This window comes from Gymnodraco acuticeps, unplaced genomic scaffold (genome assembly GCF_902827175.1).
Source record: "Gymnodraco acuticeps unplaced genomic scaffold, fGymAcu1.1, whole genome shotgun sequence".
In the NCBI taxonomy this organism is placed as follows: domain Eukaryota; kingdom Metazoa; phylum Chordata; class Actinopteri; order Perciformes; family Bathydraconidae; genus Gymnodraco; species Gymnodraco acuticeps.
The window spans coordinates 41,141-177,986 of record NW_022991571.1 but is presented as its reverse complement, the minus strand read 5'-3'; the positions used below and the strand labels follow the sequence as shown (position 1 = coordinate 177,986).

Below are 136,846 nucleotides of genomic sequence, written 5' to 3'. Positions count from 1 at the left end.
AAGAGAAGAATCATTCAACAATACAATACTTGGGAGACAGGGTGTGAACTCCAATAATCTCAGATACAATGTCAATAACTTGTTTCCAGAACGTTCTTACTGCAGTACATTCATAAACCATGTGTACGTATGTGCCGATGGTCTGTCGGTTACAGAGACGGCATACGGGGCTTGGAATCGTCCCTTAATTGACAGCGTGTTCTGGTTGACAGGTGATATCTGTGTCTCGTTTTATACTGTATCAATTGGTGATTGTGGTTACGCGATGTTAAGGAGATATTATTCCATATTCTCTTCCAATCAATAGTCTGCGTATAATTCTTTAGATCTGCGTTCCATACCGCAGAGATACATCTTGATGACGTATCAATAGTTTTCTCAAAAAGGCAGCACAACTAACTCAAACTACTAATGGTGTCGGTCGGTTCAAAGACACTTTAAAATGCAAGCGAGAGCAAATCATAGTCACATATTTTGGTCATGTAACGTTTTAAGGATGCTTTGTGGAGTTGTCCCTTTCCTATAGTCTGTTCATTAAGTTTCTGTGCAAGTAAATGGTCTGCAAAGGCTCAAATCTGAGTTTCTTTTTTAAACTGCAGTATGTGTATAGGCTACTGACTGAATAGGCTCATTAGATTACTTTTTAAAAGGGTAATTAGTAGAATGATATTTTGATAGTAACCCTCCCAACCCCCTGCCGCCTGTTATGTGAAGGATATGATAATGAAGTCCACCTGTTCTGCAGCAACAAGTGACACATGGACCTCATCACAGACACTCAGAGCGTCTCACACTCACACCCTCCGCTGCTACGAGGAGTAAACAAACACTTCTCTCCTCTTAGCTCTGCAAGGCCTGATGGGAATGTTCAAATGATGAGTCCCAAAGCTCTCCGCACAGTTGTCATTCTTCCCGCCCTGAGCAGCGGTCCTGAAATATCCGTGATAACTTCATTGGTGATTAGAGACAGTCTGGCGATGTGTTTCTGTGCCTTTTGGAATAACATTCTCTGCATGCCTTCCTCAAACACTAATGATGCGTGATGCCAGCCCCGATGACATTGGTTTTTTTATCTGAAAAGGCAATAGGAACCGAAAATCGACTTGGACACAGATGAGTGAGAAGTGGAGTAGACTGCTTTGATGTTGCAGCGAGGTCATGTTCAAAGGGAAATATCAAATAGGTGTGTGTGGGGGGGGGGGGGGGGGGGGGGAAATGAGGCTGTGTTTATGTGAGAGAGGTCGTGCACTGATGCTTGATAGTGTGTGTGTGTGTGTGTGCGTGTGTGTGTGCCTGATAATTAGGCTTATCCAAAGCTTATCTTTAAACTCCATGCTTGCTGACGACATCCCGTCTTTTATTCACCAGCTGAGATTTTAACGAATTTGCAAATCAATCCAAAGATCTGGGTCACTGAGGTCGGCCTAGACACACACACACACACACACACACACACACACACACACACACACACACACACACACACACACACACACACACACACACACACACACACACACACCAACATAATTGTGCATCTGCAGTGTTCATTGTTATCATTTTGAAGGACGGAGCATTTGATCTGATGAGATTAATCCCGCTCTTACATCTTCATGGTAAATCAGGCTACAGACAACTAGCTTAGCTTAGCATCAAGACAACTGTAAACGTCTAACTTGGCAGCACCTTGTGATTGGTCGACCGCTTACAGATGTCCCGCCCCTTATCCTATCAAGTACAATGTGTTGGAGCGCTAGCCAATAGGAGTGCAAGTGTTCCCTTGTGATGTCACTTAGTTTCAGAAGTAAACTAAGGAAGTCCAATGGAGTAAAGGAAGTACCCCAAAAAGCATAAAACAATCTTTTTAAATAAGATTTTGAAGAAAGAGCTTCATTTTAAGTATTTTTAGAATGATGTATTTAACTCGAGTATAACATTTTCTCACACTACTGGTTCCTAAAACTATTTGGAAACTCATTTTGTAACGGCAGCAGAAGGAGTTATGAAAACAAAGTAGGTGTTTAAAAAGTGCCGTCTGGAGGAAATAACTTCTCAGCACTTTTCTGGATGTGCGCTCTCCTCCCACAGCCCCCTCGCTGCGACCGCACCCAATCAGTGGTGACCCTTAAACACCCACTGGTATCCAATCACTAAACCTCCCGTTTATCACATTGACAGCAGCGGCTTGTGGTTATTGACTGGGAGTGGATTCCTGTTCCCATCCACAAGTTCACTCACTTATCAAATTAGATAAAGTGAAAATGTCTGGAACGTTAAATGAGCGGTGGCTTGTTTTTCACTCTGACTTCACATAGGGAGGACTTTATCAGATACATACGCTACTGGGAAAATATATGTTGGGATAATTCTCTACGTTATCCTTGTGTGTGTGCAGGAAACATAACATATTACTGGATGGTAAAATAACATTACAACACACACACACAACAGGATGCTAGCATTAAAGTGTTCATTACAGCCGGTAAAGATGGAGCTAATTGCTTTATATACTGCTGCTAGATACAGTATATTCCATCCATCTTCTCCCGCTTATCCGTGGTCGGGTCGCGGGGGTAGCAGTTCCAGCAGAGAGCCCCAAACTTTCTTTTCCCTGGCGACATCAACAATTCATGTCAATGTGTATTTATTAGTTGATATATATAATGTATTAGTTTATAATCTGAATCTGTAAAAGCTGTCGGTTAACCGTAGTGGAGTTGAAGTATAAAATACCATGAAATGAGTACTATATTTGAGCAAATGTACTTTGATCAAAACGTTGATATTTGATGATAAGAGAGAAAAATGAGTGGCAAAACAAGCGCGACCTACAGTATTTGCTTCATCAGCAAAACTTCTTATAAAAAACGCTATCAGCAACATGTGGAAATGAGGAAATGAATACAGGCTTTGCTGCTGTGTGTTGTACTTTTTTTTTTTTGGCCTCCTTCCTGTGCATTTTCAGGTCATTACTGTGTGTGTGTGTGTGTGTGTGTGTGTGTGTGTGTGTGTGTGTGTGTGTGTGTGTGTGTGTGTGTGTGTGTGTGTGTGTGTGTGTGTGTGTGTGTGTGTGTGTGTGTGTGTGTGTGTGTGTGTGTGTGTGTGTGTGTGTGTGTGTGTGTGTGTGTGTGTGTGTGTGTGTGTGTGTGTGTGTGTGTGGTGTGTGTGTGTGTGTGTGTGTGTGTGTGTGTGTGTGTGTGTGTGTGTGTGTGTGTGTGTGTGTGTGTGTGTGTTCCTTTGATCCAAACTGTAATCTGAAGACAAAGGAGTTTTTAATTAAGGGCCTTTTCTATTATGTTGTAATTCCAGTCGTTCTCTGCAGGTCAACCTTCATTTGAAGAATGAATGAGGCGCTTAGATTCTTTTCTTTTAGCAGAATAGACCCATTTTTTTTTAATTGTTTAGATTCTGTTTACTTCCCCTGCTGGTAGCTTAGCATACCTTTCACTGTATCAGAGCTGTCACAGCAGCTGTGGCAGAGGAGGTGATATTTAACAATCAGATCTGATGTGTTATGCTGTGATGATGCAGACTTGGCTGTCAGGAGCTCTGCAGAGGCCAGCAGTTGTGTAAGAGATTTAATGGCCGAGCCGGCGGTCTAAAGAGGGGGCAGCAATCAAAAGAACTTTTGGCAAGGTCAGCAAGACCTTTTACTCTCTGCTTATCTCCGTCAATGGCTCTGTTAAAGAACACATAGGTGCCGCTAAGCTCCAGAGACATGCTGAGTGGGTTTGTGTGCTTTTTGTTATGTTGTGTTTGGAGTCATAGTGCTACGCTGGCACACAACGTTCTAAAACAGCCAAAATAAGCCGATAAAATGTTAAAACCTTCCAACAACAGTGACAGCTGGACAACTTCATAGAGTGGTGCAGAAATGAGTCCTTAAACCCAGAAATAACGTTTGTGCTCTTTTTTCCACGTTTTTGACATGTTTTTGGTGAGAAGCCTGATTTAAGGTCTTCTGAACCGTAAGAGATTTTCACGTTTTGTTCTACGACTAAATACTTTAAAAACGGCGGTTGTTTACAAGTGTCTAAATGAGACGACTAAACGTCATCACGCCCAACATTAGCCGCCTTTAGCTTAGCAGTGGTGACGTGAAGTCATGTGACCGTGCTGTAGTTCCTTTATAGCCCAACATTAGCCTCCTTTAGCTTAGCGGTGGTGACGTGAAGTCATGTCACCGTGCTGTAGTTCCTTTATAGCCCAACATTAGCCACCTTTAGCTTAGCGGTGGTGACGTGAAGTCATGTCACCGTGCTGTAGTTCCTTTATTGCCCAACATTAGCCGCCTTTAGCTTAGCGGTGGTGAAGTGAAGTCATGTGACCGTGCTGTAGTTCCTTTATAGCCCAACATTAGCCGCCTTTAGCTTAGCAGTGGTGACGTGAAGTCATGTGACCGTGCTGTAGTTCCTTTATAGCCCAACATTAGCCGCCTTTAGCTTAGCGGTGGTGACGTGAAGTCATGTGACCGTGCTGTAGTTCCTTTATAGCCCAACATTAGCCTCCTTTAGCTTAGCAGTGGTGACGTGAAGTCATGTCACCGTGCTGTAGTTCCTTTATAGCCCAACATTAGCCACCTTTAGCTTAGCGGTGGTGACGTGAAGTCATGTCACCGTGCTGTAGTTCCTTTACAGCCCAACATTAGCCTCCTTTAGCTTAGCGGTGGTGACGTGAAGTCATGTGACCGTGCTGTAGTTCCTTTATAGCCCAACATTAGCCGCCTTTAGCTTAGCGGTGGTGAAGTGAAGTCATGTGACCGTGCTGTAGTTCCTTTATAGCCCAACATTAGCCGCCTTTAGCTTAGCGGTGGTGACGTGAAGTCATGTGACCGTGCTGTAGTTCCTTTATAGCCCAACATTAGCCACCTTTAGCTTAGCGGTGGTGACGTGAAGTCATGTGACCGTGCTGTAGTTCCTTTATAGCCCAACATTAGCCTCCTTTAGCTTAGCGGTGGTGATGTGAAGTCATGTGACCGTGCTGTAGTTCCTTTATAGCCCAACATTAGCCTCCTTTAGCTTAGCGGTGGTGATGTGAAGTCATGTGACCGTGCTGTAGTTCCTTTATAGCCCAACATTAGCCTCCTTTAGCTTAGCGGTGGTGACGTGAAGTCATGTGACCGTGCTGTAGTTCCTTTATAGCCCAACATTAGCCACCTTTAGCTTAGCGGTGGTGACGTGAAGTCATGTGACCGTGCTGTAGTTCCTTTATAGCCCAACATTAGCCTCCTTTAGCTTAGCGGTGGTGATGTGAAGTCATGTGACCGTGCTGTAGTTCCTTTATAGCCCAACATTAGCCTCCTTTAGCTTAGCGGTGGTGATGTGAAGTCATGTGACCGTGCTGTAGTTCCTTTATAGCCCAACATTAGCCTCCTTTAGCTTAGCGGTGGTGATGTGAAGTCATGTGACCGTGCTATAGTTCCTTTATAGCAACTTTGCAGGGCTTTATAATATTTTTCACATAAATGAAAGGTTTGTCAGCTGTCCTCTGTTTCAACCGTCACGTCTAACCATAGTATAACTTGTAAACTTAATGACAGACAGCTGCATGCGTCTACCTATCAGCATCATGCATGCATCTGCAGTTTTTTTTAACACTAACTCTGTGGCCTTTGGGTGTTTGAAGCTCTGTTGTTTGGGTTCAAGCCCCAGCATGTTCAGATGAAAGAGGAGCCATCGGTGTGTGTTTGATGCCTGCTGCGTCTGTGATAGAAACAGCTTTTTAGTCATCGTGTGACCTGAGTATCTCCAGCTGTACGATTTAGACCACCATGGGATGTATACTCAGCATTTATTAATTCTCACCTCAAGACGTAGCCAAGCTGTGTGCACTACTCATAGTTTCTTATGCTGTCTGTGCTAACCTTCATCAATGCAATCCAGTCTCTGGGTCTCGCTGTTTATTTTACCATTTGCTGAGAGTCCCCTTAGAAGTCCTACCTTTACATCAAATACTCTATGAAGGTGGCTCTGAACTTTACCTGGAAGACCTGAAAGGATTATGTGGCAAAGGAAGACCTGACCTTGATACAGCTTCAAAGTCAGAGAATAAATATGACCAGAAAGAGAAGCTGACCTGCAGTGACCCTTATGATGGAAAAGTTGTTGATTTAACTAAAAGTCCAACGTTTGTTCGTCTTCCTATTAAAGTTAATTTTAAAAAGACATATTCTGCTGATGTCCAGGTTAATCTTATGTAGTGTCTCTACTTTAAAGAGTCCTCTCCTGCTGATGTTCAGATGTATATCAGTATGTAGTGTCTCTACTTTAAAGAGTCCTCTCCTGCTGATGTTCAGGTGTATATCAGTATGTAGTGTCTCTACTTTAAAGAGTCCTCTCCTGCTGATGTTCAGGTGTATATCAGTATGCAGTGTCTCTACTTTAAAGAGTCCTCTCCTGCTGATGTTCAGGTGTATATCAGTATGTAGTGTCTCTACTTTAAAGAGTCCTCTCCTGCTGATGTTCAGGTGTATATCAGTATGTAGTGTCTCTACTTTAAAGAGTCCTCTCCTGCTGATGTTCAGGTGTATATCAGTATGTAGTGTCTCTACTTTAAAGAGTCCTCTCCTGCTGATGTTCAGGTGTATATCAGTATGTAGTGTCTCTACTTTAAAGAGTCCTCTCCTGCTGATGTTCAGATGTATATCAGTATGCAGTGTCTCTACTTTAAAGAGTCCTCTCCTGCTGATGTTCAGGTGTATATCAGTATGTAGTGTCTCTACTTTAAAGAGTCCTCTCCTGCTGATGTTCAGGTGTATATCAGTATGTAGTGTCTCTACTTTAAAGAGTCCTCTCCTGCTGATGTTCAGGTGTATATCAGTATGTAGTGTCTCTACTTTAAAGAGTCCTCTCCTGCTGATGTTCAGGTGTATATCAGTATGTAGTGTCTCTACTTTAAAGAGTCCTCTCCTGCTGATGTTCAGGTGTATATCAGTATGTAGTGTCTCTACTTTAAAGAGTCCTCTCCTGCTGATGTTCAGGTGTATATCAGTATGTAGTGTCTCTACTTTAAAGAGTCCTCTCCTGCTGATGTTCAGGTGTATATCAGTATGTAGTGTCTCTACTTTAAAGAGTCCTCTCCTGCTGATGTTCAGGTGTATATCAGTATGTAGTGTCTCTACTTTAAAGAGTCCTCTCCTGCTGATGTTCAGGTGTATATCAGTATGTAGTGTCTCTACTTTAAAGAGTCCTCTCCTGCTGATGTTCAGGTGTATATCAGTATGTAGTGTCTCTACTTTAAAGAGTCCTCTCCTGCTGATGTTCAGGTGTATATCAGTATGTAGTGTCTCTACTTTAAAGAGTCCTCTCCTGCTGATGTTCAGGTGTATATCAGTATGTAGTGTCTCTACTTTAAAGAGTCCTCTCCTGCTGATGTTCAGGTGTATATCAGTATGTAGTGTCTCTACTTTAAAGAGTCCTCTCCTGCTGATGTTCAGGTGTATATCAGTATGTAGTGTCTCTACTTTAAAGAGTCCTCTCCTGCTGATGTTCAGGTGTATATCAGTATGTAGTGTCTCTACTTTAAAGAGTCCTCTCCTGCTGATGTTCAGGTGTATATCAGTATGTAGTGTCTCTACTTTAAAGAGTCCTCTCCTGCTGATGTTCAGGTGTATATCAGTATGTAGTGTCTCTACTTTAAAGAGTCCTCTCCTGCTGATGTTCAGGTGTATATCAGTATGTAGTGTCTCTACTTTAAAGAGTCCTCTCCTGCTGATGTTCAGGTGTATATCAGTATGTAGTGTCTCTACATGTCTCCATGCTTTAATGTTCAAAAAGCTCTTTATTGTTCTCATACTGCCTGTGTTGCAGCACCTCTTTTCACCCTCTGTCTGCAACCAGAGCCCAGTCTGCTCTGATTGGTTAGCTAATAGAGCTGTAGAGATCCCACTATGAACCAAAGGAGTCAAAGGAGGGATTTTAGCCTTTGCAGACCATTTACATGCACACAAACCTATATAGCACACTACAGGAGGGTGGAAACTGCACAAAGCATAATAGGGCCTCTTTAAAGCGTTTTACATTAAAGCAAGGAATGAATAAACAGACCAATCAGACTCCTGCTTCTAACTTTACATAGGTTTTGATGTGTCTCACAGCTGCTAGATATCACCCTCTCCTCTGAGCCTCTTCAGCCAATCGCTGAGGTGCGGAGAACTTAGCTCAAACTTTCCATTGACCTCCGTGACCTTCAAGTCCCCCAAAACCTGAGTCACCGGAGCTTCAGAACTTGACCCTGGATGGGAGCTTTAATATCCCGGGGATTGTGGGTGCTCCTGACTGATAGAGGGTTTTTTGGGGGGGTGGGGGTTGGTCTTTGAAGTTTTGTGTGCTTCTTAATGAGGATCAGACTCCAGGGTTTTTGGCCAAAGCCCTCCCCCCTCTCTCAGAGGTTGAAGGACTACTTTTAAGAGGAGGACTTTTTCTCTTCTATACATTCCTCTCCCCCAGGCGCCTCATCTTCCTCCATTTCTTTAATCAGCACCCAGAGCGTCTCTTCACTTCATCAAGTACTCAGATCTGGTGCTTGAGTAAAAGTAGAAGTACTCAGATCTTGTACTTGAGTAAAAGTAGAAGTACTCAGATATTGTACTTGAGTAAAAGTAGAAGTACTCAGATCTTGTACTTGAGTAAAAGTAGAAGTACTCAGATATTGTACTTGAGTAAAAGTAGAAGTACTCAGATCTTGTACTTGAGTAAAAGTAGAAGTACTCAGATCTTGTAGCAAAAGTAGAAGTACTCAGATCTTGTACTTGAGTAAAAGTAGAAGTACTCAGATCTTGTAGCAAAAGTAGAAGTACTCAGATCTTGTACTTGAGTAAAAGTAGAAGTACTCAGTTATTGTACTTGAGTAAAAGTAGAAGTACTCAGATCTGTTACTTGAGTAAAAGTAGAAGTACTCAGATCTTGTACTTGAGTAAAAGTAGAAGTACTCAGATCTTGTACTTGAGTAAAAGTAGAAGTACTCAGATCTTGTACTTGAGTAAAAGTCGAAGTACTCAGATCTTGTACTTGAGTAAAAGTAGAAGTACTCAGATGTTGTTCTTGAGTAAAAGTAGAAGTACTCAGATCTTGTAGCAAAAGTAGAAGTACTCAGATCTTGTACTTGAGTAAAAGTAGAAGTACTCAGATCTTGTAGCAAAAGTACTCAGTTATTGTACTTGAATAAAAGTAGAAGTACTCAGATCTGTTACTTGAGTAAAAGTAGAAGTACTCAGATCTTGTACTTGAGTAAAAGTAGAAGTACTCAGATCTTGTAGCAAAAGTAGAAGTACTCAGATCTTGTACTTGAGTAAAAGTAGAAGTACTCAGATCTTGTTCTTGAGTAAAAGTAGAAGTACTCAGATCTTGTAGCAAAAGTAGAAGTACTCAGATCTTGTACTTGAGTAAAAGTAGAAGTACTCAGTTATTTCACTTGAATAAAAGTAGAAGTACTCAGATCTGTTACTTGAGTAAAAGTAGAAGTACTCAGATCTTGTACTTGAGTAAAAGTAGAAGTACTCAGATCTTGTACTTGAGTAAAAGTAGAAGTACTCAGGTCTTGTACTTGAGTAAAAGTAGAAGTACTCAGGTCTTGTACTTGAGTAAAAGTAGAAGTACTCAGGTCTTGTACTTGAGTAAAAGTAGAAGTACTCAGATCTTGTTCTTGAGTAAAAGTAGAAGTACTCAGATGTTGTACTTGAGTAAAAGTAGAAGTACCAGAGTGTAGGAATACTCTGTTACAGTAAAAGTCCTGTATTCAAAATGTTCCTCAAGTGAAAGTAGAAAAGTATTCTCATCTAAATATAGTGAAAGTAGCGACAGTAAAAGTAGTCGTTGTGCAGATTGGTCCATTTCAGAATAATATATATGATGTGTTTTATAATGATTGATCATGAAAGTGTTCTCAAAGCTGGTGAAGGTGCAGCTAGTTTGAATGGCTTTGTATACTGCAGGGTAGCTGGTGGATTTACTCCAGGTGGAACTAAAGTCTGATTCAACACTTGATTACATTGTTTATTATTCTTCAAAATAACTAAAGGTATTACATAGATGTAGTGGAGTAAAAGTAAACGATGTACCTCTGAACTGTGGTGGTGAGTTACTTTACGCCACTGCAGTTCATTAAGGCCTTGAGATGAATCGGGCGCTCTGAAGTGTCTCCATGGGGAAGCAGGAGATGTGTTTGAGAGCGCGACAGGAAGCAAACCAAATAGTCCTGCTCAGTCTTGTCTGGAAACAAACACTGAAACATGTGTATACAAACCTGGGACAGGGCATGGGGTCAGGGCAGATGTCAGATAGAGGGAGGGCCAGACAAGCCCCTGACCTGAGTTTTGAGATTGAAAGCCAATCAAAAACATGTGTGCCAGCGCCCCTTGTTCCTGCTGAAAAGACACATTTAACTCCAGGAAACTTCAGGCTGTGCTGAAAACAATCGCCAACAGCTGTTTTATTACAATTTCGCCTCACGTGAGAGCTGAGGAACTGCACTGTTAATTCATATTATTGCCATAAAGGAAAGCTATAAATGCCGGTGCTCATTATTCCTGCGGGTGCATTCTGGCCGTAGCATAATGAAGAGAAGTGGAGCTTGAGAATATGTGTTTTTTGTCCCGAGGCCAGACTCATAAAGCAAGGCGCCATACTTTGTAGAGCCGTTACTCCACCCTTGTCCGTCATTCATTTCTAAAAGATGACATATTCTGTTCATTTTCAGGCTCATATCAGTATGTAGTGTCTCTACTTTAAAGAGTCCTCTCCTGCTGATGTTCAGGTGTATATCAGTATGTAGTGTCTCTACTTTAAAGAGTCCTCTCCTGCTGATGTTCAGGTGTATATCAGTATGTAGTGTCTCTACTTTAAAGAGTCCTCTCCTGCTGATGTTCAGGTGTATATCAGTATGTAGTGTCTCTACTTTAAAGAGTCCTCTCCTGCTGATGTTCAGGTGTATATCAGTATGTAGTGTCTCTACTTTAAAGAGTCCTCTCCTGCTGATGTTCAGGTGTATATCAGTATGTAGTGTCTCTACTTTAAAGAGTCCTCTCCTGCTGATGTTCAGGTGTATATCAGTATGTAGTGTCTCTACTTTAAAGAGTCCTCTCCTGCTGATGTTCAGGTGTATATCAGTATGTAGCGTCTCTACTTTAAAGAGTCCTCTCCTGCTGATGTTCAGGTGTATATCAGTATGTAGTGTCTCTACTTTAAAGAGTCCTCTCCTGCTGATGTTCAGGTGTATATCAGTATGTAGTGTCTCTACTTTAAAGAGTCCTCTCCTGCTGATGTTCAGGTGTATATCAGTATGTAGTGTCTCTACTTTAAAGAGTCCTCTCCTGCTGATGTTCAGGTGTATATCAGTATGTAGTGTCTCTACTTTAAAGAGTCCTCTCCTGCTGATGTTCAGGTGTATATTAGTATGTAGTGTCTCTACTTTAAAGAGTCCTCTCCTGCTGATGTTCAGGTGTATATCAGTATGTAGTGTCTCTACTTTAAAGAGTCCTCTCCTGCTGATGTTCAGGTGTATATCAGTATGTAGTGTCTCTACTTTAAAGAGTCCTCTCCTGCTGATGTTCAGGTGTATATCAGTATGTAGTGCCTCTACTTTAAAGAGTCCTCTCCTGCTGATGTTCAGGTGTATATCAGTATGTAGTGTCTCTACTTTAAAGAGTCCTCTCCTGCTGATGTTCAGGTGTATATCAGTATGTAGTGTCTCTACTTTAAAGAGTCCTCTCCTGCTGATGTTCAGGTGTATATCAGTATGTAGTGTCTCTACTTTAAAGAGTCCTCTCCTGCTGATGTTCAGGTGTATATCAGTATGTAGTGTCTCTACTTTGCTGCAGCACCTCTTTTCACCCTCTGTCTGAAACCAGAGCTGCTCTGATTGGTTATCTAATGTGTTAAATAGTGATGTCACCATGAGCCAAAGGAGGTATGTTAGCCTTTGCAGACCATTTAGATGCCTATATAGCACACCACAGGAAAGGGGAAAGCTCTCTTAATCTCTCCCTCTGTGTCAAAATATTGTACATCTGATTTTATTTTTGAGTTATTCCAAGCTGCATGCTCAGTACCCTCATGCGGCCTTCCTGTGTCTCCATCACTGTGTGTCCGTCAGATGCTTATCAGTGTGTGTTCAGCACATCTCCCGCTGCTGACTGTGTGTGTTTGTGCGTCTGCTTCCATTGATGTGAACATTCGGAGGACTTCCTGTGGCGCGGTGACATGGATGCTGATGTCTGCTGTCACTGCAATTCACTTGTAGCTTGATGCTCATTCTCTGCAGAGACTTTAGAAACTGCACACAGAGCATGCTTATCTCATCCAGAGGGTTGTATTGTTCTTGTTTCCTACTGGTTTGAAGAGCTCAGTTGGGATGTCTCTTATCAGGGATGTAGGAATATTTGAATGAAATTCTGATGACAGTTTCAATGCAAAGTTTATCTCTAATGTTTGCACATTAAGTCACGAGTATGAGACGTTATAGAGACATATGTCAGATGTATAAAGCTCTCTCAGGGACTGGAAGACATCCTAACCAACAATGTGTATCATATGTTTAAAGAAAAAGGACGATCAAGATTATATAAAGTTATCTTTTAGGGTTAGGGCCTAAACCACATATACATAAGGCGCTTTCACACCAAGTACGTTGCCGTACTTAGTTCATGAGAAGAACTCTTTAGTTCTCATGAACTAAGTACCGATCGCGTTCACACCGGAAGTCCCTGAGGGAGGATTACGCAAATGGAGCCGCTGACGTCACTTCTTCTTCTTCTGCTTTGGGTTTACTGGTAGGCCGCAAACAACTTCACGGCGTATACTGCCACCCGGAGTCCCCGGCCGGAAGTCCCCGGAGTTGGGGAAGGCTTCAGTAGAAGCTGCTGGAAGTCCCAGCAGCTTCTACTGAAGCCTTCCGAGTAAATCGCCAGAATGCCGACACCTCCTCATCTCCACCACTCCCATGTTTTCTTTTGTGTTGCCATAAGTTAGTCCCTCTCTGTTTGGCTAATGCTAATAATGCTAATGCGAGGGAAAAAAAATGGGGCGTGGTTTGCAAACCACCCAGCCAATCAGACATAGGAACCTTTTTCTCCCACGAAAGTCCCTGCTCTCTAGCAGGGGGTAAAAAGGGGGTAAAAAAGGTTCTCATGAACTCATTTGAGTTCCGGCTCTTTTTGGTGTGAACGCGACATTTCGGAACTAAAGTGGGAAAAAGTACTGCGGTGTGAACGCGCCTAATGATATCTGTAAAATGCGTTTGGTTAGTGTTTTGGGTCTGCTATTAACACAAACAGACCTTTTTAGTTACTGAATACTCCGACTTCATGAAATAAAACTTCTTCCAGGGTGAAGATTTTCTAACTTACTTTCCGGTGATCTTTTCATGTTTCCAAACATTTTCAAACTCCCCATCTTCCGCCCACTGGAGCTCACGGCACTGTCACTTGCTTTAAACTCAACCCCACAAACGCTCTCATGACATGGAGTGAGGAAAAGCATTCAAACTTTTAAATGTCATCTCCCACCAAAGCCTCCTGCAGGAGAGATGCTCAGCGAGGAATGAAAATGTTCCACATTAATGAAGATGTGTCTCTGCCTGGCTGGATGATAATTATCTCGCCTGTGCATGCATAGGTTATAAAGACGTAGAGATTAAAGTGAGTTTTGAAGTTGATTTATGGTTTTGATGCACGGAAAACATTGGAAAGGAGGGCATGATTTCAGTAAACCTATATAAGGTTTAACTTCATTTACACATCACATATTTCTGCTTCTGCAAAATCCTCGCCAGCGCCACACGGCTCATCTCCATCTGTTTTAAAACATATGATATAATTGCAATGTGTGATGCATTTGTGATGTTGCAGTGGGATGATATTCCATGGGAACGATGATCAGTGTCATTTGAGAGCTGTCAGCTTGATTTAGAGACTCGAACCTTTTAAAGTCGACTTTCTTGGCAGGCTTTGATACGCACAGACACGCAGATACAGACGCAGGCACACAGATTATTCACAATCCCCCCGAGAGCGCTTAGACAAATGGCATTTTCACATGTTAAAGGTCAGAAATGAGCATAAATGTGGGCGCTGAACAGCTGCTGTAAAATGGAGTCATCAGTGTGATATATGACTTACTTCAGGTTGATAAAACTGCCAGATTAACTGCTGAGGAATTCATGCTTGACTACATTAATGTTCAGAAAATCACCCCTATTCTCATTTACTGTTGAAAAATCCCATGTTTTTTTGCACTTTCTTTCACATCTTAACCTCAGATTGCAAAGATATTTCCTCACATTATATACTAGGGAGAAGAACATGAACAGCTTGCATGAATTAAACGCATTTATTACACATTTGGAACTATATTTACAGTATTTCTAGCGTTAATATTATCCATTCGTGTTTCTTTTAAAGTTGCATCCATTGGCTCACATTACAGGCTCATTTTTTAACATAAGACCTCTCCCAAATGTCAGATTAACAAGCATCTAGCCTTGCACTCTGCACAGGGACAAGGGTAATGTTATTAGGTTCATGCATGATGTATATTTTGACATTTAGTTGGGTTTTTTAAGTAGCAAAGAGCAGAAGGAACGCAGAGTCGCAGCTCCTCCAGCAGAGAGAATCGTCCATAATGTATGAGTCACTAAAAGGCTCCTTTAGCTCCTCAATCTGTTTACACGCTGCCGACGACAAGAAGCAACAGGTCCTTATGGTGTGTGTGTTCGCAGGAGTGTGTGGGGCCAAGTTTAGCTCTGCTGAGGATGAGCAGGTGGGAGATCTGATTTAAAGAACATTACGCATTCACAGTAGAGACATTAAATACTAATATGAACCTGAAAATGAGCAGAATATGGCCCCTTTAATACATTGCAAGTGTGTATTGCATAACAGTTTGGACACTACACAGCTTTGCTCTGTGTGTGTTTGTGTGGGAAAATACTTATGCACATGTTATTGTTGTAAGCGTCATAATTACACAGATGTATCCCAGAAAATTGCATCTCTGTAACTACTCCTCCACTACGCCGTTCTTTCGTATTAACTCCTCTCCCTCCTTTCTTGGTGTGTGTCTGCAGCCAGGCATCGACCTGAAGATCAATAAGCCATACAGAGGTGTGTGTGTGTGTGTGTGTGTGTGTGTGTGTGTGTGTGTGTGTGTGTGTGTGTGTGTGTGTGTGTGTGTGTGTGTGTGTGTGTGTGTGTGTGTGTGTGTGTGTGTGTGTGTGTGTGTGTGTGTGTGTGTGTGTGTGTGTGTGTGTGTGTGTGTGTGTGTGTGTGTGTGTGTGTGTGTGTGTGTGTGTGTGTGTGTGTGTGTGTGTGTGTGTGTGTGTGTGTGTGTGTGTGTGTGTGTGTGTGTGTGTGTGTGTGTGTGTGTGTGTGTGTGTGTGTGTGTGTGTGTGTGTGTGTGTTAGCAGTACTATACTTGTGGGGACCTAAATCTGTTTACACAGTCACGTGTGGGGACTCGCCTCCCTTATGGAGACACAATGGAGGTCCCCATGAGGGGAATCATTCATTTTAGGGTGAAGACTTGGTTAGGGTTAGGCATGTGATGGTTAAGGTTGGGATAAGTCTCCAGGAAATGCATGTAAGTCAATGTAATGTCCCCTGAAGTGGTGTGTGGGGGTGTGCGTGTGTGTGTGGGTGGTCACTCGCCTCCCTTATGGGGACAAAATGGAGGTCTTGGAAGAATCATACATTTTAGGGTTAGGGTTAGGCATGTGTTGGTTATGGTTAAGGTTAGGATAAGTCTCCAGGAAATGCATGTAAGTCAATGTAATGTCCCCTGAAGTGTGTGTGTGTGTGTGTGTGTGTGGTGTGTGTGTGTGTGTGTGTGTGTGTGTGTGTGTGTGTGTGTGTGTGGTGTGTGTGTGTGTGTGGTGTGTGTGTGTGTGTGGTGTGTGTGTGTGTGTGTGTGTGTGTGTGTGTGTGTGTGTGTGTGTGTGTGTGTGTGTGTGTGTGTGTGTGTGTGTGTGTGTGTGTGTGTGTGGTGTGTGTGTGTGTGTGTGTGTGTGTGTGTGTGTGTGTGTGTGTGTGTGTGTGTGTGGTGTGTGTGTGTGTGTGTGTGTGTGTGTGTGTGTGTGTGTGTGTGTGTGTGTGTTAAGGCCACAGGGGGGCCCCAGAGACAGGGTCTAAGGAGGAGAGAGTCACGATGACACTGGCGTCAAGAGACGGCTGCAAGCCATTTTAGTTTGTTTCTGTGGAACATCTGAAGTAAACATTATTAGTTTCAGCATCTGTGAAGGTAATCCTCTGCTTGCTACGAAGAGTTTTTACTTATTTCTGAGGGAGCTCACCAAAAGGAAATGACATGACATTTTCCCCTATTTCACCGTACCATATACAGATAGATTACTCTCGAGGTCACTGGTTTCTTTTTCCTATTCAATCAACTTGCAGACACATTTACTGAAGATAGGTAATCTATCATAATCCACTTTTGTGGCTTCGAGCGCAGTTTTACAATCTTTTAATATACTATAGTTATGATATATATGATTCTGAAATAGACCATATTGCATAATTAGTAGTTTATTTATTAAGTGATTTATTACGTGATCAAATGTTTTTTTCATTTTAATATAAAAAATAATTGTGATTATTATTTTACATTATTTTGTAATATTATTCATTTTATTTTGATTATTATAATTGTTTACTATTTATTTTGTTGTTCTTTAGGTATTTAAATAACATAAGTGATTCAATTTATTATTATTTATTTGTATTGATTTATTGCTACTTTAAGTATATATTGATGCTGATACTTTTGTACTTTTACTTGAGTACAATTTTAAATGCAGGAACTTCACTTATTTCTAACTATGTTAGCGCTGCTGCTTTCACTTCAATTAGAGAGTACTTCTTCCGTCTCTAGTCCACAGTGCTGCAGACTCACCTCCATCCATGTTGTTTCTTTAAGATACAGTTGAAGATAATGTCACAGACAGCTCTTCTCCAGCCCCTCCACCACGATCAGTGCCACACTAACTGAGACTTAATTCAGCAGATAATGTGACGTGTTGGGTGGCGTTCCCCAGGGAGCGTTAGGAGGACTAATTGGTTCCAACTGTCAGCGAGCCTCAACGTCTTTTACGCTGCCTTTAAATCACTTTCCTTCACTCGGGAATGAAGAACAGCCTCAGCAGAGAGGAAGGGGATTCCTTTTGGGTTTTTAGAAACACTATTGGTTTCAGATTGAGATTCAGGAGTATCTGAAATACCAGAAAGTCTCTTAATAATAATAATAAATGATATTTATATAGCACCTTTCAAGGGACCCAAGGTCGCTGTACATGGTGGACAAACAAAACAAACAGACAATCAACGGGCAAACAAAAAATAAAGACCAAGAAAGGGCTCGGGCCCGAAGGCCGGGGTGAACAGGTGTGTTTTTAATGATGGTTTGAAGATTTCCAGGGAGGCAGCATTACGGATCTCGGCAGGAAGTGCATTCCAGAGAGTGGGGGCCGCAACACTGAACGCCCGGTCACAAACCGTTCGGAGGCGAGAGCGGGGGATGGAGAGCAGGCCCGTGTCTGAGGACCGCAGACTCCGAGAAGGGGTGTAGGGATGGAGGAGGTCCGATAAGTACTGGGGGGCGAGGGTACGGAGGGACTTGTACGTGAGGAGGAGTGTTTTGTACTGAATCTGGGACTTGACCGGCAGTCAGTGAAGGTGGATGAGGGTGGGGGTGATGAGTACTCTTAAGCAAATGTGTATTTCGGTGGTTGGTGTAAAATTGTGGAATTCTCAACAGAAGGATCTAAAGAATTGTATTTGTATTTTTCAGTTAAAGAAATTGTATAAATGAAGAAAGATGGGACTATATGAAGCAGAATGTGAATAAGTCTATGCTCTGGTAGATAAATGCTCTGGTCCCTCATTGCTAAATATGTTTGATGCCTTTGATGTGATGTCTGCTCCTTTTCGCTCAATGGTGTTTGTAGAGACATGTTTTGTTGGCAATTATTGTACATTTGGTTATGTGTACCATGAGCGGGACAAATAAAAATGAAATGAAATGAAAGGGTCGGGGTGATTTGATGCCATGGCTTGGTGCGGGTGAGAAGCCTGCGGCAGAGTTCTGGACGTTAAGGTATTGATTGACGTTAAGGTATAAAGCACCCAGATATTGTTCTAAACTGTATTAAAGTAAACAGGTATTATCTTGAACTGTATTGAAGTGAACATGTATTATTTGGGACTGTTTAAAGTAATCCTATATATCTAAACCTTCTTACTTACACTCCATGACCCAGAGACCCTGACACACACACATACACCTCCTGTCTCCATGCAGCACACACACATAAACTCCTTAACCCAGATATCAGCAACACACACACATATGCCTCTGCTTATCAGCATGCACACACACACACATACACTTTCCCTCACTAACACACACACATGTTCTTTTTTCAAGGTTCCTCTGAGAATAATCCCAAGCACAAATATATCTGTGTACAATGTTTGATTGTTTTAAAAGAATAATTTGGGTGAAGCCTTCCCTGGGAAATTAAAGGAGTTGGGTCCGGTGGAAGATAAGAAGTGGCTCTCCACCTCAAAATATATCCATATATACTGTTGTGTAGTCATGCAAAAGGCCCCCTGTTTCTGACTGGCTGGTCCCGATACCTGCATCGCACAGCAGTAGAACTGGGAGTCCGGAGTACTCTGTAAACTTGTATTGGTGTTTTTTACCATTAAAATCAGATTATTGTTATAACTTTTATGCCGGTGTGTTGAACTCCCTCTTTTATCAATCTGACCAGGCTCATCTAACGGACGGCGCGGAGCACAGGTGGGCTTTGAGCCACCACTATTGTGTCTGCTCCTACAGGTATTGATTGACGTTAAGGTATTGATTGTTTGCTATAGGGTTTAAATGGCAGCTAAAAACTCACCTCCACTGGCTTTTACTAGTTGAGCATAACATTTTGATATTTGGATGTGTTTTTATATGTCTCTTGTTATTGTGCTTTTTATTATTTACTCCTACTGTGTTATTCTATATTGTATTTATCCCCTGTACAGCGCTTTGGTCAACTGAGGTCGTTTTAAATGTGCTATATAAATAAATAAAGATAGATTGATAGGGTGCGATATTCTTCTTCTGAGTAACATTTGATTTCTACTGCAGCTTGAAGGCCACGTTCACCTCTAGGTGTGAGAAAGGAACATCTATTGTAGTTGAGATATTATAATATAAGGATCTCAGGAATGAGTTTTTTGCACATTGTTGGCACCCCACCTTGCTGCTGCGCTGAATCCTTTAGTTTCCACATTTCTGAAGAGTGCATGTTATTCAGCGTCTGATATTGAGTGGATGTTACAGTCAATGACTCATGATATGGGAGGGAGGGAGATGGAATGTCGGGAAAGAAACAACCAAAACCCCCGAGGGCTAGGAAAACAAACTCAACCTTAATCCTCTGCAGAGGTACACAGCTCACCCATCCCCCAGAAAGCTTCCTAAATCCCCCACCTTCGAATCCATAGATGTGGACGTACACACATCCTTTACTCAAGTAGAAGTACTCCTGTTTGAAAATACTCTGGTAAAAGTAGAAGTACTGACTAAACTTCTTTACTCAAGTAAAAGAGGCTTTGAAATGTACTTCAGTAAAAAGTACCCATAACTAGCAGCTGCTTTAAAGAGTACCTGACCTCCCTTTATATTAATAGAACAATAATGTCATTGTTAGCTAATGAATGTTTCCATGCTGAACAACGGCAACATGACAACGTTTCCATTGGTCCCTCTTCTTTAGAGAAGACCAGGAAATGATGGATACACGGATCGTGTTCAAATCAATAGGCACGCAATGACTCTAAAGAATAACGATCACGCACCAAACACACATTCAGACTAAAGGAACCAGCTGTTTGGAAAATGAGAGAAGTAGAAAGTACAAGTATTTGGGTTCAACATGTAAGAAGTAGAAAGTACAGGTATTTGAGTTCAACATGTAAGAAGTAGAAAGTACAGGTATTTGTGTTCAACATGTAAGAAGTAGAAAGTACAGGTATTTGAGTTCAAAATGAGAGAAGTAGAAAGTACAAGTATTTGGGTTCAACATGTAAGAAGTAGAAAGTACAGGTATTTGAGTTCAACATGTAAGAAGTAGAAAGTACAGGTATTTGAGTTCAAAATGAGAGAAGTAGAAAGTACAAGTATTTGGGTTCAACATGTAAGAAGTAGAAAGTACAAGTATTTGGGTTCAACATGTAAGAAGTAGAAAGTACAGGTATTTGTGTTCAACATGTAAGAAGTAGAAAGTACAGGTATTTGGGTTCAACATGTAAGAAGTAGAAAGTACAGGTATTTGGGTTCAACATGTAAGAAGTAGAAAGTACAGGTATTTGAGTTCAACATGTGAGAAGTAGAAAGTACAGGTATTTGGGTTCAAAATGAGAGAAGTAGAAAGTACAGGTATTTGAGTTCAACATGTAAGAAGTAGAAAGTACAGGTATTTGAGTTCAAAATGAGAGAAGTAGAAAGTACAGGTATTTGAGTTCAACATGTAAGAAGTAGAAAGTACAGGTATTTGGGTTCAACATCTAAGAAGTAGAAAGTACAGGTATTTGAGTTCAACATGTAAGAAGTAGAAAGTACAGGTATTTGTGTTCAACATGTAAGAAGTAGAAAGTACAGGTATTTGAGTTCAGCATGTAAGAAGTAGAAAGTACAGGTATTTGAGTTCAACATGTAAGAAGTAGAAAGTACAGGTATTTGAGTTCAACATGTAAGAAGTAGAAAGTACAGGTATTTGGGTTCAACATGTAAGAAGTAGAAAGTACAGGTATTTGAGTTCAACATGTAAGAAGTAGAAAGTACAGGTATTTGGGTTCAACATCTAAGAAGTAGAAAGTACAGGTATTTGAGTTCAACATGTAAGAAGTAGAAAGTACAGGTATTTGTGTTCAACATGTAAGAAGTAGAAAGTACAGGTATTTGAGTTCAGCATGTAAGAAGTAGAAAGTACAGGTATTTGAGTTCAACATGTAAGAAGTAGAAAGTACAGATATTTGTGTTCAACATGTAAGAAGTAGAAAGTACAGGTATTTGAGTTCAACATGTAAGAAGTAGAAAGTACAGGTATTTGAGTTCAAAATGAGAGAAGTAGAAAGTACAGGTATTTGAGTTCAACATGTAAGAAGTAGAAAGTACAGGTATTTGAGTTCAACATGTAAGAAGTAGAAAGTACAGGTATTTGGGTTCAACATGTAAGAAGTAGAAAGTACAGGTATTTGAGTTCAACATGTAAGAAGTAGAAAGTACAGGTATTTGGGTTCAACATGTAAGAAGTAGAAAGTACAGGTATTTGAGTTCAACATGTAAGAAGTAGAAAGTACAGGTATTTGTGTTCAACATGTAAGAAGTAGAAAGTACAGGTATTTGAGTTCAACATGTAAGAAGTAGAAAGTACAGGTATTTGAGTTCAACATGTAAGAAGTAGAAAGTACAGGTATTTGTGTTCAACATGTGAGAAGTAGAAAGTACAGGTATTTGTGTTCAACATGTGAGAGTAAAAGTAAAAAGTCGTCACAAAAATAATTAGTGGAGTAAAGTACTGATACCAGGAACATGTAATTAAGTACAGTAACGAAGTATTTGTACTCCACTACTTCTCACCTCTGGAAGTACACCATGCACCAGCCCTCCTTAAACCTGGCATTTGTGTTTCACTCTCAAAAGCCAGTCACTGGGAACTTTTTAAAAACAGTGTTCGATCCACAGATAATTTCCTCCACAAGTTGTGGTTCCCTCTCTGTACTCTCCTCAGTAATGCTTCCAGATGCTCTAAGCAGATGTTTCCAGAGTAAAAAGCTCCGATAAAACCACTGTACGCCACCTGCCCATCACCGATCAGCCAAACATAGAGTAAGCAACTAACTGGTGAACATAGCTGCTAAAGAGACACATCTTGTTATGTAGAGAGCAAGTTTTACACTTAAAGGCAAGTTAATATTAGGACAAATGAATCCAAATGCATGCCAATGATGATTCGTATTTATTTTCGTCATTACTGTATGCCATTGTTGTGTTTACAGGTAGTTCTATATGGTCGAAATGTTAATGGTTAACTCTGTTTTTTTGGTCTGTTTTTGGTTTCCACTTAATCCTGAGGGAAATAAATAGTTGCTAAATGCTCCACCGTGTTCACCAGCGGGTTGCTTACTTATTTTGTCTGCTTTGCGGCGCTAGTCAGGTTGTATACAGACACAATTTGGAACTTTTTTGGTTGTAAGTATTTGAAAATGACGCTATGAGAGGGGAGGAAGTTAGCTAAAACAACTGTGAAAGCATGCCCATGAGCTGAGACATATTACATTACATCACATGTCACTTGTTAGACGCTTTTATCCAAAGCGACTTACATACTCAATACTGTGGACAATCCCCACAGGAGCAATTTTGGGTGAAGTGTCTCAGGGACACAACGACATGCTGACTGAAGTGGGGTTTGAACCTGTGACCCCCTGATCCGAACGCCTACGGACAACCCACTACGCCACACGCCCCCTATATATACATATAAAGCTCCATAGAGTTATTGTGTACATACATGTGATGGAAACAGTGTGCACTAACACAAGCTGACGCTCAGTGGGTGGGAGTCTCCTGTGACCTATGCCCCCCCAGTTTAATAATAACCCTCAGACAGAAAAGGCAGATAATTAGAGAAATGCCACAGAGGCAACTCTTGCTGAGCTCACCACCCTTCCCAAAAACATCCAGCAGCCCCTCCTCTACTCACTGATGGGCCGTAGGCAGCTACACCAGAGCTTGTGGGACTTTTCTGCACCATTGAATTTCCATAACCGCCCAACGTCTCAATCCCAAACTGCCTCCTCCCCGCTCGGAGCGTGAGACACTTGTGGGCTCCTTGGCACTCGTTAGCATGGAGCTAGCCAAGGCTATCTGCTTAGACAGCTGTGGGTGGTGGTGCTTGCTCTCAGCTCTTTTATGTCAGAGCCAATTCCAGCTCCTCAGATCATCATCTTTCACACGTAAAGTAATACGTTTGGTCGGTTGTTTTCCACTTCTTGTTTGAAATGCAAATGGATTTGGACAAAATGTCAGGGGTTGTTTTGTTCAGAGGTGGAAGAAGTACTTGAATCTAGTACAATAGCATAGTGAAGAATAATTCTGTTAAAGTTTGACATTCATAATGTAACTACTTGAATACATTATAGGGTTATAATCATCAAACCATTAATGAGTATGTTAGTTTAAGTTAGTAACTGGTAAAGGTGGGGACTTTTTAAACTGTCATGTATTTTAATCCGGTAGTAGTATTTGGATCCTTTAGTTAAGTGAAAGTACTTACTACTCCATTACAAGCAAAAGTACTGCACTTAAGTACATAAGAATCCTTTGTTTACTTCCGAAACATAGTGACATCACTAGTACACTCGCGCTTCTATTGGCTAGCTCTCCAACACATTGTACGTGATAAGGGGCGGGACATCTCTAAGCGGTTGACCAATCACAAAAGAGCCGGCCAGCTAACCAATCAGTGCAGACTGGGCTCTGGTTTCAGACAGAGGGTGAAAAGAGGTGCTGCAGCACAGGCATGAGAAAAATAAAGAGCTTTTTGAACATTAAAGCATGAAGACATGAAGTAGAGACTCTACATACTGATATACACCTGACCATCAGCAGGAGAGGACTCTTTAAAGTAGAGACACTACATACTGATATACACCTGACCATCAGCAGGAGAGGACTCTTTAAAGTAGAGACACTACATACTGATATACACCTGAACATCAGCAGGAGAGGACTCTTTAAAGTAGAGACACTACATACTGATATACACCTGAACATCAGCAGGAGAGGACTCTTTAAAGTAGAGACACTACATACTGATATACACCTGAACATCAGCAGGAGAGGACTCTTTAAAGTAGAGACACTACATACTGATATACACCTGAACATCAGCAGGAGAGGACTCTTTAAAGTAGAGACACTACATACTGATATACACCTGAACATCAGCAGGAGAGGACTCTTTAAAGTAGAGACACTACATACTGATATACACCTGAATATCAGCAGGAGAGGACTCTTTAAAGTAGAGACACTACATACTGATATACACCTTAACATCAGCAGGAGAGGACTCTTTAAAGTAGAGACACTACATACTGATATACACCTGAACATGAGCAGGAGAGGACTCTTTAAAGTAGAGACACTACATACTGATATACACCTGAACATCAGCAGGAGAGGACTCTTTAAAGTAGAGACACTACATACTGATATACACCTGAACATCAGCAGGAGAGGACTCTTTAAAGTAGAGACACTACATACTGATATACACCTGACCATCAGCAGGAGAGGACTCTTTAAAGTAGAGACACTACATACTGATATACACCTGAACATCAGCAGGAGAGGACTCTTTAAAGTAGAGACACTACATACTGATATACACCTGAACATCAGCAGGAGAGGACTCTTTAAAGTAGAGACACTACATACTGATATACACCTGAACATCAGCAGGAGAGGACTCTTTAAAGTAGAGACACTACATACTGATATACACCTGAACATCAGCAGGAGAGGACTCTTTAAAGTAGAGACACTACATACTGATATACACCTGAACATCAGCAGGAGAGGACTCTTTAAAGTAGAGACACTACATACTGATATACACCTGAACATCAGCAGGAGAGGACTCTTTAAAGTAGAGACACTACATACTGATATACACCTTAACATCAGCAGGAGAGGACTCTTTAAAGTAGAGACACTACATACTGATATACACCTGAACATGAGCAGGAGAGGACTCTTTAAAGTAGAGACACTACATACTGATATACACCTGAACATCAGCAGGAGAGGACTCTTTAAAGTAGAGACACTACATACTGATATACACCTGAACATCAGCAGGAGAGGACTCTTTAAAGTAGAGACACTACATACTGATATACACCTTAACATCAGCAGGATAGGACTCTTTAAAGTAGAGACACTACATACTGATATACACCTTAACATCAGCAGGAGAGGACTCTTTAAGTAGAGACACTACATACTGATATACACCTTAACATCAGCAGGAGAGGACTCTTTAAAGTAGAGACACTACATACTGATATACACCTTAACATCAGCAGGAGAGGACTCTTTAAAGTAGAGACACTACATACTGATATACACCTGAACATCAGCAGGAGAGGACTCTTTAAAGTAGAGACACTACACACTGATATACACCCTGAACATCAGCAGGAGAGGACTCTTTAAAGTAGAGACACTACATACTGATATACACCTGAACATCAGCAGGAGAGGACTCTTTAAAGTAGAGACACTACATACTGATATACACCTGAACATGAGCAGGAGAGGACTCTTTAAAGTAGAGACACTACATACTGATATACACCTGAACATCAGCAGGAGAGGACTCTTTAAAGTAGAGACACTACATACTGATATACACCTGAACATCAGCAGGAGAGGACTCTTTAAAGTAGAGACACTACATACTGATATACACCTGAACATCAGCAGGAGAGGACTCTTTAAAGTAGAGACACTACATACTGATATACACCTGAACATCAGCAGGAGAGGACTCTTTAAAGTAGAGACACTACATACTGATATACACCTGAACATCAGCAGGAGAGGACTCTTTAAAGTAGAGACACTACATACTGATATACACCTGAACATCAGCAGGAGAGGACTCTTTAAAGTAGAGACACTACATACTGATATACACCTGAACATCAGCAGGAGAGGACTCTTTAAAGTAGAGACACTACATACTGATATACACCTGAACATCAGCAGGAGAGGACTCTTTAAAGTAGAGACACTACATACTGATATACACCTTAACATCAGCAGGAGAGGACTCTTTAAAGTAGAGACACTACATACTGATATACACCTGAACATGAGCAGGAGAGGACTCTTTAAAGTAGAGACACTACATACTGATATACACCTGAACATCAGCAGGAGAGGACTCTTTAAAGTAGAGACACTACATACTGATATACACCTGAACATCAGCAGGAGAGGACTCTTTAAAGTAGAGACACTACATACTGATATACACCTTAACATCAGCAGGATAGGACTCTTTAAAGTAGAGACACTACATACTGATATACACCTTAACATCAGCAGGAGAGGACTCTTTAAAGTAGAGACACTACATACTGATATACACCTTAACATCAGCAGGAGAGGACTCTTTAAAGTAGAGACACTACATACTGATATACACCTTAACATCAGCAGGAGAGGACTCTTTAAAGTAGAGACACTACATACTGATATACACCTGAACATCAGCAGGAGAGGACTCTTTAAAGTAGAGACACTACACACTGATATACACCTGAACATCAGCAGGAGAGGACTCTTTAAAGTAGAGACACTACATACTGATATACACCTGAACATCAGCAGGAGAGGACTCTTTAAAGTAGAGACACTACATACTGATATACACCTGAACATGAGCAGGAGAGGACTCTTTAAAGTAGAGACACTACATACTGATATACACCTGAACATCAGCAGGAGAGGACTCTTTAAAGTAGAGACACTACATACTGATATACACCTGAACATCAGCAGGAGAGGACTCTTTAAAGTAGAGACACTACATACTGATATACACCTGAACATCAGCAGGAGAGGACTCTTTAAAGTAGAGACACTACATACTGATATACACCTGAACATCAGCAGGAGAGGACTCTTTAAAGTAGAGACACTACATACTGATATACACCTGAACATCAGCAGGAGAGGACTCTTTAAAGTAGAGACACTACATATTGATATACAGCTGAACATCAGCAGGAGAGGACTCTTTAAAGTAGAGACACTACATACTGATACAGTGTTTCCCACAGATATGAAATATACTTGGGCGGCCGGGTGGTGGCAAGGAGGGAGGGGGGGGGTGCGAAAAAATAAATAATTTATTATTATTATTTATTACAACATTATTTATTGACTTTTCATTCCGGTATAATCATTTTGCGCAAAGATGGCACTGTTTGTCAGAGCACTTCATCCTTCTGGGATTTCATGAAGAACAGCTCCAACGCCTGTGTGTATGGGAACGCCTCTGGTGCTGGTCCATTAACTGCCAGTGTTTCCCACAGATCTGAAATATACTTTGGGGGGTGGTGGTAGCGGGGGGGGTTGAGGTGACGTGCAACAACATTAACCTTTCTGTTGGTCGCTTGTTAGCAGACCCTTCACGCGATGGCAGAGCGAACAGGTACAGGTACAGGCAGGGTCCATAATGATAGCCCTATAGTTTAAATCTACTACCCACACATGAACATATGGAAATGGGTTACTATTTAAAAAAATAAATGTATTTATTAATGTATTTAGGAACCTATCCATGTGATTTTTAGTGGGGGTCGACCTCAAATCCTCTATGGGGGTCCAGGGGCATGCCCCCCCGGTAAGATTTTATTTTTTATTTTGGAGTTAAATGCATCAATCTGGTGCATTTTGAGGGGGAAATAAAGAGACTAGATCTATGGAAACACCTATATTAAACAGAACTGTATACATTTCAATAATCATAAAATCAAGGCCATAACCAATAACATACCATTTCCAATATGAAAAAAACACTGAAACTTGTTTATTAATTTAGTTTTGGTTCATTTATAGTTGTGAGTGTGTCTGTGCTCCTGAATCAGCCTCTCCTGTCTCCCTCCTCTCCCCCCTCTCCATCCTCTCCCCCCTGCTCCTCTTTGAGGCAGCAGCAAAGACTAGTTTTCTCTCAACAAGTTTTAAAAGTGTATCTTACCTTTTTTCACCTAGTTAACTTTTTATTTATTTATTCATGCATATTTTACTAATCACATTACATTTCATTTAGCTGACGCTTTTATCCAAAGCGACTTATAATGACCGATTACAGGGACATTCTCCCTGGAGTAACTAAGGGCTAAGTGCCTTACTCAAGGGCACACTAGTGCTGGTGTTCCTGGCGGGATTTGAACTCACAGCCTTCCGATCTTCAGCCCACCTCACTATCCATTAGACCAATCACTACCCTCTCAAATGGAAATATGTGTTTACATAAATGGTGACCACACCGTTTGAGACCCACTGAGAACTTAGACTAAGTTAACTATCTAAACACTCAGAGAGTGCTTTACCTCACCTGAGCTGAGGTTATCCCGAGCTTGAATGACACACAGAGACCAATCAAGGGCTTTGATTTATGATCTGTATGACAGTGGCCATGTCGGCAGACCACATCATGTGGACAGCCAGTCACCCTGTGTGAGGCAGGCCACTTAACAGGCCAGAAGTAGGCGAGATCAGAGCAAGGGAGCGAGGGATCATTGTCCACAGGTTAATCGATCGCAGATGGCGTCGTGGTCACGGACGAATAAAAAAAAATATATATTAAAAAAAAAAATTATTAAAAAACTAAAAAAAACTAAATGGGTCGCGAAATATACTTGGGCGGCCGTTAATATACCTGGGCGGCCCCCCAAGTATAGTCTATGTGTGGGAAACCCTGTGATATACACCTGAACATCAGCAGGAGAGGACTCTTTAAAGTAGGGAAACTACATACTAATTTGAACCAAACATTTTGCAGAAATGGGTTCCTTTAAGAAGAGTAGTTAAGTAAATGTACTTTGATACTTTCCCCTCTGTTTTTTTATGCATTACGATCTATCACATTGCAAAAAATCCCAGGCTTAATTAGGAAACTCAAATTATATCCGTCCTCAAATGCTATGTTATTTAAAGTCTTTGAACCTAGATCCTGTTTGCCTACAGTACAGTTATGCCTGGCTCGAAGCCATCCAATCCACACAGAGGGCTTTCATTTACTCCCAGTACACAAATATATCCATCGCATGGGAGAGTTGCCACACTGGGTTTTTTCCTGGTTAACCTTTTTTTAGATTTGACGTAATCCTTTAGGATGTTGTAAACATAATAGAAACTCATCCAAACGGGTGACGCATGGACATAATCTAGGACAATATTTAATCTTATGGAAATGTCTGTACCTTCTTCACTTTCTCTCTCTTTGACAGATATTCCCTCAGACATGCAGCGTTTTCCCTCTAGCTCTGATTTTGTCAGCTAACTATTCATCGGGAAAGTACTGTATGTAGGTCAATCTGCTTTGCTCTTTATCTAAAGCCACGCAGATATGTGGCAATACGATGAATATTTCTTATCTGTACAATCAGTGATGGTTGTCATCGTGTTCAGAAAGCTTAGTCGTCTAAAAGGCAATCATAGAGGGGGGAGAGGCATGTGGGGCTTTTTCTTTTAAATCTCTATGTAAACTTATATCCTGTAGTCATGCCATGCAGGTTGGGTCTGGGACTTTCTCTGATGTCTGAGAGAGAAATCCTCTAAACCTCCCGTCCATGTGTTTGTTGCTCTTTTATAGCACACACAGTTGATCCGGTTTCTCACTGTAATCCATTTTCTGGTGTTTAGTCTGTACGCACGAAATGACGTTATATCACATGTCCTGTTTCGCGTGCTGCGGCATATTACACTGTCACAGGCTCAGAGCCCAAAATAGGTGTGCAGAGTTATGAATTAGACATTAGACTAGAGTCAATTAATCAAGACTCGTTTATGGGATTGTGGTTTACTTGCGAGAGTTGCTCTGTCAGCAAAGTGTGCTTTTACAACAGAAGAAAATGCTGTAAAATCTTGTTTTTGCTGTGTCCGCCCTGCAGTGATTCATACTTTATTGTTCTTGTCTGGCAATTATTATTTGGCTGAGGACATTTCTGTGGGTCAGACATTTGTTGAGAGTTCTTTAAGGATGAGACGTTTTTTCTTAAGCAAGATGAGAAGTGTCAGAAAGCTCTGATCTTCTCCGAGACAACTTCTTATATTTCCTTCGTGTCACAGCTGATGTCTTCGTTTGCAGGAGATCAGAACAGCTCCACTGTGTGTGTATCTCTCTCACACACACACACACACACACACACACACACACACACACACACACACACACACACACACACACACACACACACACACACACACACACACACACACACACACGCTGCTAAGCTCCCCTCCTTTGCGCTCTTTAATTCTCTGTAAATTCCAGCATCAGAGAGTGAAGGGCTCGGTGTTTTGTCCCGCCTCCGGTCGACTCATCACATGTGGCGAGTTCAGGCTGTCGGGAGTAGAGGGACCAGAGGCGAAAAAGATGAAGAAAGAGGGAACGAAGTGAAACCAGTGATTGTGGCTCAGAGCGGTCGGGTGATGACGTGAAGCGCTGCACACACACACACACACACACGCACGCACGCACACACACATCTGGAACAGCTTGAGCAGCTGTACCTGAAGAGAAGAGCTCCTCCACAAAGCCGGTACTTTCTCTATCTCTCTCGTACTCTTTTTTTTGTTTTGCTGTCTCTAAATCTTTCTCTGCTTTTTGCCGGAGCGCTGGAACGGTCACCCGCTGAGCATCAGCAGAGAGGAGAAGCGAGTGAGCAAAAAGAGAAGAGGAGGCACACGAGGACAGCAACATGGGGACCATTTTTTAGGCAAGTTGACAACCTTTAGTCGGAGTGCAAGAGAGGGTGAGAAATGTACCAAAAAGAGTGTGAAGGAGAGGGGGATTAAAAAGCCGGAATGCACTGACACTGGAGACCTGAGTTTCTGTTTGCATTTGGCACAGCAAGACCTGTCACTCCACACACACACACACACACACACACTTACACACACTGTTTGCTTTGGAGGATGTTCCCATGAGGCCACGCCAGGAGGAGAGAACACCTTCCAAGGATCTGTTAACCCCCCACCCCTCACCTATAGCTTCTCCAAAGTGCCGGCCCCCTCCAGCCTACCTGCACCAGTCACAACACGCCGCAGAGTCACACTCTCTCACTGGATTTCCTCACGGGACACCACAGCAGTCACTGTGGCTGAGGAGCTTTTCTGACCTGCTGCAGGATGTCCAAAGCCTCCAGGCTGGCGCGGCCCTCCGCCTCCTCCATCGGGGCCGGATCCAGGCTTCCCTCCCCCAGGAAGGAATCAACGGGTCGAGTTCGGGTGCTGAGCGTTGGGGAAAAGCTGATGAGGGCAGGTAGCGATGGGATCCTGAGCCGACAGAAGTCTCTTAAAGTCGCTGGGACTCAGGACAAAGCACAGAGCGAGACTCAGGCCGAGGCCCCCAGACAGAATCCAGGTGAGAAGGGCCAACACATGGAGATGCTACCCCCCAAGAGCAAGATCAGCCCACCTAAAGCCTCCAGTCAGCAGCAAGGCTCTATGCACAGTGAGTATTAACTTCATCTGAATGGCAACTGGTGTCTTTTGGTCTGCTTGTGTCAATGCACTCACATGTTTACTGTGCAAAAACAGTCTTGCATGCAGGGGATTTGACTTTCTCCTGCGTGTTGTGTGTCCCCTTTAATGCTAGTTTATTGTGTTGTGTCAGTATTGATTATATCCTCCCGGGGTTATCTGTGATGTCCTTCCTGCCTTGGGGCAAAGGATGTGTCAAACCTCCACAATTAACACGCTTTCAGACCAAAAATAGCACTGCCCTTAATTTTTTTTTACAAAAGTTGTAGCTAGTGTCTGCTGGGGGCGGGACATGTGATTACAGACATGGAAGTCCAGTATTCACTGCAACCTTACACCCGTATTGTCTGTATTTTCCTGCATTTCCGCAGCTGTGCAAATGCTTCAGTTTAATTGAAATTAATTGGAAGCTTAATTTTTGGACGCAGTGCTTTTGTCAGCGTGGCCTTGATGTAGCAGAGAGGAGTGACTGCTCATGGGATATCTGTCCCTCTGTGGGGTGCAGATAAAGAAAATGGGGGGTCAGGAGGTCTTAGCATTCCCTTTTGGCTTTCTCACCACATTCCCAACTCCACAGGGTGCCAGCTCTCATGGTTTTGCCAGGTCACACTCTTAAAGGCAACATCACCACCATTACTTTATGTACTTTGCATATACTGTTAGTACCTGATTTTAAAAACACTTCCTGTCAATCATCACAGCTCAAAGACAGCAGTGGGGAAGTGTAAAGGGGGGGGATGTAGAGGGTGAGGCGAGTTAAAGAGTGACAGAAGGAGGTCAGGAATGTGAGCAGTGCATGCTGGGATATCAACAGGTCTTGAGCTGCTTGAGAATCCCCTCCCTGCTGTAAAGATGGGTTATAAGGAGGCAAGTTTGTACTGGAAGCCAGATGTTCCTGTCTCTTCTTTACACAAATAAAGTGTCTTTCTGCAGAGCTGACTCACTCCTCAAGAGTGAGGGTCAGCTGACTTCAGAACATCTGGTCCTAAAAGTGTATTTTGGGGGGGTTTCCCTTCCCTGTAGTGTTATACAGGTTGTTGTGCATGTAAATGGTCTGGCCAAGGCAACACATCTCTCTAAATATCAGAAAATGGGCAGAATATCAGTAAACTCTACTGCAAGAATCTGAAATGGCACCTAAACATTTTTATGATGCATTGAGGACACGGAAAGTGACCCAACCCCTCTTGTTGTTTCTGTGTTGTTTCTATTTGTGTCCTCTTTCCTCATGTCCTCCCTCGCTCGTCTCTTTTCATGTCTTTCTTCTCTCTTACAGCCTCATCAGTTTTGGTTTCTCCCTGCATTCTTCTCTTTTGTCGTGTTTTGACAGCCGTTGAATAAGTAACTGAAAGATGCCACCGCCGCCCCCGCACACACACACGCACGCCGACCGTCAAAAAGAATAAATGAACTGTGTGTGGTGCGTTTCGCCCCGCCGTCCCAGTGTGTGTTTTTGAAGTGTGAGCTGGAAAACTTTGTGCATTTCTTGTTATGGACAGAATCTTTGATGTTCCACATTGAAAAGCCCAGTCCAGTCTCTCCAGAAACTAGCTATCCTTTGATATATAACACATGCAAGGTCTTCACTTTGGGGAGCTGCTCTTGGCTACATGTGCTGCTCGTGTATTTGTATTTTAAATAGGCCAGACTTATTAAATACCCTTTCACTGCAGACTAATGGGCAGCGCGTCATATCCCCTATATCCACTTATGGCTTGTATACAAACAAGGCAGTTTAATATGGCGGAGGTTCAGAGGGTGCCAGCTTCATCTCCCAAACTAATGCCGGTTACAGGGCATGACAGAGCCGATGCACACCGCAGTGGCAGACCACAAATGCGTGTGACAGGTGACATTTCCACTGTGTGAAAGCTTCAGAGCCGCTCGCCAGAGGGCCCAATTTCAGCCTTAAAGTGGCAGCTTTCACCAAAATGCATTTGACACTTCCTGTCCAGAGAGGATATAATACACGTCTCAAGTGCAAGGCTTAAGTCCAGCTTACCGTATGACATTGCATCAAACGTTGTGTTAAGCAACTTTTGTGCTTACTGCTTAAGGCGGCTCTCATTCCGGATGTACAGCTGTGTGTTTTTGATTTATTATGATGTACATTTCATGGCAGACATCACACCCACATCTCATTCCAAAACCACAACGACCTCCTCCCTTCTGAGAAATCGGCAGCAAGAGCATTGATGCGGTCGGTCAGGAATGTTGGCTCATCCTACACCTTTGAATTGTTTCCCAATCTGTAGGATGGGGAAGTGATCAGATCCCGATTTAGTTCTTTAACACGAATATCTGGGAACTTCGTCAAACTTAAACACGATGCAACCCACTGTCCCTTTAGAGATAATAAAGTGTATGATGAATTAAAGGTGGGGTAGGTAAGTTTCAGAAACCGGCTCGAGTTCACTAACATTTGAAAGTACACAGCCGAAAAGAATCCGCCCCTTCCTTCAGACTTCCTTACAGAGCACCTCCTCCACACATGAACGCGCACATGACGTCAGCAGACTGGTGAAAGTGGCCGCCTGTTGCTGGCGAGTCATTGAAGTACTGCTGCAATGCACGCCCAATGACGGCACGCCCAATGAGGGCACGAGATACATTTGTGCGTGCACGAGATGGAAGGCGGCAATCCAATCCGTTTAGCCGGCCCGGATAAACGGATTGGTTGTGCTTTTTACAGAGCCACGGCTTCCACTGATGACATTTTTTCATGGATTTGTTGTCAAAGCACTTCAGATATTCATTGCTATCGGGACGTTAAGAGCATTCCATGGAATATAACAAAAAGTGTATCTCGAGCCGGTTTCTCAAACTTACCTACCCCACCTTTAAAGTGAACACTATAGTATTTTCTTTGTTTTCATTAACATTAAGGTTAGTCTCCAGACTTCTTTCTATCGATTGATGTGACCTCACATAGTCCCTTGATCCTCGCAAGCATTGGCCTGTTCTCCTTAGCAATGTTCTGCTAGCGTAAATGAACAACATATTGCATTTTAAGTTATTTTGGAGTAGAAATAATGTGTTATTTGTTCTCTAAAAAGTTACACAGGCTAACTGAAGTGTTTACTTTTCATCTCAGACAAATATAAACACAGAACGAGTTGGAAACATCTGGAAATGTAAATCTGCTTGTTCTGTCTCTGGCTTTCCTTGACGTTATCTCCAGCCCTCTCAGACGCTTATCTCTCTTTGTGTCAACTTGAAAGTATTTAGCCTCATGAGTAACCATATGCTTCCTGAGCCCCATCATGCAGGGATCGGTTTACAAAATCATGAGATAAGTCACCGCTCAGATGTCTTATGACCTAACACATTGGTGATTGAGATGGTGAGTCAATGAACAGGCTGTGATTGGGGGGCTTCATTTCTTTTTACTCATCTAGACTTGTGTTGTGTGGTTTCTTGCCTGATATCGTTTTGTAAGATTTGTTACCACATCAGAATGTGCGGCGTTGCTCCAGCCTGTTTACGGACATATTTCAGCGTCGCCCCAGGTGTTCAAATCTACATGTGTACTTCTACATGTTGACAACAGCGTATGCATGTGAATCATTGCTGCGAGACGTGCTTCTTCTTGTTAAAAGCACACAGTGTCAGTTTAACGCTCGCTGTTGATAGTCTGAGTGCCGGGAAACCATGACAGACTCTTTCTGCATGCTGCCCTTAGATAAAAGTATATAACAGCTTAGTGTGACAGGAATGAGTGTGAGGATTGGGATGTGATCACCCATTTATTCGACATTGAAGCCAAGCGTAGGGATTACATTAATTGCAGCCTCTCGTGACTCTTTAAACCCCCCCCCCCCCCCCCAGTTGTCTCTCTTGGTTTTCTCTTCTTTCACAACTATCTGGCAGAAGCGAGACTTATTAAGATTACAAAAATCTTTTTTATTCACATATCAGTTACGCAATTGGATCATTTACAAGTTTCTGACACACTGTATACGCATTGTCTTGAAAGGGCTTTTTACTAGGCAGGGTTTTTGGTAATTGAGCCGTATTGATTTGAACCAAACCCCCCACTTTCACTTTGAACTGAGCAATCACAAACTTTTACTGTATGTGTTCATATGAAATACTTACCGTTATGTCCTACTGTTTTGGCTTTTTTGCATATCAAAGCGAATGGGAAAAAACACCAGAAAAACAGCGGTCTCTAAACAGCGGGACGCCGTTTATTATTCATTTACGTCAGATCCGCTAACCCACTCAGTTATCTGTTTTGTTAAGGTTAAGGCAAATCAGTTTCTTAACAAGTTATTAAAGAACTTTCTTTCCAAATGCCAAAAGAAACAGAGGAAGTGAGACAACTGTGGGCGACATCTCACCTTTGTGACTTTGTGAGCCTGGAGTCCAGTGAGTCATTAAGGAAGAAGAGTAGGTGAGTTAATGGTGTGTTCAGGGACCTGGGGTTTGTGTTGAGAAAATGAGTGGATGTGACTCATCCCTCAAACAGAAACAGACAATGATCGGGCCACTGAGCAAGAAGAAAGAGCTGTTGGTTATGTGACTACTCATGAGTCTGTATTGTAAATCCCCCTGTTGTCTGTGGTGTGTTTTTCTTTGGGGGGTTTAGCTGGGGGTAATGTTGCTTCTTCCTGCTTCCTGAGGCTGTGCAGCTCTCTGAGAGACAGCTGAGGAGATTGGCTTTCGTTCATGTAAGATTAAGGATAAAACAAAAAGCCTTAATCTCCGTGATGCCCACCCTGCCTCCAAATTCCCGAGGTTTTAACTTGTTGAAACATCTATATAAATCTTTTTTGTATTTCTACTTTCAAGTGTGGTCTTTTACTTTTGCTTGATTACACAGCCAAGGCTTCAAAGCTTATACTGCACATGTGGCATGAAACCAGACAATCTCACTACTACATTTCAATTAAATGTAGGCTAATACATGTTTGTGTTCTAGCCCAAAGCATAATTGTGTTTAATTCACCCAACTGAGGGGTGTAAGCGGATGCAAGGCCTCCCTCAGGGTTTCCTCTCAAAGAGTCGACAGAGAAATCAATATATCTCCACCTCCCCTCTTACACCCTTTTCCCTTCAGGCAAGTGTGTGTGTGTGTGTGTGTGTGTGTGTGTGTGTGTGTGTGTGTGTGTGTGTGTGTGTGTGTGTGTGTGTGTGTGTGTGTGTGTGTGTGTGTTGTGTGTGTGTGTGTGTGTGTGTGTGTGTGTTGTGTGTGTGTGTGTTTGTGTGTGTGTGTGTGTGGTGTGTGTGTGTGTTGTGTGTGTGTTGTGTGTGTGTGTGTGTGTGTGTGTGTGTGTGTGTGTGTGTGTGTGTGTGTGTGTTGTGTGTGTGTGTGTGTGTGTGTGTGTGTGTGTACAAAAATGTCTGATATGCATAAACTGCTAAATATTTATCTCAGTGCTTCGGAATATTCTAATTAAATCTCCCGCTGTGTTTATTTATTTCGCGTCGACATGTTGTTTCAGGGGACTGCATCTTCCATTAATATGACATGGATATTTAGAGTTGTTGGTGGTACCCTTGGCCTTATGTGAGAATATTTGGTTATTAAGAAAAATAAGTTTGTCTCCATATAGCATAGGAGAGATTTTCTAAGTTCTATTGGGTTCAAATTGAAGGAATAGTTTGACATTTGAGAAATAAAGCCTAGCTATTCAATACTACATGTGCAAGGTATGCTAAAGCCCTTAGCCTATGCTTTGCAGTATCTAGGGCTAAAGCCAGGAGTCAGGGCCGGCCCTTGGCATAGGCAGTATAGGCGAATGCTAAGGGTGCATCAATCAATGGGGGGCGCCGAAAATTAAAAAAATAAATAAAAAAGTTAGAAATGTAAAACAATTTATTTTATTTTATTTCATAACACCATTTCCCGATTTTGGATCAACAAAGTACATCTTATTATCTTATACTAACAGAACTACGCCTATATTGCCTACAGCCAGGGCTCGACATTAACGATGGCCCGGGGCCATCTAGTATTTAGCTCGGGCAATGAAGCCTCACCTGCTGGTTGCCCGATCTGGCAATCTATTATGCCAGTCTCATGCAGCTCGCGGATCAGTAATGAGTGACCCGACAGTAAAACTAAACATATCTATAACTAGTTCAGGTGGTTTGAGAGGTAATTAAAATAGCTACGTGTGATATTCTAACCTGAAGTGTGTGTTTTGTTCCGCTCACCGCTGCATGTGATCATGCAGAGCTGCGTGTCCACTCGTCAGCAGCAGCTGATCTCTCTCTCCCGTCAGATTAGACTTCACTCACGTTTATGTCCATATCGATCAGATCCAGCTAGTTCTAGCTAATGATAGACTACCTGCTTATTAAAAGACACCTAAACAATAAGTGTTGCTATGCAACTGGGTGAGGCCACAAAGTATAGCGCAGCATTATGCATTTGTTTACATGCCCACCGGAACCCCGAGGCATTACCAACAGATCAACGCACAATCAACTCATACAGGACATCTCTTTCTCCACATTAAGTGTTAGACATTAGAATCGACTATTCTTGTCTGTCACATAAGTGGCGCAACTGAAGCGGTATTGCGCTAAAGGGAAATTATTTTGACCGGACACTTTGACCGAAGAGATTTAGATTTGCCGGCTAACGGGAACTCTGACGTCGCCATTTTGTGTGCTTCGCGGATGCGCTCGGCTCCTCTCGACTGCTGCTCGGGTCTGCTCGGTCAGCTTCCGGATGAGGAGGCATTCGTTCGACCAACTTACAGTAGATAACATTACAAACATTTTTAACAGGGGCCATAATAGTGTAAATAATGTTTGTTTTGGCAGTTATAACTGAATGTAATGTTTTCTACTTTTTTACATCTGGGAAGGCATTTGCCTTCATCAGATGGAAAGTGTCTTTACATTACATTACATTACATTACATTACATTGCATTTAGCTGACGCTTTTATCCAAAGCGACTTACAATAAGTGCGTTCGTCCAACAAAATACAACTTGACCAACAACTTAAGTATTTCTTAAAGCTATGCAGGGCATGCAAGCGAGCAAACACAAACAAGAACAAACAAGTGAAATGAAGAATACAATTGAAATTGTACAATATAATATTGTGGTGGTTCATCTTATAATTCAGTCTAGAGAATGCACCAGACAGCATCTAAGACCTGCAAACATCTACATTTTCTAGGGGGAGCCCCCCCAAACCCTTCGTGCGTCATTTCGTCCGAGCGAATTTTTAAGGGCAATCTCTACTGGGCTCAGGGCCATCTGTAAATTAGCTTAGATGGCCCTCATCGCCATCTCCCAAAATCCTTAATGTCATGCACTGGTACAGCGTCCATAAACTATGGCGCACCCCTGCCCCAAAATCAAGTTGAACTGCCCCAGCCCCAGTAAAAACCAGAGGTTTATGTGAAATAGTTATTTTTTAAATAATGGTTTTAGTGTGCAATTATAGGTTTTAATCTTGTATTTGTGTTAATTTAAAATAAATCAAACTCCCAAAAAATGTATACAGCTTTTATTAACATTGGAATTTATTGTGTAAGCGGTGTGCCAGCTAAAATCTTGCCTCGGGCCGCAAATTGGTCAGAGCCGGCCCTGCCAGGAGTTGATTGTTTTAGGTAGCATAAAGGCTGAAAGCAGGTGGAAATAAGGTTCCCTATACACACAACTATTTTGTTTAATGTGTACACAAAGTAAAAGCACTTACAAAATGCGTAAAATGTGTTGGTTACCTTAGCTTACGGTGCCAGAATATGGTTAGCTTAGGTTAGCTTCGGTTAGCATGAACACTGGAGGCAGCCTGGTTCCATCTAATGTACAAAGACATGCCTTCCAGCACTGTTTAGCTTGATTATTAACCCGTTTAACAACATGCAGACAAAGCACAGAGACTTACTGGTGTTTGTTATAGTTACTACATATATATACCTGTCAAATCCACAACAAAGAGAGTTACAATGGGAGGGGTTTGACGTGGCTAGGCTAGCTGTTTTCCCCTTGCTTTAAGCCCTGTAAATGCTAAGCTAATTCATCCTGGCTCTAGCTCAAACACAGGTCTAACTCGAGGCGAGAAAGAAAACTTGTCCCAACATCTTGCACTGTTAATCAACAGTGTTAAAAATAAATGTAGCTGACTAATGGTGTCACCCGTAGTGTTAGCTGTGGATCACATGATGCGCCATGGGGAAGTAAACTCCTACATTCGGCCTTCACTCTGTCAGATGACTGGGACATGTGATGGTGCTGAAGAAAAGAGTAAATGCAGGATAAGTTGATAAAGTGCAGGCTGTATGATATTACAATATCTATAGCTTGACATTTGTGACATTACCCCACCGTTACTGCTCTCCATTTACTGATTTTGCTCATTTTTATTGTCACTCTCTTAAAGACTTATTTTCATTACCTCAAGCCATGGCAGGCATGACATTGAAGCTCTGAGGTTACACAACTTAGGGACCTATTGAACTTTAGCTGACACTGTGTTAGTAACCTCCGTCATATAAATCATATCTAAGATAACAATAAAAGAAAAATCTAACACCACTCTCAAAAATGTGTCCAGAGATTCAAGTAAAACCACATTGTTTCTCCAGTTGTCTAGCATTTTCCAGCCGACTCTAAAATAATATAAAATGCGACTTTAGCCTCCATTGAAATGCCCCTTTTGCAGTTCTCCAACGGGGCATTAAATTGAGCTTTTGCGGGCATTTCTTGAAAGCATAGTTGTGGTTTGTGGCCAGGAAAAGGAACTTGTAGCAACACGAAGAAGTCTGTCATTTGTTGAGAATAGAAACAGCTCAGGGACTTCTTGGTTGATCCCTGAACTCGGTAAAAGGAAATTGATATGTCATATTGTTGGGTTCAGAATTCCAGAAAAGACAGACAACTTCTAAGTTTAACTATTTATTGTAAAGAGAGCAAAATATATATATCACTTGGCCAAGGACTCGTCACGTCTTGGAAATCACAGGTAGCCAAGCTATAATCTGTAACCACCATATCCGTAAAGAGCCTCGAACCTCGTGCATTTTATTACACAGGGCGTTGCCCGTACATTTATGATTGGTCAAGACTAGATGAAGAGATACCGCGGTTTAGACTTGGTTCTCTTTGGTTGGTGCCAGGGACGTGCACAGACATTTGGAGGGGCTATTGCTCTAAACTGGAAAAAGGGCCTCCCCCCGAAAAAAAATATAAGACCAAAACGATTATTACATTAACTAATTTGAACAGTAATTCACAGCTAAGGCAACTACTTGCATTCGGTGACTTGATTTTTTAAATGAAAACCAGGGAAATCTTTTGTTTTGCGGTCCATATCTCATCAAAATATCTAATGTTAGAAACTACTAAAGAATGGGGACAATTCAATGTACTTTGCCCATTGTAACTGCTGTGCAGACATACTGATAAAATAGGGCTTCTATAATTACCTTAAATAAACTCACTAATTAATTAAACCAGTTCAATACACATTATTCTTATTCTTATCATTCTTTATGAGCGCAGTAACGGTAAGGTATCTAATGGACTTATTTATTTAGTATTCCATAACTTAATAACAGAGGTGGTCAAATTAAAGTAGAGACATGGCAGAAATCCTACAATGAAGCGGGACAGTGAAGTGTTCTCCGTGAGAGGGCGATCAAGAGAAGAGAGCGAGCGGCCCCGTCGAGGGAGTTTACCATATGGGCAATTACATGTAAGAAGAAGGAGAAGAAGAAGAAGTAGTAGAAGAAGAATGAAGCTGGTGGTTTCCCGCAGCGAGACACTACAATACTAATTGTGGGCTTATCATGTTGATTCGACCACAACAGAAAGAAAAAAAAACTCTTGCTCTCTCCAGAGGGGCAGGTCAGCCAAAAAGGTAAAACGGGCCGTTGCCCGGGCAACAATAGCCCATACCTGTGCACGTCCCTGGTTGGTGCACAGACTCAGATAGAGTCTCTTGGCAATGCGATCCTCCAATCAGCATTCGGCCGGCTGGTGAAGTCCCTCCCTACTCTGTCTCTAATAATAATAATTCCTTACATTTATTATAGCGCTTTTTCAATGACTCAAAGCGCTTTACATATACACACATTACACATATATCATACATGCAATGGTCAGATACTGTGGACAATACCCACAGGAGCAAGTTCAGGTGAAGTGTCTTGCCCAAGGACACACCGGCTTTACAGACGCAGCAGCGGCGGGTTTCACCCCTTGATCTGATGATCATTGCACAGCGCACTGCGCCACACCGTCCATCTTCACGCCTCGAGGTCGTCGAGGCGCTTTTACAAGTACACATTGGTATTATACATACGTGGACAATACCCACAGGAGCAAATCCGGGTGAAGTGTCTTGCCCAAGGACACAACGGCCTGACGCAGTGGCGGCAGGAGCGGGTTTCGAACTGGAGTTCCCCTTGATCTGATGATCGGATGCACAGAGCACTGCGCCACCCGCCCCTGTCTCTATCATACGTCATTTGTTTTCTCTAACGTTTCCTCAGATATAGTGGAAAACCATAATGTTGCTTCCTAGCTTTGCGTGTGAGCGCGGCTCCCATACAAGTCAAGGCCGGTGCGATGTGCTGTTCTGACTACCTCTTTGTATTCTCTCAGTCTCTGCACCTGACCGTGCTACTTTCAATATTGCAAGCCAAACACTTTCTCATGTGACTTTTCCCTTCGTTCCTATCCTCCCCATCAAAACTTGGGGGGGTGATTGGGTCCATTCATTCCTAAGTCACAGCAACATAAATTGAGCACAATAAGCACATAATGTAATAATAAGAATCTTGTAATGTTATATAAAAATAGACTCCACAATATCCAAATTAAAAAACACAATGACTTCATTGTTGCTCCCTAAATGCAATGTTACTGTACTGTCATTTACAATGTTAGTGTTCATTTCATGTTTTGTGGTCCATCTGAATAATCATATATAGCATAATAATGTTTTGTCTATCAGATATGGATCTTATTGACAGCATGCTTGGTGTTTATATCACTTTTCTAAATGTTGTGATGCAATTACCTGCAGAAAGTAAAGAGGGAAAAGATGTTGGGATTTTGTGGTTCCAGCTGGAGCAACACATTACCCTTGTGTTTTAGCCAAGGCACTGGCTCGTAAAGATTATTGATGATGTACACACCATGTGATACGAGTGCTGAGCAGGATGAAGCAGCATTAAATCTCACTGATGTATAGGCGTCCTTTTCTCACTCCCACTGTCTCTCTTTTACTTTCTGTCCTAGAAGAGGTTGACAGTTGAGAAAACTAAAACGTTAGAGGAGGGGAAACTCAAGACAGAGCGGCCCTTTGTTTTTCATGTCTCTTTTACCTCCTCTCATTTGACGGGTGCATGTATCAACATGTATTTAATAAAGGTACATGTGGAATGTGATATGATAAATGTGTTTACCCGCAGCTGTAGTTACCTAAGTGGTTGTTATGCAGATTTTATCAGCACCTTCTTTGTTTTAGGAACATTATGAGTCAAACCTGCTGCAATAGTGCAATGAATAACGGCTCAAGTAGCAATGAGGGAGCTTCTTTCTTGGCAAACGGCTTCAGTTTTGCAAGATGTAAACATAAATCAGATTCAATCTAAGCGACTGTGAGGGAATGAAGCCCCCCTTTTTTCATGACTGTCTAAATATGAAACTCAGGCATTCCCCCCTGTTGTGTTCTCTGCTGAGAAGTGTGTCAGTTGTGCTTTTAAACAAACTTGTTACTGTTTTATGAAAACTGTTTTGAAATAATCTAATTTTAATAAAATGTATTAACATGTCTATAACGTTCCCTTTTTTAAATGTATTTGTTTAATCTGCAATGTTTCAATGCTATCAAATATGTAAAGGGTTGGATTGAAATCAGGAAGAGTTTGTCGTATATAGGTTCCGGAAACTCCATTGTGTTTTATAATTTACTTTATTTATTCTTGTGGTTCTTAGCAGATTGTTATTTGCATTGCACTTAATATCTTGGCTTTTAATTGAAGGCTCAACTCATCTTTTCACATGCAGTTTACCCAACTCCTACAATTGCTTGCAACCACTTGACACATATTTTTTAAGTTTTAGCAAAGTAACACATTCTTGAGTAGAGGAAAACTAAAAAAAAGTACATTTCACCAACTCAATTTTTTTTAAAGTTGACTAAACTCTTAAAATTGCTTGGAACCACTTTTTTAAGTTTTACCAAAGCAACAGTTTTTACAGTGTACTCTGCATTTGTTTGCACATACTCAGTAGCTTGTAGTTTTGCTTTTTCAGAGATCAATGAGTCAAGTGAGGGTTTTTGTGTGAGTTTTGCAGCTTTAGCCCTTCGATAGAAAGGATAATGAAGAGGTAAAAAACAGAAATATACATATTTACCTTCTTGCATTGAGTCGTATACAAATATCAATTCTACATGTCTAAGAGCTAGTTATGCTAAAGCCCCGCAGACTAATGGCGCGTTTCCACTGCAGCGGGTAGCTCGCTTTAAGCGTGCCGAGCCGTACGGGGCCCGTTTTTGGTTGCGTTTCCACTTGGCCTAGTTTTGGCCCGGGGCTACTTTTTCACCTTTTTTCTGGCCCGACTAAACCGTGGTTCTAGGGCCAGGAACAACCAGGCTGAGTCGGGCTGAGTATGCTAAACTAGAGAGAGAATCGCTGGCAAGGGGCTACAACTACAACAAGATGAACATATTTGACCGTGATTTAATTGTAATACACGTTTCAAAATGATGCCGAAGTAACAACATACTGATACCGGTTAGTAAAAACCATGAATTAATGCTTTGACAAGTCTGCAGACAGACGGCAGGCGAAAAACCCTTTTAAAATGCGTGTTTTCTAAATGTAGCTTGGCTAAGCTAACGTTATATATGCTCCGACCGTCCACACTCACAACAACGGCCTATACAGACATAAATAAACCAGCGACTGTATTCTCCATGACACAGGCAGTCTGTGGTTTGTACTTGTTTAACTTTTATCAAGTTTATGAACAGATATGAGGAGCTGTGAGCTCTGAGTGCTAAGAGCTAACGGCTGTGTTGTTTTTCTGGGGCTCTCATTGAAGATGACGTCACGGCTCCGCTTACACTGCGTTACTATAGTAACTACCCCAGTTCCTAAACTGTAATGGAAGCGCAGCATTAAAGTGAGCCGGGCCTAATAAGGCCTAAACAAACCGAGCGAGGCCGAGCGAGGCCTGCAGTGGAAACGCGCAATAAGGGGTCGATTGTTGTGGCTAGTTAGCATAAAGGCTAAAAGCATGTGGAAAAAAAGGTTCCCTATAGCCTACATCGCTTTTGTTAGAGAAAGACATACCAACAAAATCTACAATAAGTGTTTGGTTACCTTATAGTAGTTAGATTACAATGCTAACTAATGTGGTTAAAGCCATGATGGTTAGCTTCGGTTAGCCTTAGTTTAGCTTCGGTTAGCATGAACACTTGGAGAAACCAACACAGTCTCACGGCATTTCGTGTTATAGTCACGAAAATAATCTATTGATTTGTGTTCACACATACGATTTGAAAAGCAATGTAAACAATAACAAATTAGAAGGAAAAAGAGATTTAAAAAAATACAGATTTCAGTATTCTGACACAGAACGATTTTAGAAGCAATGTATTTATATTGGTAGTATGTTTCGTGCCTGCACCAAATAATAACAAATTAGAAGGAAAATATATTTAAAAAAAATACAGATTCAGTATTCTGAGGCTCTGAGCCATTTATTTTCCTCGCGGACGGCAACAAAACTCCAACATTATACAATTTAAAATAAAAGGGTTAGGCTTCGGGTAAGATATTGAGTAAGAAAATGTTTTTATGAATCACACTTCTGGTCTTCCAAGACCCGACCGGACAAAAATCATGGTGCAGGCACGAAAACAGGGCCTAAAGTAATCACATTCATTATAAATTAATTAGAAAGATCAAGAGTTAAGGTGTACATCATGGGGCTCCAAATCAACAGCAACGCTTGTTCTTAAGCTGATATTAGATACTTAAAAAAAAATCCTACTAGGTAATACCTGCAGCCTGACTGAGGCTTATCCAAAGATTATTGAGGCAATTTTAAATGTACCTCATTTGCCAGCCGAACAGACAGACCTTGTGCTATAATTGTCAGGTGCTCTGCAGGGTCTCGGCCTGTCATAGTTAACATAATGACTCTCCTCTCTGCTCTGAAGCCATTACGATCACGTGACCCGTGAGCACTGAATTATAAAGAACTGGTTGTACTGTCAACGTGAGAAAATTACAGGGCCAAATCCATAACAAGGATACATCATTTTAACCTCAATTATTGGTCTGCCGTTTCTCTTCAGCCTGGTATATTTTGTACATCTTTCTTTGCACACATGCATTTCGATATTCATGGTGCATGTTCTGCAGGCAAACATGTCTGTGAGATATGTGGAAGCTGTAGAGCAGAGTGCTGTTTCATACAAAATAAAGAGTAAGATTTACGCCAACTAGAAATAAAACAGACTTCCTGGCCACAGACGGGATCTCATCCTTTTGATACTGAGCAGGTTTCCTACCACTTCACGTAATTACACCTCACAACGCTTTACTCTTTGACTGCAGTGTTCAATAGCTGCTGGCATGTAGCGCCCCCAGCTGTACGGCTAATAGGATTTCAGGTTAAACTCGATTTATTTTGAGTTCCTGTCCTTGTGAGAGTTTACTCCTCTCATGCGGTTGTTGTCAAAGTGTTTAATTTGACATTCAATCATTTTATCCCTGTGAGCACAGCTTGTTCAGTTAGGCTCCACTTTTCTGGCACTTTTCCTTAAATATGAAAGTGGGTTTTACAGCCTCTCTGTGCCTCTTTCTACATTCTTACAGTATTAAACACCTAAAACACTGAATCAGGGATCAAATGCACTCCGCCCCACCCTCTCTTGGATCTGGGGGTTTTTTCTAACGGGGAATAATAGAGTTTGGCTGTGTGATGAAGTCATGGGTAAGACGTGCATGCTTTCCAGCCAGGCAGCTAAAGCTATTATGAGACTGACGCAGCATTTTTAGCCTGATCTATGGGAGAAAATAAAGGGGGGGATTTCTGCTAAACTCATATCAACAGCTGGAGGTTTAATACTTCACATTCACCTTGCAGTTTCTCCAAATTCTCCCTTTTTTCTTTGTTTCACTTTTATCTCAAGTCCTAACACACATCTTCCACAAGGAATCAATCAAAACGGGTGAATATTTGATCAGTTTTGGAGCAGTGGGAGCACATTTAATAGACCACTCAAACCCAGTGACAGGATAAAAAAAGATTGAATCCCTTCATTACTAAACATTCGATACTGCTGTGGGAGAATCAGTGGAAATACATTTCAAATCAGATTACTGTGGCAAAAGTCCATTGTTTGCATCCATTATTTGTAGAGTCTGTTCCTCTTCTCGGATTAAACACAGCCAAACAAACATGTGTCACAATAAAGAGTTCTGCAGGCAGAAGAATGGAAATGGGTTGTGATAGGCATCAGGAAATCATATCCAACATCCTCTTATGTAATATTTCATTTCTTATGACAAAGGAGACTGCAGAATAAGACGATGTGAGGCAGGACCCAGTGTGGCGTTCAACAAGAGGCGGTGAAACGAGGACAGAAATCAAACGGGATCATTTTAGAAACAGGGCAGTGTGTGTGTGGAAAGACACATTTCTTAAATAGAGGCTAAATCAGTCAGTGTGCTTAATTGGGAGATACCATGTGACCTGGAGCACGGGTGACGCAATACTTCATAAATAAAAGTGTTTTGGGGGTTTATTGCTAGTAATTGCGCAGGATGTGGTGACTCCTGTGATAGGTTGCGTGAAATTACTTTAAGAAAACTGGGCATGAACTCGAAGTTTATTTATAATGAAGATAATTGATTTGTTTAACAGTTGGTTGATCTACGAGAGGCTTAACTTATGAGCCTCTGGCCACCAATGCTTTTGGGAGTCTGAGGATGGATGTTAACCAGACGGGTAAAAAGAAAAACAGTATATATGTATGTTTTTCTCTTTCTGTTTTCGGTGTGGTCATGACAGATGATGCACGGGGCTTCCTGGGTGGATGTCCCTGCAGGTTGGTTGTTTTTAGAGGACAGATGATGGCACTGGATACAAGCGGCCGAGATGGGTTTTCTCCGCAGGGTGGCTGGTGTCTCCCTTAGGGATAAGGTGAGAAGTTCGGTCATCCGGGAGGGACTCTGAGTTGAGCCGCTCCTCCTTCGCGTCGAAAGGAGCCAGTTGAGGTGGTTCGGGCACCTAGTTAGGATGCCACCTGGGCGCCTCCCTAGGGAGGTGTTCCAGGCACGTCCAGCTGGGAAGAGACCGAGGGGTAGACCTAGGACCAGGTGGAGGGATTATATCTCTTCGCTGGCCTGGGAGCGCCTTGGGATCCCCCAGTGAGAGCTGGTTGATGAGGGGAAAGGAAGGTTTTGGGCTCTCCGCTGGAACTGCTACCCCCGAGACCCGACCACGGATAAGCGGGAGAAGATGGATGGATGGATGATGGCACTGACCTGTGCAGCTCCCTGCTGTTTGAGTATTCGGGTAGTTTCAGCACCCCATACTGGCCAAATGTACTCTCTAAGTACTACTGCAGCCCTTTCTCTCCATCTTATTCATCTTCTGTCTAAAACTTGAAACATTTACGCAGAAAGAATGCTCGGAAAAGGAATATATAACATTTTCTGGTCCATATTTGTGTTTTGTGACATGCTTTAAGGTTCCAAAAGGTATTTATTTTTCTCATACTGCCTGTTTGCAGCACCTCTTCTCACCCTCTGTCTGAAACCAGTCTGCTCTGATTGGTTAGGCTCTGTTGTGATTGGTCAACCGCTTAGAGATGTCCCGCCCCTTAGCCTATCATGACCAATATGTTGGAGCGCTACCCAATAGGAGAGCAAGTGTTACATAGTGACGTTATTTCGTTATGGAAGTAAACAAAGGAATCTGGTGTAAGTGAAAACATGTTAACATCAGCATATCATTTATTTTATATAATATATATATATAGGTGTATGGATGACTTCTCACCATATGGAGTCACAGACATGCTGTAGATGTAATAAAGAAGGATTGTCTTCTTTTTACTCTCTCTTCTCCTTATGCTCTCAGAGACAGAATATTAATTGTGATCGGGACCAAATGTTTCCCAGCGCTGCATATTTCACAACACATTTGTTTGTTGTTGTGTGCCTTTGACAGGCAGGCGTGGAGCGTCTCGTCTCAGTGTGAAGTCAGGAGTGTGTGCTGAGTTGTTGAGTGAGACTCAGTTCACAGTGTGACAGCTGGCAGTTAATGTGATGTGCCAACCAGCAATCATCAATTATTCATCGCCCAAACATTTTCCAGAGTAGCAATAAAGGGTGATTTTATTGATAGGTAAATTACTTATATCTACAGGGCTGCTCTGACTCCTTGCTCAAATGTTTTTGCATAAAACATATTTGGGGAAAAAGGAGCCGCAGCTGGCTATAAAACCCTCGCTTATGGGTAAAGTATTTGTTCATTTTCATTTTGACATCACATAAAAAAGCTGATAAATATTTAAGTCTCATTACTCTTGGCTACTCTAAATGCATTATATTAAGACCAATAATTCTTCCATTGCAGCAGAAGCCACTAAAGTGCACTTATGAGACCAGCACAATTGAGCTAAATGCTTTGGATAACGCTTATTAGTAATCACATTTCTATGACAACAAAACAACATGTTTTTACAGTTATTGCTTGCTCTGCTGCACTTGGGATCATTAACATTGTCATATGATGGAGGGGGAATATGAGAGCGAGGGAAGGACAGATGTGGAGGCAGGAGGGAGAGTCTGACCTGACAGATTCTCCGCCTGAACCAGCTGCTGGAAGCACATCACTGTCAACGCTTCACACACACTCTCACACTCACTATCAAGGGGTTATTGACAGCTATCCTACGAAGCAGTGTAGTCTTTGAAGCATGACCGTTCATAACTGACTGGCTAATGTGCCATTTTATGTGTTTTACAGCTGTATTTGTCTGCCTGTCTGGTCTGTGTTTTATCTGTTGTAACTTCGTACATGCTGCCCTTCTTGGCCAGGTCACTCTTGGAAAAGAGATTTTAATCTCAATGAGTCTTTCACCTGGTTAAAAAAAGGATATATATAACATTATCTGTAGCGGCCAAAATCATATAGAACTAAAACAGATAGTTAACTTAACAGCCGCTGAGGCACTAGTTAGCGGATCTTACGCAGGGCAATGATCCAGGTCCAGACAAGATTCTCCATTGTGCATTTTATTCCTATAACAAAATACAATGAACAGGTTTCCTATATCTCTTTCCTTAAGCCTTTCCTTTGTGTGGCTTGACACACCCTGGTAAAAAACCGTTTGCCTCCTAGTGCTCTGGCTCCCACCACCCACCTGTCTCCAATATATACAATTACACCAGGTGCTCTAACCACCCAGTGCCCAAAACATGCCTTCAAAATAAAAGCATAGAAACTACTTTAACTTATGACGCTAACTAAGAATACATATAAATAAATGATAATAATAAACACTATAAACAGCAAGAAAATAAATGTTAAACTATTAAATAATATAAAGAGATATATATATAGCTCTGTAGGAGTAAAGTTGCTTTCACCTGATACGATTCTGCGTTAATGTTATCGTTGTGTTTTTATGGAAAGATTGACGCTGAGCGATGCGCAAAATTATTTGACGTGTTTACCACTGATCTTTCGACGCAGAACCATTCAGGTAACAGCTGTATGAAGTGGCACAAGCTAGCAGTGGAAGCTAATGTTCCTAGTGGCCAAACGGTAGAACTACACCTTTTGTTGCCATTGGGCCCAAAAACACTTTCCCCATTGACTTACATTGGGAAAGATACGTCTGTAAATCAGCGGATCTTTTTAATTTCACGTACTACCCACTCGTTTGAGAATGTTTCAAGATGACTGTGCTTGTGCAAAAATGCTCAACTCTGTGCATGACAGCCTATATCTAAGATAAGAGGTACTTTATTGATACAAAATTGCGACATTTTTGCATTCTAGCAGCATAAAAAACAACAAGGCAAAACAAGGCATTGCACATGAGTAGAAATTAAACAGTAGGAATAAACAATACTAGAATTTAAAGATCTCAAAATAGAATTAAAGCAGCATTAAACAGTAGAAAATATACAGTAGACCGTGAAGATAAGAAACCTATAAACTCTGACAATATAATCGAAAACATATCTGCAGAAAACTCATGTTATAACTCCACGTAGCAGCTTTGTGAATCTGCCGATGTGGATTTTTGCGTAGGAGATGTTAAACAGCTACTGGTTGATAAAAAACCTGAAGTAATGTGAAGAGAGAGGTGTGACATCAGAGAAGTGAATGTGGCACGACGACGTCGTTCTGTAGTCGATGCAACAATGACAGAAAGGAACAATGAGACATAACTCATAGCAGGTCAGAGGGGTCACATGACTGTGTTTCTGTCTGTCTGAATGCCACACACACATGCATGATTACAAGTGGCAGCATGCGTGAATATGTGGTGAGACAGGGAGAGCGGTGAGTGTATCAATCTGTTCTGAAGTGCGGATTAATGTCCCAGTCAGAAGCAGGACACATCACAGGGTCTACAGATCAAACCAATCAAAGGAGAACAAACAGAGAGCTTCAGAGCAAACCAGAGGAAGATCACAAGCGGAAATACCTTGGTGAACAAGTGTCTTAAAGCTAATCAGAAAATTCCATATCTCACTCAGCTACTACCGTCAGAAGTCCTTGAGTTAAGCCTTTAGTTACTGCAAAAATGTGGCAACAAAAACAACCATAATGCGACAGGAAATGCTTTCACATTGCATTTCCTGCTGTACAACCATTTAAAAAGATTTTTTGACGGCCTTGTATTAAATACCAAGTGATCGGTTTAGAGGCCCTGTTATGATTTGGGGGGGGGTTCCCTTTCCTGTAGTGTGTATTAATATAGGTATTAATGTTCTGCTAGCACTCCAACAAATTGTACGTGATGGCTAAGGTGCGGGACATCTCTAAGCGGTCGACCTATCACAACAGAGCCCACCAATCAGAGCAGACTGGGCTCTGGTTTCAGACAGAGGGTGAAAAGAGGTGCTGCAGCACAGGCAGTATGAGAACAATAAAGAGCCTTTTGAACATTAAAGCACGGAGACATGTAGAGACACTACATACTGATATACACCTGAACATCAGCAGGAGAGGACTCTTTAAAGTAGAGACACTACATACTGATATACACCTGAACATCAGCAGGAGAGGACTCTTTAAAGTAGAGACACTACATACTGATATACACCCTGAACATCAGCAGGAGAGGACTCTTTAAAGTAGAGACACTACATACTGATATACACCTGAACATCAGCAGGAGAGGACTCTTTAAAGTAGAGACACTACATACTGATATACACCTGAACATCAGCAGGAGAGGACTCTTTAAAGTAGAGACACTACATACTGATATACCCCTGAACATCAGCAGGAGAGGACTCTTTAAAGTAGAGACACTACATACTGATATACACCTGAACATCAGCAGGAGAGGACTCTTTAAAGTAGAGACACTACATACTGATATACACCTGAACATCAGCAGGAGAGGACTCTTTAAAGTAGAGACACTACATACTGATATACACCTGAACATCAGCAGGAGAGGACTCTTTAAAGTAGAGACACTACATGTAAGGGAAACTTCTGTGTAGCAATGCAGTGGGAGTCACCGACTCATGAAGGAGACACGGGAAGAGCAGGAGCTTTGATGTCAAACACTGATGGTTTATTTGGAGCTTCGGCCGGAGGATTCACATCACAAGTCACAGCAGCCACGATCTGACTGCACGGTAGAGTTGCCACGTCAATTCTGGAGCGCCTCTCTCTCGTCAGCCCATTTAACTGGTTTCACAGAGAGCAATCAACATATTTGAGAAGATATGTTGGGAACACTGAGTTACTTGCGTCTGACACTTATGGCCTCGAAGATTTCCCACCCTGGAGTCCACAAACACAGAGAAGGAAGCGTCCCAGTGTACCCACAACAATAAACCATCTGTGACCTAGTGTTGCCCGGTCACAAAATGGGAACAACAACATCATGGCTGAAGCAGCCTATCTCCTTAAAGGAGATAACAGACGTCAGGGTTGGTCATGCACGTCATATCTAGGGGTCTAGGACAATTATTTCCCTAACACTACATACTGATATACACCTGAACATCAGCTGGAGAGGACTCTTTAAAGTAGAGACACTACATACTGATATACACCTGAACATCAGCAGGAGAGGACTCTTTAAAGTAGAGACACTACATACTGATATACACCTGAACATCAGCTGGAGAGGACTCTTTAAAGTAGAGACACTACATACTGATATACACCTGAACATCAGCAGGAGAGGACTCTTTAAAGTAGAGACACTACATACTGATATACACCTGAACATCAGCTGGAGAGGACTCTTTAAAGTAGAGACACTACATACTGATATACACCTGAACATCAGCAGGAGAGGACTCTTTAAAGTAGAGACACTACATACTGATATACACCTGAACATCAGCAGGAGAGGACTCTTTAAAGTAGAGACACTACATACTGATATACACCTGAACATCAGCAGGAGAGAACTCTTTAAAGTAGAGACACTACATACTGATATACACCTGAACATCAGCAGGAGAGGACTCTTTAAAGTAGAGACACTACATACTGATATACACCTGAACATCAGCAGGAGAGGACTCTTTAAAGTAGAGACACTACATACTGATATACACCTGAACATCAGCAGGAGAGGACTCTTTAAAGTAGAGACACTACATACTGATATACACCTGAACATCATCAGGAGAGGACTCTTTAAAGTAGAGACACTACATACTGATATACACCTGAACATCAGCAGGAGAGGACTCTTTAAAGTAGAGACACTACATACTGATATACACCTGAACATCAGCAGGAGAGGACTCTTTAAAGTAGAGACACTACATACTGATATACACCTGAACATCAGCAGGAGAGGACTCTTTAAAGTAGAGACACTACATACTGATATACACCTGAACATCAGCAGGAGAGGACTCTTTAAAGTAGAGACTCTACATATGGACATAAACAATATATATAATCCTCTTTATACTTTAGATTTCTGTTCATGCATTTGCGTTCACGCTGACTCAGAGATCAGACTAGACCACCGGCTAAACTCTCAAGCCTCCCTATTGAATATTATGAAACTGGCTTTAAAATATGGAGCAGCAGCTCACCAGGGCTTTGGATGATTTGAGGCTAAATATATCAAAAAGGCAGCTTGCTCCATGGGCTAGAGTGGGTCATGGGTGGAAAGCAGCCAAGGCCTTCGGTGCCTTTCTATTGAATTGCTCCACATCTCACTTTGCTGGGAAGAAGCTACACTTACTCTGAAGTGAAAATCACAGTTAAACCTGTATGTTTTTTCCTGGGTGATGTCGGTGCCCAGAGGCAGGTGGAGCTACTTTTCTTTCAGAACAAATCCCACCGTCTCAACTGCCTGAAGAGCGTTGAGTTTTTTGGGAGCAAATCGAACGTGATGTGACTCAGACTTACTGAATTCCATGGATGTGTGCCTCTCACCGTTTCCCCTCCCCAGTCTTTTAAACATGTCTTTTTTGAAGCCGTCTAGAAGCTATGGAAACTCGTTTCCTGGTCTGCTGTGGCAGAAAGAAAAAAAGCCTGTCATTTAACTCATTTTGTAAAAGCGCAGTTGGAGTTTTCCTCGGCTCACAGGTGGCTCATTCACTGCAGGATCGCTTCCCTCACAGTCTGCAAAGCTTCAGGTGTGATCCTCACCTGCGCCCTCTTCTCTGATAAATCCCAAATGTTTTGAGTTATTGTGTCTCCATTTGTCTGCGTCTCTTTTCAGCCACAAAATAAGGGATTAGTCAAAGTGGGGCCTGTTTATGTTGTTCATTCAGGAAGAAAGTGACGTGGAGGCATTTCCCTTTTTCACATATCAAAATGCACAAACCGTTTCATTTACACACAACTGAGCAAATGCTGCACTGTCAGTTCCCTGCACCTGTTCATCTGAGTCTCTTCCTTTATCATGTGATTGAAGCAGCATTAATAATAGGTGCTGATGCAGAAAGCCTCCGTGCTGCTGACACACCTGAGCCACATCTTCTCCTTTCATGTTTCGTATTTGCTTTGAAGTTTGCTGCGTCTAAGCCTCTTGAACAATGAACCACAGTATTGAATGTCCAGATTGTGTGGGGCTTTTTCTGTGCTTGTGTGCACAAGAGGAGTGGTCTCCAACACATGGTGCTCAGACTAAACAGCGAGATGGATGTTTCCTGAGTGCAACCTGGCACAGACTGAGGGAATGAATCACACTGAAGTGAGAAGAGTAGATCAAATGCGCTGGAGGAGACGGTTTACTTTGTTACCACCGCATTACAAATGGGGTCCTAGCTATTTCTAATTGATGTTTTAGCTCTTGCAGCGTTGTAGCTAAATATATAGTCAGACTGTTAGGACAAGATTTAAAGGTGCTTTCTGAAATGTTTGGAAAACCCCCAAAAGCAGAAAAGGGCCGCAGTTTTCCTTTCATTCACATAGGCTTTCCGATATTGTGTTCGCTCTAACTTTTTATCCATCCCATTACATTAAGTGGTTTGATATTCAGCTGAAATGTTGGCTTGTTAGGAATTTATATTGTCATCATGTCAGTAATTACAAAGTCATCACAACCACACAATAAAAAATGTAATAAACCCAAATGATCCTTTTAAGTTAATCGTCTGACTCATTTCAATCCGATCTTGACCACGATACATATGTTAGCCTGAGCTCGGTCTGAACTCTTCTACGACCCTCAAGGTGTTTCCATGCTGCGATGATTGACCTGTTAACAACACCAACAAAAGCTCAGTGTGCTGCTGTCAACCTGTCTCCACCCACTCCTCACCTTTCACCTCCCTACGCCTCACCTCCATATCCACACTTTTTTGAATCACCCCCAAAAGCCTGGAAAGAGCTGTCCACCTTGGATTGAGTGAAATTAGACGCTAGGGGCTTTGAGGACGGATAGTGGTGAAAACATTTGGCAGACTATGGAAAAAGCTCCTTGTTTTTGGAGGCTCTCAGGGGGCTTCGATGGGTTGAGCCTCGCTGCGGTTTGTAACAACAAGCTGTTGGATTTAGAGAGAAAGTTCCAGAAACACCCCCGACCCCTTACTGCTACCCCCTTTTTCTCCTCATGCTTGAAAAAGTGTGTATCGTTCGTGCAGGAAACCCCCCTCCCATGCTCCATCTTCAACTCCTTCTTCACTCTCATTCTCCTGATTGAGGCGAGCCAGTTTGGTGATTCAGACACACACACACACACACACACACACACACACACACACACACACACACACACACACACACACACACACACACACACACACACACACACACACACACACACACACACACACACACACACACACACAGAGAGGTCTACGTGTGACAAGCAACAATGACTGTTAGCTAAGGGAGAAGAGGGGGGAGCAGCAGCTTCTTGGATGGCCTGATTGGAGCATAAACAGCAGTCCAGGAAGTGCTGAAGTAAGAGAGAGAAAAGGGGGAGGGAGGGAGCAGGGGGAGTGTGCAGATCTGCCGGGAGAGAGCAAAAAGTTTGGGAGTGCGACGGAGTTAGTTTGTGTCACTCTGGTTCTCCTGTCAGGACTTTTTCTGAATTGCAGAGAGCAAGCAAAGAAAGGTGAGTAGCTGCATCTAGAAGAACACACACACACACACACACACACACACACACACACACACACACACACACACACACACATGGATGCTCACTCAAACGTGAGGACAAACAACACCCATTTCTCTTCCCTCTGTGGATTCAAACTGAACGTTCTTGCATGACTTGAGAAAAAGGCTTCTCGTTATTATTGCACACAATGTCATTTTAAAAATTCCACAGGGCTCACTCAGTGGTTCTTAACGTGTGTTGGTTGCTGATGGCTTTCCCCCGGCTCTGCTTGTTTTGCATAGCAAGTTTTTTGTGGTGCCTTGAATTGCAGCCAGCTATTCAGTGTGTGTGAAGCAACAGAAGAGACTAGGACCATCTAATGTGTGTGTGGCTGTGTCTAATTAAGCTAATGGGGGAGACGAGTGGTGAGGGTCAGACCATGAGAGGCTGAACTTGAAAACATCACGGTCACTCGCACAAAACAACATGACTCTCAGATTCAGCTGCTCTACGGAGGTTCTCCTCGTCTGTTTGATGCCTCTGAATCTCCCTTTTGTTGATCAGAGGAGTGGCTGATTTTAGATCAGTTCACTCTACATTTACCCATGTATGGTGCTGTGTGCTTTCGGGATGAAACTGATCAATGTTCCCACTGGGGAGATGCTGAGTTCCTCCTCTCAAAGTGAACATCAACGGCAATTTGCACATTTTAAGACTCTCGGATCACATGGGTTCCCAGGCATTAAGCATTTGTAAACAGTGATGGCTTTTCTCTAAGTGCTATGCCTCTCAGTTACTGCTATTTGACTGCAAATAAAAAAGCATTCTAGGACTTAACAAGGCCGTTTTCCTGTCTGGAGCTCTCCAATACCACAGGGAAGTTTTTCCATTATTGAGTAGATTTACATCTGGAAAGGACTGGCCTCCTCGAGTGGAAAAACAAAGATAATTCCACATCGGAAACTCACATGATGTCAAACTGGGTTTACAATGTGCTTTTTAACACCATTAACATGTTTTATATATGCTGTGTTTGCCACCGTAGGTTATTGTGTACCTGTCAGGTGTTCAGTGGTGTGTGTGATTTGTTGTCTCTTACAGCAATGAGTACATCAACACCAGCTCCCACGCTGTAGGGAGGGAGCAAACCGGTCGCCTCGTCACAAAGACAAATGATCTTGCACCCTTGTGCCCCTTTCCAGAGCCCCCGGACCTCATCTTTCATCACCCGTTCTGCGCTCTGACGGCCTCCCATAAGTTTCCTCTGTGGCTTTGCTGATGTAGCACGGTGTCAACTTCTCCCCAGACCAAAGGTTATTAACTCTGAGGCTCTGCTTTGACTGCCAGTCTAACTCAGCCCGGCTATTTGTCTAAACGGTAGCACATGAGGTGATTCTGGCACAGGAAAAAGGCACACAGTAGCTTGTCTGACACCATTATGAGACCACCTGATTACCTTTCTACGCGGCTTCCTTGCATCACATAACAGATCATGTGTGGATGTGAGCAGGAGATCAAGCGCTAACCTGGGCCATATGTATTAGCTGATGCAAATCTACCAGGTTTGATGGCTGCCACGGGACATTGAGCTGGCTGGAAACACACCTGGACCAGTGGCATGTGGCCGAGTGGTGCTAAGAGAGGAGGGGGGGGGGGGTGACCAGGTGTTTCTCCTGAGAGCTGTCTGCACTGTCATCTCTCATCGGGCCCCCGGCCAACTCGTGCCACGTCTCATTGAGCTTCAGGAGTTTGATCAAACCTCCTTCCAGAGCTTTCTTTCCAGCTCCTAGTGGAAGTTGAAATACGGATTATGAAAAGTTCCCACTGCAAAAGGCTCTTGAAAAGTGCATTTGTTGCTGAAAATAGATTCAGAAAGGGTTAAACTGACGGCTATTAATGCATATTTCGCTTTAGAGTCATATATTGAACTCCGATTAGATTACACAAAAAGGTGACGGACAAGTATTTAGTGTCTCTACTGGGACATATCTCCATGCTTATGTTCAAAAAGCTCTTTATTTTTCTCATACTGCCTGTGCTGCAGCATATGCATATTTCACTTTTGCATTAAAACAATATTAAAGTATATAAAAGACCAATTTTTCATAATATTTAGAAGAGTGAAAAGTCTTTGATCCTGGATTTTTCGTCCGGAAAGGGATGTTGATAGTTTTAAATCTCATAATGGCTGAAACTGTGGAAGATGTACCAATAAGTAGAACTTATAATAAGAACTTTAGTCAACAAACTACCATTGTGAAGGTCAAAATGACCCTTAAAGCTCGTTATAATTTGGTAAACTGACTATTTAAAGCAAAACCACTGCTGATGTCTTCAATCCCAACCACGGTAATTACTTTTAATATTGACATAACCCTCCACAGGGTCACCTTTCACAATTTGGGACAGGACAGTGCTTTGTTTCAACAGTTCTGTTCAATAAGCTTGTAAGATTCTTCCTGAATTATCTTCTCAGTTAGCTGCTAATAACTGATCCCGTCCTCGAGGAAGACTTACAGCAGCTTAGACAAGAAAATGTCCTGATGGCCAAAAACAACTTATAGAGGTGGAGATGATTGCAAGGTGTAATCAGACTAAATCTCTGTCACGTTAATTGACTTCTTCTCGTCAAAACTTCTCATTTTGAGCTAAATCGTTTTCTGGGGAACAGTTGGGGAGACTCTTTGAAAATCTTACATTTCGGCCATAGTGGTTAGAAAGTATAGTATATAACATCTTATCTAAAGGTCCTCACGCACCAAACTGACACCAAAGAACACGTCCCGACGGAAAGTCGCCTCACGTCGCTGCGTCTTGGCCATGTGTCGCACTGGAACACACCGCAAGGACTTCAGCCGACGGCCAAGTCGCACGTACGAACTGCACATGCGTGAGTGGCAATAACTCTCCTTACCAGCAGGCGGCGGTAGTGTGTATTCGTCATTCAAAAGAGGCAACAACCGGAAGACAGACTGCGTGATAACCGAGAGAAGAAGAACAGACTGCGTGATATAAACAAACAACAAATAGCGTGTTCCATTTTCACTCTACAGCGAGAAGCTCACGGGGCTTTCCCGAACCTGAGTCGAGAGCTGGAGTTAAATGGAATCTCAGATTTGCCTTCTTAATAGTTTGTTTGGGTCCCTCACTTCCGTTTCACTTCTCATGCACTGATTCGCTAGCTGAGCAGCCAATCAGAGTGACTTCTTTGGCCGACGGCCTTTAGCCGACAGCCTCCCGATTCAACATGTTGAATCAGTGGCGGAAGGTGTCGGCTAAAGGCCGAAAAGACATAACGGTGCGGGACACACCAATCTGAGTAGGGCGACACGACGCTCATCGACGGCCCGACATCTATCGACGGCCGAAATCGGCTTGGTGTGTAAGGGACTTTAGCAGCCTTTAAAGTCCTGGAAGATAAGACATTTATATTACTCACATTTGGGTTTAAATGCCTTTGTCAGCCACTAATGTCAACCTGAGAAATCTAAAGCAGACAACAATAAATTCAGCTTCAAATAAAGATCGTAGGATGCAAGAAAAGATCTCTCCTGCAGAGTAGAGGAGGCATTGGTGATGGAAAAGTGTTCCCCGGTCTTTTTGCTGTTGGGCGATGGCTTACATTAGACCTCACATTTGCTGCAGTGGATGCTGGAGGCTTTGCTGTGACAAGGATAATCCACGGAGGAAAATCATGCTTCCTGTCATGACGTCGGCGCTGCTGGAGCGAATGGAACATTTGCCAAGACATGAAATTAGATTTTTTTCGGACAGTAGGCCTCACTGCGGAGAGCCTGCTGGAAAAATCTCTTTAGGTTAACCAACAGTAAGACAACTGTTTGAGGCTCAACAATGAACTGTATATGGGATCGTTCACAGCTATGTAATGGCGCGTTTCCACTGCAGCGCAGAGCTCGCTTTAAGCTTGCCGAGCCGTGCGGGGCCTGTTTTTGGTTGCGTTTCCACTTGGCCTAGTACCGGCTAGCGGGTCCTAATTCACAGTTTTTCTGGCCCGACTAAATCGTGGTTCTAGGGCCAGGAACAACCAGGCTGAGTCGGGCTTAGTATGCTAAACTAGAGAGAGAATCGCTGGCAAGGGGGCTACAACTACAACAAGATGAACATATTTGACCGTGATTTAATTGTAATACACGTTTCAAAATGATGCCGAAGTAACAACATACTGATACCGGTTAGTAAAAACCATGAATTAATGCTTTGAGTCTGCAGACAGACGCCAGGCGAAAAACCCTTTTAAAATGCGTGATTTCTAAATGTAGCTTGGCTAAGCTAACGCAGTATATGCTCCGACCGTCCACACTCACAACAACGGCCTATACAGACATAAATAAACCAGCGACTGTATTCGCCATGACACAGGCAGTCTGTGGTTTGTACTTGTTTAACTTTTGTCTAGTTTCTGAACAGATATGAGGAGCTGTGAGCTCTGAGTGCTAAGAGCTAACAGCTGTGTTGTTTTTCTGGGGCTCTCATTGAAGATGACGTCACGGCTCCGCCTACACTGCGTTACTATAGTAACTACCCCAGTTCCTAAACTGTAATGGAAGCGCAGCATTAAAGTGAGCCGGGCCTAATAAGGCCTAACCAAACCGAGCGAGGCCTGCAGTGGAAACGCGCCATTAGTGTCTGGTAGGAAGAGATGTACAAATTGCCCAAATCTTAACATTTCTATATCTTACCATCTATCCATCCCTCCAAAAAGCTTACCTAGCAATCAGCATATTGGTGACCCTCGTAATTTAAATAGTTATTATTTAACTCATGGTTAAACTTGCAGTGTGGACCTGTGTCTAACGTTCAGACAGTGATAGTAATTATAAAAACATTGTTGACATGTGCTTTTTTTTAGCAGACTGGATGCTTTCATACAGCAAGCATCTCCTCATCTGCATACATTCCCAAATTTGCAAAGTTTGGCTAAACTAATCACATATTGGTAGTTTTTCTCCTGAAGAAGTTGCTTTAGTTAACAACAGTACATTTAAAAGCTTAAAAGCTGTTCCTTTGGCAGATAAATGATGATAAAGCTATGCAAAGTAACAGCAATTACGCTCTAACTGGAAGAACCAACACTTAATAAGGCCATGTGGAGGAGTTGTTTGACCCTGGCACTCATAAGGAGGGGGGTAAGACAAATGTTACCCACCCACAGGCTCAGTCTTGACACTCTTCAGTCGCCATTAACCCCCCCAGCTCTTTTCTCTCTGTGTAAACACACCTCCGTCCACTCCTGAAGGCATTTGGTTTGACGTGGTTCCTCCCACTTCACACAGGAACGTCCCCGGCCTGTTTGTGTCCTCTGACAGACGAGCTTTGTGCACACATGAGCAGGAGTTGGATGTTTTTGTCCGTACGTCTACAGCCGTCTCAGCACATCGATCACGAGGTGAAACGAGGCTGTCAGGCCTGTACAACTCTTTGACTAAAGCTCTCGAGGTTTCCTGTCCTCTCAAAGTAATGAAGTAGAAGTTTAAATTTGAGTATTAAATCTGCCTAATCCCAATAAATATGGATGAGCCTTCTGTGCCCGACCCTATTTAACAACCCTTTTTCCTTACATTTTTACGCTCTCTATCGACCAAATTCACCGCTTGCTAATGAGTCATTGTCGTGGCATGATTTTGTAATTACTCCCCTGCCTGACAAACTCTCATTTAGCCACACTTGAGATTATAAAAGTCTGAAAATCTTCTGCAAAGCCTGGGACACAGGATGTTTTCGTTCAAGCCGAGCTATTCTAGGAACAGCAGATACCTGAGTTGAAGTTTTTGAGGAAATCTGTCGTCTGTTTAAAGAACTGCTTCCTGCTCTGACTGATAAATAGACTCAGCCATGTAAACACTGGAAAAATGCCAATATCAAATATAACCATTACAGGGGGAATGTGATGACAGGCGTACAGGAGTTTAAGGATATGTGGAGTTACAGGATTAAGGATTATACAAGTGTGACACCTCTAAGATGTTGTTGCATGTGATGGACTCAGCATTTGGTTACAGTGAAGTTGCAAAAGTGTGTTTTTTGGGGACTATTTTCTCTCTTGCTCGCTTGAATTGGCGGCACCTGGGTGTTGGATTCACTCAAAATAAACTACAGGGCCAACTTTGATGAAGAAAGAAAGAAATGTGTGCAATAGTGAAGCTCTCGTCTGAGTTCTTGGATCGTTTTTGGATAACAATGAAGATCTATGACGCAGAGGAATAAGCTAAACTTTGAAAGTATGTTTTTTGATGCTGTGGAAATGTTCAGACTGCTCTCTGTTTGCACTGATCTATTCCACCCCTGGCTCCCCTCATAGTAATGAAAGCCATCTTGTAAAACCTGACATTTTTAACGATGTAGTAAGTCTTTTACCTTTCTGCTTTCTTCACCTCAGCACCCTGAAGGAGTTTGTGCCAGTGTTATAAAATATGTCCCTACAGTGTGGAAGATACATTTTGCTGAAAATTATTATAACTCTTAGTTTTTTTTCCATTTCCAGTGGTGACAGAGTTCTGGTCTGAGCTTGACTTTGCAACGTTATATTTTAAACTGGCCTTTACAGATAATATCTATATTACGGGGGCAGCCATAACAAGCCTGTCATTACATTTCGCATAAATGGGGGGGGGGGGGGGGTAATTGGTTTGCTTAGAGTTTCCATTCCCCCAAGAACCCTCTCTGCTCCTACCTTAAACTTCGAGGCCGCAGAATATTCCAAGATTGGTTTTTATAATGGCAGGAAGACGGGGAAACGGCTCCTTTAAAACGCATTCTCACACACACACACACACACACACACAGAGATCCGTAGGTCTCGATCACCTTTTCTTAGCACTTTGTTTCGAGGTTTCCTTCCCGTCCGGGTTTCCTTTCACAACAGTGTTGTTCCTCACCGGCAGCGACACAACAATGCCCCGCTTTTATATCAGCTCTCCAAAAAACCTGGAGACCTCAGGCTGCCAGGCACATGCTAAAGCCATTAGCCGGTGGTTAGCCTCAGAGGCATCGCAAAATAACCATGTACATAATGAAGCGTGTGTGTTGGTGTGTGTACATATCAGCATGTGTGTGAAGTCGTGTTGAAATGTGGCGAGTTGCCTGACTGTTAATCACACACCGAGGCATTTAATAGCAGGAATGTGCTCGACGTGGGTTTGTTCGCGTATTAAGATATCAATTCCTATTTCCCGTCTGTCGGAGCTTCCTGTGATATTAGCCAAGCAGCTCGTCAGGATCTGTTCAGGCAGACAGATCCAGAGGAGGCCTTTTTATTATTAGACTCAGACGCGTCCCATTTGGACGCTCAGTCAAGCTCAGACAGTTTGATGGAGGACTCTGCGGAGCTGGAGAACGGCTTCATCACTTTCTCCATCTGAATTTGGTGGTGGTGCATCAATAAAGCACGGGGCCCCATTTAGAGTCAATAGACTTGTGCATGTGCAGCAAGGAATTATGTACAAACATCTGAAGTATGTTGCAGTTTAGGAGTGTTTTTACTGCTTGAATATTGTCAACAGTTGTGACAAATGCCCATACACATTAAGTTGACAGAAAAGATATCTGTAATCTTTAAAGAGGACATGCTGATGTTCAGGTTGAGGAAAGGGGGAAATAACCATAATAGGGTCCTTTTAAAAAAAAGTTTTAGCACATGTTGTCTCCTTAAACATCCAGATGACGCAACAACATTAATTGGAGTTTTGATGGTAATCTGACTCAAATAAAGTCCAATATTCACTGTGTTTGATTTCAGCATCTCATGAGAGGTATATCTGACTGTGAAGCGTCACATTTCTCCACATATGTCTCCCAGCTATTAACTTGTGATGCTGGGCAAGTGATGAACAGTGGGTTTATCGGGGCTGTATTCTTCAAACACACTTCCTGTTGCTGCTGGAAACAGAATTGCAGTGAGTCTCAGAGGAACTGCAGAGGAATTCTCAGTGGATTTGTCACCACGAGCGACTCCTTTTCCAAGTATTATTTTTCACATAAAACAGCTAATTGAAGTTGCTTACTGTTAAGATTAATAATACATTTAATCCAGGGATAAATATGTGAATGTTGGCAGCTGCTAATGAGCCATGAGCCATACCAACCGCAGACTTCTTGATTGTGTTCGTTCTGTAAACACAGTCAATATTATCTTCCTGGCACGGTGAAATAATCTTTCTGCTACGTTGAGCTTTTTGTTGTTGTAAGCTCTGAACCAAAACATTTCCCCATGTCGCTGGAGGATTCTCGAGATTCCCGGGAGTCTTTTCAGAAACAACCAGTCAATGCAAGTTTCTACAGAGCAGCTGCATGCTTGTTGACAGCTCTTAGTTTGAGTGTTGCTTCTCTGATTTCCCGCAGAGTTGTTCCCTTTGACCAGAATGTGTCCGAATGATCGTGAGGACATCTGAGAGACGAGTCCCTTTTTGAAATCGTCCGTGCTGCATTGCAGTCGGAGGTATTGGGCTTTTTGAAGCATCTACACAGTATCATTTCCACGGGGGTTATGTGTTACACAGTCAGTCCCAGTAAACTGGATTCTGCGCTGCTTTGATCAGGGGTAGAGTCCCCCCGCTAATCCGCTTGAGCGCTGGATGCTTGCCCAGAACACACACACACACACACACACACACACACACACACACACACACACATTCACAAATTGTGATTAAAAAGCAGATGTGAAGGGCGAGCCAAAAATGGTCTGAATAAATCAAGGGAACACTCAGATGTTGGAAGCACATTCGCGTGAATTTAATACCTTTTTCATGTAAGTTAGATGTTGTTTCTGTCGGGAAAGTTACGAATAGTGCCTGTGCTCTTTATCCATAACAGTTATTAACGACGTCACGCACCTGGATGTTCACGTCTTTATTCACACCTCGTGGGAAAAATCCAGGCTTGATCTCCAATCAATATTTTAATTACAGCTGCAGGACACAGACAGGATTATGAACTGTAAAAGTTCTCCTCTTGCTCCGAGCTTTACTGTAATCTCCGTTAAGCGCTAATAAACAGGTGGGATGGATGCATTTTTAGCTGAAAGGGCGTAATGAAAGTGGAGATGGAGAAAGGAGTTAAAGAGAGGAAGGATAAGGGGGAGAAAGAAGGGGTGCTACTCCCTGAATTACATCACTGAAATGCTTCAGCACTGATGACACCGTCGCGCTCGCCCTGGGGATGATGTCATTAATAGCCAGTCAGAGAGCTCGGGCCCCGGTATAGACTCCGGCTAGATCCTGAGGCTAAACAAATTATTTTCTCCCCCTCTGCTATTTTTAGACTTGTGTTAAAACAAATGTGTTTCAGACCTACCATGGAGCAAAGGGTAAGCTCCCAAAGAGGACAGGGCAGGGTACATATAGCCAGAAGGGAATTAGTATTTAACTTAATAGCTCTTGAAGGAGCTGCTTTGTTCCTGTCCGATGAATAGACCACTCTCTATTTGTTCATGGTGGGTACAGACAAAGCACCAATTTCATGCTAGGGAGGTCATGCCTCTGAATTGGCTTTGACTATTGTTTTGAAGGACTGTAACTTATTTAGAGGAAGTAAGAAGGATTGACATTGACATTAATTATAGGGGGAAAAGCTCTTAATGGACTCGACATTCGACAAGTTTAATTTGCAAGACAGTTTGGACAACCACTAGATTTAAATGTGTTTTATGATAACCTGTCAACTACTACATTTATTTACAGCTTTTTGACTTTGGAGACATTTCAATTTGAGCTCTATTTAGGTCTCGACCAACTTCTGAGGGACATATTTGTGTCTGTAGCTGCTAAATGCTATGTTTAGCAGCTAGTTGCTAACTTGCTGTTGTACTGGGCATCAGAGGCCATCTGCATATAGAAAGGGATGCTAATATCTTTAACAAAGACCCATCCTAAGAAGTGAGGGGAGCTGCAAGGTCAGGTGCCTTTCCTCTGTCGTTACTTTGACATTACATGTAGTTATTTGATCCATTGTTCATTTCAAACTATTGATTATTAAAGCAGCTTTAAAGTTGTTACTCTCTGTCATAAGGACTCCCGATGCCCTCCCCTTCCTGTTAACATTTTATAGTGAAGGTCGTTAAGTTAGCATGCTGTGAGTGCTGCAGGGAGAGGGTGATTACAGCGCGGAGGCCAATAACTCCACTGGGCAATATGATGCCAGGTAACTATTTCGTGTCCACAGTTACATCAATCACTGGCTCTGCTGTGTCGTTAGCATTGTGCACACACACACACACACACACACACACACACACACACACACACACACACACTCCTCACACACCCCGTGATCTGGTCCCTGCTGGCTGTGCAGTATAGCCCCACTGTGGCGAAACTATTAAACTTTGCCGGCACTCAGTATTTCTCCTGCTCCCCCATGGGAAAGCTGCAACATTTCCATTGCTGAAACCACACCGTAATGGTTCCCCTTCTTGCTTCCTCTCACCTGCATTCTTGAGATTCCACGAAGGAATCTCTTGAAAATATACGCACACCATGTGTTTCAGGTAAAGAATAGGGTGAGGGGAAGAATGCACTCACATCATTACAGTTCATGCATTTCTTGCTCCTTTCTCTGGTTCTTATTCACAAACCCTGCAGCCCCTTCTACATAGATGGATATACAAATGGCAGATCTGCAGTACATCAGAAGTTATCTGAGTCATGTGACCACATTGTTCAAATAAGCCCAAAACATTTTAGGTACGTTTCCTTTTTAGTGTCCCCTGGTCTCCCAGCTGTGTGCGTCACTCTTTAGTGTCCCCTGGTCCTCCAGCTGTGTGCGTCACTCTTTAGTGTCCCCTGGTCTCCCAGCTGTGTGCGTCACTCTTTAGTGTCCCCTGGTCTCCCAGCTGTGTGCATCACTCTTTAGTGTCCCCTGGTCTCCCAGCTGTGTGCATCACTCTTTAGTGTCCCCTGGTCTCCTAGCTGTGTGCGTCACTCTTTAGTGTCCCCTGGTCTCCCAGCTGTGTGCGTCACTCTTTAGTGTCCCCTGGTCTCCCAGCTGTGTGCATCACTCTTTAGTGTCCCCTGGTCTCCTAGCTGTGTGCGTCACTCTTTAGTGTCCCCTGGTCTCCCAGCTGTGTGCATCACTCTTTAGTGTCCCCTGGTCTCCTAGCTGTGTGCGTCACTCTTTAGTGTCCCCTGGTCTCCCAGCTGTGTGCGTCACTCTTTAGTGTCCCCTGGTCTCCCAGCTGTGTGCATCACTCTTTAGTGTCCCCTGGTCTCATAGCTGTGTGCGTCACTCTTTAGTGTCCCCTGGTCTCCCAGCTGTGTGCATCACTCTTTAGTGTCCCCTGGTCTCCCAGCTGTGTGTGTCACTCTTTAGTGTCCCCTGGTCTCCCAGCTGTGTGCGTCACTCTTTAGTGTCCCCTGGTCCTCCAGCTGTGTGCGTCACTCTTAGTGTCCCCTGGTCTCCCAGCTGTGTGCGTCACTCTTTAGTGTCCCCTGTTCTCCCAGATGTGTGCGTCACTCTTTAGTGTCCCCTGGTCTCCCAGCTGTGTGTGTCACTCTTTAGTGTCCCCTGGTCTCCCAGCTGTGTGCGTCACTCTTTAGTGTCCCCTGGTCCTCCAGCTGTGTGCGTCACTCTTTAGTGTCCCCTGGTCTCCCAGCTGTGTGCGTCACTCTTTAGTGTCCCCTGTTCTCCCAGCTGTGTGCGTCACTCTTTAGTGTCCCCTGTTCTCCCAGATGTGTGCGTCACGCTTTAGTGTCCCCTGGTCTTCGTTGTGTTTTGAGCTTCTTGCAGCGTTTTGTATTTGCAGCGTTTGGTTTCTGTAGCTTTTAGTAGACGCTGCCATGTCTCCTCAAGCTGCTGAATGTTTTCTAAACGCTGCATGTGTTGTCAAGTTGCTGAAGATGTTTCTTCATGTGTTTTGGTACATTTGTGTTTATTTATTTGCATTGTTTCTGAAGCTGCAGCCAGTTCTCCTAAAGGCCTTGTAGCACCTGTGGACCACGGTACCTTTCTGCCCCACAGAGCCTCAAAGCTTGGCTCCAGTCCACCCCCTGACCCCCACAGCCAGCAGGTTTCTCAGATAAAGCCTGGGACAGAGGCTCTTCTGTTCCCAGGATCCTCAGAGTGGCTCCCCCTCCTCAGGGCCCATTTCACATCCCTCCACCACCTGCATCACTTATCAGCTCCAGCAGCACCCACCTCCCCAAAGCTGGGACCGTATGGAGCCACTTAGATCCATCAGCTCTCACACACACAGTGATGGACACTTTGAGAGTCCGTTTTTGGTTGTTTGAGCAGTGCATTTTGAAATAATACAGCTTTGTCCTCAAGCCTAATGTCACACAGTGAATAAATGCTGATCTGGTGTTATTTGATTTATTACTTTTAATTTTCCTGAGCTGTTTGGTAGTAATAAGCTCTACGCTGTGCTAGCAAGCAGAGAACAAGCCAAGAGGAAGAGATACACAGGCAGGGAACACATGATTGACTGGCTATAAGCTGCTTATCGCTATGAAGACAGTCAATTGCTGCGTAATCACTTTTTAAGAAAGTTGTGTGAGGGCATAAAAAGTCAAAGGCATATTTAAATGCAGGTTGAATGCATAGTGAACGTACTTCAGCAAAGTGGACAAAAGTTGCTTTCATTTGCTAAGGACTCTCATAAGTGCATTTCCTTGTATATATGACCTAAAATGTATCTTCTAGCATCTCATTATCACCAGTTAGATTATTCCCCTACTGTTTTAAGACTGTTTGTGCAAAGCAAGCCATATCTTTTATTTACTGTACGCATGTGTGCTTGTGTTTATGTGTGTGTGTTGTTATCACCAGTGCATTTCTGCTATGTGCACTGCTTTTTTGAACTTGTTGACAGAGTAAAAAGATAAGAGATATTATTATCGACAGTTTACGAGAGGCCTGAGAGTCTGACTTTTTCCTCTCTTCATGCATTGCCTCGTTGCAATCCCTAGGAGATACTGTATCCTAGAGAGTCCGCAGTAAAAGTCTGCAGGACGATCTGATGTCCACTTATCATCACATGGCCAGAGCTCAGCGGAGAAAAGATGGCTCATCTAGTCGGGAGAAAACTAGCAATGTGGGATTTTGATGGAGTCTCATGCAGCTGCAGGCGTAAGGAAGCAGTCCTCCAAAAATAAAGAGCAAATACAAGTTTATAAGGTCCACCAAGCGATAACTAATGAGCTGCTGGAGTCTGCATACAAAGCAATAGCGCTGCTTACAGACATCTCTAAGTAGTTGACCAATCACAACAGAGCTGGCCAGCTAACCAATCAGAAAAGAGGTGCTGCAGCACAGGCAGTATGAGACAAATAAAGAGCTTTTTGAACATTAAAGCATGGAGACATGAAGAGACACTACATACTGATATACACCTGAACATCAGCAGGAGAGGACTCTTTAAAGTAGAGACACTACATACTGATATACACCTGAACATCAGCAGGAGAGGACTCTTTAAAGTAGAGACACTACATACTGATATACACCTGAACATCAGCAGGAGAGGACTCTTTAAAGTAGAGACACTACATACTGATATACACCTGAACATCATCAGGAGAGGACTCTTTAAAGTAGAGACACTACATACTGATATACACCTGAACATCAGCAGGAGAGGACTCTTTAAAGTAGAGACACTACATACTGATATACACCTGAACATCAGCAGGAGAGGACTCTTTAAAGTAGAGACACTACATACTGATATACACCTGAACATCAGCAGGAGAGGACTCTTTAAAGCAGAGACACTACACACTGATATACACCTGAACTTCAGCAGGAGAGGACTCTTTAAAGTAGAGACACTACATACTGATATACACCTGAACATCAGCAGGAGAGGACTCTTTAAAGTAGAGACACTACATACTGATATACACCTGAACATCAGCAGGAGAGGACTCTTTAAAGTAGAGACACTACATACTGATATACACCTGAACATCAGCAGGAGAGGACTCTTTAAAGTAGAGACACTACATACTGATATACACCTGAACATCAGCAGGAGAGGACTCTTTAAAGTAGAGACACTACATACTGATATACACCTGGACATCAGCAAGAGAGGACTCTTTAAAGCAGAGACACTACATACTGATATACACCTGAACATCAGCAGGAGAGGACTCTTTAAAGTAGAGACACTACATACTGATAAACACCTGAACATCAGCAGGAGAGGACTCTTTAAAGTAGAGACACTACATACTGATATACACCTGAACATCAGCAGGAGAGGACTCTTTAAAGTAGAGACACTACATACTGATATACACCTGAACATCAGCAGGAGAGGACTCTTTAAAGTAGAGACACTACATACTAATATACACCTGAACATCAGCAGGAGAGGACTCTTTAAAGTAGAGACACTACATACTGATATACACCTGAACATCAGCAGGAGAGGACTCTTTAAAGTAGAGACACTACATACTGATATACACCTGAACATCAGCAGGAGAGGACTCTTTAAAGTAGAGACACTACATACTGATATACACCTGAACATCAGCAGGAGAGGACTCTTTAAAGTAGAGACACTACATACTGATATACACCTGAACATCAGCAGGAGAGGACTCTTTAAAGTAGAGACACTACATACTGATATACACCTGAACATCAGCAGGAGAGGACTCTTTAAAGTAGAGACACTACATACTGATATACACCAGAACATCAGCAGGAGAGGACTCTTTAAAGTAGAGACACTACATACTGATATACACCTGAACATCAGCAGGAGAGGACTCTTTAAAGTAGAGACACTACATACTGATATACACCTGAACATCAGCAGGAGAGGACTCTTTAAAGTAGAGACACTACATACTGATATACACCTGAACATCAGCAGGAGAGGACTCTTTAAAGTAGAGACACTACATACTGATATACACCTGAACATCAGCAGGAGAGGACTCTTTAAATGAACTAGGAGGAAACAGTTTGTAGCCCATTCTGGGTGGATTTCCTCAGGAGGTTGAAAAGTGAATCAAATCCAAAATAAAACGTTTATCTTAGTCAGGGGGGAAGAGGAAGCATGTCCTCCTCCCTTTTGCAGCTGTTCTCAGCATCTCCCCCCCTCCCTCCTCCCTCAGGACGCCACCGGCCTCACTGTTGCCAAGGGAGACCTGCAGACAAGTGATCCGGGTGTGACACAGGTTTGCTTACACCTACTCTGGCCACGAGTTAATGAAGTGTACACACTCCTGGGGTTTTCTGGCAAACACATGTGTGGCTCACACACACACACACACACACACACACATAATTGCACACTAACAAACACACCGGTTCATTAAGCAGCACTCAGTGTCTCAGTTAATAAACGACCAAGGCAAGGGTTTATTTCCTCATGCAAGATTGAGGATCTTCTTATTTTCTCTTTCACACACTCACACGGGAGACTTCAATTCGAAACTGGCCCCTGTAAATGTCCAAACCCAACCCCCTACATTGTACACACTCTCTTTTTAGACACTTTTTATACTCACAAGCAGTACTGTATATTTCTAGATCTGGTATGTCATAAATGTCTAGATGTAACAGTACTGTCTATCTGTATGTCATGTATGATATGATGAATTAAATGGGGGACCCTGATGTAGAGACGAAAGTCAACAAGACGAAAGTCTTTTTCTGGTCTGCATCCCCATAACAATTGTGTGTATTGAGCTGTACTGTATTGTACCCATTCTGCAATCTGTTAATAAAATGTTCAATCAATCAATTAATTAATCAATCAATCAAACACCATCTCCCCCTGCGCACTGCACATCATGCATCTGCAACAGCACCCCCTGGTGTGGGGAAGATGCAGTGCAACAACTTGTTGGTATAGAGAAAGGAAGCAGCTTGGTTGATTTGCATTAATCCTCTGTGGATGCGTGTGTGTTTTGTTCATTGTGTGTGGGAGGAAACACAGGGATGTTAGCCCCTGCAGACCATTTACATGCACTAAAACCTATATAACACAACTGGGACATTGTATGTATTCAACCTTTATTTTGCAACGTCCCGTTTTCTGTCATGGCTCTCACCTCAGCACTGACACCCACACTCCCACACGTCTGTAACTCATATCTGTTGGCCCGCTGCCTGAAAGGTTGGCAGACATTTTTGTTTACAAGGCTTCACCAGAACGGAAAGTTTGGACAGGCATGGGGCTACACACATTCCTACAGTGCCGTATCCACGCATAAACACATGATTGTTAATTGGAAGGTGCCTCGCTGTGTGTGTGTGTGTGTGTGTGTGTGTGTGTGTGTGTGTGTGTGTGTGTGTGTGTGTGTGTGTGTGTGTGTGTGTGTGTGTGTGTGTGTGTGTGTGTGTGTGTGTGTGTGTGTGTGTGTGTGTGTGTGTGTGTGTGTGTGTGTGTGTGTGTGTGTGTGTGTGTGTGTGAACCACAGAGCAGATGTTGTGGTGGTCTCATATAACAGGGAGGTGGGGACCAGGGTTCATCTACAGTAGCACAGCAGCTGGGACATGTCTCATTAAGTGAGAGAAAGAGGAAGTGAAGGAGAGATTAAAAATAAGAGTGGAAGAGGGACATCCCGTCATGTGGTGAGGGCTCAGAAGAGTTCACGAGAGAAATCTACTAAATATACTTTATTTAGACATTTTAATTGTGTTGTCACGGCAGCGTTTTGAAGGTCATTGGACAAGGATTACAACATTTCCTAAAAGTAGAATACAATACATATCGTCAGTAGAAAAAGACATATATTCAGAAGAGTATCTACACACTAATGTATACAGAATAAATTAGAATACTCTCTAATATACCAATCTACTAAAGGGACAGAAACATAAGCAAAGTGTACTGTATACATTAAACAATTGTGCACAGTAACCTTTAATTAAAAGTAAAATAATGACATATTCATATGAATAATTCACAAGTGTTGCTTTATTGTATTCCTGGAGGAGTGGACAGCCAGTGAGGGGACAGTGGAACAACAACAGTGTGTTGACAGCGCTGTAGTTTACAAGTAGGACAGTGTCCCCGAATGGAAATCACAGCTAAGGATGAATACACACCAATAACAACTCTGTGTGCACTCTTGGATCAGCAGGTCACACACACTCAGAGAAAAGGGGAAGGAAGTAGTTCAATCATGAGGAGGAGTGTGTATTTAGCAGCATTTATACACAGCCCCTTTGATTGGTTCATTTCAAATGTGCACAACTTCAAATCAAAGTCAAATCCCTCCTATGTGTGGGAGGTTTCCATTCCTCCTCTCTAATTCTTTTTTTGGAGGAATCACTTGGCGTGTTTTTCCCATTGTGTGCGAATTTCACAAGTGTTGACATGCCTGGAAATTGTCGTTTTTATGACTTGAACATGCAAAGAGTGAAACAGATCCCTTAGAGAGGAAGTCAAATATTCCCTGCATGCGAGTGTTGGTTAGCGCATGAATGTCTGAGTGAGTGTGTGTGAATTTGGTGTGAAAGAAATGTGGCTCGGCCGCATTTCGGGGGCATTTTTGGACCTCTGGTGTGAGTTACCTGCATGGAATCACAGCTTATCTGTCGAATCAGCAGGCAGTGACAGGTCGGGGTAGAAGTCTTTGTCTGAAGCTTAAAGCGGGTCACCTCCACACACACACACACACACACACACACACACACACACACACACACACACACACACACACACACACACACACACACACACACACACACACACACACACACACACACACACACACACACACACACACACACACACACACACACAGTGGTTTCTGCCTGACAGGAAGGACGAATGATGACAGAATACAGGCTCTTTCAGGACAAGATGGGGAAATATGTCCACTATGTCAAACAACTGAAAAGATTATTTCCTGATTTTTATGTGTTGCTTTCAATATATGAGACAGCTTAGTTGAATGCTTGATTCTCATTGGTCAATTTGGGCATTTTAGAGGTTGTTAATTCTCACTAACAGACTGCTGGAGGATGAAGGGACTGTGTGCAGTCGTCGGCAGAAAGAAGTCCGGTCACTTTAACGCAGTGGTTCTCAAAGTGGGGGGCGCGCCCCCCCTGGGGGGCGCAGAGGCATGCCAGGGGGGGCGCGAGAGACCAGGAGGAAAAATGGTTATTACATTTTTTTTTTTAAAAAGATTAATAAAAAAAAATCATAAATTGAAAAATGATTTATTCGAAAATAATATGATGCAGTACTATTACATCTGGGTCTCTGTGTTTCATTAAAGCTTGGCTCTGTGTGTGTGTGAAACGAGCCATTTTGTGTGCGCGAGAGAGCGCACCGGTACCGGAGATCGTTGTTGTTAGCTTCTGGTGCTAGCGAGCTACGCTAACGGATATAAGGAGTTTTTTCAACAACAAAGTGGAGGAGAGCTCTCCTGTCAGACTGAGAGACTCAGTGAACTAAAGGACTCTCTCAGTGTTATCTCAGTGGGTCTCAAACGTTTTGGTCACGATTAATGTAAACAATTATTTCCGAGGCACACGTTTATATGATCATTATAGTTATAAAAAAATAAGAGAATACATGAAAAACAGGTATGAAATACTATATGGCAGTAAAACAAGAATAAAGTTTAAAAGGGTGATTTGTAAAATATCCATAAAGAAAAAGTAAATCTGCTTACAGTTCTGTTTCATCTGGGTGTTGAGAGAGGTATCCATAGATCTCTTCATGTTGCTCTCAAAGTGCACCAGATTGATGCTTTCAACTGCAATATTTAAAAATAAATCTTCCCGGGGGTCCACACACCACCTATAAAAATAGAACTTTACCCCTGCTTACACCTATAAGCCGTGAGCTGATTATCGAGCCTTAATTGTAACTGTCACACTGTGTATATGCGTGTGGATTGTTGCAGTAGAAAATTCCTGAAAATACTGTAGCGCCCGGTCCATTAATGGGAAACCCTAAATGTTTGAGCACCCTCTATGAAACGTCAAGCTACCCCACAGCACCTCCAAAACAAATCTCTGGCGCCGCCACTGAGCCTGACTTGTGTTGGGGGGGCCCGACTTTTTTTTTTCTCCAAAGGGGGGGCCTGACAGAAAAAGTTTGAGAACCACTGCTTTAACGTCAGCTGTGGACAACAAACATTAGAAAACACAGTGGAATACTACATTGAAATCAGCAGCAGAAGAAGAAGATAGACAGGAAGTAAACAGTCGAATAATTAGACGATTATTTTATCCCTCTGGCAGCGTCTCGGTCCAAATGACTCAGTAAACTGGATATTATTGCTCTGTGTAAGAAACTTAATATATTCTAATCATATTTAAATAAGATCCTTTTGTACATAGGCTCAGTTCCACATGAACGGATCATCTGATATCCCGATATCTGCGACATGATCAAAACAGTCAGCGAAACAGTGCTGTTATGTGTCTCTATTCATGGCTTCAGGGTCTGTGCGCCCCGCTTTTATTGCACACAACAGAGCTTTGTCCCGCCACATAGTTATGGGACAGTAATAGTAGGGGAGGGTGGGCACAGGGACACATTCCTCCATAAATAAGTGAGAAGCAAACAGCAGGAGGCCCCGGAGTAATGGATTACATGTAGCAGGATAATCAGGGTGCAGAAAAAGGTGGTAGCCCTCCCAGCCCTTTTCAACTCACTCAGTCAACACTGGCAGCTGTGAAAGACGTTCTCAAGAGATGCAATTCACTCGCAGATCCGCTTGTGACACTCTGGTCATTTTTCTGGCTGGGAATGCTGACAGAGAGGCAGGTTAAACCACCAGGGTGTGACCGTGGGTTTGGTTTAATTATTGCTGAGCGATAGGAGCTCAGGCTGACTGCTGGTTGGTGGTGAAGCTGTCATTGTGAAGGAACTCTGACACTTGGCCTAAAGCACCTCAGAGGCATTTCTTTAGGAGTCTTCAGTCCATGTTGCATATATGTTTTTGGATTATATAGTGTCAAATGTGCAAGTTAAATGTTCAAACTTCCCAGAGTTCCCAAATATGAACCTGGAAATGAACGTAAGGGCCCGTTTAAGGTTAGTTTTCCCAATGGCTGTGCAAAGAAAAAGCAACAATCAAACATTGCTGCCGCTCATTGTGTTGATTTCATCTATCAGAAAAAGCAAAGTAACATTTTTAGTACAACTTATAGCCTACAGCCAAACCCAACATGTTCTGGGAGTTGTAGTAAATGGTTCTGGGAAACGTAGTAAATCACTTAATTATGAAGGAGTAGATGAGACGTACTTTTAGTGACTTCCCAAAGAACCCTTAGGATCGAATGAACATTGCAGATAGCTCATAGCATGAAGCGACCCCTGTGTAATGCCGGGGTGCCTGCCTGCTCACTGTGAGCCTGTTGTGGCTGAGAGCCTGAGCACGTGAGCGTCTGAGAGCAGACAGTGGGTGGAAGCACATTTGTCTCCACGTCTCCCGTCAGCTGCTGTTTGTTCATGCGCTCACACCGACACTTCAATTACATGGCCCACAAACTAGACCATTGATCCCCCACGCTTCTTCTTCTTCTCCTTACATTTAGATCAGGTCACTTACATCAGCAGCTGCAGATAAATGATCTCATGCAGCCCGTCCCTTTCTCCTTTACATATGGACTACAGATGAGTACTGATGTGTTTGCACACTATATGAAGCCGGCGAAGCTTGTTTGCTTTCCGTCAGACGAACTAGACACTGTACAACAAAGCAGAGTGTCCTGTGAGGTACTTCATTGGAAACAGGACACACACGGGCCATGTTCAGGCGTTGAATTATGTTGCCGATTACATTTTTTCAAGGCTTTTATTGTCGTGTGCATAGCTACAGTGAAGTTATGACGGTGAAACTCTTAGTTCACAGGCTCCTCCGACAGTGCAACAATAAAACAGATAAAATAGTGCAAGAAAATACAATTTTTGACATACTCGTTATTGTAACCGATTACATTCCTCCCAACCCTGTTCATGACCCATTTGGCTGCCTCTGCTGGGCCTCTGTGCGGGGACAGAGAGTTTAGACAGGCCTGATATAGACTGTGTTTGCATTTACATGCAGCGTACGACCACCGCAAGGTAGCTTTCTGCTGGGTCTGTGTCCTGGAATGCAGTTCTAAATCCCCCTCCCCGTCTATACCGGGGCTTCGGGGGGCCGGGCCAATCTCAAGCCCCCTTTATCCACGTGAGCCACGTCTGGAATCTGTAAGCAAGCCGATTCTCCAGCAGCTCCGGCAGTGTGTGTGTGTGTGTGTGTTGATTCCCAAGTTGCAATGGAGGAGGAAATAGCAGATGAAGACAAAGATTGTGGGGAAGGTAAGAAGCTTTCTGACGTGCCGCTCGCACAGTCATTCTGATTCGTGATTCTGCCGGCTGAGTGTGATTCGGTTAGCTGTTTGTGAGTTAAAAATAGGTTTGGAAGTACATGAGAGTACTCCGGCTCTGGTGGGGGTTGCTGGTGGGCTTGATTATGACGCACCACCACTTATTTTATTTTCAGAAAATAGGCCGGCTTTTTGTGTTTTCATATAAAAGTCTGCAGGTGAAAAGAGAAATCATAGAAGCTGAATCCTCTGCAGCTGCTCAGGATTTGTTCCCCCCCCAAGTTGTTGTTAAAGCTACTCCTCTGTGAGTCCTAACATGTCTTTGAGACGCAAACAAGAAATTCGTTTTTCATCTGCGGCTCACAGCATGCTTTTAAAGCTTTCAAGAGAAGAAAGGCCATATTAAACTCGCCTCAAATAATAGTAAATCGCTTGAAATCCATCTTCAGTTTTCAAAGGGGTGAGAGATCCTTTATTATCTGCCGTTACTCACTGAAAATACACGTCAAAGCTCTACCTGCACGCATCGGAAACAAGTCAGCCTACCCTTCTGTTTTAAGCACTTATAAGGGAGGACTCTGTGGGTTAGGAACAATGTACTCCTTCAAATACTTACCATTGACTGTAGAATAAGACACTCAAATATATCATTATAGTTATCACAGATTTTTCTGTATTCCTGAGGTTTGATTTAAAATGTCCCTATTATGCTCATTGTAGGTTCACTGTGACATGTCTCCATGCTTTAATGTTCAAAAAGCGCTTTATTTTTCTCATCCTACCTTCTCACCCTCTGTCTGAAACCAGATAATTAGAATATCATTTTGTGCACTTTCTTCTCTATCTCAAAGTCTGGATTTACAAACAGATGCCATGCATATCTTTTCTGAGTTGCTCCATGTGTGTCTCCTTACATTATTGGACGTCTTTGCCTTTTTTCTATTAAGGTAGAAGTCTGAACAGCTGTTTCAATTCAGTGTTTTCTCCACCAATATTCTGTCTGGCACATTAAAGTGTGGGTTTACTGCTGGAATTTAAAACAGCATGAATATATAAAGAAATATGCGTATCAGACACGGGTTATCGTAGTATATGAGTTCGGCGTGAGTGGTCTCCTTACTTTCTCACATGGAGTGTGTTACAGTTACAGTTCATTACTTCCGTTTTGCCACAGTTTCAGGTCTCATAATGGTGTGATCTGCCCTGTTGTGTCCTCTTCATGACAACATACAGGCACGCACCTGCAGTTTATGTCAAAACATCAACACGACACATGTGTTTGACCCCGTGTTCCTCTGTTCCCCCTCAGAACAAACCAAAAGCAACCTGAAGGTAACGTCTCCGGAGGACGGGCAGCACGTCAGCCGCAGACAGGTGCCCCCAAATGGGACAAAAGGGGACGCTAAAGGCAGCCGGACCGTCCCACGCAGACACACTTTAGGCGGGGCCAGAGGCTCCCGGGAGATCCTGGCTATGCAGCCGCCGGAAATGGACAAGAAGAGGGAGGCCTTCCTGGAGCATCTGAAGCAGAAATACCCCCATCATGCATCAGCCATCATGGGCCACCAGGAGAGGCTGAGAGAGCAGGTCAGTGGGGGGGAGAGACCGGGTTTATGCACAATATTTGAAACTTTAAACGACATAAATATACAGTGTATATGACATGAATATGTGTTGCATGAATACATTAGTGGTTCTAGCCTAGTCTAGGATTTTACCGGGGTATCTCTGTGTGGGACACTGCGATGCTAAGAGGTAGCTTAGATTTCAATATGATGTCCTTTTAACTTTTAAAAATAAACATTTCTATTAGAACTATTCGCTTAAATATATTGACAAATGCTCATCTATTTTGCAATGGAGGATATTTATCGTTTAAGATTTAAAACATTACATTTTTTGATACAAATATATAGATTGTTTCACTTTCAACGAATATTACAACACTAAAATGAACTTTAAGGAGTGTTTTAGCATCTTCAAGTGCTTTTCTTTTTCTTTTCGGCCATCCACCGTGTTTTCAGATCGAAGCAGCTATTTTTAGTGTCAGAACATCCAAATATATAAAGTGGTTTCGGATGATGGCGGTGGTGGCGAAGTCCATAGGGACTTGGCTTGGCAACTGGAAGGTCACCAGTTCAAGTCCTGGAAAGTGCTACCGAGGTGTCCCTGAGCAAGGCACCGTTCCCTACACTGCTCCCCGGGCGCCGTTCATAATGGCAGCACACTGCTCCTAACACTAGGATGGGTCAAATGCAGAGAAACCATTTAGTTACATAGTACCTGTAATGACAATAAGTTGAATCTTATCTTATCTTATGTGTAAATATGCAACTAGATTATTACATGTCACTTTCAACAGGTGTTTTCAGGGGCCAAAACATGTATTAAATAACTTTCAGCAGAAAATAAATGCTGTTTAACAATCTATAAAGTCCTCTTACTCTTTCCTTTCATTTGGTAACTTTGAGGCATTGTTATTTCCTTCTGCAGACTGACGCAACAGAGATATTGCAAAACGATTTTCTCCTCTCTTCTTTTTGTGCCTCAGGTTAAATGTGAAATCTACCCTATAAATCTGCCTGTCTCGTTCCCCTCCCACAGCTGCTGTGAAGCTGGGGTGCTGGGGTGCAGCAGTTGAAAACCTGTTTGGAGCATGTTTGGATCTCCATAATTGGACTTTGCTTATAGCTCCAACCAGTGTGTGTATACCAGGCTTCAGTATACATGTCTCAGGGTTGTTTTGGAGCTTTTTACTGATTATAAATTCTCCAAGCTGACGGGGGAGGGCGACCCAGAGGGAGTCACGTCAACCTGGCTCACCTGGTCATTGTCTTTGTGTTTGCTCTGGGTCAGAGGAGACGAGAGGGGAAGGGCATGCTGGGCTTTGTGGCCAAAACAATCGAGGTAATGGTGAGCCTGGCACCGAGCCACAGGGAGCTGATGCAGAGGGACAAGACGCATTGTGGAGGAAAGAGTGAGGTGCATACATGTGAAGGGAAGCCTCCTCATGAGCATTTGAATAGGTAGTAGAAGTCAGCAGGGAGGGTGCTGTGTGTGTGTGTGTGTGTGTGTGTGTGTGTGTGTGTGTGTGTGTGTGTGTGTGTGTGTGTGTGTGTGTGTGTGTGTGTGGTCTAGCATTACTATACTTGTGGGGACCTAAATCTGTTTACATAGTCACGTGTGGGGACTGGCTTCCCTTATGGGGACAAATTGGAGGTCCCCATAAGGGGAATCATTAATTTTAGGGTGAAGACTTGGTTAGGGTTAGGCATGTGTTGGTTATGGTTAAGGTTAGGATAAGTCTCCAGGAAATGCATGTAAGTCAATGTAATGTCCCCTGAAGTGATGTGTGTGTGTGTGTGTGTGTGTGTGTGTGTGTGTGTGTGTGTGTGTGTGTGTGTGTGTGTGTGTGTGTGTGTGTGTGTGTGTGTGTGTGTGTGTGTGTGTGTGTGTGTGTGTGTGTGTGTGTGTGTGTGTGTGTGTGTGTGTTGGAGGTACTTGTACATCAGAAATGTGCCTTACATAGTGCATACATAAAACTTAAAGGAGATAAATTGTTAGAAAAACAACCAAGAAACGACAACAAGTATAGAGAAATATTTACATAAAATATCCCAAAAATGTTTTACGAAAAGAGGAAAGCTGTACAGATATAAGAAGGTAGCTTTGTAGATGTTTTATTTTATGATTTAGACGCTGCATCTTACCGTTTTTATGGTAAATAGAGGAAGGAAGGTGTTGTTGAGAGGCTGCAGGTAGTCAGACAGGTAAGTTCAGCTCCAGGATTTGGGGTGGAGTCAGAGTTGCCATGGTGACTGGTGATGATGTCACCGCTGGAGGGGCTCAGTTTACGTGTGAGTGCTTGCTGGAGCGCGAGCAGAAAGAGAGGGAGAGAGGCAGAGCTGTGTGAGGAGGATCGCTGCTCTGCAGATGGATCTGAACGCTGTCCGGAGGCATGGCTGCAAACGGGAATAAGAGATAAAGTTTGCACTCAGACGGAATAAAACTCACATCGGTGGCTTTTGTGTAGACGCAGTAAAAGGTAAGAGACTTTTGGAGCGCTTTTACGCAGCGAAATCCCTCATGTTCAAACTGTTGTTGCGCTTTTCAATGCAAAGAGTACGAGGGAGGGTTTGTTCTGCAGGTGCTGCAAACTTCCAGGAGGCGACTGCAAAAGTTGGCGCACGACTTTTATCGGTTACAAAAACAAGTCTTTACGCGCAAACGATTTTCTTTTGGTCCCCTCATGTTTGGTTGAATGAACACCGTGTAGTTGTCTGCAGTAAATCTTCTTTAAAGTACAATCACCTAGCAGCAGCTGCCTATAATCTGACCGAAAATGCGTAGTGTATTTTCATTACCATAGAGTAGACTATATCGGTATTACGCTCAAATGCAAAGCAGGGTTTCTCTTGTGGACGGAAGTGAAGGAGTATCATAACAGCGTGCTGGATCATGCAGGATATCAGAGGTGGATTTAGTGAGTTGTTGCTGTTATTACTGATTCTGTACGATTTTACAAGGCGTCATGTTAGACAAAAAGTAATTTTTTTGGTCTGAGTAATTCAATAGTATCTTAAAAATACGATGGAGAATGACTTGTGGATCAATAGCTCCTGTTGGATTTCAGTTCTATCTATATTTTAACTCTTATTCTTGGCATGGGAGGCGTGTGGCGCAGTGGGTTGTGCGTTGGTGTTCAGGTTCAAACCCCGCGGCTGCAGTCAGCATGTCGTTGTGTCCCTGAGACACTTCACCCCAAAATTGCACCTGTGGGGATTGCTCACAGACTGTAAGGGTAAGGGTGACACGAATGCATCAGGTGTAGACTTTGTTATTTACTGACTTTTTTTAAAAAGGTTTGACATTTTTGTGGGACTATATTTAATCATACATCCTTTGGTGTGTCCAGGATTGTTGGATTTGTACAGTATGACTGTAAGAAGCAACAACTGTTGTGTGAACTTGAATAGAAAATTATGTTTCAGTCATTCTGGCTTCATAAATACATGTATCTTAGCCTCCCTATTATCAGGTTGGACACTGCGTCCTTATTGGTAAAGTTGTACTCCAATTTTAAAACAGTTTGTAGATCCTCTCTCAGCTGCTGAAATAAATCAAGGAGATAAATCTGATCTGCTGGTGATGATTTTTAGTTTGTACGACATGACACTCTTAGATTGATTTGGAGGATGAAACTCCTCATATGTTATTCAGATGTTGCGAGTGAGATAGGAGTGATGATGGTTCCTGAATGCATCATGACAGAAAGCAGGCTGGTTTGGATTTACTGGCAAATGTTAGTGCTGATGAATGAATACAAAGATGATTGAAGAGCGTCATCTAATGCAGGAGGAATGCAATCATTCAAAATGGGAAATGAAATTGAACAAAACAAAAATGGCAAGATTATTGAAGCGTTTGTCATGTGGTGTCCTGGGGGAGGGTTAGCTTTTCTGTCAAGAAAACACACAAGTCAAATATACAACGCAGGATGAATTAGCTACGGTTCTCACGCTGAAAAAGTGCAGAACAAAACCGGAAAGACGACGTCACCAAAATGCCTGAGAGGTGAGGAAGAAGCTCTCCGGAGGTTTGAGTTACAAAGGCGCATATTTATCAAGGTCAAGCGGAGGTTTGGAAGATAATATCACTTCAGTCTGAAAAGTGGATGGCCCCCACTCCACCCAGCATGACTGCACACACACACACACACACACACACACACACACACACACACACACACACACACACACACACACACACACACACACACACACACACACACACACACACACACACACACTGAATGATGTAGCCTTATATATATGAGGGCCCCCTCAATTCCTGCTCCTCTGATCCTTAAACCTGCAACAAAGGCGAGAAGTTTAATTTCCTCCTCCTGGATCCCACCCAGGGGAGAGGAGATAATATCCCTCCGGCCTGACCGCCACCCATCCTCTCACCCCTCTCTCTCTCACTGCCTACTAACTAACCTGCTTGGATGATCACACACACACACACACACACACACACACACACACACACACACACACACACACACACACACACACACACACACACACACACACGCCTGTATGACTTTCTGGTTTCTGTATAGTGTGAAGCAGCCATGTTAGGACAGTCGTCTGCAGCTGTGGGCAGACAGAAAAACACACAGGCTTTATAATCCATCATTGTGTGTGTGTGTGTGTGTGTGTGTGTGTGTGTGTGTGTGTGTGTGTGTGTGTGTGTGTGTGTGTGTGTGTGTGTGTGTGTGTGTGTGTGTGTGTGTGTGTGTGTGTGTGTGTGTGTGTGTGTGTGTGTGTGTGTGTGTGTGTGTGTGTGTGTGTGTGTGTGTGTGTGTGTGTGTTCCTGTGCAAGTTGCAGGTGCTAACAGGTTAGTTTGCCGGTGGGGTGCCTTGAAGAAAGGTATGCACCAATCAGATGTGGACATTCAGGCTCTGTTGTCAGGAATACAGTCAATTAAGTTGAGTTTTAAAGAATTCACTGCCAAGGATGTTGCAATGGCTGGTCTAGGGTTGGACACTTTACAATATAATTGTTTGTTATCTATTTCTGATCACCTTTCTTGATTCAGACAGAGATATTTCTTGCATTTGCTCCGACTAACATGCTTGTTGCTGTGGTGGAAAGTTGTTTAAGTGTTGTGCTTTTCAAGTACTTATAACTATATATTACTTATAATGGAGTATTTTTCCATTGCAGTATTAGTACGTTTTCTTTAATAAAGGATCTGAATACTTCTTCCACCCCTGGCGCTTTTGTTTTGAACCAGTTCTCAGCTGTTGACGGCCCACATGTTGAACATGTTGCGTTTGTTCTGAAAAGACAACATGCCGTGCCACTCTTGAAATTGAAAGCACATCATTGAATGCATTGAAAAGTACAACATGTGTTTTGTGTCATTTCAGAAGTATATTTTTCTCGTCTTTTTACACTTGATCTATCGTGGGCTAACTGTCCTGCTTCAAGCATCAAAGTCAATCTTTTTCAAAATTGCAAAGCTTTATGGGGAAAACTAGTTTGTCATTTCCGTAAAAAAAGGAACAAAAACATTGGAAGAAGCCTTGGAAAGGGATCACATGAGAACAGATCCCCTTTCAGAAGTTGTTCAAATCTGTAATACTTAGTAACAACATCAATCAAATTGCAGGGTGCAGAAGATCGGCACTCTCTCACCGATTTAATGTTGAACAAAGCCACATAGATACGCCTCATTTGTCGCTATACTCAGTAAATGTACTGTAAACTCCCCCCTGGGACTTTTTGCAGACATGCTACATTTGGCTGCCCCCCCCACACATCTCTCTCTTTGGGCTCCTGGCCATGTCTCACTCTTCTCTATGGTCTCAGATCCAAGGTCAGCTAGATAACACTAGAGCGTGCTTTACCTCCCTGCAAGAAACTTGACCATGATCAAAGAAACAAAGAGTGGAGAGGGAGTTTTTCAGGGAGTGTTGGTGTTGTTTCTATCAGCTCAAAGAAGAAGAATCGTTCATTGTCTTCACCTCCTGGCATGACATTCATGAGAGGTGACCTGGTAAGAGAATATGCAGATCTATAGGGTGGTGCAGAGATTAAGTATTTTTGTAGGCCGACCTGGAAGTTAGCATCCGATTGGGATTTCCAAAATCCCCAAAATAAGCTGTGGCAAACACATGTTTATGAAATGTACTCGTTTTGTTCAGCAGGATGATATCCACATATTAACACCACTTAAAGTAAAGTAAAAAGCTAATGTTTGGCTATAAAGGAACTACAGCACGGTCACATGACTTCATGTCACCACCGCTAAGCAAAAGGCGGCTAATGTTGGGCTATAAAGGAACTACAGCACGGTCACATGACTTCACGTCAGCACCGCTAAGCTAAAGGCGGCTAATGTTGGGCTATAAAGGAACTACAGCACGGTCACATGACTTCACGTCACCACCGCTAAGCTAAAGGTGGCTAATGTTGGGCTATAAAGGAACTACAGCACGGTCACATGACTTCACGTCACCACCGCTAAGCTAAAGGCGGCTAATGTTGGGCTATAAAGGAACTACAGCACGGTCACATGACTTCACGTCACCACCGCTAAGCTAAAGGTGGCTAATGTTGGGCTATAAAGGAACTACAGCACGGTCACATGACTTCACGTCACCACCGCTAAGCTAAAGGTGGCTAATGTTGGGCTATAAAGGAACTACAGCACGGTCACATGACTTCACGTCACCACCGCTAAGCTAAAGGCGGCTAATGTTGGGCTATAAAGGAACTACAGCATGGTCACATGACTTCACGTCACCACTGCTAAGCTAAAGGAGGCTAATGTTGGGCTATAAAGGAACTACAGCACGGTCACATGACTTCACGTCACCACCGCTAAGCTAAAGGAGGCTAATGTTGGGCTATAAAGGAACTACAGCACGGTCACATGACTTCACGTCATCACCGCTAAGCTAAAGGAGGCTAATGTTGGGCTATAAAGGAACTACAGCACGGTCACATGACTTCACGTCACCACCGCTAAGCTAAAGGCGGCTAATGTTGGGCTATAAAGGAACTACAGCACGGTCACATGACTTCACGTCACCACCGCTAAGCTAAAGGTGGCTAATGTTGGGCTATAAAGGAACTACAGCACGGTCACATAACTTCACGTCACCACCGCTAAGCTAAAGGTTGCTAATGTTGGGCATGATGACGTTTAGTCGTCTCATTTGGACACTTGTTAGCAATCGCAGTTTTTAAATTGACCAGTGGGGTATTTACTGACGTATTGTATGTCGTAGAACTAAACGTTAACATCTCTAAAGCTTATTTCAGGCTTTTCACCAAAAACACATTAAATAAAGCTCTTAGTTTGAATTTGTATTGCACTTATTGTAAGTCGCTTTGGATCAGCTAAATGAAATGTAATGTAAGTGGTCAAATGCTAAGTCTTTTGGGGGTTTTAGGACTCATTCCTGCACCTCTCTCTAGCAAACATTGATATGCTTGTGATATTTTCACAGAACGCCTCTTTGTGTTAGCTTTTATTGAAATGCACAATCAGACACTGTGCAGCACGACATCTGTTTGTAATCACCGGACCTCCTCCACTGCCCATCAGGAGCTTTTAATAGATCTGCCACCTCTGCATGAAGTACCACTTTTAGAGCCAACACAAACAAGAAGCACCGGGTTAATGACGGCGTAATGAGGGGTTATTCTGCGTTTTTTTTGGGGGTGCAGAACCCCAACTGAGTGGACAAGTGATCCGTAGAGTGGCGCCAAGGCTCTGTCTAATCCTGAGTGTCACTGGGGGGTAGGGGGAGGTTAAGCCGCTATGACAGAAGGCCCTGATGGACCCGCATCTGATCGCCGCTGATAATGAGTCAAGCCAGACAGAATTTGACACACTAACGCAACGGCAGTGTGTTAATCAGAGCAGCTAATCAGGTCTGAGCTCTTCTCAGTGTTCTCAGCGGACGAACAACACAGCAGCATTAGCCCGGGCTTTATCTCAGTCTTCTTTATGTTGTTGCTCCTCTGGTTCAACAGGGAGGTCGTCGTTATTCCTCAGAAAGATTGTCTTGACAGATTTGCAGAGGTGAAATGTCGGGAACCTCGTTAACCTCAAAGGCCTTTGGGTGCAATTATGAGCGGTGCCGACGCAGCCTGGGGAACATTCCTCGATTTATAATACACTATAGGGCAAAGACTCATCTCGCAAAACTGCAAATCAACTCAACAATGTACGAAAGGAAAAGGTGATGATACTTTTCTAAATCACAATATCTCCAGGTCTTCAGTATGCAAGGTCAAATTGGCACACACACATAATGTAGTGGTGGAAATGATCTGAGGTTATTGTGTACAGTATTTATTGACTGCCAGCTAGAAGCGTGAGATTCATTGTCAGTTAATAGCCTGCGTCTCCGCCCTGAACTGTCACTCAGATGTTTGAAGGAAGTGCTAGCCTGCAGGCATCATTGTGTCCTTTTGTCTGTGAGCATCACGAAGCAAGTCATCAGAATAAATTGAGTAAATAATTGACTGATGAGTAAGTATCTCTAGCCACGATGAAGGAATGCAAATGCTGTTGTGTTGATGCTGCAGTTTCAGAAACGACGCTCAACGTTTGGTGACGTTCAGCATTATAAAGTTGATAGCGGTCTCTGTTGTTAGTCTGTCTCATAGTCAGTATATCTGAAATGACAAATGTTTTGGCTCGATGTGACGTGTCTGTCCGTCACTGTAGGATTTCCACTACTGACACATTGGCCGTTTCTGTCCTAAACGTTATGACCGTAAGAAAAGAGAGACGGGTGTTTCTCCTCGTTTCTCTCCGTCTGCACCTTTGCAAGTCTTTGCACGCACCCTGACATCTGGCCTCCACCTTGGGCCAAAGGTATGAGCTTTACTTCAGAGGGTGAATCAGACACATAAGCAAACCAAGAGAAAGATTGAAGCCACGGACAGGCTCCAAGCATCTGGCTCCAACCTTATTTTGATCTCCTGTGCTTTATTCCCCTTCTTGTTGAAGACAAAAGGGTGGGCAGCGGCATGGCAGCAACTCCACTTTAAGTTGCTTTTGTAAATGTTTAAAATACATTCGTAGCGATAAGGAGAAGGCAGGGTTTTTCTTTTAAACAAGATGACGGGTAGCACCTGGATTATGAGTAAGTATACAGTGGGATAGTATATATTAAAGGCCTCAGCAGCTAATGGAATCAGTAATACATAACATTATTTGACAGAAGTGGAGCATGTGCTGCACTTTGTTTGAGCAACCCCTCCTCCAGCTGACACCATAATCTCCATCCACTTTGGAGTACTGTTTTACACAAGTAAACATTTGAGCTACTTTACTTGAGTATTTTCGTTTAGTGCCACTTTATATATATATATATATATCAGTGGTGAACCGTCAGGGCCTTCAAGGTATTCAGAGAATACCCTGGAGCACAAAAAAAATCGATTTAATTATATATGCACTACGCATTTCAGTGGTTTTGTGTTAGAAAAGAAAGCAACCAATCAGATCTTGTTCTGGGTCTCTGGGTAGAATATCCTTCAACCAGGTATTCTACATCCTTGATAGAAGGCCCTGGCCGTTGCACTGACTGAGAGCGTACGTTTGGACTGACCAATCATATATTGATTTGTAGCCAATGGGCGTGTTCTTTCAGAGTTCCTCTCGGTTCCAGGGTGTTCTAGAAGGCCCGCTAGTTAACTGGCTCGAGACAGAGGATCTAGAATGAGTGCGACGAAGCAATTCATGCCGTGTTATTGTTTTTAACGTTGAAATGACAAGTGCAACAGGTGAAGATGAAGTTTTTGCGGAATTGTTGTGAGTACCCTTTTCAAGACGACAATTCAGTGAAAAGACGGACATTATAACGGCGGCGGCGGGGGGGTGTGTCTACAGAAGGTCCAGTTGTGATAGACACGGACATATATTCAGACTTACACTGAAGAGCTTTTAAAATAAGATGACTTATGGTAGATCGAGTCATCTGAAGCCAAGAGCTGAGCATTGAGCACTGAGTGTGTGTGTGTGTGTGTGTGTGTGTGTGTGTGTGTGTGTGTGTGTGTGTGTGTGTGTGTGTGTGTGTGTGTGTATGTGTGTGTGTGTGTGTGTCTTTGTGTGGGTAGTGTTTCCTATTTAGTCAGTTAGAGGTTAAACCAGGTACAACAGTTTGACAATAAAAATGGATGTGTATACATATTCAAAAAAAGCATTGGATGTATTTCTTTCAAGCTAAATTTAAACATCAGTGTACTACTGATTACCGGACTCTTTCTCCACACACACACACACACACACACACACACACACACACACACACACACACACACACACACACACACACACACACACACACACACACACACACACACACACACACACACACACACACAGAGGACTCACGGGACTAAAGAAAAAGACACTTGACAAAATACTGAGATTTAACACCAACACGTCCGATGTGCAGAGAAGGCCTTTCATGGCGTTAGATTATATGTGTGTGAGCAACACGATGTCGAGGATGCAGGACTCTGGTTTCTCCTGAGGAAAGAAAGCGCTCTTTGTTTTGGTGACCACGGGCTCGGAGCCACACACACATCCACACACACATCCACACACTCTCAGACACACACCCGGAGAGGCTCAAATTAGACCTGTAAAGACTTTTCTTTTACACCAGGAGAGACGCTCCCTGGAGGCCGAGGTTCATGTGAGGACGTGTCATATAAACCCTCCACCTGAAACAGGAGCATGGCTTTGTGTATAAAAGGATAGGAGGGTGTGTGTGTGTGTGTGTGTGTGTGTGTGTGTGTGTGTGTGTGTGTGTGTGTGTGTGTGTGTGTGTGTGTGTGTGTGTGTGTGTGTGTGTGTGTGTGTGTGTGTGTGTGTGTGTGTGTGTGTGTGTGTGTGTGTGTGTGTGTGTGTGTGTGTGTGTGTGTGGTGTGTGTGTGTGTGTGTGTGGTGTGTGTGTGTGTGTGTGTGTGTGTGTGTGTGTGTGTGTGTGTGTGTGTGTGTGTGTGTGTGTGTGTGAGAGAATTCATCAAACATTTCTAGCGCTAGCTGTTCTTAGTTTCTATCGTCAGTTAAATGTGTTTTTGCTCCTGATGAAGTGAAAACAAGTCTCGACTGATCACGATCCTGCCGCCCCGTTGGGAAATAGTTTGTCTTAGTTTGGTAGGAGAGAGAGGGGGGGTTGAGATTTAATGTGTGCACTCTTTTGGGAGCGTGTAAATCATTGCATGTAAGACTAGCAAATGATCTGCGTGTCTTGGTGTAAGTCTGGACTTGTAGTCTTACGTAACGTCTTGAATTGCTCAAATCACAACAAGGAACTTTGTCAATAAGAAAAGGAACATGCTCTTATTTTAATGATCACACGCAGTGGGAAAATCCAGCATTGGTATTAGGCTGTGAGGGTGTGTGCTCTATAGGACGGCGATATCTTGCAAAGTATTTTAGGATCCATGAGGCTGAAGGGTCTTATCTTCTGGGGACACAAGAGTCATCTCTCTGTCTTCAGGGCAGGGAGATGGCTGCTCAGATTGTACACACGGATTAGTGTTAGAGCTGAAGATGAAATGTGCACTGAACGGAAACTTTATGGGAGATTTAAAAAAGCCGTTTCAGGGATGGAATTTCCTGCTCATCGCCTGCAAGTTAGAAATACTTTAAAATGATTCCTGCAGCTGCATTTCATCGTCCCTATCAAATAGGATCCCCTTAAAAAGGTGTTGCAGGCAAACAAGCGCTGATGTTCTCCTGTTGTCCGCTGGGTGTGTGTTTTTAAGGTTGGATGTGGGGCAGTGTGTGCATTGAATAGCGAGGGGGGGGCATCCGCTAGAGCAGAAAGGGAAGGGAGCAGGACAGGCCAGTTGTACAGAGCAAGTTCACAAGGGCTGAAATAACAGAGGAGGAAGTGACCCTGTTTCCAGTCTCTCGTGGAAGTCACCGCTGCAAGGAGGTCGCTGCTGGTGTGAAATGGTAAATACGACATCTTAAGATCACTTTTTGCTTATGTGTCAGATTGAAGCGCTTTTAAAACCTATTGGCAACTCAAGCAGACATGGTCTCATATCTGATGGTCACGCAAAGTTGACTTTTGTAACCTCTCTCATTCAGAGGAGTAGGCGATGTCTGCTGGTGATAACCGCGACTAAATCATGTACGCGTGAGTGGGTGAAATCAATTGGACGGTGTGGCTCAGTTGTTGTAAATGTCAGCGGCGGAAGAGATAGCCATCTTGCCTCCTCTGTGTGATAGCGGACAACAATTGTAAATCTGTTGGAGCAATCTTCTATTAGCGACACGGGAACAGTCCTTGTTATTGTGAGTTTTTGGGGGGATTATAAACTTGTAGACAGTGGGTTTTGAACTTCTAGCTTCACCTTCCCTGTCAGCTCTGATACTATAAAGTCATCTCCTTTTTATCACGCCAATTAACCGGCGAGCCCATCTCTGAAAGGTCATCTGGGGATTTGGATGCAGGGATTAGAGGAGGAATGCATCGCAGGAGGGAGGGAGAGAGGGATGTGGCAGCCATGAATGGGAATGGATGACTAGGGGATTTCAGTATAATGTCATTAAGGCTTGGGAGACAAAGGGTGATGGTCCGTCCACAGACAGCATACGGCCAGGCGCTGACGGCTGGATTGACAGTGGCTTTATGATTCAAAGTCGGGCAGTTCTGCTTTGGCAGAGAGTTTTGGCTCAGAGGTGTTTTTAATTCACTCTTTTACGTACTTTGAAAGAGGCCCTATTGTGTTTTTTGGTGGTTTCCCTCTCCTGTAGTGTGTTGTATAGGTTTATGTGCATGTCAATGGTCTACAAAGACTAGAATCCCAAAGTTACAGAACACAGTTGGTGGACATCTCTAAGCGGCTGGCCAGCTAACCAATCAGAGCAGACTGGGCTCTGGTTTCAGACAGAGGGTGAAAAGAGGTGCTGCAGCACAGACAGTGTGAGAAAAATAAAGAGCTTTTTGAACATTAAAGCATGGAGACATGAAGAGACACTACATACTGATATACACCTGAACATCAGCAGGAGAGGACTCTTTAAAGTAGAGACACTACATACTGATATACACCTAAACATCAGCAGGAGAGGACTCTTTAAAGTAGAGACACTACATACTGATATACACCTGAACATCAGCAGGAGAGGACTCTTTAAAGTAGAGACACTACATACTGATATACACCTGAACATCAGCAGGAGAGGACTCTTTAAAGTAGAGACACTACATACTGATATACACCTGAACATCAGCAGGAGAGGACTCTTTAAAGTAGAGACACTACATACTGATATACACCTGAGCATCAGCAGGAGAGGACTCTTTAAAGTAGAGACCCTACATACTGATATACACCTGAACATCAGCAGGAGAGCACTCTTTAAAGTAGAGACACTACATACTGATATACACCTGAATATCAGCAGGAGAGGACTCTTTAAAGTAGAGACACTACATACTGATATACACCTGAATATCAGCAGGAGAGGACTCTTTAAAGTAGAGACACTACATACTGATATACACCTGAACATCAGCAGGAGAGGACTCTTTAAGTAGAGACACTACATACTGATATACACTTGAACATCAGCAGGAGAGGACTCTTTAAAGTAGAGACACTACATACTGATATACACCTGAACATCAGCAGGAGAGCACTCTTTAAAGTAGAGGCACTACATACTGATATACACCTGAATATCAGCAGGAGAGCACTCTTTAAAGTAGAGACACTACATACTGATATACACCTGAACATCAGCAGGAGAGGACTCTTTAAAGTAGAGACACTACATACTGATATACACCTGAATATCAGCAGGAGAGGACTCTTTAAAGTAGAGACACTACATACTAATATACACCTGAACATCAGCAGGAGAGGACTCTTTAAAGTAGAGACACTACATACTGATATACACCTGAACATCAGCAGGAGAGGACTCTTTAAAGTAGAGACACTACATACTGATATACACCTGAACATCAGCAGGAGAGGACTCTTTAAAGTAGAGACACTACATACTGATATACACCTGAACATCAGCAGGAGAGGACTCTTTAAAGTAGAGACACTACATACTAATATACACCTGAACATCAGCAGGAGAGGACTCTTTAAAGTAGAGACACTACATACTGATATACACCTGAACATCAGCAGGAGAGGACTCTTTAAAGTAGAGACACTACATACTGATATACACCTGAACATCAGCAGGAGAGGACTCTTAAAGTAGAGACACTACATACTGATATACACCTGAACATCAGCAGGAGAGCACTCTTTAAAGTAGAGACACTACATACTGATATACACCTGAACATCAGCAGGAGAGGACTCTTTAAAGTAGAGACAGTACATACTGATATACACCTGAACATCAGCAGGAGAGCACTCTTTAAAGTAGAGACACTACATACTGATATACACCTGAACATCAGCAGGAGAGGACTCTTTAAAGTAGAGACACTACATACTGATATACACCTGAGCATCAGCAGGAGAGGACTCTTTAAAGTAGAGACCCTACATACTGATATACACCTGAACATCAGCAGGAGAGGACTCTTTAAAGTAGAGACACTACATACTGATATACACCTGAATATCAGCAGGAGAGGACTCTTTAAAGTAGAGACACTACATACTAATATACACCTGAACATCAGCAGGAGAGGACTCTTTAAAGTAGAGACACTACATACTGATATACACCTGAACATCAGCAGGAGAGGACTCTTTAAAGTAGAGACACTACATACTGATATACACCTGAACATCAGCAGGAGAGGACTCTTTAAAGTAGAGACACTACATACTAATATACACCTGAACATCAGCAGGAGAGGACTCTTTAAAGTAGAGACACTACATACTGATATACACCTGAACATCAGCAGGAGAGGACTCTTTAAAGTAGAGACACTACATACTGATATACACCTGAACATCAGCAGGAGAGGACTCTTTAAAGTAGAGACACTACATACTGATATACACCTGAACATCAGCAGGAGAGGACTCTTTAAAGTAGAGACACTACATACTGATATACACCTGAACATCAGCTGGAGAGGACTCTTTAAAGTAGAGACACTACATACTGATATACACCTGAACATCAGCAGGAGAGGACTCTTTAAAGTAGAGACACTACATACTGATATACACCTGAACATCAGCAGGAAAGGACTCTTTAAAGTAGAGACACTACATACTGATATACACCTGAACATCAGCTGGAGAGGACTCTTTAAAGTAGAGACACTGCATACTGATATACACCTGAACATCAGCAGGAGAGGACTCTTTAAAGTAGAGACACTACATACTGATATACCAGTCTTGATTCAGTATTTTGCTCAAGGACACTTCCTCCCACTCATATTTGATGATTACCACATAAACACTATACTTTTAAGTGTCACAATGAGACGGGTTAAGTAAGGGGTTAACAGTCTGCAGAGCTGTGTGTTTATGTGTTTGCCATTCAGATCAGGCCAGGTAATTACAGTTAGCTCTGTTTCCGCTCGAGCCAAATTAGCATGTTAAGTGGAGAAGCTCACAACACTGCAGTTTGTGTTTGAAACCACACACAAGTTTCCAGTCTCATGTTTACATTCTTCCCTGTCTGGAGGGACAATATAGAAAGAGTGACGGAAACGAGTTCCTCCTGTTAGCTGGGCGTGTGTTCACCCTGTGTACATAGGACATGAATTTGCACTATTGTCCCCTTGTCGAAGCTGTAGATAAATGGCTCGACGTGTGAAACCTGCATTGTATCTTTTGTCACAAAACGATGCAACTCGAAAGGTGGAAAAGATCGACGCGATTGCAGACATGAGGTTATGAGAACGCTATTAAACTGCTGATTATATAAGAAGGTAGGCAGCAATCAGGGGGCTTTGTGTAGGCTGGCAGCAGGTGTGGTGCATTATGCTCTGGCAGCTTCTCAGTCTTTAGTTAAATCGCCTGTTGGGTGCCGCCATCACTCCTAACAATTTACTTTAATCACTCTGTCTGTCAGGAGCCTCGGCCGAGCTGCATGATATCACTGCGTGGTGAAATCATGCAGCATTAAAGGGCTTTGTTATAAGACAGACAGGTGACAGCCAAAGAGAACGAAGTCATGCAGGTGCACCGAGAAGTCAAACTTATTTGGGGATTGCAGAGCAGAAAAAAACACTTTCTCCATGGCGGTGCTGTTGCATAAATGTTTTCAGGGTGTCCTGAACGGGTCAGATTCTCTGGAACAATGGCCTGACTCGCTCATGCGTGCACTCAGTCTCCCTTTGTGTCCCATTCTTTCACACACACACATTTTTCACTTACTGTCTTTATCTGTTGTTTTCCACATGCATGGTTTCTTAATCATTGCTGGAGAACATTACAGCTGCTGCAAAAGGCCTTCAAGACAACTAAATACCTTAAGATACACAATATAGCGCCTTTGTGAGATAGTGACCAAGGACACTATGTGCTGTAGCAGAGCAATTAGCATTTAAGCTACACAACATGTTCACATTTAACATTTCTATGAGACTGTATGCAACGTAATCACGCTGGGTATTTGACAATCAATCATCCATCTTTGGCTCTTCCCAAGATCTGTTATCTAGACACGTTTCTTCTCATGACTCTATAACTTATCATATTCCATGTCGCTGTCTCGGTTTCACATTCATCACGGCTGTCAGAGCAAATGTGAAGGCTTCTAAAACAGCTGAATCAGTTCGGGTTTGACTTTAAAAAAGGAGGGGAATCTCTGGTGAGGAATGTGCTGAAGGTACGAGGCGCAGGTTGAAGCAGGTTTTTTTTATTTTTACGGAGATAATCAGCGGTTAGCCTGCGGTTTTCACATCTGGACCCGAAAGTGGGAAGTGGTGAGTCGAACAGGAAGTGGCTTTTGATGCATGTCGACCATATCAGACGTAGCTGTGGTCAGGATGATGTCTGCGCGAGGAAGAGGAAGAGAGACGAGGGAGTTCATCCGAACTAACGGCTAACCTTTGGAGGGGACGGCTCATTCGTCAGACAGACGCTGTGGAGAGGTTTCACTTAATTACATCTTTCCACAGGGAGAAGGTCTCATTTGCAATTTCCTGCACTTTAAAACACGACTCCCTCGCTTTAACTATCTCTTTCTCCTGCGCGGTGCTTCTCCAGCTATCTCATCGAGGCTATTTCAACGTTAGTCTTGGATTTGACAGAAGAGGAAAAGCGACAGGTTCATTTAGAGTACTTAGTAAACTAAAGTAAATTATACTTAAAGAAGCCCTATTCTGTTTTTTGTGGCTTCCCTTTCCTGCTGTGTGTTATATTGGTGATTGTGTGTGTAAATGGTCTGCAGAGATGTTCTATTATCATTTTGTGTAATTGTTTTACAAAAATGATGTTTCTCAAAGTCATAATTCCAGATTGTAATAAAAAAAACTAGAAAACAACTATTTAAAGTTTTCACAAGCATACCTTATATTGATTTGAACTATATAGCAACATTTACTTCATTGCCTTCTGTAGCGGCCAAAATCCTATAGAACTAAAACAGCCGCTGAGGCACTAGAAGCAGATCTTACGCAGGGCAATGATCATCCAGGTCCAGACAAGAACCTCCATTTGTGCATTTTATTCCTATAATAAAGTACAACGAACAGGTTTCCTATATCTCTTTTCCTTAAGCTGTTCCTATGGCTTTCCTTTGCTGGCTTGAAACACCCTGGTAAGAAACCGTTTGCCTCCTAGTGCTCTGGCTCCCACCTCCACCTGTCTGTCTCCAATATATACAATTACACCAGGTGCTCTAACCACCCAGTGCCCAAACATGCCTTCAAAATAAAAGCATAGAAACTACTTTAACTTATGACGCTAACTAAGAATACATTTACAATAAACACTATAAACAGCAAGAAAATAAATGTTAAACTATTAAATAATATAAAGAGATATATAGCTCCAACACCTTCCATGCAAACATTTGTAAGTGTGAATGCAGGTTGGATTAGGCTGATGTAATTCCTACGTTCATGTGAAGCCAATGTAAGGATGACACAGAACAGCAGTGTGTGTGAGGGCATCGAATTCTCTCATGAATCATTCATCGTTCAGATTAGATTTCGCAGCACATGTCTGCTCTCAGGTGACTCGTCAACTCCGTGTGACCCCTGTGTTTTAAAAGGTCATTATCAGCATGTATTAACAGTATAAGGGCACTATTCACATAGTTTTAATCTGTGGGGGTTTGCAGCCTAAGCGAGTTACAGGAGTTGAGTGATGGCTCAGCGGCTCTCCCTGCTGTGTCAGGTCTTCATTCATTTGCATCAAAATCAGTAAATGCTTGACAAGTTAAACACAGAACCGTAGACTAAAAAGAAAGCGAGGGTTAGCCCCTCCTATTAGCCTCCTTTTCTCCTCAGTCCTCTGTGGATGTGTTTCCATGGTTCCTCTGTTTTGTCTGATTTCTTTTCCCATCTCACCTCCCACCACTGGCTTGACTTTATTCTTTATTTGTTCTCGTGTTTTTCTCAGTCTTTGCAGGGCATGCTCTTCTCCCTTCACTCTGAGCTTGACATTCAGAGGTACTTGATGAAAATCCAATTGGCCCACAGAGTTAGTCAGCCTTTTATCTTATCTGCATCGTGTGTGTGTGTGTGTGTGTGTGTGTGTGTGTGTGTGTGTGGTGTGTGTGTGTGTGTGTGTGTGTTGTGTGTGTGTGTGTGTGTGTGTGTGTGTGTGTGTGTGTGTGTGTGTGTGTGTGTGTGTGTGTGTGTGTGTGTGTGTGTGTGTGTGTGTGTGTGTGTATATCTTCATCCTCACTAACACCTGCTGCTGCTGCTGTGTGTCCCGCCGTGCCTCCCAGAGTCTGCCAAGCTCTGGATAAACCAGTCCTGGCCGAGAACTGCATTTAATATAAAAGCTTAAATTCTTTATTTGCCCGTACGTGTGTGAGAGAGCAGCATGCAGGCGTGTTCAGGGTAACCTGGTGGACCCGACTTTATCTGCCAGGAAATAGGAGTGTTTCATAAAGCGCCAAGTGTTCACTGACCTCTCAGTTATTGTCCCACCTCCTCCACTTCTGCAGATCACCTTACAGCGCCTCACAATACCTCCCTGGCTCTGTAGTCTCATCACACATTGAGTTATTGAAGAGGATCTGCTTACAGAGTAGCTCACCTATGTGATGTGACACACTTCTCGATCCTTAATCAGTTTGAAAACGTATTTTAAACACTGCTTGCATTATTATTAGACAAGCCCTTGTGCTTTAAGGGCTTCTCCCTTCCCTGTAGTGTGTTAAATAGGTTTGTGTGCATGTCAATGGTGTGGAAAGGCTTGAATCCCAAAGACATGTCCCAGTAGAGACACTACATACTGGTATGAACCTGGTGAATATGGAAAGTAAAAGTTGACGCTCTTGTAGAATGGTTACTGATGCTTTCAAACCCTTATTTACCTTGAGGTGCTTTTGGGACAGAGCTGCGTGGTATTTGATAGATTCTTTTATTCACTTTTGCATGACTGCTATGGTTTGGTTTATTCACTTGTTGTTGTGCTGGAGTCAAGCTTGACATCAAAGGTTTTTTTATTCCAGTGTGACTCACAGCACATGACATTGACGGATACTGTTGTTTCCTAACTCCCCCGAATGCACCGTATCTCTAAAACTTTGCCACGTTTCTTTGTGTCGTTTCGATATGAATGCATGTATTGTTCAATGTTTTGTGCCCAGTGTCTCCACGGTCTCACCCTTTTACTGTATCGTGTTTCCGTTGCCTCCCCCCTCCAGAGCAGAAGCCCAAAGCACGGCCCCAGCAGCGTTGGAGAGGCGGACCACCTCTCCCTGGCCTCCCTGGAGTCACTGGACACCATGTCTGAGGCCGACTCCCCCACAAACTTCACCCGCGGCAGCCGGGTTCGAGCTAGCCTGCCCGTGGTGCGATCGACCAATCAGACGAGGGACCGCTCGCTAGGTACGTTAGTTGTTGTTTTTTTATCCTACGTTTTTATTTTTGTCATACAAACTTTCTCAGACTTATTTTTCCCATTTTCCACATCTAGAAAGCCTAAACAATAAAATAAAAAGTTGATTATGTTAGAAAAATATCACTCGTCCCCGGCTTGAGCTTCAATCTCAGGATCCATGTGTTTGTGATCCTCTCCAGAATGGAAGTAGTCATCACATACAGAGCATCAACTAGTTCCTGAACAGTGTCCTTCACATGCTGATATCCAAGAGAGGGAGTTACACAGTCACAAGATGGAGGAATAGAAAGCAGTATTCAATGTTTACTTCAGATTAGCTCCACATCAGAAATGAGCATGCTTGATGTCTCTCTCCATAGAGGCTGAATCATCATGTTAATCACATAGCTATCATATGCCTCAAACAGTCCTGATGCTCTTCCAGGTAATCACACATCCTGTCATGTTCACAGCTACAGTTGGGATACCTTTGTTATCATGTGACTCTCATGTTGGAAGAGGACATTCAGTGTTTTCCCAACAGTTTATTAAGTAAAAGAAGTGTAGAAATACTCTGTTACAAGTCAAACTCCTGCTTTCAAACTGTACTTGTAAAAGTACAAACGTTTTGGCCTACAAATATACTTTAAGTACCAAAAATAAAAATACTTGTTATGCAGAATGGACCATTTAAAGGTAGGGTAGGTAAGAATGGAGAAAGCAGCTTGAGTGCGCCCCTTCCTTCAGACTTCCTTACAGAGCCCCTCCTCCAACACACACGAAGTGTTTCTGAAGTGAATTATCTACCCCACCTTTAAGCACCATATATTTTAAATGATTGTATTATAATAACTTCAATGTTGCACCTGGTAAAAGTGGGGTTTATTTTGAATGACTTTATATACAATTAGGTAGCCTAATAATTAGGGCCGGGACTCGATTAAAAAAATTAATCTAATTAATTAGAGGCTTTGTAATTAATTAATCGAAATTAATCGCATTTTTAATCGCATATAAATATTTGACCTAAGAACAGTGAGAAGCAATTTTTTTCACATGGATTTTAGTATACCATTAGGCGCATTCACACCGCAGTACTTTTCCCACAAAGGTTCATGAGAACTTAGTTCATGAGAACTCTTTGAACCTGGGGGTGGATTAGGCAAATGAAGCCGCTGACGTCACTTCTTCTTCTTCTGCTTTGGGTTTACTGGCAGGCCGCAAACCACTTCACGGCGTATACTGCCGCCCAAAGTCCCCGGCCGGAAGTCCCCGGAGTTAGGGAAGGCTTCAGTAGAAGCTGCTGGGAGTCCCAGCAGCTTCTACTGAAGCCTTCCGAGTAAATCGCCAGAACGCCGACACCTCCTCATCTCCACCGCTCCCATGTTTTATTTTGTGTTGCCATAAGTTAGTCTCTCTGCGTTTCTGCGCTGGGCTAATGCTAATAATGCTAATGCGAGGATAATAAAATGGCGAATTCACCAAACTTTTTGGGAGTTTTACGGGGCGTGGTTTGCAATCCGCCCAGCCAATCATAAATATAGCTCTTTTCTCACAAGAGAGCCGTACGAAAGTCCCTGCTCTCTAGCAGCTCTCTGCTCTCTAGCAGGAACTTTCGTGGGGGTAAAAAGGTTCTCATGAACTCATTTTAGTACCGGCTCTTTTTGGTGTGAACCATAGACTGTATGGTGTGAACGCGATAAAAGAGGCTAACGTCCACGCTAGCTTCCACGCTAGCTGCTATATGTTTTGCATTGAGGTGATACTTGAGGCTTGATGTGCTGCGGTGATATGCGAATTCCTTTTTGCATAATTTGCACACAACCGTGCTCTTATCGACGCTTCCATCCGTCCGTTTTTTAAAACAACATTTCCCACTGTTGTTCACTGTGGTTTGTTGTTGTCTGAAGTCATGAACGTTAGTTGGTGCTCCAGTATAATCGGTACGCCTGAAACTCATCCAGTGAGAAACGTTCCGCGGTGCAAAAATAAGTGCGATTAAAATGCGTTAATTTTTTTAACGCGTTAATTTTTGTGTAATTAATTAATCTTAATTAACGCGTTAAAGTCCCGGCCCTACTAATAATATATGATAATGTCTTTGTTGATTTATATTAATAGTAAGAACCTAAATCTACAAATGACCTAACTTAAAGGTGGGATATGCAAGTTTGAGAAACCGGCTCGAGTGCGCTAGAATTTGAAAATACACGACCGGAGAAAGTCTGCCACTTCCTCACAGAGCCCCTCCTCCAACACACAAACGCGCACATGACCAATGAGGGCACGAGATGAGTTTGTGCCCCGATGGAAGGCTGACAGGCAGGTAGGCCATCCAGTTACTTTAGCCGGCTCAGATGATTGGTCGAGCTTTTTACAGAGCCACGGCTTCCACAGATGATATGTTTTTATGGATTTTTTGTCAAAGCACTTCAGATATTCATTGCTATCGGGATGTTAAGAGCATTCCATGGAATATAACAACAAGTGTATCTCGAGCCGGTTTCTCAAACGTACCTACCCCACCTTTAATATGTAAATAAAAAATGAAGTAAAGTAAAAAAAAAGTACCTACATTTTTTTCAAAAAGTTACATACCTGAGTAAATGTCCTTAGTTATATTCCACCTTTGATATCTAGAAGTGATTATGAATAAAAGTGTTATCTTAAATCTGAAATTAACGTAGTGAGGGGAAAGTAGTCCTCTTGGATAACCTGCAGGTTTTGATTTTGCATAACTCTCTGAAAAACGTCTAAACACACCTTGGTTTCACCTTGTCCAGCTCTCCTCCTCTCACTCCATCTATCTCCTCCTCCTCCCTCCTCCCGTCTCTCCACCTCAGCTCACAGCTCCACTTTAATTACACTCCTTCCCTCTGTAGTGAAAGATTAGGGAATCCTTCCACAATGTGCCATCGTGTTATTGACAGGATTAGAAACGGGTCGTCTTATCAACACACACGCTGCTTCATTTGCATCCAAACGCAGAGCGATGTGCAGAATGAGGCCGCTGCATTAGGGCTGAGAGGAAAAAGTTAGAAATAGTTTGAAAACTTCCCGAACAAGGTGTTGAGTCTGTCGTTTTTTTTAAGGATGTAGTCTTCAAAGCTTCTGCGTCTGAATGGCACGCCTTTTGACCAAAGTGAAAGTGAATAAAACTATAGGGTGCCATTTTCCACGCTTTCTCGTGCCAGGAACGCCTCCTGCTTGGACTTGAAAAGCAGAGAGACACACACACACACGCACACACACACACACACACACACACACACACACACACACACACACACACACACACACGCCCCAGTTCCTTCCCTTTCCCTCTCAAAAACATCAGGACAAAGCGTTATGACAGCAGGGGGTCACAGTGTGATAAAGGGGGAGGAGAGAGAAAGGGGCACCCTTCAACTAAAGTGTCCCTCCCACAGCCTCACACACACACAAACACACACACACACTTCGCCGAGTCCCAACGGACATTTGGGTCTTAGTATTTTCAGCCTGTTCTGAAGGAGTTGTCGCATGGAGCATCAGAAAACAGGAAATCCCTTAAAGCCCCTAATGTGAGTATCGGATTTCATGTAGAGCGTGGCATCAGGTTTATTATATTTCAAGAGGATTTAATAACAGCGTGTTTCTACTCTGCCTCTTAATTTTGACGGACATAGATTGAAGTTGCACTTAGTTAAAGCCTTTCCTTCCCAGTGGAAAACATTTTAAAGAGCAGACAGTCTGCAGTTTTCTGTGCCCATTTGGTCCGGAAACCCACTTTGCCATTTGCTTCCAATCCCGAGTGAAACCAGGCGCTCAGGAATGTAACAAGACTCTTTGTTGCAGGCGGATAAAAACTAATGTTAAAGAATTCAAATCGTCCTAATGCGAGCTCAATCAATGGCGCTTTGTCACCAAACTCCTTCATTGCCAACATCTGGATGAAAAGCAGCCGAGTGTTAACGCAACGCGCTCTCAGGGGAAGGGTGAAGTTATTCTGCGAGTTGTTAGACCCAGACAGACCAGAAAGAGCGCCGTGAAGGACTCAGCGATTTTTATTTCCTGGATTTACCCTCTGTCTCGTGGAGCATGTTGGATCCTGTATAATATTTCAATAACATCTGGTAGCTTTTACTGACGCTGTCCTTTTATGGGGTTACACCAAGTAGAACTACCGCTTTCCTTTTAACCAGCTATTATTAGTGTGAAGGGACACTGATTTATGTCTGAGCTGTTCATTAAACGTGACATTCTCGTATAATACAGTAGCGTATGCAGAAATGTACTTTAGGGTGGGCCAGAACAACAATCCCCTCCGGTACCGGTGGCAGATTACTTTTAGAATATTTTTGGAATACTTTCTTTTTCCATAACAGATGGGTATGTTTTGGTGAATAGGAGACACGTATTTTACTGTTCTAATGGCGTATCAAGAGCTCAAACACAACATCTTGGTGTCATTCTGGACAGCTCTCTCATCTGCACCACACATACAAAACATCACCCGGACTGCATTCTTTGTCCTGTCTTAAACCTTTCCTTAGTATGAATTGTAAGGTGCTTTGAAAGGCGCCCCTAAATAGAATGAATTATCATTATTATTTATTATTATGATCTGAAACGATGTAATAACTTTTAAAACTGTTTCCAGTCACTTGCCCTACAAAACTACAGATAGATCCAATGAAAATCTGTGCCACGCAGTTTGAAATCAGTGTTTTCCTCTACCCTGGCATTGTTTATACAAGTACAGTGAAGGCGTGTGCAGAAGTGATGTGGGGGAGACATCTGCTTTTTTAGAGCGCAGTACAGAAGCCACACCCAGGGTTCAGAAGTTCAGCCTTTGTTTTTTTTTAAATGCACAATTTGTGCTGTTCCATCCCGAGCACACCGGCATGCTTCGGCCCCAAATCACTTTCATTTCAAAGTGATTTGTCTGGAATTCACAGCAACACGAATCAGGAGCAACGTGGCAGGTGGAGAACAAAAACACAGACCACAAGTATGCAACTAAACATCTGATGCACAGCTCTACTGCAAAAGTAAAGGTTGCTTGGTCTCCTAACCAAGTCTGTCCTTTTGACCTTAAAGCTTGACAGTAGATGCATAACAATACAAAAATGAACCTGAAAATGAGCAGAAGAGGGCCCCTTTGAGATCAGCTGCCAGGTATTGATGGTGTAAATGGCACAGGAAAAGGGGATTTATTAATTAGATCATGTGTTGGAGGTTGTTATGGAGGGTAACAAGCACACCGTTGCATTGTTATTTGTTCTTATATCGAGCTGAAAAGGTAACAATATGCAGAAAAAGGCTCCAAATCCAAACTTTTCTTGAGTAATTTCTTTTTTTGGGTACTAATTTTGATAGCTGTGGCTCAGTGAATAGTGTGCTGGACTTCGAATCAGAGGGTAGCAAGTTCGAATCCCACTGCAGCATGTCGTTGTGTCCCTGAGACACTTCACCCCAAATTCAATACTGTGGACAATCCCCACAGGCGCAATTTGGGGTGGGTCATAGGAAATACTGTTGTGGCTCATCCCCTGCTGCCCTGCTCTCTGTGCACAGGTGTGCTGTACCTGCAGTACGGAGACGAGACCAAACAGATCCGCATGCCCAACGAGATCACCGGCATCGACACCATCAGAGCTCTGTTCGTCAGTGCCTTCGCAGCGCAGCTCAACATGAAGATGCTGGAGTCGCCCAGCGTCGCCGTCTACGTCAAAGACGACATGAGGAACGTGTACTACGAGCTCACCGATGTCAGGTACAGACGTTAAGCAGAATGTGTGTTGGGCTGCATGCATCGTGTCCGTTTTAGTTCAACGGGGCATCCGAGGCTATTTCCTTTTCCACTCCCTGAGAACTTCCTGTCTAAACTTCCCACTGCACAGGAAAGTCTTGCTTCCTTTTTGCATCGTGTGCAAACTTAGTATAAATAACATTATATAGAAATGAAGACAACATTCTAACAAACTGTACGGTGTCCTTGGGTGTCATGAAAGGCGCCTAAAATAAAATGTATTATTAACATGTCTCCAATAGACCCAAACAAACTGCAGAGCACATTATAAGCTTAGAGGACTTGTTGTCCTGTCCTCGCTCGGCAAAGTTTGAATAATGTGAACTTTTAAAATAATTTTCAAGGTTTAGTTTCCAAAGTATTGTGCACTGTGCTCTCGTACAGTATGCACTTTTACTTGTTCCTCCCTTATTTGGTATTCACGAGCATGCCTTGTCAATAATGCAGCAGATTTTACTTTGTTCTAGTTTTTCAGAAACACCACATTACTCTTGAACACATAACCAACTTTGCCCTCTTCTCTGCACACTTCCTGCTGCGGCTAGATGTGTACTTTGTGACTAATACTTTATCTTGGCTGTAAAACAGTGTCTCGTGATGTCTTAAGGTGGGTGCAGGCGTCCAGGTTGCAACACCACACTGAGTAAGACCAGCAGAGGAAGAAGAAGGAGCTTTATGTAGACGAGTGAACACAGTATTAGTGGATGTTTGGAGAGCTTTAGAGGAGATGTCTTATGACAGAGGGTTGTCAGAGTATGGCTACGGGCCTCAGTCAGGATACGTTCCTCTGTCAGGATACGTTCCTCTGTCAGGATACGTTCCTCTGTCAGGATACGTTCCTCTGTCAGGGCTGAGGCACAGAGTCAGATCCAGGCTGAATCAGGACCGCCCGCTGTCTGACGGCGATCTCTGGACTGCTTATTTACCACGGGACACTTCTACTCCCTACAGGAACATCACGGATCACTCCTGTCTGAAGGTGTACCACAAAGACCCGGCGCAGGCCTTCAGCCATGGACCCCGACCTGCTAATGGAGACGCCAGGGTGAGTACTTCAGTGACACAGATGCTGCTAAAACAACCGTGAAAATGAGCTTCTTGCTGCAGATATAATGGCAAGCCCAGCCTCCCAGATATGGCAGAAATAAACACATACTTCACTCCAGTAGAAGTAAGGCATGGCAAGTTTGTTTATATAGCACCTTTCAACACAAGGCAATTCAAAGTGCTTTACAGGAATCAAAAACGTTGAGAGCATTAGGAAATAGTGCGGCGGAAACACACTTTAAAATGGCATTTAAAAAAGCTAAATACAGAATAACACAGGTATCAAATACATGAATGAAAGTTACAGTGCAGTTTAAGATGTGAATAGTTCAATTGAAAGCAGCTGCAAAAAGAAAAGTCTTCAGCCTGGATTAAAAATAGTAAGAGTTGCAGGTTTCTGGGAGTTTGTTGAAGATATTTAGACACTCTAAATCAGGGGTGTCAAACTCAATTTCATCGCGGGCACATTAGCATTATGGTTACACTCAAAGGGCCGGTTGTAACTATATAAATATACAGTACCAGTCAAAAGTTTGGACACACCTTCTCATTCATTTATTTATTTTAATAATTTTCTACATTGTAGATTAATACTAAATACATCAAAACTATAAAAGAACACATAGGGAATTATCTAGTTAACAAAAATCCAGAATATGATTTATATTTTAGATTCAAATTAGCCCCCTTTTGCCTTGACAGCTTTGCACACTCTTGGCTTCTCAATATATATATACATATGTAAATATGTAATATATATTAAATAATGTATTATATTACATTATTGCCTCTGCATTGGATTATTATCAGTTCTCGTAATAACTTCCTAAATAACTACGTCTGAAAGCAGAAGTCTAGGGCAAATAATTGAAAGCAAATATTCAACAATTACACCAATTGTATTGTATATAATATTCTTTGCAAGCCACATAAAATGAGGTCGCGGGCCGGATTTGGCCCACGGGCCTTGAGTTTGACACCCCTGCTCTTAATACTAATGATCACGCCTCCAAATGCAGAGTAAAACTAAAAGCCTGTTTGGTAAATGTGAGAAGTAGAATTACAATCTACTTAAGTACAGAAACGAGGTATTTGTACTTCACTTCTTCCCACCTCCACATCCTGTTTGCAGTAAAGAGAAGGAATGTCCCCCTGCTTCTTCTTAATCTTTTTAGCGGGGTCTCATATTGTTCTCCGAGAGGCCTTCGTTTGGGCCAATTGGGCTCAAATCTCAGGACCTTTTCTTGTTCATTCTCCCCCCAATATCAGCTCTAATCTCTTCCTCTTGTTCCGATGTTTGTTTCCTGCTGATGTAACAGAATGTAAGCCCATTTTCCTCAAATGTCCCCCCTCTTAATCCGCCTGACCCTCTATCTAACCTGCTCTGTCTGCAGCCGATATCAAGGCAGCGTTGTGATATTGCACAAAATGACATTAACCTCAGCTATAATCCCATTGCCACATCCTGCATGAGTATACAGAGAGATGTATAACTTTTAGAGGAATGATGAGGGGCTGCTTCAGATGGCAAGATGACTCTAAGGCGCTGCAGAAACTTTATTTACAAGAGACATTTGATTACACAAATATAACAAGTGAAAAGGGACATTTAAAAGGTCCAAGCTGTACAATAGCAGGAGAAATTGCAAGTTGGCCACAGTAACGAAACGTTTCCATCCTTTTTTCGATGCATTTTTAACGTAATTGCCTATTTAACGCTTGCTGATTCAGCACTTTTTTTAAATATAACTGGACGTACTACCGTGCACTAAGCAGAAAGAGGCAGGGCAACTTTGAAGGGCTCTTGTCTTGTACAAACATTGTGAAACCTAGATACGCTGAAGAGGGTTGAGCCATAAATGGTTCTGTCACTGTTTAACTAGGCAGCAATTGGCACAGATACAATCGTGTGTGTGTGTGTGTGTGTGTGTTTTATGGCACTTATGGCTTTAACCTTTCCCTACAACCATATTGGCGAGTAGACAGACACAAACACGTTTGAAGAAATATCTTTTTCTTGGCAGCTGCAAAGCTAGGACTCAATATTTTTCAGATAGCTTGAGGAGACAAAAAAGTATTTCTAGTTTTTGACAAGATCTTTTAATTAGGGAGGAGAAACCCTCGGAGCGAAAGGGTAAAAATGACATCCTAATAAGATGTACACCTGTTCAGACACTTTTAGGGGTGTTATCTGTTTGGGCTATTAGAGCGTCCTTTTGTCTTGAATGCAGGAATGCTAGGCTTTAGATAACATTCAAATATCATCTGCACTTTAACTCAGATGTTATGGACACATAGAGCTGCCTCTGCTTATGAAAACTACCATCTTATCTGTCTGTATTCGATATAAGGTGCGCAGATACTAAGTAACCGCAGGATAGACGTTAGACTGTGAGAATAAAGTGGTATTTTCTTGCATTTGAAGCTGCTCTTTTGTCATGTTGCAAATATTAATCCGTTCCCATGTAAGGGATTGTGCCAAGAGCATTGCTTTGTATTCATAGGATAGTCAATAGTGGCTGTCAGATGTACACAAAGCTGGAGGAGATATTTTGTAAACAGAGTTTTTGGCTAACCTCTGATCGGTTCTCCTCAGTGCAATCAATCTAATTTTGAGGAAACATTTTACGCTTTTATGAATATTATACCACAATTATAAGGAGGCCCTCGTCTTTTTTGCACTGCCATTATGTACACAGCAGCATAGTTCATGCAGCCAGCTATTTAAATGTTGACACAGTTCCAGCATGGCAGGCCATCGAGGCGCTGTGTGCATTTCCACCAGACAGACTGCCCTCATTATTAGAAGCTTATGGACACGGTGCAAACAAAAAGAGGAAGTCAAACTCAAACCATATGCGTCTCAAAGCTTGCCCTGTGTGTTTATTTTTCTAGCCTTTACCCCTCTGTTTTGTCTCCAAGCAGAAATGTAGGCATGTTCTGCACACAAATACAGACGGTCTTGATAAAGTCGATGTATTTTAAGCATATTTGAAGTCTTATTAAATCAGTTTGGGATTTGCGAGTCGTGCCTTTTGGCTTGATTCGTTCCCATGAGGCTGTGCTGGAGCAGTCGGAGATGTGAGGCTCTTCAACGCTCCAGAGAAATTCCTGCAGAATAATTCAATGTTTCTCTTTGTGTGTGTAGGCAGCTCTGATAGTGGAAGCCATTAGGGTTTGATGAGGGTCTGCAGGGGCTCTGTGCTTCTTAGATGTCCTATTATATGTTTTGTTGCTTGGTCAGACTGGTTATATTTATGGGCTGTGTTGCTTTCACTGACAACTTTCTTCCTTCCCCTTTGTTATCCAAGCTTTTGTTACCACTGTTAGAGCAGTTGTTGATTTCCAGTATACACACACACACACACACACACACACACACACACACACACACACACACACACACACACACACACACACACACACACACACACCCTTTGTTGTATTAATCTGTAGCGTGTCAGGGGAAATAAATAAACACACCAAAAAGAAAGTGTCAAAGACTGAACTGCATTGGGTTTCGACTTGTCTTCCTATGTAGGTGTAACCCATGAGTCATACCTGGAAGGAACAATAGCTTGTTTGTTTGACAGCAACAGAGGGTTTAGACAGGAAGACAGATTAATTAGATTCAGTCCTGCTGCTTCTCAGCTCAGTGTTATCATAAGCAGCATTTCACATCACTGTCTATAGGCCTATCCCTGTTGACATACTGCATTTCAGGTGTGCTATAGCTATCAGAGAAATGTTTAAACAAATGCAAAATGAACTCAAACTTGGAATAAATATTCGTTTTATGTTAACTGGATACTAGATACAGTATCTAAAGTAAATGCTAGCATTACTGTTAGCCACAATAAGCTACTGTATAGTTTGCATGTGTCTGTTGTGCTAGCTAGCACAGAAACATTTTTACTTATGTAAAATTAAGTCACGCCTTGAATAAATAAACGCAATATATTGTAGTCATTTTTGCAGGTTTTTCCTCTAAGAATTCAGAAGTTTTAAGTTAAATCAGTACCTGATACAGTATCTACACAGTATCGAATGTAAATGCTAACATTAGCTACTGTTAGCCAACATAAGCTCATGTAAAGTTGCCATACGTCCACATGTTTTTGCATCAAAATGACTCAATGGGTTACATGACAGTACACTATCTAAACCATAACTTAGCTAAATTAGCTAAAATAAGCTAACCCTAGCTACAGCAGGCTACTATAGCGTCGTATAAGTGTTGTGTGATAAGTTTTTTTTGCTGCTTATCAGTTCAACTTTGCACTTGCATAAGGAAGACAGCGTAGGTGTGTATTTTTTGAAAAATCACAGTCTCACTTTCAGTACAACCAGACATGCCAACCTTTCCAAATCCAAAAGAGGTAGGTTTGCGCGCGGCAAATGTGCACGCCCAAATTAGGTAATCAGAATAAATGGAACCCCAGTAATTACAGGTATAAACCATAGACTGTATATATAAAGGTATAAACCTGTATTTAACAAATATTGCATCATTTTATGCATTTTTCAGAAAAAGTGGTAGTTTGGTAAACAGTGACATCAACGACATGTTTGGTCTGTAAAATGCCCGAAAAGTAATTTAAGAATGGGAGATAAATATCCCAAAGTCTCCACATGTCATTATATTTTTTTAATGTGTTTCTGGTCCTCTTTCAGTTGAGACAGTGTAGATGAAGGATGTGTCAGGATGTAGAACTACAGTGTGAACATTGGATGAAGCCAGGTTCATATTCTTGTTTCATGTTGTTGACATATTAGTCAAAGGTTTGCACAGAGCGAAATATCTGTGTTGCGCCATAAATCAGAAAATACTGCATTCAAAAAAGTCATTTCCTGCATTTTTCTACTGATAAAGTGTGATATAAATAATACAGGCTTTCAGATTGCTGTAGTTCACTTATCAGAGACATTAACGACATGTTTGGTGTTGAAAATGTCAGAAAAGGTGAAAGAATGGGAGATAAATATCCCCAAATCTCAACATGTTATTTTATTTTTGGTGTGTTTATGGTCCTCTTTCAGTTGAGACATTGTAGGTGAAGGATGCTTCAGGAAAAGACCAAACACTGGATGTCTTTCAGTCACCAACTTGTGTTTTCGAGACACTGATATTAACGGGGAAACCCTGCAGGACTCAAATGCCTCGTCTCTGTTCCCTTAAACTCATTTGGGAGTGATTACCCATCAGCCCCGGGGGTGCAGAGGAAAGGCAGCGTTACCCCGGTTACCCCTGGTCTGCACGTTGTTTCTTCTTTCAGAAACACAGAGGACTGTTCGTATGATGCGATCACAGACACGCTGCAAACGGTGTCCCCCAAAAGTCGAGTCCAGTGTCTATGGAGTGTCATTTTTATTTGTTATAATTTGGGAAGATTGAAAATCGGTTGGGAAAGCCAGCTAAGTCGGTAGGCGGTAGAAACATGTCAAAAGCGGTAGGGTTGGCAGGTACAACCCAGTCTCACGGCATTTCGTGTTAAAGTCACAAAATGAATCTATTGATTTGTGTATTGGTAGTATGTAGTAGAGGCTCTGAGCTCCATTTCTTTTCCTAACGGACGGCAAAAAAGTCAGACATTATACAATTTTAAATAAAAACAAGAAATTGAGTAAGAAAATGTTTTTATGAACCCCACAGCTTCCGGCCTTCCGGACAAAAAGACGTGGTGCAGGCACGAAACATACTACCAATAGAAATACATCTTTTAAAATCGTTCTGTGTGACACGAAAAAAAGGGGGAAATCGTGTTGGTGAACACGAAGCAATAGATTAAATGTCGTGACTATAACACGAAATGCCGTGAGACTGGGTTGCATGTGTAGTTGCCACAAGTCCACATGGTTTTGCATCTAAAAACTCAATGCCCCTGCAAGGTAATGCTTCTTTTTCTGAGCATAAGGTTATCAACATGACTCAATGGGTTACATGACAGTACACTATCTAAACCATAACTTAGCTAAATTAGCTCAAATAAGCTAACCCTAGCTACAGCAGGCTATAGCATCTATATCTAAGTGTTGTGTGATAAGGTTTGTTTTGCTGCTTATCAGTTCAACGTTGCACTTGCATAAGGAAGACAGCGTAGTGTATTTTTTGAAAAATCACAGTCTCACTTTCAGTTGCCTAGCCACAAATAAGGAAGCAAAGACTCTTACGAAGATAATTGCCAAGAAATGTGATCGAAACTTGTTTTACTTGACACATCGGGTGGTTCACCACATAAACCAGATTTCCTTTTACTTCATCTATGTACATGTAAAGGTTTCACCTCGTTGTTTGTAGTGTTACCACAGCCTGAGCACTCGTATAACCCGGAAAGCCACTGCAGTTAAATGAGGTTTATTGCACACAAGCCTCCAAGGGTCCTTTATGGGTGTTATGCTGACTGTTTGAATAGATAGATGTTGTTGAAAATTAACCTCTTGCAACCTATTTATAAAAGCACCAATCGTATCTCAAAGACAGCAATCACAGATTTGTTTGAAGTTGAAAAAAGTAAATTTACTTTAGGAATACAGAATAAATAGTATAACGTTCATGTATTATAATATTGTTTTTATAAAAGCCTGTGGGCATAAGATCCAGGACTTTGAGCTAAATGTTATACTGTGTATCTGAGGATTGTAGCTTTGTGAGTAACTATTTTCTGCTTCTGGCGAAATTGCTGACGAGCAGAGTTTCTTTGAAAAGCAACAGTGTAAACCGAGTTAGCTGGATGTTTTTGTTTCAAGGCCACTTCAGTCAAGAGATCCAGAATATATACAAAATAAACAGCAGCTGAAGCCCTCAAGCTGGCAGAAATATGCAGTCTGGTTTATTGGAGAGACCTAAAAATAAAGGATATTTTACTTTTCATACTCAAAGGTAACTCAAAGTGCTTCACAAACCAAACACACTCAAGTTAAAAACAATACTTATCTCCCCCTGCCCAGGTAATATTCAGAGTAACACATAGCTCTGTGATTAAATAGAACAGGACTGAATAAATCAAGAATACAATAATAATAAAATACAAGAATGATAACACCATGTCTGTTTTGAATACGGTGTTGAAGGTTGTGTATGTGTTTATACATTTACTGCATAATAAGATTACAACAAACCTTTCTCATGGGTGATGTTCCAGTTTTAATCTTCAACAGCAGCTTCATGATCTTCCTCTTTCTCATGGGACTCATAGACCTCCACCTAAAACATAAAAAACCCAGTCATAGAACATGCAGCAGGATCAAAGCAAGAATAAAATAATAATAAAATATTACTTTCTATCTGTATTATGTGTGATGTACTTTGGACTAACAGCTTGCTTTTGTGCTTCTACAGATGCACAGTGAGATGGTGCATGCTGGTCGTGATGGGCCTCACCCTCTGAGACAGCCCCCCATGGGCCCCCCCCCTCACCACCCCATGCAGGGAGCACTTCCCTCGACCCCCCACTCCATGCCCCCGTCCCCCTCCAGAATCCCCTTCGGCCCGCGACAGGGCCCCATACCTGGAAGCGCCACCATCCCAAGAGAGCGTCTTCCTAACGCCAGTCCTCGCTCCATCTCCCCGTGTCCCAGCGCCATCCTGGAGAGAAGGGACGTCAAACCGGATGAAGACAGAGGGGGTAAAAGCCACAGTTTGTCCAGGGGCAACGAGGGCTTGTACGCGGATCCATACTTGCTCCAAGATGGCAGGATGGCTCATGGATCGCACCCCAATCCTGGTTCTGATGTTCCAGATCATGGCATGGGGGGATTTCACAGAGCCTCCATCCGCTCCACAGGCTCTTACAGCGGGCCGAGTCCCACAGACAGTATGGAGCATCCCTCCCTCTACAGGCAGAAGTCCAGAAACAGCCAGCTTCCAACTCTGGGATCCAAGACTCCTCCGCCATCCCCGCACCGCATGGCTGAGGTACGGATGATTGACATCCATGGGGGACATCCTCATGGCCCGCCTCCTCATGGGATGCCTATTCACGGCATGCCACCTCACGGCATGCCACCTCATGGGATGCCTCCTCATGGGATGCCTCCTCATGGGATGCCTCCTCACGGGATGCCTCCTCATGGCGTTCCTCCTCATGGCGTTCCACCTCATGGGATGCCTCCTCATGGGATGCCTCCTCATGGCGTTCCTCCTCATGGCGTTCCTCCTCATGGCGTTCCCATGGAGAGAAGCTCACCTGTGCGCCAGTCCTTCAGGAAGGAGGAAGTGTCAGGAACCAAGCCTCGAAACAACATGGGATCCCCTGTGGTGTCCGACATCCAGGGCCACCTCCAGGGGCCCATCCCACCTGCCAATGAGCACCACACACGGTAAGGAGGACGAATAGGCTGGTTAAATATAATGTTATTTAGACGTCGCATGGGAGCATGGACTAACTCTGCATCCCAGATTCATCCTAACAACGAGCTGCTGACTGTTCCATCATCCAAAACTATAACCCAGCGTGTGTTGAGCGTCAGGTTCTGCAGACATGATTATGCATCTGTGTGGTTTGTGTGTATAACAAGTTCTGCTTATCTGACCCTTGTTTTCACAGTCTCTGTTGGTTATTACAGATTTTGTAGACCCAGACGTAGCTGCAACCACTGAAACCGTATAGCATCTGGAGACCCCATTAATCCACTGTATATTATTCTGTTACTCTGTGGCTATTGTTCTAACAACAAACCCACTGCAGACGTTTTGGTACCTGGGTTCGGTTTATCCAGTCTGACTGAGAGCACATAAACATAGAAAGATGGATTGTTGCCACTTAACAGGACAAAGGTGGGTTTAACTAAAGGCAGGCTATTTGCTTACCTAGGAAAACCAAAGAAAATATTGACCAGGGTTGAATAAGTATTTTAAATGGCTCAATCAGTCAAAGCGATCAGGCCGGACCACCTGGGTAGCCGATGCCCTGGGAGAAGAAAGTGTTGGAGTTTGAGTGGGAAAGTACTGTACTTACCGTTCTAAATAAACATAGACCCAACATGTGAAATATGCTGAGGTTTATTGAGGTCTATTGTCTCCAGCTAAAACCACACCGAGTCCTCAGCTGACCGCCTGTCCTTCCTCAAGATAAACCATCTAAAAAACAAAAGCTTTCCAACGGCTCACCAAGCAATCTGGGTGTTAGTTCTACTCTTCATCCCTCTGGCTTTCTTTAGGCAGTGTATTTATCCAATTGTCCTCTCATGGTCTTCAGGGAGACCACCACTTGTGACAAACACTCGTTTTATTTAAAAAACAAAATCAGACCGTCTCGACCTCAGGGCTTTTCTCTCATCTTAAGTCGTCCGTCTTGTTTTTATTCCATTTGGACTCAAGCGACTTTCTGATTGTGGAAAGACTCAAGTCAAGGGGTGCTGCATTGTTGTGATTCAGACACTATTTACTTCAATATTTACTCGGGGCATAATTGCAAATCAATTCCACTTTGTTATCCTTTTAAAATTACAAAAAACATCACATTTAATTGATTTAGCTGTGCCTCCATTTCCATTCTGAGCTGATATTTGCTCTGGTGGCAGCTGTGATATCCAATAGGTCCTCAGTGATAAAAGTAGAATTTTCTGATGTTTCTGCAGAGTGCGAATGAAGGCTATGGAGCAACAGATTGCCAGCTTGACTGGTCTTGTTCAGCATGCACTTTTAAAGGAGCCAAACACTAGTGGCAGCAAGGAGCTACTAAGGTAAGCATCAACAGCATAGGAACGAGTGAAGCTTCAGGAGAAAACAGCGAGAAAGTATTGCCTCTATAACGGCCATAGGAGGTTAGATAGGTCAAGAGGAACTAGGTCTTAATAGGATAACTGTTTGGTTTATCTGGCTGCATTTCAACTCTTGCATCTTCTCTGTAGAGATGTGCTAATGTTTGCCTGACAGTCTGTTTTTGATGAAGCTTGTTAACATCATTTTAACCTCTCTTGTTTGTCTTTCCCATCATTCTTTGTTGTGTTTGTTCTTACTAATACAAACCTATAAATGCTGATTTTTTTTTTTTGCCACCAAATTCCTGCTCTTATAAATGTTTCTCTCGGCTGCAGCGAGCGACCCTCGAAGACTTCGTCTCCAGCTCACAGCGCACACAGCTCAGGTTAGCATCTCGATCATTATTCTCCTCTATTTCATTACTGTTGTTCCTCCTAAGCGCCTCTGTGTCCTGAAGACACGCCCACACACCGGAGTCCACCAACAGTCTGCAATGAACATGAAAGTAGGGCTTCTTCCCCTGTACACCCAGTTTAATAGAGCAGAGCTAACACAAGCTCCTTAAAGCGCTACTTAAAACAAGACGCTATTACTCCTTATCCTGCCAAGATCTCTGCTCTCTAGGGGTCTGTGGCCAGATCAACGCTTGATTTAAAAAAAGACCTGCAACCTCCCCACGAGCAGAACGAACACACAACATTATTCACGGAGCTAATCTCTCTTCTCGTGACACGCTTAATGTGTAGCTTTCACAGAGATTTACTTCTTGTCATGTGCTTGGAGCAATCTCCAAAATATCATAACAGTTACAGTGAGGGCTTTGATTCCTCCTGACATCAAACATGATGGACACTGTGTCCCTGCACACTCGCAGCAGTGTTCACTGTAACCTGTCCTTCAGGTCTAGGCAGCTGTCAGGGACTTTGTAAGGAATATGTTGTGAAAAGAGTTTTGGGATTACGAAGACAAAAGATTGTTCTTTTACTACACCAACAGAGGGAGAGTCAGGGGAGCTTAGAGTGCTTTCTGAACATGCCCTGACCTTTTCTGTAACTCACTTTACTTACTTTAATGGACCACATGTTTCTAAAGTCAACGGATTGGTTCTCTCAAATTACAAAACAAATATTTTGACGCCACTATAAGCCAAGCACGTAGTATTGGTTGCACGCTGAATGACTTTTCATTTGTGGTTCTCACAGCATTGAAAGCTATAGTGTGTTGTATACAGTAGGTTTGTGTGCATGTAAATGGTGTGCAATGGCTACAATCCCCAAGGTTCTTTATTGTCAAACTAACATAGCTACCGAGTAATTATGTCGTTGAAAATCTTAGGTCACAGGCTTCTCCAACACAATAATACAGATAAGCAGACAATATTAAAACAAAATTAAAATATACTATATTAAAAGTAATCCAAAAAGAAAAATAGTGGAATAGTGACATACGAGTCTATATACAAGTTATTGGAATGATATATTAGATAATAGATAAATAATTACTAAGTAGCAGATGAATGTTATGAACAGTCTTATTGCCTGCGGGATGAAGCTGTCTCTGAATCTGGTTGTTTTTGTCCGGATGCTGTCCCTTGTTCCCTTCATGCTTTTTGAACATTAAAGCTTGGAAACATGTCACAGTAGAAGCACTAACGAACCTGAAAACACACATAATATGTTCTCTCTAAATTAAATTTGTCCGTTTAGGGATGCTCACCCAAAAGCACAAATATCGCTCGCTAGGTTTCCATGGTTTCAACTTCTCCTCCATCTCTAGCGAAGAATCGGACGACGGCATCTCAGAGGTGCAGCCAATATATACGTGCGCTTATTGAGCAGGAGGAAAAACACAGCCTCAGAGAGTTCAGGCAATCATTACCGAACATTAGGATTACTCCGAGCCGAGTGTTGCCAGGGAGAATGTGTTTGCAGACATGCGGGATCTAACCAGTCATTTGTCAAGTGAAGTCAGACAGAGTGAGGGTTTGGAAACTCCCCTCCCCCCTCAGGGAGGACATCTTTCTTCTTTTATCGTTTCAGTTTTCTTAAGTAAAAAGCTTTGTTTGTCCCCCATGCAGGCGGTTCCCCTGTCTTGGCTCCAAAGAGCGGCGCTTCTCCATCTAACAGGAGCCCGGTTCCCATCAAAGTCAACCTCCTGCAGTTCAGGAAGAATGTTTCTGACCTCAGGATGCAACTCCATCAGATGAGACAGCAACAGGCAAGACCTCTTTCTGCTTTTAATACATTTCCAAGTGTGTCAGTTGCAGGTTTATGGAGTAAAGGACGACAGGATTACGGAAAAAGCAAACCCTTCCGGCCCGTCCACACAGCGGCGTGCGTTGTCGCTTGCCGGCGGGCGTGTCTGCAACTCGACCAACAACCACTCACATGAATCTCCCGCCCCCGACACACAAGCAGCGGTTTGATTGGCTAGAGCTTGTACTGGCATATGATTCGATTGGCTGACGCTTCTGCCGAGGCGTCAAAAGTTGAACATTGCTCAACTTTTGCAGCGAGCCACGCCAGCAAAGCTCCGCGTCGCTTCCCACAATGCAGTTTGGCGAAAAGTGACGTCACCCAATTCAAAGTGAATGGTGAAGCTTTATCGGCCCGTCCACACAGCGGCTTTGGAAAAAGCTTGCCGGCGGGCGTGTCTGAAGTTCGACCAACAACCAATCACATGAATCTCCCGCCCCTGACACACAAGCAGCGGTTTGATTGGCTAGAGCTTGTACTGGCATATGATTTGATTGGCTGACGCTTCCACCGAAAGCTTCAGAAGTTTCAAAAGTTGAACATTGCTCAACTTTTGCAGCCTGAAACGCCAGGAAAGCTCCGCTCTGCTTCCCACAATGCAGTTTGGCGAAAAGTGACCCCATTCAAAGTGAATGGTGAAGCTTTCAACGCACGCCGCTGTGTGGACGGGCCGTTACAGTACTCCCTTCTTTACTCTTGGATTTATTTGCATTGCATTTGATATTAAGGTCCATAAGTAACGGAAAGTAATCAGGTTACTTCCCCCCCAGGCTCTATATGTTGAGTGGTAGATCATGTCTTTCTAATATCTCTTTCCCACTGTCTTCACCCCCTCAGCTCCAGAACCAGGAGGCACTACGGGTCCAGCTGAGGCGCGCCGAGCAGGAAATCAGTGTGAAACTTGCCGAGGCCATGCGGGGTCTGGAGGATCCGGTGCAGAGGCAGAGAGCGCTGGTAGAAGAAGACCGGCACAAGTACCTGGGCCTGGAGGAGCGAGTGCTCTCACAACTCGGGTACGTTTGCTCAAATCCCCCTTAGCCGTGTTTTATATAAATAAACACAGCTGTTTCAAAGTCAACTTAATTGTCAATCTGTCAGTTTGTGTGTACAGACAGAGAGATCGAAATACTGTTTCCCACAATCCAGAATAAAAAACTACGAATATATATATATAAAAACATGTATACAAATAGGTATAGGCTATCCTATATATACATACATATACATTGAGACATAAATAAAAGCACAACAATCAATATATACAAAATAACAGTCACTTCAATAAATGTACATTAGTTCAAGACTGTCCATAGCAGCGTGAAAAGTGTAGTTTGCGTCCATTACCGAATGCTTATTGTTGTAATTATTAGAGATGATTTAGTAAACCCACGTCAAGGTGTTTCGTTTTATAGGAAATCCCCAAAAGGCTTAATTTCAGCAGTTTACCTGTGTCTCTGTCTGAGAAGCCAACGCCCTGCGAACGACAGGTTCATACAGGAGAGCACAGTCTCTACCCTGCTCTTACTTTCATTCTCTCGCGTCACGTTGCCAGCAGGGAGCTTATTTTTATTTACATGCTAGGTCAAACAGTGTTGTGTTGCTAGACAGTGGTGAACATATGCTCCAATAAACACTGTGTGCTCGTGGATTCTGAGGAATGAACAGGCGGAAGTCGTGGATTCAATTCTCGATTAATCTTGGTATTCAGCCAGCTGTGAGTCAGCAGAATAAGATGGACTTTTATTAATCCCTCGTGGGGAAATTGTTTCTTTGCATTTGACCCATCCTAGTGTTAGGAGCAGTGTGCTGCCTTGAACGGCGCCCGGGGAGCCGTGTACGGCTTGGCTTTAACACCAGTGGGAGGAGGTGTTGTGAAAAACCACTGCGCAGTATATCAATCATGACCTGTAGCGGCACATTTCTGTCGTAACAACAAAAAGGATTAGTAGTTTAAAGGTCCCATGTCACGGCCATTTCTACTGATCATAATTCCATTGTTGAGGTCGACTAGAATAGATTTACATTGTTCAATGTTCCAAACTCACATTGGTTTCTCACAGCATCTCTGTAAAGTCTGTGTATTCCTTCTCTGTCCTACACGGCTTGTTGGAGCCCCTCCCCCTTCCCGTGAGTGTGCTCTGATTGGTCGGGACGTTGCGAGGCTCGCTGCTCAGTGAGCTGGCTTACTGGTGTGGTTTCCGGGTCGGCGACACAACGAGACGGCGCGAAACTCATCCTGTTCACACACACTCTCACACACACACACACACACACACACACACACACACACACACACACACACACACACACACACACACACACACACACTCACAGCCGAAGTAAAAACAATAAGTGTGGCTTGATATTGAGAAAGAAAAAGGTTTCTAACGCTGTGAGAATGGGTCTGCGGAGAGCATTTCTCCACGACCCCAACTCGTCTATTACCAACCAGGGAGCTCTATGCAAGTCAATGGGACTCCCTGTTAGTTAGCCAAGGGTCCTGGTGTGTGAGGAGCTCCGCGGATTGGTCCATTTGTTTCTTCCGGGAACCGCATGACGTCACTTGGTTCCCGGAAGAAACAAATGGAAAAAGAGAAATGTCCAACGAGGCGTTCTGGGGCAGCACAGACAGGTCTTTCTGTGTTAGAGTTTTACTCGCTACAGGGTGCACTTTGAGGGTTTGTGACTCTGCAGACCGTTCACATGCAGAAAAACCTTCGGGTAAGCATGACATGGGACCTTTAAATAATGAAACTGCAGTTTCCGTATAATCCAAGGACAGAACATACTTTAAAAAGTGAGGGGGTAGTAGGATGGATAATCATTTTGTGGGTGATAGACGAGAGCCAAAATACATGTCTTCTTCTGCCGTTCCCTTTAGTGTTGACTTCCTGAAAACGGACGTTGTTGTCCACAGCGGACGTTAAATCATCCAGACTTTTTTTCTCCTTAGCAACGGTCTGTTAGAGGAAAATTATCAACCTCTGGAATGTCGTAATTGTCCAATCAGAGTTGAGTATTCAACTAAGCCGTGTAATCTTAAGTATTTCATGAGGGTTTCTGGAAATGCTGACTCACAAAGACAGACGTACTGTATCTGTTTTTGTCTGAGAGAGGTTTGTTAAAAAACTGTTTTCCTTTTGTTCTCATCTGGAATTTCCCATCATCCTTTTTATCACCAACAAGCCTTGGCATAGCAGGGCATTTCACACTCTTATTACTTTTCCCATTCCCGTTAGGAGGAGTTGTATAAAAGAGTGTTTCTCAAGGGTTACACGGCCACAATGAAACACCATCCAACCCTGCACACAATGTTATCATTCAGCATGTGGAGTCGCCATCTTCCTCTGTGAGGAAATAAACTCATATTCAGTGTGTAAACAGTCACGGTTGTGGGATTACATCCAATCTAGACTAAGCAATCCACAGTACATACACAGGAAAGGGTTCAGTGGGAATGCGTATTGTCTGTGGTGATCCTTGAACTATTTAAAATATGATTTACTTTCTTAGTTTTGAATGGATCTTGTCCCGAGGTCTGCTTTGTAGCCTTTATTTAACCAGGTGAAGCCCCTTGAGATCAAAACATCTCTTTTTCAAGGGTGACCTGCAGGACATTAGTTACACATGTAACATAGAAACAACAGAACAACAATAAGGATGACATACAACATAATGTACAGGGTACAGTTTACAAACTCTATTTACAGAGACAGGTACCATGAGTATCAAAAAGCATGTCACGCAGCCGAGTTTTAAAATGATGCAGGGGAACCAAAGGGCTCAGTTTGAAACATGTTTCAACTAAAAGCTTTCTTCCCTAAGACAGTCCTAGCACTTGGCACATTTAATAAAACAACATCATGAGATCTCAGGCAATATGTACTTTCAATTCGTCGAGAGATCAGAGAGCAGATATAAAAAGGTAGTTTACCCAGCATGGCTTTGTAAATGAACACGTACCAATGACTGAGCCTCCTAGTGAAGGCAGACCTTTGCTTTCACCTTTGTCCCATCAGTTTCACCACATGGCCTTTTAGAATAGATACATGATGGTGTCCTGCCCCCTGGTGTTTGTAAATGTAAATACACTTAGAAGTAGTGTGAAAATGTCAGAATAACAGGAACATATATATATTAAAACATTTAATCATGGTTTTCCTTTCCTATTGTTTTCTGCAGTTACTGTTTCTGCTTTCAAGAGACCCTTTTTTGCTATTTACTGACAACTTGTCGTGTGCTTCATGCTCTCAAATCTAACAGTTGTTGTCCTTATTCATTGTGTGTTGTCCTGCAGAGATCTGGAGCAGTACGTGGGCTCTCTGCAGAACGACTCGGCGGCGGCGGCACAGAGAGTCGTGACCATGAAGGACGTGGAGGAGGGAGCCGTGACTCTGAGGAAGGTGGGAGAGTCTCTGGCTGGGCTCAAAGGTAAGACAACAACTAATATGAAGGATGTATGTATCAAATGTGGATAGAGAATCAAACTGTCGTATTTTATGTCTTGCAAGAAAGTTCAGTCAGTCACACAGAGAGCGTACAGTCTGCAGAGTGAAGGACCAAGAGTAGGATATTTAAACACAGAGAGAGGAGAAAGGGAGGGGTACAGCTTGGTGATAATGAAGGGGCATTCTGGAAGTTTAGGGAGTTAGGGAGGCCGTATCTATATTGAAGGTCATACGGTTGGTGCACATAGAGTGTAACTAACAACACTGCAACAAATCTTCTTAATAAGGAATGTTCCCAAGCTTAGCTAAGAAGTGTGAGAAGTAGTAAATATAGATAAACATTAGCAAATACGAATCACACAATTATATAAACTGTACACCCCAGCACGTCGTGCACTCCGCTCTGCATCAACCAAACGACTCGTTGCGCCCTCGCTGCGAAGGGGACCCAAGTTCCCATCAGCAAAAACACGTGGGTTTGCTATCCTGGCTCCAAGATGGTGGAATGAGCTCCCCATTGACATCAGGACAGCAGATAGCTTACACACCTTCCGGGGCAGACTGAAAACTCATCTCTTTCGACTCCACTTCGAGCGATAGAACTATTAACAAAGCACTTATATACTAATAAAGGACTGGCTTATCTAAAGCCAGTTGAGTAGCACTTGAGATGTTTAGCTCTATGAAACCTGATGTACTTTATGATTCTGTTTTCCTCAAGTTTGTATCTTGTTGGTCGAACGCACTTACTGTAAGTCGCTTTGGATAAAGGCGTCAGCTAAATGCAATGTAATGTTATATTATTAAAGTAAGTGAGTGAGTACAATATTTTGCCAATCGGGCTGGGGTATATCCAAATAGTTTTCCTGCTATATATTAACATTAAAATACAGTATATCATCAGATGTTAAATGTATGCAAAGACACAGTCGAATAGTGAAAGCATGAAAGTATTTTCCACTTTTATGGTTAACATACGACCACATGTTCACATGCCTGTATGATAACAAAGACTTTAATTAACACATTTTAGTAGCTGTTAATTAAAGATACCTCTAAATTGTCGAGACAGGTAAGGCAACAACTAATATTAATAAGACTCGGTACAATATTATATACATTACATTGCATTTAGCTGACGCTTTTATCCAAAGCGATAAGCTTGTATAATGTATAATATACAAGCCAATAGGACTGGGGAATAATGAAATAATGTTCGGGCTGAATTACCCCTAAAAACAGTATATCATCAGATGTTAAATGTATGCAAAGACACCGAATAGTTAACCCATTAAAGTATTTTCCACTTTTATAACAAACATACGACCACATTTTAATATGCATGTATGATCCAATCCAATCCAACTTTATTTATATAGCACTTTAAAACCTTCAGACCAAAGTGCTGTACAGAGAGATAAGCTCACAAAACATAAAATAAATACATTTAAAATACAAGATACAAACACAAAACAAACCAGAATAAACGTAATAATTAAATAATTAAAAACAGCCATATAATAAAAACAATAGCCCACTGAAAGCAAATAAAAGCAACAATCTACTTGTTTCTGAATGCTAAGGAGAAGAGGTGGGTTTTAAGACGGGATTTAAAAGCAGACGGTGTGGGAGCCTGTCTGATGAGCAAGGGCAGGTCGTTCCACAGGTTAGGGGCGGCAGCAGAGAAAGCACGGTCCCCTCTGCGCTTAGACTTTGTTTTTGGCACCCTCAGGAGCAGCTGATCAGCTGACCTGAGGGTGCGAGTTGGCGTGTAGCTGTGTAACAGCTCAGAGAGGTAGGGCGGGGCCATTGAGGGCTTTAAAAGTAAATAAAAGAGTTTTAAAATGAATCCTCGAATGAACGGGCAGCCGGTGGAGCGAAGATAAAATGGGGAAATGTGCTCGTGTTTGCGTGTGCCAGTTAGTAGCCGTGCTGCTGCGTTTTGCACCATCTGCAGGCGAGTAAGGGAGGATGCACTTATCCCCATATATAGGGCATTACAATAATCCAAGCGGGAGGTGACGAAGGCATGGATTACCGTTTCAAAGAGGTCACTATTTAAAAAAGGCTTTATTTTGGCTAGCTGCCTGAGGTGGAAGAAGCTGTTTTTAACAACTGCCTTGATGATAACAAAGACTTTAATTAACACATTTTAGTAGCTTTTAATTAAAGATACCTCTAAATTGTTGAGACAGAGACATAGTAAGAGAATGCATGGATTTACAAACAAAAATAAATATGTATTCATGTGTAAAACCTACCATAAAAGTGTATTTTCTTTAAAGTTAGTCGTGTAATATACCCATATAGACGATGTTTTCCCGTGTGTGTCCTCAGGAGAGTTTCCATCCCTGCAGACCAGGATGCGCTCGGTGCTCAGGGTGGAGGTGGATGCGGTGAAGTTTCTGAAGGAGGAGCCTCACAAACTGGACAGCATGCTGAAGAGAGTCAAGAGCCTGACCGACACACTCAGCGGTCTGAGGAGGTGAGACACATATCAGTGGAGACGAAGTAGGGATCAGAAAAAGAGTCAGAGGGGATTGAAGAGAATCTGCTGCTCACGGGTTTCTATGATATCCAGATTGTTCTATTTGATTGTACCGCCTTCATCCCATCAAAGGGTCACTCCACGTGGACGGAGGAGCTTCACTGAACCGATAAGAGAATTACATTTGGGGACACTGCAGCGCTTCATTTCCATTTTAATACGACACAGAAACTAGTTCACTCTTGACTTTTCTCCCACTCTCCCTCCAAGTCTTTGACCTAGTTTTATCTTTTGGAGTTTTTTTACCCCATGGTGTTCAGTGTTTCCCATACATTGATTTATTTGTGGCCGCCACAATTAAATATCGTCCGCCACAAATGGATCTCAAAATAATTTATGGTGGTCTAATGGATAGTGAGGAGGGCTGATGATCGGAAGGTTGCGAGTTCAAATCACGCCTGTAACACCACCACTTGTGTGCCCTTGAGTAAGGCACTTAGCCCTTAGTTACTCCAGGGAGAATGTCCCTGTAATCGGTCATTGTAAGTCGCTTTGTAAGTCTGCTAAATGCCTAAATTGTAAATTATATTTCTGGGAGAATAAACCCCACAGATCCTCAACTCCGGTGTGTCTCACTCATTAACAACGCAACACAGAGCAACAAGAACGTTGTCTACAGTAGCCATGAACTCGCATGTATTATCTTATTTGAGGGCGGGGTGGATGCGTGGACCACCCGAATAGGTTAAGGGACCTTTGACTTTTCTTGCCCACAAATAGAATCAAATTCTGTGGGAAACACTGGAGAAAAGACCATGAATACAAACGTAGGTGGACAAAAATATTTCTATCATTGTAGTGCATTCATTTATTAGTAAATGACCGAGTGGAAGAATATACCCTATCGTGCTTTTTGGGGGTTTCCCTTTCCTGTAGTGTGCTATAAAGGTTTTTGTGCATGTGTATGGTCTGTAAACCCCATACAAGGTAGACTGGGCTGTGGTTTCAGACAGAGGGTGAAAAGAGGTGCTGCAGCACAGGCAGTATGAGAAAAATAAAGAGCTTTTTGAACATTAAAGCATGGGAAACGTCAGTAGAGGCATAACGTACAAATATGAACCTGAAAATCTGCACAATGTCCTCTGTAATGTTTTGCATCACATTCTGTTTCCCCTCCTCTCCAGATGTGCTTCTGAGGGCTCTCAGAAAGGACCCAGTCCCTCTCCTAGCGTCCCCGTGGAGGCCAGCCCTTCAGCAGCGGCCCCTGCAGAGCCTCTGGAGCCCCAGAGCTCCACCATCAAATCTGAGGTGATGCCTTCCTCCCCGGTGATCATCCATCACGTGCAGAGCTCCCCGGTTCTGATCCAGCAGTCCCAGCAGTCTGCAGCCCTGACAGCTCAGCCCAGTCCTCCTCTCACCCCCAGCCCCTCTCACACCCCCAGTCCCATCCCGGGCAAGAGCCAGGGCAGGGAGTCTCCCAAAGGGGCCGCCTCGGATCCACCGAGTCCCGCCCGTCTTAAGAAGACTCGAGGGAACCCGGTGAATAACGGAAACGGCCCTACCAGCCCGGGATTCGTCATTGAGGAGCTGCAGAACAGCCAGGGCAAGAACAAGAGCAGAGCCGTTTCCATAGAGGTACTTTAATCACCTTATTGTTGTCATTGGGTCTTTATTTATTTACTTCCAACATTGTAAAGCTGTCATTTGTAAAGACTCTCAAACCCTACAGTTCCTTATTTCTCCGCTTGATCAGATTTAGAGAACGTTTAAAGGTGGGGTAGGTCATTTTGGAGAAACCAGCTCGAGTGCGCTAGAATTTGAAAATACACAACCGGAAAAAATCTGCCTCTTCCTTCAGACTTCCTCACAGAGCACCTCCTCCAACACACACATGACCAATGAGGGCACGAGATAAGTTTGTTTCCCCCGATGGAAGGCTGACAGGCAGGTAGGCCATCTAGTTATTTTAGCCGGCTCAGATGATTGGTCGTGCTTTTTACAGTACCACGGCTTCAACAGGTGATATTTATTTATGTATTTTTTGTCAAAGCACTTCAAATATTCATTGCTATCGGGATGTTAAGAGCATTCCATGGAATATAACAACAAGTGTATCTCGAGCCGGTTTCTCAAACTTACCCCACCTTTAAGGAACTTTCTCTCCTCACATGTATTTATTGATTTTTTACATTTATCACATTACACAAACACAATTGAACATTACCCAACATTAGACATATGGCAGATTACAAAATAATGCTACAAATAAAAAGTGTGCAGTTATTAGACATCAGTTTAAAGTACAGACCAAGAATATAATTACATTTGCAAATGAACAAATTCAACACAAATACAATAAAAGCACATCCACGAACGGAGCAGAGTTACAATTCTCCAAATAGATTAACCATACTTCCATCGCTTCTGCAATGTCCCCGTTTTATATACATTCCAAAAACAATTCCCAAATGGTGTAAAATCCAGAATCTTTCTTCCCTACTATATATGTGAGTTTCTCAAGAGCCAGACTCAAAGTTAAATTGTTTAACCAACATGTTCCCAACACAAAGCAATTGAGCGCCTGGCTTGTAGAAGGCAAAGGTTAACCATTTGTCTTTCCCTAACTTTCTCTCCTTTTCATTTCCACTCTACAGGCAGCAGAGAAGGAGTGGGAGGAGCGGAGGCAGAACATGGGTCACTACGATGGGAAAGAGTTTGAGAAGATCCTCCTGGAGGCGCAGGCCAACATGATGAAGGGCATCCCCAGTCTGGAGGTGGAGGAGAACCAGGCTCTGCCCCCCACTGCCGCCGCAGAACCAGCAGACACCCCCAACCCTGTGGAGTCCCCAACAGGTACATATCTAACACAGAGGCCCTATTCTGCTTTTTGGGGGGTGTCGCTTTCCTGTATTGTGTTATATTGTGGGGTTTTGTGCATGTAAATGGTCTGCAAAGGCAAACATCCTTCTTTCCAGATGGGGTTGTCTCCCATGTGCAACATAATATGGCCCCTTTAAAGGCACAGTTTACCCCCAAAATACATTTTATTCCTCTTACCTATCATGCTTTTAAACAATCCATTTATGTGTGACTCGCTCAAGTGCTGGACATATGAAGCTATGGATTTGTCCCGAATATAAAGGAACTAGATCTATTAAAACAACTCGGCAACCTTTTTCCAGGATTCATTAAAGGTTATTCAAGATACTCCTCTGACAGAAATAGGCATTGCCTGAATGTATTGCTGTATGAACACATTTTAAAGTGTCTCCTCTTATATAATGACTTGTTTTGTAATGCAGAAGAGCTCCAGTCTCAGCCTGACAAACTGGAGAAGAAGGCTCCTGAGAAACTCCCGAAGCCTGTGATGGAGAAACCAGGCAAACCTGCTCTGGAGACACCCCCGAAGACCGCCGCCAAGCCGGCGTCCCCGGACAGTTTTACAACAAAGCAGGGGGGTGAGAGGACCAGCAAATCTCCCCCACCACCTCCCCCCCCCAGGAAGACCTTCTCCCCCAGCTCCAGCTCAGGCATGACCACCACTCGCTCCGGAGAGGTGGTCTACACCAGCAGGAGGGATTCCGTCTCTGCACAGGTCAGTAATCCTTCCCTGAGTTTCCTGTCACTCAGAAGCCTTTTAAACAGACTTTCTAACGCATCTGGCTTCTGGTGATGTGTTTTAAGGCTGAGGTTTAGCTAAGGCTTTTACAAAAGTCGATCAAATCAAAACAGAAGAGGCAAATAAAATTATATACAAACTTAGATCGTCTTTCTTTCTATTGTGTTGCACGTTATATCATTTAAAACCTGTGTCCCTACGGCGTCTTCCACACAGGTTGCCCATCTCTGTGTCTCCTAAAAGCTGGATTTGTTTAATTTAATAATGTTAATTGGATTAGCAAGTAAATACCACGTTCATGTTTGTGTGCTTAATATAGATTAATAACTACTCTAGGAGCCATATGTTAAAATGTATAATTTGATATATCATGTTATATATATATACTTGAACATTGTAATTCTTTGTTATAAGTGTTGGGGAATAATTCGCCCTGCATGTCCTCCTCCTCCTTCGCCCTCTGACGCAGCTGACCGACCTTGAGCAGCCGCTATCTCCCTTAAGGAGCTCTAGCAAGTTGTTGATGTTGCCAATTTGTGAGCAGGCAGCTCTCGGTCAGAGATAGTATTGTTGTGGGACACCTGGAACACATCCTTCTCAGGGTGGAGATGACCTCGAGCCGTAAGCGACTGTGATTCAGTGTCCTCAGCTGTTTAGTCTCTCTATTGAAGAATGTTGATTATTACACTCTGAACTAGTTCAAACCTGGAGCTACAGGAGGGCTCTTCAGAATTGATGTGGCATCTCAACCGTGTGGTCAGACCACGGTCTGACCACACGGTTGAGATGCCACATCAATCATGCCCGGGACATGTCTCGTGAATTCTCCGGCTGAAGCTCCAAATAAACCGTCAGTGTTTGATATCAAAGCTCCAGCTCTCCTCGTGTCTCTCTGAGTCCTGACTCCAATTGCTTCAGAAGTTTCCCCCACAATAAGTATTATTATATCATTTATTTAAACCAGCCTTTGTAAAAATTGACGTCATATACGACTGCAGCTGGTAATTAGAATGAGAAAAAGAAAAGAATCACGGAGCAATATCGTTTTTTGATCTTTGACAATATGTGTTTGTATAACATTACATGGTTGGAAAAAGTACTCATAAAATAGTTTCCTTCTCATAATTTCCAACAGGAGGGTGAAGAGGACACACCACCTCCCAGCCCCCAACCCAGACCCAACAAGGTTGCTCCAGAGACGAAGCCCAAGCCGGCCACCCCTCCCCCCGTCACTGTTCCCACAGAAGAGGAGGACGAAGGGGAAAAAATCATGGCTGAGCTTCAGGTAAAAAGCATACTTACACTCAAGCATCCACACACACACACACACACACACACACACACACACACACACACACACACACACACACAGTCCCTCAAACATGCAATCAGGACCGATCAATAGGTCTCTGTTTGATTTCTGCACTGCGGGAGTGGGTCTGTCATTTCATCCCCTGGTGGTTCTCGGGAGATACTTCTCGTCCCTCCTCAAAGTTCCCATTTCCCCTTCACTTTTCTCCACTCTTCAGGTGTTCCAGATGTGCACAGTTAAGGATGTAGGGGTGAAACATTTGGTAGAACCCACCTCTCGAATTGATCCGCAAATCAGAGAGCTGAGGCCGTTATTGCCTCTCAAAGAGAAAAAGGTAAAATACTTTTCGCCGTGCAGCCACCCTCCTAACTGCCTGCCTCTGCCCACTGTCTGACACTCGATGGCTGCCTTAACACTTCCACAAACTTCTGCACCCTTGCTTTGGCTCGAGAGAATCCTGTAACAGCTTCCTCCAAAACAAACACTTCCTTTCCTTGCTGCCTCAGTTTCCTTCCCTCTTTTGATTCTGCTGGATATCTCCGCTTGAATATATTTCAGGATTAAGTCTGCATAAAAAAGTGTCCTTTGTGCGCCTTGACCAGACAATGATGTGTGTTGATTTAATTATCAATAAAGACCACGGCACTGTGTTCTGCAGGCAATTCAATCGTCTTGTGTCTTTCTTTAATTACCTCCTTCATGCAAAAACTGATTGGTAATGAGAGAAACGTTAAAGCTCACTTTGCAGACACATCCTGTTTTTGCAGACTTGGTTCACTAGAGGTCAGTCCGGCCACTTTGCATGCTACTCTCCCCCCTTTTTTCCCAGGGATTACTTTTCTGTTTCTCTCTGTCTTTGCACAACTTCACTCCAGTTTGCTCTCCCGGCTTTACACCTACTGTTTATAACCAGCACGATGTGGTGGCAGACAGGTGCAAACACACATGCATGTGTTTTGGCACATTTGTGTTATTTTATGAAACTGCAGTGTGTTTATCCTGATGACGTTTCTTTGGGCTGTTATAGCGCGTCTGCACCTGTCGGCCACCGTCGCACAATCCTGTATTTCTTCACATATAGGGTTAACCTTTGCACATTTAAAATGATTTATTTATTCAATTGATGTATCAAGTGCACATCCAAGTTAGAACATGAGATCTAAAAGTAAGTATAAGTTAAGTGCTACTAGTAATAGATAACAAAACAACAAATGTTGCCTAGCTTATTTAACCTAAGTGTCAGCGTGGTATAAACATGTAGACAGGAAACTAAGTTTATAAGGATTAGTAGACTCTCGATGACGTGAAAGTGCAAAAAAGTACAGGTAGGGATATACTGTAGCCTTCAGAAATAACCTTATTTGGCTGTTATTAAATAAACCGGCTTATAGTCTTAACAGTAATATGTTTACATTTTTCCTGCATGCATTTTGATATACATGCATTTAATACCAGGACAGCATATAAAAGTGACGTCTGATGGTGTATCAGTCTACATACTGTACATATTCTGCTGTATTTTACAAGGTAAAAGCCCAGTGCAGTGCCAATTCTACTGCAAACTCCATATGAGTTCACACTTAACCCTTAGCCACCCTACACACAAGTTGCAGAGTAATATTATTCCCTCACACACTGTCCTAGCAGAGCTCAGAGTCCACACGGGAGGATAAAGATCCCGACACAGATGAAAATGGGAACACTACTCTCCGACAGAGCCAAGGGGTAGGACTCACTTTCTCTTAATAACATTTTATTCAGGTATATGTGCAATATTAAAAGAGATATTAAACAGCTACTCATTCATTTTCCAGGTCATTTACTATGTGACCGGGCAGATTCCCAAAGAGCATCCAACGGTGTCCGGAACGGAGGAGATCCACGAACACCGAGAGACCGCACAGCCTCCATCACAGGTGTCAAATGTCAATGTTAACGACAATTCTCCAAGTCAGCAGCCACTACCGTCTTCACCACCAAAATCTCCTATAACACCTCCACCGATATCCCCCAAACCTGTGGGACTGAAAGGATTCAAACTTCCAAGGAAGCAAATGAAACGCTCCGAGTCCTTGAAGAGCAGCGTAGAAATGGAGAAGGGGAAAATCCTCAACAAAATTAACACTGAAAAGAAAAGTAAATCTATCTTGCAGCATATTTCTTCAAGTAAGAATATAATACCTGAGCCTGTGGCCACAACAACAACCAACACCATTAAGGTGGCGCCAAAAAGTTCACTAAAAAAGGCTCACAGTGAGGATCCGCCTAAAGCAAACTACGTGGATTTTAATGAGGAGGACAGTCTTAGTCCTGACTTACCTGGAGAAGAGGCTCCTCCCCCTCCTGACAACATAGCATTTATGATCACTAACACCAAAGTGCAGGCCCTGTCCTGCGGCGAGTACCAGGACCTGGTCAACGCCAAGAAAGGAAGCGTGCAGACGGTCACTGTAGGTAGCGCTCACAACCGAGGGAACGCCTCAATGGATCCCAATTTCCAACATGACAACCGCTACAACAAGAAGCCCGTCATCATCATTTTTGACGAGCCCATCGACATCCGTTCGGCGTACAAACGTCTGTCTGTCATCTTCGAAGGTGAGGAGGAGCTGGACAGGATGTTAGCGGCCGAGTGCATCGAGGAGGAGAGCGAGGAGTCTGACTCTGAGAAGGGTAGCGGGCGGCAGGCTAAAGCAGGAGGGAGCAAGGTGGTTGACGGCAAAGACGTTAGCGCTTCACAGCTCAATGCTGATCACGTTAGCTTATCATCCTCATCTTCATCGATCTCTGAGCCCGCAGACAGTGGAGTGAACTCAAACGATGACGCCAAGACGGACGGTAAGAAGAAGTTCAAGTTTAAGTTCCCTAAGAAACAGCTGGCGGCGTTTACCCAGGCCATCCGCACCGGCACCAAGTCCGGAAAGAAGACCTTACAGGTGGTGGTGTACGAAGACGAGGAGGAATCAGACGGTACGATCAAGCAGCACAAGGAGGCCAAGAGATTTGAGATCACGCGCTCTAAATCCCTAGCAGAGGCTCACAAGGGCGCAGTGCTGAAGAGGCAGAACTCAGAGTCCCTCTTCAGGACGGACGAGATCCGGAAGAACGCCTACAAGACGATGGACAGCCTGGAGCAGACCATCAAGCAGCTGGAGACCACCATCAGCGAGATGGGGCCGGCCTCCCCCACGGAGGAAACTAACACGGGGAATGGGAACATCTCAGAAGGAGCGGGGCTTAAGAGGTCTTCCTCTCTGCCCACCTCCAGGGGGTCCGGCCCTAAGGTACCCAGCAAAAGCATTCTGGTGAAGAAGACTAAACCCCAGCTGCTCCCTCGCCCTGTTGTCGTCCCTACTACCAGCACCACCACTGTCCCCAGTGAAACTACCGTACAACAGGTCTCTCTCTAGCTCTTATCGGGAGGCTTTGGGTCCTTTTTTTACCTTCACTTAACCCCCGAAATCACAAAATCATTAATCCACTCCAAAGGAAATATCGGAAAATGTCCCCCGTGGCTTTTCCCCTCTGTGAAATCATGGTGACATGATTGGGGGTGGCATTTTGTTGGCTTCCTGGCTTCTCCTTTGCTGAACCTGTGTGGTTTTCAGCGTCATCAAAAACACTCATGATGATTAAGCTCTGATATTTCCCTGACTGCATGTCCTTCTGTGTATTGAGGGTCCCACTGGGTGCATGACCTTTCACTGGTGTAAATCGTTTGAGGTGTTACCTGTCAGTGCCTTGATTTTTCATACTTCCTGTATGGTGTGTGTTTTTTTCTTTCTTTTGTTTTATTTCTTGTTTTTGTTTTTCGTTTGGATCCCCTTGCAGAACACCAGTGTCGCGTCCCCTACTAGTCGGATGCCCGTCCCTTTGTCTGCGAAGTCCAGGCAGTCGCCGGGTACTACTGACAAAGCAGGAAAACCGCAAAAACTGCAGGACGCTCAGAGGCAGTTCCGACAGGTAGTTTTACTGTAGGGCCTTAGGGGAATCAAACATGAGGCATGTATGATTAGAGGAAGACTACCAAAGCTGTGAGATTAAAAAAAAAATAAAGTCACGAACAAAGTGACGACTGTGGATCTGTTAATGTTTCTCTCGCTCTGACAAGAAGGCATGTTTGACTTTTGACTGTTACCCCATAACATCACTGTACTGTAAGCTTCTGCATGTCCACACTGCTCATGGTTTTCACTGTGTTGGTGACTTAAAAAAAAAAAGTGGACGCTGTCATCATCACACCTCCAGTTCCCATCACAGCTGAGCTCCTAAACAGTGTTGCCAAATATCCCAGGATGCTTTTGGCTCTGAAAAACAAACCTAACTGACTTTTCGGCTATGCTCCTTCTCACAATGCACCTTTTTTGCTCAAACCCACCACCACTGCACCGCTTCCTAATAACCTCACGGTGATATATTTCCTCTCCCTCGAGACCACGCCACAACTCACCACCTTGCACCTTCAGTGGAGGCCACGTCTCCCCTGTCTGCTCCCCCTCCTCACCCTGTTATCTAACCCTCTCCAGCCTTCCTATGCACCCCACAGCCCATTTTTACGAGGCCTAACTCTAACAAAGACCCTTCCTATCTGCCATCGCACGGTCTAACTCCTGCAGTGTTTTGGTAACAACTTCAATGTGTCTTCATATAATAACGTAGAAACACAGCCTTCTGTTCATGTTGGTGTCTTTTAGTCTCAGTAATATCATGTGTGTGTAGTATTAGTGTGCTTTGACATGTATCATTTGACCCAGGTTTCCTTTTTTGACGACCAGTCTCTGTTTTGGCATCTCTGTTTGCAGGCTAACGGAAGTGCTAAAAGAGTGGGAGGGGATCATAAAACTACTTCCCCTACTATTCCCACCTCTAAAATCCCTGCTTTTTATCCTAGCTCTCCTAAAGGCAGCCCCCAGTCTGCACCAAACTCAGATGCTACTAATCCCATTAACCCTTCCTCTTCCTCCTCTGCGACAAAGTCCTCCATCCTGTCCTCTCCTCTTCCTCGCTCCGGTTCCCAACCCTCCTCCCACATCCCCTCCCTGTCTAACGGATCCCTCAAACTCCCCTCACAACACACGGGTAAAACTCTTTCGTTCTCCTCGCAGAATGGTCGAGTGCACTCCTCCTCTTCCTCCTCTTCATTCTCATCATCCTCATCCTCCCCCTCCCCTCTGTCGCCCACACCTTTGGGCCCGGGTGGAAAGAGCATCCGCACCATACACACCCCCAGCTTCACCAGCTACAGGGCCCACAACGGCAGCAGCAACGGCAAATCCTGCATCCCAACAGCCACCGCCGCTAAGGACGCTTCCTAGGCCCCGTTTACCGCCCAGTGGTCTGTTAGCAGCTCATAGAGTCCTGATGTGAACCCCCAAATGTTGAGTACTCCAAAGTTTTATCCTTTAAATGTATTGTACGGGTCCCCAGCACATAGAAGCTGCCAGATGCTAGCTTGCAGACGTTGCGTTAAATAGCATTAATTAGCAGCTTATGTTGACAATAGTTAAATAATTAAACGGCTTGGCTCCAACTGTTTTGGAGTCATTTTTGGAATAATTGAGTCCATTTCTGATCTTTTCAGAATCAAACATGCCAGTTTTAACCAGAAAGAGGCAATATTTGTACTCTGTGGGCTGACTTTTATACATTTTGGGTCAATTTTGAAGATTTAGAGGACTCATTTGGATTGAACAGATTGCTTATCTATTTGAATATATAATGATAAATTGTCCACAGTAATGACGTAATCATTTTCATCTTGTGCTCTGTAAATCCAATGGTCACAACTAGGGATGGGTATCGTTAAGGTTTTAACGGTACTACTACTTTTATCGATACCGCTTATCGGTCCGGTCTTTTAACGGTACTCTTATCGGTTCTTTTGGAGAGAAAAAACGAGGTAAACTAACTATATGTTGTATGTCAGGGACTACGAATGGAAATTAGCTCAAAGATAAAATCCGGCATATTTAATAATCTGATGACAGAACTGTAAACAATAGCTGAAACTTTAACAAAATAAATAACTCAGTTTCCTCTAATCATTAACCCATGTTTGTATCATGTAGTTAACTCCGTGTGTTGCTGCTAGCATACAGAACACCTGACGTGGAAACGTTACTCGTGAACTACAGAGCTGCTAGAAAGACAGTGGAACCCGGTGCATTCCTCCGTCTGGATGTGGAGCACTTTTGCTAAATGTTTAGACAAATTGCTCGTGTTGCCGCCCTTACATGCTAAACACTTATTGCACTTTAGGTAACGAGCATCGAGACGGGTAAAGTTTAACCACCTCGGAGCGCGTTCTCTCCGCCATCTCCTCCGTGTGTGTGTTGCTGCATGTAGCAGCTGCGTGTGTGTAAACTGCCCCCTCGCACACAGACGGGGGAGAGAGATCGAAAATACTAAAAATGACGCATTTTGCAGTCTTTTTGCATGTTAGAAACGGAGTTGGCGACACTAAAACTGCAATATAATGTTTGTGTAGCGATAATACATAATACATATTTTTTAAATGTCTCCAGGGGAGCTTAACGGTTCCAGAATTCAGCCCCGGGGCCCGTTTAATACCCGGGCTCGGTATCCATCCCTAGTCACAACACTACTCATATGCTAATTAACACAATTTATGCTAATTGTGCAAATTGTCCAACATATGAAGGTTGGCATCCGGCAGTTTCTATGTTCTAGGGATTCGTACTATACATTTCTATCATTAAACTTTGGGGTTCTCAACATTACCGGGTTCACTCTGCTGGCATCTAGACTACATGTGGCTTTAGCAGGTAGAGCTACTCATGTTTTTATTTTTGCATAGTCATGGTTTGCTGTTTTTGAACATTTTGTATAAAAGTATTAAGTGATGCACTCCCCACTTCCTGTTTTATTTGACACTGGCATTCTCGCACCCATCTCCTTTAGATCTCCAGTTTTTACTGTTAAAGACTATTTTATAACTAATAAAACATTACCACTTTGTAGTAGAAGTGGACGAGTTTAATGGTGTTAAAAAATCTATTTTTCTTGCTGTAGCTCTGAATAGGGAATATAGAGTTGATGTACAATCACCGTGTAAAAAAATGTTGTTTTATTTTTCAAAGCAGAGATTGAATAGTATATTTAATCTGTTTCTTATGTTGCCGGACATTAAACACAGCCCTTGTAAATGCCTTTTTCTGAGTGTATACAGACGCATTGTTAACTTCTATTTTCTAAGAGTATTTTCACCCATATAAACTGCCAATTTATTTTACAGATGGTATCATAAGTAATACAGGTTTTATTTCAGTGTGCCTCTTTGCCAAAGTTGTTGTAAAATGACTCACTTCAGGCCTCACCGGTCACAGGACTCACT

At 42.9% G+C, this 136,846-nt stretch overlaps 1 protein-coding gene across 19 annotated transcripts; it reads left to right on the top strand.

The window, feature by feature from the left end:
- Positions 1 to 30,258: 30,258 nt before the first annotated feature.
- On the top strand, positions 30,259 to 135,474 carry si:ch211-285f17.1 (sickle tail protein homolog). Of its 19 annotated transcripts, none has more exons than XM_034197427.1 (21): positions 30,259 to 31,308; positions 78,629 to 78,906; positions 98,651 to 98,834; positions 104,386 to 104,584; positions 105,572 to 105,665; positions 113,007 to 113,986; positions 115,247 to 115,351; positions 115,706 to 115,755; positions 117,448 to 117,587; positions 118,463 to 118,638; positions 121,923 to 122,056; positions 124,411 to 124,558; positions 125,746 to 126,196; positions 127,216 to 127,414; positions 127,864 to 128,156; positions 129,316 to 129,465; positions 129,710 to 129,826; positions 131,137 to 131,217; positions 131,307 to 132,890; positions 133,312 to 133,455; positions 134,598 to 135,474. In XM_034197427.1, the coding sequence occupies exons 1-21, from the start codon at positions 30,984 to 30,986 to the stop codon at positions 134,805 to 134,807; spliced, it is 6,042 nt and encodes a 2,013-aa protein (XP_034053318.1). In that variant the 5' UTR covers positions 30,259 to 30,983; the 3' UTR covers positions 134,808 to 135,474. The 19 variants fall into 19 exon arrangements, with proteins under 19 accessions (XP_034053318.1, XP_034053319.1, XP_034053314.1 ...); XM_034197428.1 differs by having other exon boundaries at positions 133,324 to 133,455; positions 134,598 to 135,473; XM_034197420.1 differs by having other exon boundaries at positions 30,718 to 31,308; positions 134,295 to 135,473.
- Positions 135,475 to 136,846: the final 1,372 nt, after the last annotated feature.

What these genes read in the sequence shown, in the direction of transcription:
- si:ch211-285f17.1 (XM_034197420.1), top strand. Translation starts at nt 30,984, where the DNA reads ATGTCCAAAGCCTCCAGGCTGGCGCGGCCCTCCGCCTCCTCCATCGGG. An exon ending in ACACTCAGCGGTCTGAGGAG is followed by an intron (nt 124,559 to 125,745) that starts GTGAGACACATA and finishes CCTCCTCTCCAG; the next exon opens with ATGTGCTTCTGAGGGCTCTC. An exon ending in CTCAGAGGCAGTTCCGACAG is followed by an intron (nt 133,456 to 134,294) that starts GTAGTTTTACTG and finishes CTCTGTTTGCAG; the next exon opens with GCTAACGGAAGTGCTAAAAG.